The sequence below is a fragment of the Canis lupus genome, chromosome 18, assembly GCF_011100685.1.
Source record: "Canis lupus familiaris isolate Mischka breed German Shepherd chromosome 18, alternate assembly UU_Cfam_GSD_1.0, whole genome shotgun sequence".
In the NCBI taxonomy this organism is placed as follows: domain Eukaryota; kingdom Metazoa; phylum Chordata; class Mammalia; order Carnivora; family Canidae; genus Canis; species Canis lupus.
Window position 1 is genome coordinate 55281591 of NC_049239.1, and position 137299 is coordinate 55418889.

General features: G+C 56.3%; 6 protein-coding genes across 30 annotated transcripts in view; 3 read left to right on the top strand and 3 right to left on the bottom strand.

Moving 5' to 3' along the window:
• Positions 1 to 516, top strand: part of LOC119877251 (acyl-CoA (8-3)-desaturase-like) — a 4942-nt gene extending 4426 nt beyond the window's left edge. The window contains exon 6 of the mRNA XM_038564353.1: positions 1 to 516. This exon is cut by the window's left edge and continues 1740 nt beyond it. The gene's annotated coding sequence lies outside the window, so the exon portion shown is untranslated.
• A 1699-nt stretch (positions 517 to 2215) lies between these two features.
• On the top strand, positions 2216 to 7160 carry LOC119877252 (acyl-CoA (8-3)-desaturase-like). Its single transcript, XM_038564354.1, has 6 exons — positions 2216 to 2404; positions 3645 to 3742; positions 3926 to 4022; positions 4272 to 4351; positions 4457 to 4582; positions 4901 to 7160. Exons 1-6 carry the CDS (start codon positions 2231 to 2233, stop codon positions 4950 to 4952), a joined length of 627 nt encoding a protein of 208 aa, XP_038420282.1. The 5' UTR covers positions 2216 to 2230; the 3' UTR covers positions 4953 to 7160.
• Positions 7161 to 8752: 1592 nt separating this feature from the next.
• FEN1 (flap structure-specific endonuclease 1) lies at positions 8753 to 14269 on the bottom strand. 3 transcript variants are annotated; one of them, XM_038564352.1, is made up of 2 exons: positions 14082 to 14269; positions 8753 to 10672 (listed from the first exon to the last, which is right to left on the bottom strand). In XM_038564352.1, exon 2 carries the CDS (start codon positions 10649 to 10651, stop codon positions 9509 to 9511), a length of 1143 nt encoding a protein of 380 aa, XP_038420280.1. In that variant the 5' UTR covers positions 10652 to 10672; positions 14082 to 14269; the 3' UTR covers positions 8753 to 9508. The 3 variants fall into 3 exon arrangements, with proteins under 3 accessions (XP_038420280.1, XP_038420279.1, XP_038420278.1); XM_038564351.1 differs by having other exon boundaries at positions 13666 to 14269; XM_038564350.1 differs by lacking the exon at positions 14082 to 14269 and adding an exon at positions 13399 to 13639.
• TMEM258 (transmembrane protein 258) lies at positions 13711 to 17322 on the top strand. 2 transcript variants are annotated; one of them, XM_038564355.1, is made up of 5 exons: positions 13814 to 13867; positions 14595 to 14682; positions 15558 to 15667; positions 16214 to 16350; positions 17214 to 17322. In XM_038564355.1, exons 1-4 carry the CDS (start codon positions 13845 to 13847, stop codon positions 16338 to 16340), a joined length of 348 nt encoding a protein of 115 aa, XP_038420283.1. In that variant the 5' UTR covers positions 13814 to 13844; the 3' UTR covers positions 16341 to 16350; positions 17214 to 17322. The 2 variants fall into 2 exon arrangements, with proteins under 2 accessions (XP_038420284.1, XP_038420283.1); XM_038564356.1 differs by lacking the exon at positions 14595 to 14682 and having other exon boundaries at positions 13711 to 13867.
• A 506-nt stretch (positions 17323 to 17828) lies between these two features.
• MYRF (myelin regulatory factor) lies at positions 17829 to 50846 on the bottom strand. Of its 16 annotated transcripts, none has more exons than XM_038564341.1 (27): positions 50710 to 50846; positions 38041 to 38128; positions 37587 to 37847; positions 35475 to 35536; positions 34405 to 34675; positions 33082 to 33332; positions 32847 to 32970; positions 30995 to 31190; positions 29720 to 29796; positions 29507 to 29617; positions 29018 to 29108; positions 28427 to 28627; positions 28052 to 28163; positions 27502 to 27611; positions 26743 to 26903; positions 26598 to 26670; positions 26235 to 26323; positions 25844 to 25912; positions 25331 to 25411; positions 25082 to 25167; positions 24788 to 24979; positions 24289 to 24540; positions 22774 to 22861; positions 22482 to 22556; positions 22012 to 22117; positions 20453 to 20527; positions 17829 to 20289 (listed from the first exon to the last, which is right to left on the bottom strand). In XM_038564341.1, the coding sequence occupies exons 1-27, from the start codon at positions 50753 to 50755 to the stop codon at positions 20209 to 20211; spliced, it is 3429 nt and encodes a 1142-aa protein (XP_038420269.1). In that variant the 5' UTR covers positions 50756 to 50846; the 3' UTR covers positions 17829 to 20208. The 16 variants fall into 16 exon arrangements, with proteins under 16 accessions (XP_038420269.1, XP_038420259.1, XP_038420253.1 ...); XM_038564331.1 differs by having other exon boundaries at positions 22774 to 22876; XM_038564325.1 differs by having other exon boundaries at positions 17829 to 20318; positions 22774 to 22876.
• A 4890-nt stretch (positions 50847 to 55736) lies between these two features.
• Positions 55737 to 117256, bottom strand: DAGLA (diacylglycerol lipase alpha). 7 transcript variants are annotated; one of them, XM_038564361.1, is made up of 20 exons: positions 117137 to 117256; positions 80295 to 80433; positions 79684 to 79895; positions 78238 to 78339; positions 77650 to 77788; positions 74403 to 74490; positions 72226 to 72360; positions 71601 to 71678; positions 69756 to 69880; positions 66708 to 66861; positions 66215 to 66298; positions 66032 to 66109; positions 65369 to 65449; positions 64452 to 64594; positions 64057 to 64125; positions 63648 to 63720; positions 62173 to 62369; positions 61226 to 61355; positions 60553 to 60740; positions 55737 to 59212 (listed from the first exon to the last, which is right to left on the bottom strand). In XM_038564361.1, the coding sequence occupies exons 2-20, from the start codon at positions 80387 to 80389 to the stop codon at positions 58252 to 58254; spliced, it is 3132 nt and encodes a 1043-aa protein (XP_038420289.1). In that variant the 5' UTR covers positions 80390 to 80433; positions 117137 to 117256; the 3' UTR covers positions 55737 to 58251. The 7 variants fall into 7 exon arrangements, with proteins under 7 accessions (XP_038420289.1, XP_038420290.1, XP_038420291.1 ...); XM_038564358.1 differs by lacking the exon at positions 117137 to 117256 and adding an exon at positions 85717 to 86835 and having other exon boundaries at positions 58252 to 59212; XM_038564359.1 differs by lacking the exon at positions 117137 to 117256 and adding an exon at positions 81572 to 81868 and having other exon boundaries at positions 58252 to 59212.
• Positions 117257 to 137299: the final 20043 nt, after the last annotated feature.

The following is a 137299-nucleotide window of genomic DNA, read 5'->3' on the forward strand; positions in this document are numbered from 1 at the left end:
TTGGAAAGTTCTATTTTCATTGGCTTCCTCACCCCGGAACAGGTGCTGACCTGCCCCAACCCCTATCCCCCGCTACCTAAGGTTTAGGGGTCACCAGCCTGTAAAGCCAGTAAGGCTCACTGAGCCAAGTCCAGGCCCTCAAAGGACTTTAATCACTGTGGCCTTCTCTCCTTCACCTAGACCAGAGTGGTCTCACATGGCCACAGAGGGATGCACCAATGATGTAAAAGGCTGAGACTGTTTTAACAGTCAGGGCAGTGATCTCAAATCCAGGCCGTTATGTGAGAAAACAGGCTTACGGAGGACAGGTCACAGAGTGTGGCAAAGCTTACATTTCAACCCAGTGTTGTAGAATTCCAACCTACATGTCTATCTTTGTTACTTTCGTCTTCGCGCCCCTTTACCAAAAGCATTTTCTTTAATTATGCCCTACATCTGTATCCTTTCTGGGTGTGCCAGTTTTGTTACCACATCCAGATGAGGTAAAGCTGAAAAATAAAGTTAATTTTGACCAAATGAAGGCTATTCACTTGTTTTTTTTTTTTTTGTTTTTTTTTTTAAGGCTATTCACTCGTAATCCATGATGTTCTTGTGCACATGTCAACGCCCACCCCCACCCCCCCGCACTCTAAGTTACTACCTACCTCTATGGCTGGAACTTTCTGATCAGGAGTTCCCAGACTCTCCCCTTTGCACAAGGCCTTTGGGCAGAGGAATAACAGGACTGTCCAAAAGAACACCAAGGCACAGGGAGACTATGGCAAGGAAAAGGAAAGCCAGCCCCTTCTTGTGACCCCTAGAAAGCCAGATGGTATCTCCCACTACCATGAGGCAATACCCTCACCCTTTTGACCTTGTTTCTAGCCTCAGTACAAGTATTCCCCTAAAAGTCTCCTTTTTGCTTGAACCTTTGCAGGTTCAACGCTTCAGAGACGGACTGCAAAGCAATGCCTTTTAAACCTTGATCCAACTAGAACAGCTCCCTTTGAGCAGGAACATTAAAATGAGCTAGGAAAAAATTTGCGGAAGTGGTTTTCCCCTGCAGTGTGCAGTGGTTAATAAACTTCTAGGAAAGACCAGACAACTTAGCATGAAAAGACCAGAGGAAAACCACTCTACACATCCGACTCCCACAGGGTATAAGCCCTTAACTAGAGCCACAACACTGAGGCCATCACTCCCTAAGACCTCTTTCCACTTCTGGGCCCTGCTGTCATCATTACCACAGGCTTAGAAATACTACTTGGCGCTCTCAAAAGTTATGTGGCTCGGTCCAGTTGGAGAAATCCGTTTCATTGAACTGCTGGGTATAGCAGTGAACAGAACCAAGATCCCTGCCCTCAGAATAGAACTTTGTCTACACCAGTGGTTGTCCCCTAATTATAAGAGCGATGCTGGGGAGACTGTCCCACTCTTGCTTCAACCAGAGCAGCTCTTATATCCTGAGATTCCACGTAAGATTTCACTTAAAATACAGATTGCTCCCTTAGAAATTTTAAAACCCACCAGCTTCAGTCTTTTACCCACTTAATCTGTTAGAACACTGGCAGCTTAAACTTCGAGATGGCTTCAGGGTCTCTGTTAACCTCAAACGGCAGTGACAGGAATGCTAAGAAATCAGACTCCCCACAAGTTTCACCAGGATAAAAGAACTTTTAAAACATTCCATCTCTATGGGAAACAGCAACCTGGATTTGATGTCACAAAAGGAACACACAAGTGACTTGTGAAGTGTAATTTTTTTCACGATTTATAAATTCGTGAGGTAAATGCTTGAATGAAGTAGATCAAAATTGTGAAGCTTTCCTCAAAGTAGCTTCTTTATCTCACCCAGTGGGTTGGAAACTAGAAACCCATTCAATTTATTAAAAATTCTTTTCTAGTAAGTTAAACCAGGCAGGCATCCTCCTCCAAATGGCCTAAAGCACGGCCACAGCGGCTTTGGCCAGTCTATGGAGTGTGGCTCCATCTTGTGGCCACTCTCAAACCTCTTGTAACTACGATCCCAGGGTGTTCTCTTCAGCGTGGAAAGAACATTACATATGGCCTGAATGAAGCCTGGAGGCACTTGGGATGTTTTCAGATGTTCTCAGAGAATACGACATGCTGGTTACTTTTACAGTTTTATTGACTCTTTTCTCATACCTTTAAAACAAAACAGCACATGAAAACAGCATCTTAATCTCAAAGTCTCAACTGCCAAGGCAGCTGGAAGGGGCCACAGGAAGGGATGGCAGGGGGGCAACACCATGCCAGAGGCTGTCCCTTAGGCGCTGACCCCCCCTTGTGCTGCTCACATCTCCCTCCTGCCTCCATTTCCTTCCCAGTTGGGCCCCCAGCCTTGCTGCCTCTCTACTTCCAGTGGTATATTTTCTATTTTGTTATCCAGCGGAAGAAGTGGGTGGTGAGTATCCACAGCCCCGGAGATGCACATCCTTTGTCTTCAGAACTTTGAGGGGAATGGGGGTTCTCCAGAGGAAAGCCCACTGAGATCTACTCCAGGCCTAATTTAGAGCAAAGTTAATAGAACTTGAGTATAGACCTTCCTTGTCTCTAGATGGGATGATCTGGATTTACCAGACAGCCTGACCCCAATGCCATATTTCATTTTTTAAAAGATTTTCAAAAATTCATACATTTTGAGAGAGTGCACACGAGAGGGAGATTCACTTAGACTTGGCACTGAGCAGAGAAGACCAGGCTTGATCCCACCACTTTGATCATGACCTGAGCCAAAACCAAGAGTCGGATGCTCCACTGACTGAGCCACCCAGGCGCCCCCCCAATGGCCTATTTCATTCAGCCTGTATCTCCTGAGGCTTTTGTGCTTGGCATAAAGCCAGGAGCCAGGCTTGGGAAGAGATAGAAGCAGGTGGTTCTGGGATTCCAAAAGGGCCCTGCTTGCCTCTGGCTTGAAGAGAGGCATCAGAAAAGGCTTTGTGAAATTACTTTTCTAGCTGGCCTTGGAGGACAGGCAGAGGTGGGCTAGGGAGAGGACTCTGACCAGAGAAGCTGGGAAGTGAGGGGCAATTTTAGCCACTGGACATGTTGTGGACTCACGTCAGGGGAGAATTGTGGTACAGAAGAGTGCCTGGAGGTTTGATCAGGGGACTGGCACAGTCAGCCGCTGTCCTGGAAGATTTGTTTGGCAGCGTAATGAAGGCATAAAGAACTTAGATGGGGGCAGCCTGGGTGGCTCAGCGGTTTAGCGCTGCCTTCAGCCCAAGGCGTGATCCTGGAGACCCGGGATCGAGTCCCACGTTGGGCTCCCTGCATGGAGCCTGCTTCTCCCTCTGCCTGTGTCTCTGCCTCTCTCTCTCTCTGTGTCTCTCATGAGTAAATAAAATATTTAAAAAAAGAAAAGAAAAAAAAAAGAACTTAGGTGGGTTGGGAGGAGCTGGAGGCAGAGAGGCCCTGCAGGCTTTGCCACCTGTGAAGGGAACAGGGAAGGAGGACTGGGGACTACCACCAGGAACGTAAGTGGTGGCACTAGATATTGCAGATCGTGCGATGAAGAAAAGCTGACAGTGATGGAGGCTTCAGTCTGGGTCCCTGGCAGAATGGCCATACCATGCAAATAAGCGAAGTGAAAGGAAGAGGAGGAAGTGCTTTATGCCAGCCTGCCTCTCTGCCTCTCAATGCAGGACTTGGCCTGGATGATGACCTTCTATGCTCGCATCTTCCTCACTTACGTGCCGTTTTTGGGACTGAAAGGCGTCCTGGGCCTTTTCTTCATGGTCAGGTAGTATTTGACAGGGCAGGAGGGATGGCGAAGAAAAGCAGGTGTTTGGGAGTCACGAGTCTGGTCTGGGGGCTGTGCTGGGGATTTCGGCAGCAGGGGATGTTTCAGCTGTTAGCTTAGGAAGATGGCCAGGCTAGAGAGCTCTTATCTGTACTGTTTTTGTCTGTGCGCCATATCCACCAGGTTCCTGGAAAGCATCTGGTTTGTATGGGTAACACAGATGAACCATATCCCCATGCACATTGATTACGACCGGAATATGGACTGGGTCTCCACCCAGGTAAGGGACGGTCACCTGGAAGACCTAGGGATAATAAAAATGGTGGGTGGGCACAGGGGCAGACTAAGGGGCAAGGGCAGTAACATAAAAGCCCCCAAACAGCACCACCTTATTAGCCTGAAGCTTCTCCTGCTACCTACCCTGTGGAGAAGGGAGTGACCAGGGACAGTCCCACACCCGTCCTCTTAGCCAGCTTGGCCTTTCCATCCGGCACCCAGACGCATCCCCTCCCCGGCCTTCTTCCTCCAGCTCCGGGCAACATGCAACGTCCACAGGTCTGCCTTCAACGACTGGTTCAGTGGACATCTCAACTTCCAGATTGAGCACCAGTGAGTAGGGGGACCTGAGAAGCAGGGTCCTTGGGAGGGTCCCTGTGGGGCAAGCAGGGATGTGGAAACCGGAGTAGGAGCCTGACTGTCCCATTCTCCTTGAAGTCTTTTCCCCACAATGCCTCGACACAATTACCATAAAGTGGCTCCCCTGGTGCAGTCCCTGTGTGCCAAGCATGGCATAGAGTACCAGTCCAAGCCCCTGCTCTCAGCCTTCGCCGACATTATCTAGTGAGTACCTGAGCCTGGGAAGATGGCTGGGGGGGCCAGGGGGGCAAGCCATGGGGTTGGTGATGTGTGGGGTGGGAGCAAAAGGCAGGTTTCCCAATCCTCTGGAATGGAGGCCACCAAGACAGGCAGGTGCTGTATTGGTCTTGCGGTTGTGGCCCAACCTATTTCTCAGAAGCAAAGGGGAGAAAGAGGGCCATATGCCATGGAGATCGGTCTCCATTCCTCTCTGAGAGCCTCACTACTCCATGTCTGTAGGGTGGTTTGGCTTTTGGGCTTGGCTATGCTCTCTCACTTCCTGCTCCTATCTTGCCCCCACAGCTCACTGAAGGAGTCTGGGCAGCTCTGGCTAGATGCCTATCTTCACCAGTAACAACAGCCCCCACCCCCATCTGTAAGAGATGCCTATCTTCACCTATAACACCAGCCTGAAAAAAAATAATAATAAAAAAAATAAAAACAAACAAACAAAAAAACCAAAAACAAACAAACAAAACAAAACAAAACAAAACACACCAGCCTGTCTGGAAGAGGCGTTTCGGGCACCAAAACAGAGGGTAGTTTGAAGGACAATGCCACTGCAATTCTAATACTCAGAGGTGGGGGTGGGTTTGAGGAGGTAATAGCTCAACTCAAACCCTTCCCCTTTATCTTCTAGGCACAGATCTAAGACCCAAGGGGCTAGGGGGACACACAGCCCCCTAGAGGGGGAGGGATGGAACTACTGGGGCAGAGATGTGCGAGTTTAGTTTCCTTTTTCTAGTTTGGCAGATGCAGATGGTTGGTGAGGAAAGGGAGGGGATCTACCCAGCCCAAAAATCAGTAAGAGATTTAGCATTAAAATTCCAGCCAGGAAAGGGGTGAGCCCATCTCACTGGTGTGCTTCTCAGTGCCTTCTACACCCTCCACTATCTGAGGAGATAAGAGTGGCTGAACCTTCTGAGTAAGATTTCTATCCTCTTTGAAGCCTGGCATAGTACACTGCCTGGGAGGCTCAGCTCACTCTAGGGCTAGGTGGGACCTAGGTCTGCCTCTAGCTCCTGGAGAAGCAATTTTCCCACTTCTAGTAGCAGTTAGAGTAAAGCCAGGATTGCAGTGCTAGAGACCTCTGACTTTGAAGGATCTTGGCACTACCGATTTTGAACTTATGTTCCATCCAGGGCACCGAGAGAGCATTTAGGTCCTAGGTCTTGCAAAAATAGCAAGAAGAGTGCCTGGCTTTGGGTCACCTCTTGTAAGCACCACCCAAGGAATAAGACATTCGTAGGATGAGGAGTCCACTTCTTGATCCATAAGTGAACAGATGGGCTAACTTCATCTCTTCCCTAGAAAAAAAAGGGGGTTCCCAGTGGTTTCCCTTTGTCATCTTCCCTGTACTTCCAAGTTTAACAAAGTAGTTAGTTGGCACAAGTGACCATGTTGGGAGACCCTGAATTACCAGTCATGAGGAAAACAAATTTAATTCCTAAAGACTATAGGGGTTGTTAAGAGATTTTCTACAACCTAAATTATTTTAGGTATTACTTCTGAGTAGGAACAGTGAATTAAATATAATCACTTCACAGTTCTAAACCAGAGATAGGAAGATAAAAACAGAAGTTTGTGAACTATCAACTCTGTTCAAGCATCTTCTCGGCTGGACACCAGGTAGGAATTTAGAATAATCTCTTTAAAAAGCCTATCAGTCTAGTACTGAAATACAGTTTTTAAAAAATTTCCAGGGTTTTAAGCCCTCCCATGCAGGTGAGGGAGCTATTTCCCTGTTCATCAGCATCTACTGTAAGAATATTGAGCATTTTGGATACAGAGAGGAGAAAACTCAAACCTAGAAGGCAGAAAAGAGAGCCGTAGAAGAGTCCATATTTAGTTTTAGGAGAGAATAAAGGTCCTCTGAAAACAAGTTGTGATGGGGTCAGAGGTACCACCCGTGGAAAGGCTGTTGGGATAACTTACAGATTTGTCAGAACAAAGATTAAAGGGATGACAAACAGGGGCAGGACCGGTTACGAAAGAGTTCAGATCTCCATTTGGGCAGAACATGGTTTGAAACAAATTAGGAGTGGAATTGGAAAGTTCTATTTTCATTGGCTTCCTCACCCCGGAACAGGTGCTGACCTGCCCCAACCCCTATCCCCCGCTACCTAAGGTTTAGGGGTCACCAGCCTGTAAAGCCAGTAAGGCTCACTGAGCCAAGTCCAGGCCCTCAAAGTACTTTAACCACTGTGGCCTTCTCTCCTTCACCTAGACCAGAGTGGTCTCACATGGCCACAGAGGGATGCACCAATGATGTAAAAGGCTGAGACTGTTTTAACAGTCAGGGCAGTGATCTCAAATCCAGGCCGTTATGTGAGAAAACAGGCTTACGGAGGACAGGTCACAGAGTGTGGCAAAGCTTACATTTCAACCCAGTGTTGTAGAATTCCAACCTACATGTCTATCTTTGTTACTTTCGTCTTCGCGCCCCTTTACCAAAAGCATTTTCTTTAATTATGCCCTACATCTGTATCCTTTCTGGGTGTGCCAGTTTTGTTACCACATCCAGATGAGGTAAAGCTGAAAAATAAAGTTAATTTTGACCAAATGAAGGCTATTCACTTGTTTTTTTTTTTTGTTTGTTTTTTTTAAGGCTATTCACTTGTAATCCATGATGTTCTTGTGCACATGTCAACGCCCACCCCCACCCCCCGCACTCTAAGTTACTACCTACCTCTATGGCTGGAACTTTCTGATCAGGAGTTCCCAGACTCTCCCCTTTGCACAAGGCCTTTGGGCAGAGGAATAACAGGACTGTCCAAAAGAACACCAAGGCACAGGGAGACTATGGCAAGGAAAAGGAAAGCCAGCCCCTTCTTGTGACCCCTGGAAAGCCAGATGGTATCTCCCACTACCATGAGGCAATACCCTCACCCTTTTGACCTTGTTTCTAGCCTCAGTACAAGTATTCCCCTAAAAGTCTCCTTTTTGCTTGAACCTTTGCAGGTTCAACGCTTCAGAGACGGACTGCAAAGCAATGCCTTTTAAACCTTGATCCAACTAGAACAGCTCCCTTTGAGCAGGAACATTAAAATGAGCTAGGAAAAAATTTGCGGAAGTGGTTTTCCCCTGCAGTGTGCAGTGATTAATAAACTTCTAGGAAAGACCAGACAACTTAGCATGAAAAGACCAGAGGAAAACCACTCTACACATCCGACTCCCACAGGGTATAAGCCCTTAACTAGAGCCACAACACTGAGGCCATCACTCCCTAAGACCTCTTTCCACTTCTGGGCCCTGCTGTCATCATTACCACAGGCTTAGAAATACTACTTGGCGCTCTCAAAAGTTATGTGGCTCGGTCCAGTTGGAGAAATCCGTTTCATTGAACTGCTGGGTATAGCAGTGAACAGAACCAAGATCCCTGCCCTCAGAATAGAACTTTGTCTACACCAGTGGTTGTCCCCTAATTATAAGAGCGATGCTGGGGAGACTGTCCCACTCTTGCTTCAACCAGAGCAGCTCTTATATCCTGAGATTCCACGTAAGATTTCACTTAAAATACAGATTGCTCCCTTAGAAATTTTAAAACCCACCAGCTTCAGTCTTTTACCCACTTAATCTGTTAGAACACTGGCAGCTTAAACTTCGAGATGGCTTCAGGGTCTCTGTTAACCTCAAACGGCAGTGACAGGAATGCTAAGAAATCAGACTCCCCACAAGTTTCACCAGGATAAAAGAACTTTTAAAACATTCCATCTCTATGGGAAACAGCAACCTGGATTTGATGTCACAAAAGGAACACACAAGTGACTTGTGAAGTGCAATTTTTTTCACGATTTATAAATTCGTGAGGTGAATGCTTGAATGAAGTAGATCAAAATTGTGAAGCTTTCCTCAAAGTAGCTTCTTTATCTCACCCAGTGGGTTGGAAACTAGAAACCCATTCAATTTATTAAAAATTCTTTTCTAGTAAGTTAAACCAGGCAGGCATCCTCCTCCAAATGGCCTAAAGCACGGCCACAGCGGCTTTGGCCAGTCTATGGAGTGTGGCTCCATCTTGTGGCCACTCTCAAACCTCTTGTAACTATGATCCCAGGGTGTTCTCTTCAGCGTGGAAAGAACATTACATATGGCCTGAATGAAGCCTGGAGGCACTTGGGATGTTTTCAGATGTTCTCAGAGAATACGACATGCTGGTTACTTTTACAGTTTTATTGACTCTTTTCTCATACCTTTAAAACAAAACAGCACATGAAAACAGCATCTTAATCTCAAAGTCTCAACTCAGCTGACTGCCTCAGAGAGGACACTAAAATTTCGCCGTCTTTTATGTTTAAGTAACCACTGTGAAGACTCAAGTTACAGAGCAGGTTCAAGTTTCTGCCCACCACAGGACACACAGCCAGTAATTAGACCCTTGTTGCCAACTCCAGGGACGTCAGCTCGTTCTACCTGTCTTAGCTCTCAGCAGCTCTCCTCATCTGGTCAAGACTGGGTCTCTGATGGCTGTCCTATGGGGTGGATCAAGGCTGAGCCAGAAAGAAGTGCATTCTGGTTCCAACACCCCCTCCCATCTGCCAGTCGGCCAGCCAAGAAATCATTTTCTGTCCAGTCTGCGGTCTCTACCATTTATCTCCCACTCCCTCTTCAAAACTTGTTGCTATCACTTTTATTTAACAATAGATTCAGTGTCCGTTAAATTGCCTGAGAGGTGTTTTGAGCCTGACATGCTTTCCTGAGCTAAAAAGGAAGAAAACAAAGTTGCTCTGTAGCGTTCCTGTTGTAAAATCAAGTACAAAAGGGAAAAGCACTACTTTTCAGCACTACTGAAAAGGGCAGAGTTAGAGAAGCAATGCAATCCCTCCTTGCCCCCAGAGGTTTCTCTAGTGCTAGCTCTTGAGGGTACCATAAGGCAGATACTCTGGGGCCAAGGAAGTATGAGGGGAAACTCCTTTATTTTCCCCTTTTGAACTTCCCTGCTACCCCAGTCTTTGCCTTCTTCTTAGCAGATCCCTTGGGCTCTGGCTCCTTGCGCTTAGCTGAAGAGAGAGAGCCAGTCACCTTGAAGAAATCATCCAGGCGGCCCTGGGTGCTGCCTTGGCGGCTCTTGCTCAGCCGCCTGACCCCACTGCGGATTCGCTCCTCCGAGAACTGCTTTTCCCCACACATGAACTTGACAAGCTCCTCTTCATTGGGTTCACTCCACTTCAGCTCCACAGACTCTGGGTCAAGCACCTCGGGCTCCAGGAAGAGCTGCTGGGCCTCCTTGTGGAGCCAATTTTCTGGCACAGGGTACTTGTTGGGGTCAAGTCGACGCACAATCTCCTCAATGCTCTTGTGCTTCTGGATGAGGTCCACAGCCCGCTTGGGCCCAATGCCCCGAATGCTCTCACAGTAGTCACTGCCCAGCAGGATGCACAGATCTACAAATTGCTCCTGGTTCAGGCCCAGCTCCTGCAGAATCCGGTTCAGGTGGAATTCCTGGATGGGCAGCTTCTTGGCCTCACTGGCAGTCAGGTGCCGCATCAGCACAGGGCTGCCGAAGGTCAGGCAATCCATGTCCTCAGTGGCCGCAGCATAGACTTTGCCAGCCTTCACTAGGGCAGCACAGCTAGCCTCAGCCTCACTGGGCGCATCAAGGTAGGGGATGCCCATGAGGCTCAGTAGGTGCTTGCACTCATCGTTGTGTTGCTTGGTGACTTTCACCAGCCTCTTAGTAAACTTTTCCACCTCCTCCTCGGCCCCAGCAGCCTGAGCCTGCTGCAGCTGCTTCTCTGCCTCAGCCCGCCGCTCACTGCGTTTGGCCAGCTCACCTGACTTGAGCTGTGGTGGCTTGCCATCAAAGACATACACGGGCTTAATGCCATTCTCCATCATGCGGATGGTGCGGTAGAACATGCCCATCAGGTGACTGGTAGTCTCACCCTCCTCATTCTGCAGCACATCCCCACCCTGGCGAACAGCAATCAGGAACTGATAAATGCTCATAGAGGCATCAATAGCCACCTTGCGGCCAAAGTAGCTCTTGATGTCATTCTCCCGGATGGCACTGGGGGCCACATCAGCAATCAGTTTCGCCAGGCCTTGAATTCCCATAGCAATACAGAGGAGGGGCAGCTAAAAAAGAAAGGAGTAAAGTAAGAAGGGGAAGCACTTAAAGGTTGCAAAGGATCAAGGGTTATAACTGGTGCCATCTCAGCAACTTCATGCCTTCAACTGAACAAACTTGAGTATGACAAAAAGGATGCCAATTTGGGACCGCAGAAGATGAAAAGATGAATGAGACAAGGTCACCTTCGCAAAAATACTTATAGTCTAGCAAGGAAGCCCTTGCTAGGGTAACTCAATTAATACTAAGGCTTCCTGAGTATGGGCGGGGGGGGAGTGGGGGGAACTGGGTTTTAAGAGGAATAAGATACTACTGATGTCAAGAGACTTATGGTTTCGTGGCTAAGGCAGCAACAGGGCTAATGTGCAGTAAGGGCTACCACTGGCTTGGGCATCAAGGACACTGCAGGTCCAGAGGAGGGTGCCCAGCCCGCCCTGAGGCGCCCAGGGATCATAATGACAGAACCAAGCCCTGAAGAACAAGCAAACAAATACTGGCTGAACAAAGATGACAACTCAAGCACAAAAGCAACCATGATACAAGGCTGAATGTGCACAATAGCAAAATAAATATGAGTATCTACTTGCCAATTTGCTGACAACTCATACATTCCTCCTCTGTACCTTTCTGCCAGTCATTGAACATCCCCAACTAATGCCTCTGGCTCCCTGCCACTTCGCAGCTGTGAGTTTTATGTCCCAACTAGGCTAGGCTAAGGCATGTAGTTATTTACTCAAAACACTAATCCAGTTGTTGCTGTGACGGTATTTTGGGACATCTATCATCAGTTGACTTTAAGCAAAAGAGATCATCCTTCATTATACGGCTGGGCCTCATTCACTCAGCTGTAAGGCCTTGGGAGCAAAAGCTGAGATTTCCCAAAGAAATTTGGCCTGAAGGCTGCAGCATCAACTCTTGCATGAGTTTCTAGCCTGAGGTCCCGCCTGATCATTTTCAACCTTGCCAACCTCTACAATTACCTGAGCCACTTCCTTAAGATAAATCTCCTTATATATGTCCACATCCTATATCTTACTGTTCCTCTGGAGAACCCCGACTCATAGAGTAGCCTTGAAGGAGGATTGGCAAAGAACATCATATCTGGACAGGAGTTATGTGGCTTTCTCACAAGCTCCCTTCAGTGTCCCCTCAACACGGTGATTGGTTTCTACTTCTATGATGTTGCTAGGAGTTTTAAGGCTTTCCCTTTGTATTTTCTCTCTACCACTAAGTCTGAAATGTGAACTCATGGCTCCCTACTAGACCCTAGGTCCCAATCTAGGAACCCGGCAAGCTGTAGTGGCCTGAGTCCCGTACTGCACTTCTGTGGACAAATTACTTCCTAGGGTAGTGTTTCCCGAAATTCGGTCACACCCAAATCACCCTCACAATGTCTTGCCATTTCCATGTAAAACCCGTACTTTCATTCGCCTAATATTGTTTTTTTAAATGGACACCATGGTTTTAAAAACGAAGGTAAGGGACACCTGGGTGGCTCAGCAGTTGAGCACCTGCCTTTGGCTCAGGGTGTGATCCTGCGGTCGGTCTCAGGATCGAGTCCCACATCAAGCTCCCTGCCTGGAGCCTGCTTCTCCCTCTGCCTACATCTCTGCCTCTCTCTTCTGTGTCTCTCATGAATAAATAAATAAAATCTTAAAAAAACAAAACAAGGGATCCCTGGGTGGCGCAGCGGTTTGGCGCCTGCCTTTGGCCCAGGGCGCGATCCTGGAGACCCAGGATCGAATCCCACATCGGGCTCCCAGTGCATGGAGCCTGCTTCTCCCTCTGCTTCTCCCTCTGCCTATGTCTCTGCCTCTCTCTCTCTCTCTCTCTGTGACTATCATAAATAAATAAAAAAAAAAATTAAAAAAAAATATATTAAAAAAAAAACAAAACAAAACAAAAAAAACGAAGGTAAGTTGAAAAAGAGAACTCAAGCAGTATGTCTGTGCTGTATCAGTTACATTTTAATGCGTTAAACGTATAACTATTAAAAAGGATTTTTTGCAAAATAAATAAATAAATAAATAACAATAAAAAGGATTTTTTGGGTGCCACTTAAAAAGTCATCGCGTGCCCATTGGTGTTATGTGTCCGATACGCCCAAGAAATATTACACTAGATCTTTTCGTTGCTCCCACTTTTCAAAGGGCTCTTTCTAAAGCATCAGGGACCCTGTACATACCCCCTTCTACCTAAGTCCAAACACCTCAACCCGGCATCAGGATCTTCCGCGCTCTGCTTCCCAACCTGCCTTCACAGTCTGGGGGCCAACACAAAGGATGGGATAAGACCTGCCCTTCCTCCCGCCATCCTCTAACTCCTGCCACACCCTGGGGGCTCGGATCCGTACATCCGATCCTCTGGGTCCAGCTTCAGGCTGGCTGTCCTGCTAGGAGGCGTCCCGAGGGGTCAGGACCTGCCGGCCGGCTGGCCTCCCCCAGCCCCCAACACTGGGAGGCGGGAAAGGGGTCCAGACCAGCGAAGTCTCCAAAACGTTCCTCGTGCAGAATCTCGGTCAAAATACACAACGGCCCCCTAAAGTGGAGGCTACTTCCCTCCTTCCGCAAGTGAAGCAAGAGGCTCAGAGGTTAAGCGACCGACCCAAGTCGCGCAGCGGGAGGGCGGCGAACCCGCGCCCCGGCCTCCGCCCCGCGCGCGGCAGACGGTCCCCCACAGCACCCAGCGCGAGGCGGACCCGCCGCCCTCGGGGGCGCTGCCCGTGGGGCCTCACCTGGCCTTTGCGGCGCGAGGCCTCCGCAGCTAGTGCTCAGTCCGGCGCTGCCCAGGACAGTGCTCAGGCCCTCCCCGGCTTCCACTCTGCGGCAGACCCGGTCCCGCTCCGCCGCCTTCCAAAGCCCGCGCTCCCGTCACGTGACCCGCCGCCGCGCATAGCCTCCTGGGAAGTGTAGTGCACCGTGCCCCGACCCCTCGGCCAGTTCCCCTCGTGGCAAACAGTCCCGCCAGGGGCGAATGAACCCTCTCAGGGGATCTACCCTACCCTTCTCCATCGCTTGCCCCGGCTCTACGTCAGGCGCCCACAGGCACTAGCCCCTGCTACACCCGAACGCACAGGACTACAGATCCCACAATGCCACGCGCGTGGGTGCACTTCCTCTTCCGGCCGGACAGAGCGCCCGCTCCTGCTGCCGACGTGTGATTCCGGTGGCGGAGCGGCGGATGAGCCTACACCTGGCGAGATGGTGAGAGAGTCCCTGAGGCCCCCTCGGGGCCCGCCCCACATTCCATTTCTCTCGCAAAGGCCGCAGACGGCCGGGATGCAGATGGCGGGAGGCTCCTGTATCTTCCGGCTCGGGCCGAGGGGCGGGAAGGGAAGCCCCTGGCGGTGGACTCGTTAGGCCGAGGTTTCGCGCTCGCGACTCTTAGGGGTGAGCCGCGTGAGGTGCATTTTAATACCGTGAGCTTTTATGTGTCGGCTGTGATTGAGCTCTTGTGTCTGTTTGGAAGGTTCTCCCCCTTGCCGAACTCGTGCTCATCCTACAAGGCCCAGGGCAGGTGTCGCCTTCTTGGTGAAGCCCGTCCAGCTCTCCCAGGCGCTTGGCCGCTCTGCCCTGGGCGCTCCCGCGACCTCTGTACAGGCTTGTTGCCGCAGGTCATGGACTCCTTTGTTATCTGCCACGCCTCCGAGTGACCAGCCTCTGACGTGCCTCCAGCTCTGGGACGCTGTCTTATTCATCTTTGTATCCCCCAGTGCCCAACACAGGGCCCGCAATTGGAGGCCCAGTAAATGGCAGCGATTGTCTTTGTCGTGTTCGGGGAGGCACAAATGTTTACTGAATTGAATTCCAGTGTCTCTTAGGACAATGGGGTCAATTCATTTCTCTAGAGTTGTTATGTTCTGGACTTTAGGAGCGTTGGCTGGTGAGTGACAATGGAAGTTAACATTTGTACGGAACTTTACGTTTACAGCCCTCCTTCACAGGCATTATCTCATAATCTTCCCTGTAAGCCCGAAGAGGAAGCAGACACCGTTCGAGCAACTACTCCATGCCAGGAAGTGAGCTACATGCTTTGACACTTTGACGTTGGTCATCCTTCTTAAATCATACATCAGCCCTATGAGTGGTGTTATTATTATTATTATTATTTTTTTTTTTTTTTTATGATAGTCACAGAGAGAGAGAGAGAGAGAGGCAGAGACACAGGCAGAGGGAGAAGCAGGCTCCATGCACCGGGAGCCCGACGTGGGATTCGATCCCGGGTCCCCAGGATCGCGCCCTGGGCCAAAGGCAGGCGCCAAACCGCTGCGCCACCCAGGGATCCCTGAGTGGTGTTATTAATGACTACTGAGATGCATGTTACTCGGTAGAGCCAGATTATTAACTGAAGTCTCTTGGCCGATAGATCCTGAGACTCCATAACAGCACGGGGTGAAGCACGCAGATGTAGCAGTTGAGATTGGGTCCTGGCCCAGGCTCGGAATTACAGCAGGATTCTGAGCTTGGTGTCCACAGACGAGGGTCCGTACAGCTCCTAAAATTAGAGACAGACTTCTTGCTTGTGGTTTACCCTGGGCAGAGTCCATACCTTTTCTCGCATGTTTTTTAATAGTCTTCAGCGGTCTCAAAAAATGTTAGGAACCACACTGGTTGATAGCTAATCGATCACCTTCTGTGTCAGCATCAGACCCTCAGCTGCCCTTCTTGTCTCATATTGAAAAAGTAAAGTATCACCTTAGTTTTAAGATGTCATTGTTGTCATTTCCGAATGGGATCGCTCGATGTTGGTTCCGAGGGACTTCCATATTTCCCAGGCTGAAACAGACCCATAACAGTCCTAGCAGGAGGAGGCTCCTTGATGACCTCACATTCCCCATTCCCGGGTTGAAGTCTTGGGATTCTTTGATAGCTCTGATCTCATACCCTCCCTTAGGAGCTCGAGGCCATGAGCAGATACACCAGCCCAGTGAACCCTGCCGTCTTCCCCCATCTGACCGTGGTGCTATTGGCAATTGGCATGTTCTTTACCGCCTGGTTCTTCGTGTATCCTTTTACTGAGCAGCCCGTGGGCCTGAATTAGCAAAGTGGGAAACCACCCTGCCAGTTTTGCGCTGGTGTGGGGGTAAAGGGAAGGGAAGGAGTTGAAGGAAAGCTGCTGAGGTTCAAGGTCAGGTGGTGGCCTGATTTCCCAAACTCAGGCGAACTCAATTTGCTCTTCAGATTCCCAGGATGGTGACAAAAGGCTTGGCTGGACTGGAGGTGGGGGATAGGGGATCTGAAATCGGGAAAGTGGTAAGAGGAGGGTGTGCTCAGGCAGTGGGAAATCCGAGGGCTAGTGTCAGTCCACACTGGCTATGTGACCTGGGGCAAGTGACCTAACCCCTCCGGACCTGATTTTTTTCATGGTGGTTGAGAGCTGGTATGAAGCAACAGAATACAAGTTGTCTCTCAGGTCCCTCTTCCTGGCTGCACTGAGCCAGGCAAGCCTTCTAGAAAGCCCTCAGCCCATACCTTTTTCCTAGAGCTGCACTGGGCAGCTTCCTGTCCTAGGCAGCCCATCCCTTTGCTTCTCCTTAATCACCCTGCCAGTTATGAGGTCACCTCCACCAAGTACACTCGGGATATCTACAAAGAGCTCCTCATCTCCTTGGTGGCCTCACTCTTCATGGGCTTTGGAGTCCTCTTCCTGCTGCTCTGGGTTGGCATCTACGTATGAGCTCCCAAGGGTAAGAGCTGTGACAGGGTGGGCACTAGAGAACTTTCCCATATCCGTGTTGGCGGGGTCCTCAGGCCTGTGTGACACTTTGGTGACAGACCCAGCAGAGTGGATAGGGACACCAGATGTGTGTGCCTCTTGGCTTGTCCCTAATGGGGATCTGTGACCTCGTCTTATTCTAAGTTCTGCATGTTGCCCAGGGCCTTGAGTTGGCTTTGGGATACACTTCACAGGGCCACGGGCACAGGCTTCCCATGTGAGCCATTTGCATTCTTACACATCATACACCATTGACCGGCAAGGCTACTTGGGAATGGGTTAGAAGGGAGTCAGAATCTGGGACTTACAGCTTGCTGCAAGGAGTACTATTGTGGTTAGTTTGAATGTTTTCTTTTTTTTTTTTTTTATTTTTTTTTTAATTTTTATTTATTTATGATAGTCACACAGAGAGAGAGAGAGGCAGAGACAAAGGCAGAGGGAGAAGCAGGCTCCATGCCCCGGGAGCCCGACGTGGGATTCGATCCCGGGTCTCCAGGATCGTGCCCTGGGCCAAAGGCAGGCGCTAAACCGCTGCGCCACTCAGGGATCCCTTTTTTTTTTTTTTTTTTTTTTTTTTTAATTTTTTTTTAATTTTTAAGTTTGAATGTTTTCAGGCATTAATAGAAATCTTGACTAAGTGATTAAAAAAAAAAAAAAAAACCCAACCCCTTGGTGCAGATAATCCACTAAACAGGTCACTGAGTATCGGCTTTGGTGGCTCAGCTTCAGAGTACATGCCCATCAGCCCTAGCGCCGGGAGCACAGGGTTTGGTGAGAAAAGGAGGTGGAAAGAAGGGTCATTGGTCTCATTTTTATACCCCTCTCCTCTTTCAGGTTCCAACAAGGTGGCTTCACTGAACTCCTGCTTTTGTAAATTAATTTTTTTACTATTGCTGGAAGTGTCCCACCTGCTGCTCCCAATAAAAGCAGATGTGTGACCGTCCTGGCCTGTCTTATGCCCATTCCGCAGGAGTGGGGTGGCCTTTCAGGATGGTTCCTGCTGCTGGACCTGTGCGGAGTGAGGCGGGTATGGGAGGGGTTCCTGTCTTTGGAATCGAAAACTCTGTGGATAGGAAGGGGGTCAGGCCTATCCTCTTCTGTTGTTTTTAGAGCAGACCTCTTTGGGAATCCGCATCAATTGCGTCTGCCTTGGGCCAATCCCGTTCTCTAAATGTAGCCACCCTTCTGTGTGCTGGGGACTTTCACAAGGCTCAGCTTGTCCCCAAAGGAGATTTACCCTCGGGTGGCTACTCTGACCCCAGTGGGGCAGCGGTAGGTCCATGGGATAATGGCTAAGGGAGGGGGCTGCTGAGTCCTGTTCCCAAGCTGAGCGTGAAGCCAAGAAGGGTAATGGAATACAAGGCATCCATCTGGCCAGTTGGCCTGAGCCCTACAGGCAACTCCCATCTCCTACCCACAATACTCTCAAGAAGAGATGAGGAGGCAAGGTCAGATACAAAGCCATATTTTTACATTTATTTATATACGTATATTTACTTCAGAAGAAAAGAACAGGGACAGGAAAAAGCAAGCCCAGGGCTGCTTCCCTCTGCCCACTCCAGAGTCAGAGCTGGTACACGATAAATAGGAGTCAGCACTCAGAGACAGGAACTGGGAGTTAACTGGGGGGAAGGGGTGCTCTATGCACATGCAGGCTTTTATCAGGGGAGGGTATAATACGGGCAGAGGGACTTGTGCCTGAAAGGCCCTATGTACAGCTTGAAGCTTTGGGGAGATGAGCCCAGTGGCTACAGGAGTAAATGCCAGAGGGGAGAGAGGGAGGAAGGAATGGCTGCTAGACCCCACATAGGGAATGGAGCCAAGACACCCACTTACCAGTGCCAGCGGGGCAGCTGTCAGCCCCCAGCAGGTGACCCCGCTCCTCTTCCCTGTAGCCCTTTTACTTTGGTCCAAGGTTGACCCCCTGCTCAAGCAGCTTGGAGCCCAGCCTGGCCCCAACCCTTGCACTGAGGATCCCTCCTCAGGCATAGAAACAGCCAGCTGCTCACCAGATTGGGGCTATGCCGTTTCCAGAAGGGCTCCAGGGGGCAGTGGAGGGTCACTTTCCAGTTAAGGACGGAGGGGCCACAGTCCAAGGACAGGCACCCTCACTGAGGAAGCCCCAAAATCCTATTACAAAAGGTGGGGCTCAGCAGTTTTAAGGCGTTTTGGAAGGGTTCCCCCACCCCTGTGAGGGGGGAGAGAGAACAGAGTAGTCATAAGTAAGGCCTGGCCCCCTGCACGGTGTCGGGAGCCACATAATTCCTATGTCAGGATGAGGGAGTGGAGCCACACTGGGAAGAGAACTGGGAGGCAGGGTAGCCCTAACCCCCAGTTCCTCTGAGGATAAGTGCTTTGAGACCCATGGCAGAAGGGGGCGCACACCTCACAGGTTTCTTCAAATCTCAGTTCCCCACAGAAAGGCCTCCCATTCAAAGCTGAAAACGAGATGTTGGGGAAGGGGAAGGCCTGGTTCCCAAAGGCAGAATACCACCGGGCAGGGATGGCAATTCCTATTCCCCTTTCTGAACCCATGTAGATGCGGCTAAAAGATTTCTGTACTCCTTCCGTGAGCCTGGATATGCGGCCTCCGAACGCTCCAGGCTAACGTTGGCACTCGAGTTAAGACTTCAGTGACACAAGCCCACTGCTCCACCTCTGGGACGGGAGAGGGGGACCGAGCCTGCTGCCAAGCATGGCTTGTGGAGCCGAGCACAGGAGCCCTTGACTGGGGGAGACACGGTTACCAGCAGACAAGAAGAGGGAGAAGCCAGAGTCTTAGTGGCCGGGAGGGGGAGGGATGTCTCCAGCCTCCCTGGGATGGATCAGAGCCAGGGCCCTGTCTTTGTGTCTCCCCAGGGCTCTGCACTTCTCTGGGCTTTCCATCTCCATCTTTCCACTCCTGCTCTGGCTTAAGTGCATTTCAGTAACTACTCCATTAATTACAGCAAAAGCTATTTTTTCCACGCACCAGCCAAGGCCAGCCTGCTGCCTTGCAGGGATTCCCGCTCCTCTGCTCAGAGAAAATGATAGGTCACTGATACCACCTGCAAGCTCTGGCAGCTCCCAGGAGCCTGGGCCAGGGGGCCACAACACCCATCTGGGGGCTCACCAGGAACTTCCCTTCCAGGACACTCCAGGTTCAAGGCTTACCTGGTGCGCTAGCGCCCCCACCGGTTCAGCCAGGCACTAAGTACATAAGGCACATGATCAGTCTTTCCAGCCCTCCCAGGGAGAAGAAACTTCCTGGGTCACACTTAAAGCTTAAAAGTTCCAAGTCCAGCGTAACAGTCAAACCCTAAGAAGTCGACCACCTCGCCACCCCCCAGGGAGCAGCCTCGAAGGTGAGGGCTGCATACTCTGCAGTGACTCATGGATGCAGCCAAGTCTTGTAGGGATCCAGCCAAGTCCCCAGCTGTTACCAAAGGCAACAGGCCCCCATTTCAAAAGCGGGATGGCTCGCAGTCTGAAAAGGGGAGAGTGGGAGGACAGGCTCTGGATGGTCACAGGCTCCAGCCACGGACCTGAAGCCAGCCTTCCAACCACAATATGCAGATTGATACATATCAGTCCTGTCCTGGCCCCAGGTCTCTCTGGCTTCCTCTGTGGTATGTGAGGGGCAGCCAGCAGGAACAGCAACTCCAGTGTGAGGACTTCCAGTTTGACCAGTCGTGGGGGAGGGCCAAGCCCAGTTCAGTCTCCCAGGGAGTGCCAGTGAACAGCAGAGAGCTGGCGGGTGGCAGGCTCCAGTATAACACCACTGCATCCAGTGTGGAAGGGGCGCCCAGGGCTCCAGGCCCCAGAATGCTGCCACCTTGGAGAAGGCAGCTCAGTCACACAGCCGGTAGAAATGGAAGTAGTAGTCTGTGGCTGGCCGGATAGGGGCCTCTGCACTGCAGTTGGCCTGATCCTGGTGGGGGAGGGCAGCGGGAGGTGGCTCTGGGGGTACAGGACAAGAACACCCCCCACACACACAGCACCTCACACTGTGCCCCAAGTCTTGCCGTGTGCTCTCTGAACCCCCATATCCTTTCCCCAAGCCCCACGCTTGAGATGCAGGTGCCTGGACTCACCAGCAGTGCCACCCGGAAGTGGTAGGTGAATTCTCGGAAAGACAGGATAGTTATTGGCCACTGATGGGAAGTGCCCTGGAGAGAGAAGGGAAGAGAAGGGTGAAGACAGCCCCTACCCCTATCCCAACCAACATCCTTCACCACAGTCACTGCAGCCCTGGGCTCTAAGGCAAGTTTTAGGAAGGGTCAAGTCAGAGCTGAGAAGAGAGAAGGGAGGGAGCACATTCTGCTTGGGGAGGCAATGGCAGCCCCACTTTTCGCAGACTGTGCCAGTACCATAGCGGCCCTCCCCTGGTCCCTGCCTTGTCCCTTGCCACCTTCCCTCCCCTTATGCTCCAGGCACATCAAGAGTATTTCTTTAATCCCATCCCCACTACAACCCAATAAAGTGATGCTGCTTGTAGATGAGGAAGCTTAAAGTCACACAGCACCAGCATCTGTAGCAGAGCAGGGATGGACACAGGTCTGTCCTGCTCTGTCCCTTACAGAGGAGCCTAAGGCCCTGCTTCAGACAGCTTGCCTGTGTCCTAGCTGAGGCCCTGGCTTGGCCTCCCCAGACATGGATTCATGGATTCGGGCCTGAACTCCACATCCTGTGAGCGGCTGCCTAGGCTCTCCCTCTACTTCTGGGCGCTCTCTTCTCTGCCTGAGCTTCTTTTGAGCTTCTCACCCACTTTGCTCTACTCAAATTACTTTCTGCACCTCTTTTCTCCCCAGCCAGAGAATACATTCTCCAGGGCAAGGCCAGGATCCGCCCCCCACTGTCTCCACAAGGCTAGGCCCGGCACAGGGCCAGGGACATGGCCCCAAATACATTTTTGTTGAATAAACATGAGTTGGTGAGAAAAGATTCCCTTCACTTGTGCTGAGAGTCACAATTTGGGGTCACGCGGGGGTCACATGGCCAGTGAGGAGCTGGAAAGGAAAGGGTCTTGGTCATTTCGTTCTCAGAATAAGAGGCAGGCCTCCACAGGGCAGCCTGAGGGATCTTCCAAAATGGTAGACTGAACCAGGCCGCTGCCCAGTCTGAGCTTCAGGACCAGCCTCCTTCCTGTTTCCAGACTCCTAGCCTTCTGCCACAGCCCTGCCAGAAGGCCACACATTCCCTGGCCTCCAGACCTCCGCACATGCTATTCTCCTGAGACACAGTCTTCTTTTCTTCTTCCAGCTGACCCCAAATCATGCTTCAGGTTTTGTCTTAAACATGACTTTGGGGGTGGCCGTTCTGACCCTGAGGACAGACAAGGCTAGCTGTCCCTGCCAAGGACCCCTAGAATTCCCTCCCCACCCCCACACTGCATCCATCCCAGATTAGTCCTGGCAGAACTGTTTTCTTCCCAGGGGCTGTGTCAGGGCAGGGACGGGACAGGGCAAGGACAGGGCCAGGAGATGCTCCACAGTGAGCAGTGCATGTGTGCCCCCACCCCAAGGCTTAAAGTGCCCCTTGTGCGGGCTCTGACTCCCGGCTCCTTCCCTTCCCCTGTCTGGGGGCTCAGCTGGACCAGGGGAGATGAAGCTCTGGGGCCTGGCTGGCCTGCAGCTTCCCGGTTGCCTCCTACCTGGGTGTCTTGGTAGGTGTGCAGGCTCTGGGGGAAGCCCCCCTCCTCACACGGCTCCTCCTTTGACGTCAGGCTGCACAGCACCACAGACACGGGAAACGAAGAGCTGGGGGAAGGCCCAGTTAGCGGGGAAATGGGGTTCTGAGTTCCTCAACCCCACCTCACTCCCAGCCAGCCCTCCATGCCACCTCCCCTGCCCCGCTGACACAAGCCACGAATCCTCACACAGCCTGAAAATAATGCCTACTAGTCAGGCCTTAGACAGCCCTTCCCTGTCCACCGTTTCCACATGGTCTTCACACCCCTGTGAGGCAACAACAGTTTACAGATGAGGAGCTGAAGCCCAGAGACCGCCAGGGTCACACAGCCAGTCAAGCACAGAGCAGGCGGTAAGTTAGCATCCCTCCTCGGATCCCTTCCCCAAGTGGCTGTGACCCCTGTGTCTCCTCGCTCCCCATGCTGGCACTCACTTCATCTGCAGAGTCAGGCTCAGGTGCAGTGGGGTGCTGCTGCTGACAGGGATGTGGTAGGTGAAGTTTCCAGGCCTGAAAGGGCAAACCTGGCTCCTTATTCCAAGGCTACCCTGCCTAGGCCCCCTGCCTGGACTCCCCAGCCCCTGATCTGTACCAGAGCCCATGGAAAGGGGCTGCCCCTCCCCGGCCTTGTGGGGAAAGGGGGACGACATCTGGTCATCTGTACTGCCTGGGCTCATATCACTTGAGGGGATCTATCCTTGGGGCAAAGGGAGGGAGCCAAGCCTACCTGCAGGCATCTCCTGGAGCGCAGTACTGGGAAGTGATGGGCATCGAAGTCTCCAGCACCTGGATGGAGGTCAGGGAGGGCACTGGGTCTGCAAGGAGAGAGACTGTTGGGGCGGGGCGGAGGGTGACAAGGCAGGATACAAATGAGAAACTACCATGCCTTTCCTTGCCAGGCTTGCATTCAGTCAGTCACTCACACCTTAGTATAGATAAGTTCCAGGTTATTCTTTTCCAGACCCCCCACAATGCCCAAGGTCACAGCACCATCTTCCCCAGCAGCACTACAAAGAGCCACTTCCCATGAGCCTGAGATCTGCCTCCTTGATAGAACCTGAACATGAGGAGCAGGGATGGGTCCTCCATATCCTTTGCCAGGGGCGTATAGGAGCCCGCTAGCAGAACCATGCTTCTGACTACACACATTTCTACATTCAGTTCAGTGGCATCAAGCTGGTTGCTTGAAGTCAGCCATAGTAGGAATATTCGCCACCAATCAGGGCTTTTTTTCCGAAGAGCCAACTGTTAAACACCTACCAGCACACTACTTGTGAAGGCTGTGGCCTATGTGGATGAACCCCCCACCAACTGGCTGGCCTGGGGGTAGGACTGAAGTGCGACATGATGGGTGGGGGAGACAGGCTTTCTTGGTCATCTGGCTGCTGCCTGACTATCCCACTAGGAAGGGGAAGCTGGGGTCACCAAACATCTGCTAGACCTGGTATGTTTTCAGCTCTATGAGGACTAACCCAGGTACCCAAGGACCCCTGCAGGACCCAGCATGCCTGCAGGTTCATGAACAGATACCAGAAGGTACCCATCTCATTTCCCTTCCAGGCAAACTCCTGTGGTCCTTCAGGGACTCAGCTCCAATGTCACCTCCTCCAGGGAGACCTTCCCTGATCACCTCCCCACCTCAGCCTGGGTGAAGTGCCCCCCCCCCCCCAGCCCTACATGTCCCCTCAGAGCCCCGTCACTCTACTACATGACTGTTTTCATGTCTCTGAGCATGAAATCCGGGGTCAGGGCATACCTGTCTTCATCACCCCAGTACCCTGTAGGGAGTCAGCCACGGAGCAGAGAAGGCTGGCTGGTGAGCAGCTAACCTGTGGGGTTTCCCCATCACTCTGAACTTCAATCTTAGCAAGTCACAGTTTCTAAGCCTTTTTTTTTTTTTCTTTAAGCCACAAAACCCATCAGATGAAAGCTGATAAGGAGGCCCAATACCCAGAGCAGAGCCGCCTGGCTGAAGCCTGGAAGGCCCCTGGCTTTTTCTGTGGCCTTGGCATCAGGCAGACTTGGTCAGTCTGTGGTTCTGCTGACAGGCCACATGATCTGTCTCCGCTTCCCCATCTGAACCACGGGGATGTGGGGAGGATTGAACGAGGTGATCTACATAAGGTTCCTGGCCCGACTGGTGGTACTCGGTAACACCCAGCAAATGTCTGTGGCCTGGCAGTCCTGCACCAGGCCTTCGGGTGGCTGGGCTGAGGAGATGGGGGATGGGGAGGGCAAGTACCTGGCTGGCCCCGGGCCTGAGTTGGCTGAGCAGGGCTCGGGCCAGGCTGGGAGGCCCCTCGGCGGGTCCGACCATGGAGACTAAGGCTGGGGCTGTTCTTGGCTTTGCCCTGCCCTCCAGAGAAGGGGACTGCAGGGCTGGCCAGAGGCTCTGAGCTCTTTGGATGTTTGGAGTGGCCAATGCCATTGGCTGATAGGCTCCAGGATTTGGCTTTGATGTTTGTGACCGGCAGCAGGGCCATCTGGCTGGGGCCTATGGACAGAATGAGGGATAGGCTGAGAAGAGGGAACCGGCTGCCTCTGGTCCAGCTTTCTCTAGGACTTCACAGACTCTGGGTGACCTGCATCTGTCTCTTCGTCCCTTCTGGGAGACCCACCAATCTCTCTCCAGAGCCTCATTCTGGGCTCTGGATACACTCCCTCTAATGAGTCTTTAGGGCCTTTCTCTGGACTCACATAAAACCCCCTCAACCCAAACCCTGGACCCGAGGTAGCCATACCTGAGCGGTTGCCGGAGGGACTGGGACTGGGGTTGAGGCCACGGCCAGGGTTAAAGCTGGGGCCAAGACTAGGGGCAGTGGTCAGGCTGGGGGTAGACAACGAGCAGCAGACAACCGGGCAGGGGTGGCTGGAGCACAGGTCCAAGGTGGGGACGACCGGACCTGGTGCTGAGCGGGTCAGGCCAGTGGTAACTGAGGAAGCCAGAGGCTATGTGAGCTGGGCAGCTGGGCCCCCACCTAGAACATGGCCACCTCTCCCCCGTCCCCACCCTCCAAACCCAGTGCTACACGCACCCAGCAGCAAAGAGGGCTGTGTGCCTGGCAGCCCGGTGGTCACAGGGGACTGTCGGAGCTGAGTGGTCCCAAAGCTCTGGCTTAACCTGCTGGGGAAGGGTGGGCTGAGCTCAGAGCGACTGCAAGAGCCTCAACAGGGAGGCCTGGGAGTCCCGGAGGAACAGGAGGGACAGGAAGAGGTGGACAAGGATGGTGGAAAAGAGTCAGGAGCCAGAGGTAGGAGGGAGGGGACTTGTTCCAGACACATACCATGGGCACAGGGCCTCACTCCCCCCAGCGAGCTGGGGCCGGAGCAGGGCCAGAAGGCAGGAAGTGGACACGGCAAAAGAGCTAAGGGGCAGCAGAGAAGAGGAGGAGGGGAGACAAGTGCAGGGGAGGAGAGAAAAGACACAGTCAGAGGTAGCCCCAGAGCTGAGGTGACAGTGGGCAAACAGCCCAGGGTCCCACCCTGGTCCTCCTTACCTTCCAACCCCCATCCCAGTCTGTGCCCCTCAGATGCCCCAGACTGTCCGAGGCCCAGCTACCTCAAGGAGCACAGAGTAGACCACAGAGAAACACTGGTTTGGGCAGGGACGGGGAACTGGTCGCCTCTCCTCCAGGGAGACCTCCCCACCCACCCCTGCAGGCCCCAGCAGGCTGAGAGCCTGAGGTGCGGTCCCCATGGGAGGAAACAGCTTCCATAGCAACTCTGCCCCTGGGTGGCCCACCAAAGCCCCACCTGTCCTGGCAGCTTGGCCAGCAGCCAGGCCTCCAGGGACATACCCATCAGTTTCTACCAGGTCCTCCTCGGTGCGCAGGCTCAGCACATACAGTGTCGACATGGACACCACGCTGGGAGCCACAAGAAAGGGCCACTGTTAGAGCTGCAGCCACTGTCCCAGTCCGCTCTCTAGGGCAGGGTCTGCAGGCCTTGGCTCCAGGGGATGGGCTTGCGAATGAATGATGCCTGTAAAGGCGTCTTCCCAGCCCCAGGGGCAGGCCCTAGAGAGGGGGGTGGCCGCTACCTCCCCCAAGACCTCAGCCAGGGCTTGATCTCCCAGCCACGGCTTCCTCTTCCTCCAGGCAGGCAAGGGCAACGGCAAGGGCCGCTCAACTCCCCCCAACCCCCCTCCCCCGCAGGCCACCCCTGGAGCCCGGGGAGAGGACAAGTCACCTGAAGGCCATGACCACTACCAGGGCAATAATGGTTCCCTGTAGGAAGCGCTGGTTGATGCAGGCCTGGTCTGGGACCACAGAGGATGACTGAGGATCGAGGGGGAAGAAGCAGAAAAGGTTCAGGCTTAGGGAGCCTGTGGTGTCACTTGGCGGGCTTGGGCTCTGCTGGATGTGGGGGTGCTACAGTCTACTCATTCCTATGGGTGTTGGGATGGGGGTGGGGGGGTGCAGCACAGAGGGAGAGGAAGGGGAACTGGGGCCAGAGAGCTAGAGAGCTGAGAAGACAGAGGAGCTCTTGCAGTCCGAGAGGCTGCAGAGGGAGGGCCCGGTCCAAACTGCCTCCCGTCCATGCTGCCCTCACCTTGCTGGCCACCTTGGGGGGCCTCTTCTTGTGGGGCACACTGCCCGCCCGGCTGAACTGGCTCCCTGCATGGCTGCAGCAAGAAGTCCAGGGTCAGAGGAGCCTCTAGGAAGGGGGTCTTGCCCTGCCTGGCCCGCGCCCCCACCTGAAGGCGCCCGAGCTGCCGGTGGACTTGAGGCTGTCCAGCCGCCGCAGTTTGGCCAGCCTGTGGCTCCAGCGCTCCAGCTCATCGATGCGCGTCTCCAGGTTGTCCGTCAGCTTGCACAGCTCCTTCACGGCACCCACGTTCTCCATAAAGATGCGCTCCTGCCACAGGCAAGGGGCGCCATCAGCCCCCAGGAGCCTGGGCGATGGGGGGCAGGATGGCAGCCCCATAACCCGCGGCCATGTGGAGGCCCTCAAAGCCTCCCTGCCCTGGCCAGCCTGGGCTCCCCCACTCCTTGTGCCTGCCTCCAAAATGCACCCCCACCTCCACTGGGCCGGCCCTTTCCACCCGTCAGAACACCACGGGCTCTCAGAGGCTCCCAGCCTCTCATCTGACGAAAGTGGTGCCTCAGGCTTTGGCTCCCAACTATTCAGCCAGAACAGCACTTGGTCCCCACAATGAGGGGTGTTTCGGCTGACAGCCACCTGAGGCAGTGGTCATCTTCAGCCTCCTTTTGAAGGGGAAGAAAACGAGACCCCATGAGCTTGCTCTCCCTGCTGAGCACACACCCAGAGTGTTGCCAAGGCCCCTGCTAGCCCTTCCCTGGAGGGTGGGGCTGGGGCTCTGGGCACAGTATGAGAGGAGGCTGGGCGGCCTCGCCCCTGCACCTCGGGGTGCCTGGTCTCTGAGTGGGAGATGAATGCCCTCCCGCTGGCCCCCGCCCTCCCGTCGGCTCCCTCAGCCCTCCCCACCACAGACCTTGTTCACCACCAAGAAATTCTCTACGGTTTGTCCATTGGCAAAGACCATGTCTCCAGTGTCCTTCACGGCTTCAGGCAGGATCTCCTTCACTTCCTGCGCGATGACACCTGCGGAGTTGTGGGGGAGCCACTGGAGGAGGGCGAAATTCTGGGAGCTAGAGATTTGAGATGCAAGGAGCCCCGGAGCAGGGGGTTCCCATGGACAAGTGTTCAGAAGGTTGCAGTCCGGGCTCAGGTTGTGGGGTTCCCCAGCCTGACGTAAGGCTGGATTCCTGGGAGTAAGGATCCAGGGGAAGTGGGCAGAGATAAAGGCAGGATTCACCTAAGACCGCGATGCCAGGACTTCCAGTGTCAAGAGGTGAGCTACTGGGCACCTGAGGAGGCCCCGTTTTCCAAGGGCCGAGGGGCAGGACTTGTAGAGGGTAGGATGTTCCAGTAGTTGAGGAGAGGGGCTCCTGGGAGTGGGGTTTCCAGGGGGCACGGTTACTGAGCCCCGAGGTGGCTGGGTTCCCAGACCCCAGCCCCAGTCCGCGCAGGCCGGTCGCTACCTGTCTCTGGCGCCGTGGCCTCGATGCCTGCGGTGGCTGCAAACTCCGGCTTGTATCTGTAGTGCACCAGCCGCATGCGCGAGATCCTCTTCAGCTGCTCCGTGGTGTCCACCTGAACGGGACCCAGGGCCCAGGTTGAACCCCTCCCCTCCCGGCCCATCCGAAGTGGGCCCTGGAGCTCAAGACTGCGGCAACAACACAGGCCCTGCCGAGTGGCGCGGAGTCCTTCCAACACCAGGGTCCCGGGACGGAGGGGTGGAGGATTCGAGAGCTGCCTGCCTCCCGGAGGTCCTCCCGCAGCCCCGTACCTCCCGAGGGTGACTCGGCCCGCCCGCCCGCCCCACGGCCCGTCCTTCGCCCTCAGCCCGCCCCCACCTCCTGCACGTGCTCCTTGGCCCGCAGATCCGAGGGGTGCATGAGCGAGCCCATGACCTTGACGTTGCCGTGCACCACCAGCGCCTCATCGGGCCGGTCCGTGTTGATGCCCACGCGGCCATGGTGGAAGACGGTGTCAGGCACCTGCGCCCGCTGCCACAGCACGTCGCTGTCACTCTCAAACTGGCCTGGGTTGGAGGCCTAGCACGAGTGGGGGGTGGGGAGCTGGGTCAGTCCCGGGGGAGGTGGGACGTGCAGTGCCCTGGGAACAGGGGAAACCCTGCAGCCACCCCTCCGGCTCCAGCCAGAAAGTCTCATCCCACCACGCCCAACTTAACCTGTCCCTCCCATTGTGACGCCTTTCAAGTCACTCGTGGGATCGCAGAGCTATCCAGGTCTTATCCACCTCCACTCTTGTGAAGGAGACACCGTGGCTCTGAGGGGGGAAACTTGCCCGAAGCCACACAGCTAGTGCCTACCAGGGTCAGCACTCGAGCTCCTGACTCCCCAGTACCCCAGTATTTTTCCTGCGTGCTGTTTCTCCCCGCACTGGGGACGACTCTTGATCCCCTGGGAGGAGGGAGCCCTCACCCTCACGATGATGCGCTCTGAGATCTGGGCAGCCAGCGTGTAGTTCTGGTTCTGTGCGTGGGCCTGGAGGGCCACCACCAGCATGAAGTACCTGGGGTGCACAGGGGTTTAGAGGCGCCCCGGGGTCTTGCCCCACTGGCCCCTGCCCGCCAGTCCCCCTTCCCATGTCGGATGTACAGTGCCCTGGCTCCAGCTCCAGCATCCCAGGGGCCGAAGGGCATGAACACCTCAGCCTACAGAGGAGGAACCCGAGTCTCCACTAGGGGGCACAGACTCCCCAGGGCCTGGAGCTAAGGAACCACTGAGCTGTTCCTCCAGAGCCAGGCTTCTGCTTCCTCATCCTTAAATCCGTTAGCCTTAGGTCAGAGTCTCAGGTCTCTGGCATAAAATGGGTCCGTCTGTGGGACACTGCCCCGCGGGGTGGTGCCTTCCTGCCCCTCCTCCTCAGAAATAAGAGGGCCCGCCAGGGCAGGGCTCCAGCCTGCTCACCTCTGGTCAGGGTTGGGTTTGCCCTTCTTGCGCATGTTGTTGGCAGTGGTCTCGCTGAAGTGCAGGCGCCCCACGGTCACCTTCGTGACCTGCTCAGGGGGCAGATTGACCCTGCGGAAGAGCGGCAGGGGACTCAGGAGGCAGGGAGGGGACAGATACTGTGGGTGCTCCCCAGCCCTTCCAGGCACCACCCCTAGAGGGTCAGATACTCACGTGACAGGATTAAAGGGCCGCTTGCTCCGGTCAGACTGCGACTGTTCAATGTTGATGGACTGGTTCAGGGCCTCCAGCTGGGGGAGAAGCAGAGGCCGATATACATCAGGGCCGGGGTCCCTCCCTGGTTCTGTCTCCCTTTAGCCGCTCAGTCCAGGCCTGGCCCAGCCAGAGCTCCCCAGGAGGCGGAGGCATGGCCCTCCCCTCCATGAGGGCACCGTCACATCACTCTCCCCTCCGTGCGCACGCACCCATGCATTCCACAGACACACGGCCCCCATGTCCACACCCCACATGCCTCCACCTTCGCTCACATAACCCTAGCCGACCTCCATGAACACCCACTCCCACCCAAACCCACACCCCCCCCCAGACCCTCTCCCACACCCACATCGCCTCAACCTCTCCATGCCATGCCAAGGTGCCAGGCCTGGCTCCCCACACAGGAGGAAACACACCTGGCCGTGCCCCCAGGAAGCTCAAGGGCCCCAAGTCAAGCACTCCTGGGGTGGGGCTAGAGGTGCCACAGGGAAGGAGCCTCAGGGCAGGTGTCCCTAAGGACCCAGGCCAGTAGCAGAGTGAATGGGAAGGCCAAGGAATCGTCTCCCAGGAGCGGAGGGATGGGCATTCTCAAGGCATCCCAGAGAGCGGGAGCTGCCTCAGGAAAGCAGGGGCTGTGTGAATGGCCACAACCGGTCTGGGACTGGAGTGAAGGGCTAGGTCCCAAAAGCCTTTGTGGCCTAAGCTTAGAAGTCAAGGCTTTGCTGGGAGGGCACCAGGTGCTTTGGAAGAATGGCTAGTATCATGCCCACCAGTGTCTCAGGGGGAACATGAGTTGCAGCCAGAGTGGATGCTGCTGTGGTCATTTAGATGAGGTTGGGGGTTATGGTCTGGTCTGGGGAGAGCCAGAGAGGAGAAGACAGGGGAAGGGGCCAGGGTGGGCAATGCTCTAGGGGAACAGCCAGGCCCGGTGCATGATGAGGTGAGGGCAAGTGGGCCCCTGGAGCCCCACTCCCTGAGTGGGGAGCCCCAAGGGCGGGGTAAGATGACAGGGAGTTCATCTGGGGATGGGGACCAAGGCAGCAGCCAGCTTAGGGCAGGGTCTCAGCTGAGGGCACAGACTTGGGGTCAAGGTAGAGAAGGAATCAGGAAGCATGGCTGAGAACCAGGAGCCTGACAGTTCGGGTGCAGGTACACTCACTTTACCTGGAGGTCTTTCAATCTCAGGCGTTCCTGGCTCCCACCCTCCCCTCCTTGCTGAGCCCCAAAACCTGCCTTCACTCCATGCAGTTTCAGGTAGAAGCAGTCAAGAGGCTTGAGGCCTTCAGGTGTCTTGACATACTTGGGCTCACCCAGCATCCCGATGTACACTGTCACCTGGAAGTGGTTTTTCTTCTGGCACACGAAGGCGTCGTCGCCCACGGAGAAGTTGAAGCCCTTGTCAGCGTCCACACGGTAAGTGAGCATTGGCCTAGGGGCAGGTGAGGGTACTCACTGGAGGCCCCCCAAAGCCCGGCCTGGAATGTCCCTCCCACATGCCTACATTCCAAAGCAACTTCCTCTCGGTATCACCAATCCTCAAACCACTCATGAGGCTGCCCCCCCCCACCACACCGCCACCGCTTCTCAGAAATGGAAACTGAGTCCCCGGAAGGATCTGAGCTCAGGTCTGCCACCTCTTCAGCCAATATTCTCTCCTCTACGTAGCTTGGAGCAGCCCACCCTGGTGATGAGAGAATCAGGGCCAGAACCCCGAGGCCCCACCAGATGGGAGTGAGCTCCTGAGGAGGGGGCTTGATGGCCCCTCCTCACACTTGGCTCCTTCCCAGAACGCTGCCTGAAGACCGCTCCTCATGGGAGATGGGGTGAGAGAGGGTGAGAGGGGATGTGTCTGCAGAGCCTCACTGGCCTGACAGCTGGTTGCCATGGAAACGGTGGAACCAGGCGCCGGCTCTGCACTGGCCCAGCCCCTGTCCACTGGCTTGCTCAAGCCCCCAGAGTCCTCATTCTGACTCCTCCATCTGCCCAGGTGGGGAGAGGGGCACTCTGTGCAGCCCAGACCCAGTCTCAGTTTACCCATCTATTGCTGGGCAACTATTCCAAGTATGGATCCTTTAGGGGACCTCTAGGTGGCAGGAAAGAGGGCAACTGTTAGCCCATCCTCACCCAGGTCCCCAGGCACAAGCGGTGCCCCTGACGCCCAGGAAGATGGACAGAAAAGGATTCCAAACTTGAGGGAAGAGGCTTTGGGGCCTGGCTACCACCTATATAGGAAGGCCTGGGGTTCCACCCACCTGCCCGCCCCAGGGGAACACCCACCCAGGAAGTATGCAGGCCACACCAGGGTTTCAGCTGCCAGCTTCCTGGCCTTAGGGCCTGAGATGGCAGGGCTGACCCCGAAAATATGGTAGTAAGAGCAGGGGGTCCCCACCAGGCCATAAGGGTGGGATCCCCGAAGACCTCCCCCCAGGCCTGGCAGGGCCTCAAGGGATCCTTCAGCAACTTACAGCAGGCCGGATCCCCCCAACCCTGAGGGCTTCTGGCTAAGAATCCCACACAGCTGGGGAGCCCAACTCCAGGAGGCCACCCTGTCCAGGCCTGGCAGTGTCCAAAGGGAATCAGTGAGCCACACTCTCAGCCCCACTGGACTTCTGCGGGAGTGAGGGGAGTGGTCCCAGAGTGCTCTTGGCCTGGTCCCAGGAAGTGAATCTGCATGGGTGGGTGCTGAGGGAGAGCTAGGAATGCCCGGACAGCCTGTCCTCCCCCACCCCTTTGTCCCTCCCTCCAGGGAGGGGGCTGCTGCCAACACAACTTCCTGCTACCTTCCTGGAATGCAGGAGTGGGGGAGGAGGAGCCAGAAAATATCCATCCACCCACTTCTCCCTGACTTGACTCCCACTGGCCCCACCCTAAAGACGCTGCCTTCTTGGGGAGGCCTCGGGCTGGCCCAGAAACTGGGAACCCTCAGTGCCAATCCTGGTTCCGCCCTGAGCCTGCTGCGCTTCTCTAAACCAGGAAGATGCTGCGCCCTGTGTGCTCCCAGGCCCTGCTCTGGGACCCTGATGCCAGGGCTGGGGGTCCCCAGAGATGGTAACAGGAGGGGCGGGGTGTGGCATGAGACACTCACAGCTCTTTGTAGTTTGCATCGTACAGCGTGGCCCACTTGTTCTGCTGATGCGGTTGCCACTTGATGGACTGATAGTTGGGGTCCAGGTAGGAGCCGCTGAGGCTGTCATTGTCCTGCAGGAGACCTGGGAGGAGCAAGCACCTGTGTGGGCCCTGGGCCCCTCTTCCCAACCCTGTGCCCCACACCCAACGTCAAGGGTCAGCTCCCTGTGAGGTTCAGCAGGCCAGGCACGTACCTGGTGAGGGGGCACCTGGCGGGTGCCAAGGTGGCGTCTGGACCCGGGCGATGCTGAGGGGCAAGGAGCTGGGGCCAGGTGACAGTGGGCCCTGGGGAGGCCAGGGGGGTGATGGGGCGCGAGCTGGGTGTGGGGGCAGGCTCGTGGTGGTCCCGGGCTCCTGTTTGATCATTCCATTCAGCATCTGGGTATTGAGGGTGTTGGGAGGTGATTCGGAGTGCTTCCTCTTCTTGGAGGGGTGTGTGGGGAGCCTGGGGGTGACACAGGCATGTGCCATGTGGGGGCTGGCCCTTTCTGAGCCCCCCTCCCCTCTTCACCCTGTCTCAGCAGGCTATGCCCAATCCAGAGGACACCTCCTCCAAAAAGCCCTGGGCTTTACCTCTGTGCTCCCCCATTGCTCTGTAATGTCATTCTCTGTTTCTGTCACTCCTCTCTACCCCCCAGATTACTGAATCTAGGAGGAGCCACCCCTGACTTGTCTGTGTCCCCATCCTGCCCAGCAATGGGCCTGGTGCACAGAGTGCTCAGAACTGTCTGTGGAATGAGCAAGTCGGTCCTTTCCCTGTGGGGACATTCCCAGAGCCACCCTTCATAGTGGGGGCTCCAGGGAGAGCAGCCTCCATAGCTGCAAACAAGCCCCAGAGGGCACGGGCCACCGAGTCTGGGAAGGAGAGTTTCTTGGGAAGGAGGCTGTGGAATCTGGCCTTGAACTAAAGCTTTCATGACATCTCAGTGTGTAAAATAAACAGATAAAAGTATGATTTTAGGGGAGCCTGGGTGACTCAGTCAGCTGGATGTCTGTCTTCAGTTCGGGTCGTGATCTCAGGGTCGTGGGATGGAGCCCCGCATCAGGCTGTCTTGTCTGCTCAGCAGGGAGTCTGCTTCTCCCTCTCCGTCTCTCAAATAAATAAGTAAAATCTTAAAAAAGATGATTCTACTGGTTGGAGTGTGAGTGGAAGCTTGGGTCCGTGGCTAGAACTTCCTCCAGAGCCCCTGGACTCCGTGAAAAAGGTTGGAAAGTCACTGGTGTCTGGGTGAGGGCACAGCTCGAGGTTCAAGTCCTGGCTCTGCCCCTTCCTAGCTCCATGACCAGGACCAACATTTCCTCCCCTGGGAACCCCAGTTTACCTCTCTGGACAGTGGGGCAGGCCATGCTCACCAAATCAGGTAGTCGGAGCACTTGGCTGTGGCCCTGTATCTGCAGCTGGCTGCTGGTGGGCACATTCGTCACCTGGGGTCAGGGCCTTCTGCCCTCCTGGTTCACCCCTGTTCTGCCTACTGCTGCCCTGGCCCCCCACCCAAGCCCACCTGCCCTGGTCTTACTCAGCTCCGTGCTGCTGTAGCAGCTGGTGTAGCATCTGGGACTGCTGCGTATGGTGGAGATCGCTGGGCACGAGCCCCTGCCCCATGGCGGCATAGGGGGGCATCGGGGGCTCGGCCTTCATGTACAGGTCCCGCTGCAGGACGGGGTAGTGAGGCGGGGGTGGTGGGGGGCCCGGCAGGTGGGCCGGAGGTGGAGGCGGGTGCTCTAGGCGGGAGGGCACTCCCACGTGGCACAGGGTCTCGGGGGTTATGGTGCGCAGAAGATGGGGGTCTGCGGGAGAGACGGCGGGGAGCGGGGATCAGCGCCCCACGTCACTCAGGTTCCCAGGCACCGCTCGGCCCCTGGCAGGGTCCCCGATCTCCACCCCGGGGGCTGCCCTCGCACCAACCCCCTGTGGGAGGAGGGCTGGGCGCCGAGGTTGGCCACTAGAGGCTCCGGCGGGGAGACCAGCCCCGGCCAGCGGGTGCGCAGCTTTCCCGAATGTCCCAATGTCCTGCCCGGCCCCTTCGGCGCAGGCCCGGCCGCCAGCTCCCGCGGCCTTCCCGGGCCCGAGCACGGAGCCTCTAGGGACCCCCGGCACGGGCCGCAGCCCCTCGGGCCAGCCCCGCTCCCTTTGTTCCCCAGGAGGCATTCCAGAAATGTTTTGGGTAAGATAAACAGAACTCTTGACCCTTCCCGGCTGCTGCGGCGCGGAGAAGCCGCCCAGATCCTTCTGCTCCGCCACCTGGGGGCCGCGCAGCCCTGCCCCCGCCCCGCCACGGGGGCCAGCGGGGCCCGGACCGGGCTGCACCACGGCCCCAGCCGTCCACTCACCGCCAAAGGGCGCGTCCATGATGGCGCAGGCGGCCAGGCGGGTGGCATCCCCGGCAGGGACACTTGCTCAGAGGCAGGGCCAGGCTCCCCACCCGCCGGGGGGAAACAATAGCAGCGCCGGGGAGTATTTGAGCAGCGATAATCTCGCCTGTTGGGCAGCCGCGGCCCCCTCCCTCCCGCGCTCCCTCCCTCCGATAAGGCCGCCCCAACCACTTGCCCAAACCCCAGAGGGGAGGGCGGTGCCCGCTGGACTCACCATTCACCTGCTGGGGGGAGTAGGCCTCGGAGCCCGAGTCTGGGGGAGAATCCGGCAGCGTGCTGCGGGGGCGGGAGGAGGGCGCTACTGGGCAGGCCGCAGGGTCCCCGGGACCCCAACGCCCGAGGCCCTGACGGTCCCTCACCCCCACCCTTGGGGCATTTTGAGCCACCTGGGAGTGCCAGGCAGGGCCCGGGGCTGAGGCGCGGGTGTGGGGCCTTGGGCAGCCCCTCAGACCCACTGGGCACTTGGGGACCAGCAACCAGTGTTCCTGATGCACAGGGATTCACGGATTCACGGAGCAGGGGCCAGGTCTGCTTCTGCCTTCCCACGCCCACTGAAGCCCCACTTTCTAGAAAGTCTAGAGGGGCTCTAGGGGGCTCTAGGGGGCTCTAGGGGGCTCTAGGGGGCTCTAGGGGGCTGGGCCGTCCCACCGTGGGCAGGTATGGGCTGGGCAGGCAGCCAGCTCCACCAGGCCTGGGCTTATTTTTTTCGTTCGGGTTTTGTTTTATCAGCGGTTCAGGCAAAAGAACAAACTCAACCCTGAGAGATCAACAAGTCCTGGGCGAACCTGCATTCACCGGGTGAGGGGGGCCGCAGCCAGGCGGGGACCCAGCTCTTTGGCCGTCCTGGTCCTCACGTCTGCAGAGGCTGCCCAGGCACCATCTCCCGCCTGCTCCCTGCACAGGGCCGGCGGGTCTTCTGGTGTGTCAAGATCCCTTCCCCTTCCGCGGGACCTCATGTTCTTTCCTCACGACTCCTCCTCATGCTCCTCGATTTGGTGATTTATTAATAACTCCCCAACCCTGCCCCAGCCAGCCTGCAGGATCCACTGCAGAGGGGATGTGTGTTCGTCTTGTTTGGCACCTAGAACTCCTCCAGGCAGGGACAGGGGCAGGGGCAGGGGCAGGAAAGGGCTCTGGGTCCTGCCCAGGGAGCAGCCCGGGCCCCGTGGTCTCTGTGTGGTTCTGGGCAAGCCCTTTCTCGCCCTGAGCAAGGGCCTCAGTGTGCTGAGGGTCAGCCCAACTTTACTCGCAGGCCAGCTGGTTTTGGGGTCCCCTGGGAGCTGTTGCTGGAGAGGGCTGATAGGCTTACACAACGAGAGCCACGGGGCAACAGCAGCAGGTACTAGCAGGTGCTCATAACTTGTCAATTCTCTTCCCTCTGTCTTTGCCCTTCAGGGTCTGGGCTTAGGGACAGACTCTCACCCTGACGTCTGTCTCCTGTGGCAAAAGTTCACCCCTAACACCCCAACTCGCCTCTGCGAATAAGCCAGGAGAAGCTATGGTACCCCCCGACCCACACTTGCTGTGGGCCTCCTCCCCTTATTTCCACCGTCCTGGAGGGAGACACGTTTTGAGGTCACTCTACAGCTGCGGATGCTGAAGCCCTGACCGGGGCTGTGGGTTCCCAAGCCAGAAGGTTGCAAATGCTGGAGCTGGAGGTGGGGCCAGGCTGTGGAGACAAGTGTCATGCCTCCCACACTCTAGTATTCTTCTACCCAAAGACAGGGTCCCCTGTTCCTGCCCCAGGCTGAACCCAGAACTTCCTCGAGCCCCTCTGCAGAACCCAGCAGACCCATGTTCCTGCCTATCCTTATGAGCACATGTCTGTGGCTGGGATGGTGGCCGCCTGCTTCCTTCGGCCACAGCCAGACCCAGGCTGAGCCCCAGGGTCAGGCCACTGGTGTGGACCCCTTGGAGAGAGGATTGAAGGGCCTGGAGGCTGGCTTGGGTGGGGGAAGCTTCAGGTACCGTATCTGTGCCACTGGCGGCCAAAGCAAATAGCAGCTAAATGCACGAGCGGATGGGCCTGGGGCAGTGCGGGGACCCCGTGTGCCCTCTGTATGTACGCGTGTATGTACATGCGTGTATCAGGACAGGTACATAGCTGCATCCCCTCTTTACAGAGCTGTCAGAATTTTCTAGCACTTACACCAGCCCTCATCAACCCGCTGCTGCTCAGAATCCTCTGTGGCTGCCCAAGGCCTCAGAACAAAGTCATGAGTCCCTCCTCAGCCACTTTACCTAACCAGTCACCACGGCCAGGCCAGGCCGCTGCCAGCACCTCCCAGACCCACGCCCGACCCCCTCATTCCCAGCCCTCACTCACCCTGGGGCATAGGGAGCCTTGGGCTCTGCCTTGATGGGGGGCCCAGAGGCCCCCAGGAAGGGCTTAGGAGCGCCACTCATAGCATTATTGTTGCAGTTGAGCGGGGTGCTGTAGCTTGGGGCTGGGAGGGAGCCATGGCGCCCTGGGGAGGGTCCACCCCCAGGGGGGCTCAGGTGGTGGCCCCCGCTGGAGCCTGGGATGGCTGGAGGCCCGTGGGGGTAGGAGGCTGCACTGGCTGGAGCAGAGATGTCAGGGAAGCAGCTGTGGAAAAAGGAAAAAGCTCAGCGTCCACCAGGACCCCCGCCCCTCCCAGACTCCCCCTCTGCAGGGCAGCTCAAGGAGACAGCAGAGGAGTCAGCAGATGGGAATAGAGGGGGAGGAGCTTGCAGACTGGGGCTCCATCACCTGTCTGGTGAAAGGTGAGGCCAGAGGGGGTGGGGGTGGGGCCACTCACAGGTCAGAGGCATCCTCCTTGCTGATGTACTCCTCCAGGATGCTGGTGTCTATGTTGGAGGGCTCCAGGGCACCGTTGATGTCGTGGCCTATAGGGAAGGGGCAGGCATGAGCTAGGTTCCCCAAGACCCCTAGGCCTCTGGGCTCTGCCCCACAGCTCTCCGCAGGGTGGGCCCTCCAAAACCCATGCCCCCAAGCTCCTCCCCACCTGTGTATCCACGTGGGGGGAGAGTCCTTCAGGGCCCAGCACTTCAGGGCCCAGCACCTGATGCCCCTCCAGGAGGAGGGGAGGAGCCCAGAGTGCAGATCTGGGACAGACAAGCCATTTCCTGGGATGTAAGTCTGTAAAATGGGGTAATCGGGGACACCTGGGGGGCTCAGTGGTTGAGCATGTGCCTTTGGCTCAGGTCGTGATCCCGGAGCCCTGGGATTGAGTCCCACATCGGGCTCCCCATGGAGAGCCTGCTTCTCCCTCTGCCTGTGTCTGCCTGTCTCTGTGTCTCTCGTGAATAAGTAAATAAAAATCTTTAAAAAGTGTGTGGGGGGGGTAGTCATCCCAAGGTCTTATGGGGTGTGTGAAGAGTCAGTGAGATACTTCCTTGAAATGAGTGCCCAGTGGATGCCCACCACCCGTGGATGCTGGACCCAGACTCAATGACCCTGTCCTGCCCTGCCTCCTTCCAGATGGCCCACCTGGTGGGCACCGAGGAACCCAAGGCCTGGCTGGGCTGAATCACATGTCCTGAAGGTCCCATGGGCCAGGGGAGCCTCCTGCACCCCAGGCCCCAGTCGCAGATACCCAGGGAGTGGGGCCTGGACTCAGCCTACTGCCTAGCTCATCACCCCCACGACGGGGGCCAGGGGGCCTAGCCCTTGTGTTCCAGAGAGGTGAGGGCTTGCCTGGCCTCACAGCAAGGAAGGATGGCGGCCAGAGCTCTGCTCCTCCACAGCCCTCTCCTGGGCCCTCCCTGCTGGCCCTAGCCCCACAAAGGGGAGGGACTCAGAAAAGGCGCCCAGTGCTCTTGGGCATAAGCAGGGGAGGAGAGGGGAGGTGCTGGCCTTTCCCCTCCCAGGGTCACCTTGCAGGGGGGGAGTGGGAAGGCGGGGTGATAAGGCGGTGACGTAGGAGATGTGTCAACCCCGATAATGGAGGACGGCCCCACCCACACTGCTGACTCAGGCTGGCCAGCCCCACTGAGGCAGAGCTGCCCCTCCCACAGGCCCCTGGGGCAGCGAGCCTGGGGTCTGCGCCTCACGCCTCCTCCCTGATGAGCCCTGGGAACAGCTCAAGAAGATCCAGGAACAAATCCTGGCTTGCTTAATGCCCACTGTGTGACCTTGAGCAGCTCACATGCCCTCTCTGAGCCTCAGTCTCCTCATTAGTAAAATGGGGACATGAACAGCTCACGCTTTACAGGGCTGAATACGAATCAAGTTAAGGTACATACGGTGCCCGGCACCGGTGTTCAGCAAACGGAGTGGCTGTCCTTGCTTCACAGTCCCAGAGCCCTGGGGTCCCCAGGAGCCCCTGGCCCAGGCCCCTCCCTGGCCCCAGCTGGCATTTCAAGAATGCTGAGCCCCGCTTAGGTGATTAATGAGTGGCTAAGCCCTCCTAGGAGTCACGCGCTGCCTGGGACAGGCCCTCCTGCTGGCCCCCACCCCTGGCTCACCCAGCCAGGAGCCAGGGACACCCTCCGAACAGTGCCAATGGCCCGCCAGGGCCCTGTGTGGCCGGGGAGAGGAATGACCAGTCTGCACATCAAGGTTCTAGGATTCCCATCTACGCTCTGGCCCCCACCCCGTCCTTCCCTGTTAACCGAAGGTCCCGTTTCTTCGATGCCTACTATATGCCTGGCCCTTTTGGAAACAAAGACATTAATGATCATAGGAATTTCTTATACAGAGAGTGTGTTCTTCACGTGCAGTGTGACACTCCTCGTCCCCCTCTGGAATGGTGATGATAACACGGGGACAGTGCTCGGGACAGCGGCCCCTGCGGACTGAGCACCTACCAGGCCCCAGCACTATTCTAAGTGCTTCAGGAGTTTATCTCCCAATCGCCCCCCCCCGCCCCCCGAGATTTAGTGTTATTAGCATCCCCTTATTCAGACAGGTCAAGCCTCATGCCCAAGGCAACACAGCAAGGATTCAACCCAGGCACAGGGGCCTGACTCCGCCGGGAAGGTGTGGCTGGTGACAGATGACTTTCTGGCCATTCCGGGGCTGTCCCATCTTATGGGCTGGGAGTGGCCCCGGGGATGGAGATGAAGATGGGAATGGGGAAGGAGGGAGCACCGGAGCATCACCCCTGCCCTGGCTCCTGAAGCTTCAGGTTTTTTGAGACTGAACTTGGAATCTACAGTGAATGATGGGGTGATAGAGTCACGGTGTTGCTATTTATAATAGGCCAGGCCCCCTCCTCTGCTCCTCCCCCTCCTCTGGCCAGGAGCACTCCTAATCACCCCTAATCCTCCTGCCCACCTCCCTTGGGATAGGGGGGCCTCAAGCAGAGGCATCCTGGGAGACCCTAATGAGAACCAGATGTGGCTGAGGGGAAGAGAGACCCTCCCGTGCCAGGGGCCGGGAGGACGGGAGGACAGAGGAGGGAGGAGGGAACGGAACTGGGAGGGAGGGTGGAGGTGGAGGTGGGCCGCGGGGAGGGAGAGAAGTTTGAGGTTTGGGGGGGTTGGTGGGCCTCCTGAAGAACAGCGAGCCCACCTCTTCTCCTTCTCTGGGACCCCACAAGGCCTGCCTGATGTTCTCCCCACATGGCTCAGCCACGTGCCCCCAGGCTGCCCCAGAAACCATATCGGACATTTCTAATTAAACCTTTGGGAGGGCAGGGTGGGGGTGGTGGCTTGCTGGAGCCCAGAGATTACTGAGGCAGGGGCAGAGTCCCCAGAAGCCCAGGAGGAAGGTGCAGCACACTCTTGGGGGTCCCCTCTCACTGACTGCTCCCAGAAAACCCCTGAAACATCCTTGAGCCAACAACAGATCCCTCCTAGGCAGGACACTAAGCATGTCTCCTGCTGATCCTCGAGACCACCCTGGGAGGTGGGAAGGCTGCCCAAGGTCCCAGCGTCAGAAAGTGGCACCACCAGGTCACAAACCAGCATCCCAGCCCCCCCCCCCCCCCCCCCCCCGCTCAGGATACCCAGAGCCCACCTTGAGATCCAAGGCACCTGCCCTGACTACACGCCCTGCCTACCCACTACAGCCTCCTCTCCCAACCAGCTCCCTCCCGGCAACTCTCCACAGCCCCTGTCTCTCTCTCTCTCTCTCTCTCTCTCTCTCTCTCTCTCTCTGCCCTGGGGCGTTTGCACATGCTCTTCCTTCTGCTGGACAAAGCCCATTCCTATTCACTCTTGAGGTTTGGGCTTCAATGCAAGTTTCTCCAAGAGGTGCCCTCTGACTCCCTGTCTCCTTGGCTGGCAGCCTCCTTTCTCCTATCTCCTGGGGCTCCTCACTCTGCGGCCTGGCACAGACCATCGGACAGAGCCTCTGTCCGCAGCCCACCCGCTCCCACGGCTCATGCACCGAGTGCTCACTCTGTACCCACACTTCAGATGGCTCAGATTTAACTCCCCTAACAACTCAATAGGACAGGCGGTTTTCCACTTTACAGATGGGGGACCTGGGATGGGAGCCCAGCCCTGCTCTGCCTCTCTGGGATATAAGCATCTAGGCATACAGTAGGTACTCAATAAATGTTCATGGAATGAATGAGCAAAGTGGCACGCAGGACACCAGAACCGGCCTGCCTGGGCCTGGGGACCTCTACCCAGCCGTGTTATGGAAGGGTCCGGGGCCACACAGGGCCCCTCCAGGTACTGCACCAGCGGCTCCTCATTAATTAGGGCCTTTATTACCTGCTTTTAACAGGAGCCAGACACTGCCCAGGCAGGCTGGGGTAGGGGCTACGGGGAGGAAGCACCTCCCCTCTTCCCTCCTCCCCGTATTGAGGCCACCCAGCTGGGCAGAAGAAGAACTGACAGGATACCAGGCAGGTGCGGGATGAGGGCGAGTGGGGGCCCAGGTGGTCCTCCCCCCTGGACCCCTCCCTTCGCCCCCTCACGCTCATGACTACCCCCCACACACACCAGCTGTGGCCGCTGGCTGAGTCTGGGCCATTGTCCCAGGGAACGGGGGAGGGTGGGGACCCGGCACAGTGGGAGGCTTGTGCCCTGCCCACACCTCCCCCCCACCCGTCAATGGGGCACTTGTCAATTCATGTCCCAAACATGGCGGAAATCCCGTTGGCCACGTGGCTATAGGCAGGGGCAGCAGGGCCCAAGTATGCTGGCCAGGCCTAGCTGATCAGAACCCGAGCTGGCAGGGCCTAGGGCCCGAGCCTGTCCCCCAACTCTGCCCTGAGTGTCCACCCCCAGCATCTGAATCTGAGGGCATCCTGGCTCCAGGCAATGGCTGGGAGCCAGGGTGCTGGGGGGCAGGGCACTGTCCAGCCTAGCACCCCCACAATGCCCTCAGGGACTCCCAGGGTCAAAGAGGCCTAACTGCTAGGATGGGGCGCCCCCCGCCCCCGTTGCTGTGTGACCCTTGGCCCGTGCTCTGACCTCTCTGAGGCTCGGCTTGCTTCTCTACCAAGTGCATCCCAGAGCAGCGTGAGTCTTCAGCGAGACCGAGACGGGGTAGGGAAGCTCCTGGGCCGTCCCTCCGATAGCACTCATTGCTGTTTCCGCGTCTGCGGGGCTCCCCTCTCGCCCAGGCCTTTCCACCTCACTGCATTTCCACCCCAGAGAGCCTCTGGGGGGCCTCTGACCTCCTCCTGAGTCCCTCGGACACACGACCTGGACGGTGCTATTATTCTGGCACATACACAGCCAAGTCCAGCCTTCAGGCCTCAGCTACAGCCCTCGCCCCTCTCTTGGCAGGTCAGCCTCCTCTGCCTGCTGCCTCTGCAGCCCCTCCTCAATCTTCCCAATCCCAGAGGGCTCCCAGGGCTCGCGCTCATTTCCCAATGTTGCCCGAGCTAATCAATGAGCTCCAAACTAATTCACTCTGGGACAGGGCTCTCACCTCCTTTGGCTTGAACTCTCTACCTTTATTGATATGATCTGTGATTAATGTGATAACTGCTAGCCATCCCTGCCTCAAGCTTCAATTTGTGACCAGATCTTCTCACTCAAAATGCCTTCAGGTCAGATGCTTGATTTTGCAAGCTATCCTTTACGTCTCTGCATCAAGTCCCCAGTTAGCTTGGGACTTAATGATGAGGATGTGCCTCCTAAGTTATTGCCATCGGGTCCTTAAATCTGAGCCACGAGGGCAGCCCGGGTGGCTCGGCGGTTTAGCGCCGCCTTCAGCCCAGGGCGTGGTCCTGGAGAGCCGGGATCGAGTCCCACCTCGGGCTCCCTGCACTGGAGCCTGCTTCTCCCTCTGCCTGTGTCTCTGCCTCTCTCTCTCTGTATCTCATAAACAAATAAATAAATAAATAATCTGAGCCACGATTGCGTTTATTATCTCTCAATTTCTTGCCAAAAATGCATAGGAGACCCATTGCCTCCAGGAAACCTGGAGTCTTTGACCACCCCAGGACTATAGCCATGTCCTCCTCCCCCAGACCCCGCATAGCGACCACAGGGCTGAACTCACAGCTCAAGATGCTCCCCAGCCAAGTCCAACAGAACTGAGCCCGGAAGCTGCAACGTGTTCTATAGGAACCCACACTGGTCCCTAGGGTTCTTCAGCGCCCCCAGCCCTGAGTCTACAGGGCCAAGTTAGCTCCCACCTGACAGCCCCATCCGTCTCCCATTGGGACTGGGTAGGTAGGCTGGGGAAGGCCCTCCCCACAGAGGTAGAGACCCTGTAGCTTGGGGTGGGGGCACGTCTCTACCAGGGTCACCCATGTCCATCTGGAGTCACAAAGCAGCATGTCCCACACATGTGTGTTCACAGGGACAACTCCCACCGACATGCACATAATCGTCTACACACATGTCCTTCCTTCCCTGCTGACACACACATGCGCACACGGGCATGCTCCATGAGGGCTCACTGATCCATTCATCCAAACAACTGCGGAGCATATACTATGTATCAGGCACAATGCTTGGCTCTGGGGCTATGGTAAGGAACACAACCAAACCTCCTGCCCACGACAAGCTGACGTTCTGGAAGCAGAGTCAGAGGACAAGACACATGGGAAAAAATTCCACAGCATTTCAGAAGGTGACAAATACAACAGAGAAAACAGAGCAGAGAGCAGAGGCTGGGGTGGCAGGAGAACAGGGTGGCAGTTTTAAATAGGACAGTCAGGGCACCTGGGTGGCTCAGGGAGTTAAGCATCTGTCTTCGGCTCAGGTCATGGTCCTGGGGTCCTGGGATCGAGCCCCGCATCGGACTCCCTGCTCAGTGGGGAGCCTGCTTCTCCCTCTCCTTCTGCCTGCCACTCTGCGTGCTTGTGCTCTCGCTCTTTCTCTCAAATAATTAAATAAAATCTTTAAAAATAAATAAATAAATAAATAGGACAGTCAGGGAGGGCCTCACTGAAAAGAGATAATAAGAAGGTGGTGAGCCACATGGATATCTGAGAGGAGCATTTCAGGCAGTGGGGAGCCAGTGCAAAGGCCCTGAGTCATGAGCAGGCCCACGCGTGTTCACAGATCAGCACACCTCCCAGACTGGAAAGCTCGTGTACACAATCCTCACTGACCCAATGGCAGGCCCAGGCTGACAGCCCTCCCGGATGGGTCTGGCTAGAGCCAGATCCAAAAGAGCCAATTCAGTGCCGCAGACACCCCAGCTACCCCCACCCCGGGCCGCAGACCCAACAAGGGAGAACCACAGAGGGTGAAGAGAGCTCAGGGACTGAGATGGTGAAGAGGAGAGGGAAGGGAGCAAGGGTCCCCAAACTCCACAGAGGGACAGAGGCTATAGGTGCACATTAGGAGGGCTGGGGGGACCTAGGGCAGATGCAGGCCTGGAGGCAGGTGGACGGGACGCCCTGCGGCCTCCATAGGCCGGGCCAAGGGAGGCTCTGGACCCAACTGCCCCCCATGCCGGACTTTGCCCTCCGCTCTCTCCATCCAGGCCTTGGCACTTCATGGGTCTCACTGCCTGCATCATACGGCACACAGCTTTGACCCTCTGAGTGATGGCTCTGAGGCCCAGAGAGGTCAAGGGGCTGAATGGAAGTCACCCAGTCCAGCCCTCAGTGGTGGATCAGGACCCTCAGCACTGGAGGGCTCCCTTCCTGCCCCACTCTAGGCTGGCACCCAACTGTGTTCGGGGAGCCCCAGGATCCCACTCTGGCTCTGCTGCGGCTGCCCTCAGTGCTCCCGGCACATCACCTTCCCCTCCTCCCTCTGCACCTCCCTCCTGGAAATGAGAAATACCACCTGCACTTCCACACAGCCCCAGGACTCCCACTGGATGACTTATGCAAAACCTCCCACCCTCACCCCTCCCACCCAGGCCTGGGGGGGGGGGCAGGTGAAGACAAAGGACAGCCAGCCCCTTCCCCCTGCTGCCAACCCGAGGCCAGGTCCCCACGCGGAGGGGCAGGGAGGCAGGGTGGGGCCACAGCAGGAGGCATCAGGACGAAGGCAGGGGGTGCAGACCTGTGTGAAGCTGGGTCCCTGCCTGCAGAGCACATCCAATAAGGCTGTTGGGATTAATCCTCGGAATAAGTGGCCCAGAGAGGGTGAGTGGCTTTCCCAAAGCACACAGTGCCAGCCACGGGCCCCAGCCCCAGGTGGGGCGCTGAGCCCGTGGATCAATAAATCTCCAGAGTAGGGAGCCTATGCCTGCCGAGAGCCCGGTGAACTAGACCGTGCAGGCCCCCGTGGGACAATGATCACCCTCCAGGCTAAGCTTTCTGGAGCATTACCGCACCAGGTACCGCAGCAGGCCTCCAGAACACCCAGCTTCCCTCCCTCCCCACAAACACCCTGACAAGTGGGCACCAGGGCTTCAGCTGTATCCCCATGTTAGGGATGGGAAAGCGGGGGCACAAAGCAGTGCGGCAGCGCCTGGAGGAGGGCTGCAGGCCAGCAGCCAGCAGCAGACCCTGGCAGCCTGCTCCGGGGAGGGCATGAGGCCCCAACACCATCCATCGCCTGCCCCCTGCCCGGGGCTCCCCACACCCAGCAGCAGCAGGGGCCGGGGACGCGAATGGGAGAAGAGCCCCCCTACCGCCACCCTCCACACACCCGGGCCGTGAGGGAAACTAAGGCCCAAAAGGGTAGCGTGAGGAGGGAGAAGGCGGGAAGGGAGGGCAGGCAGCCTGGGGAGGGCAGGGCCGCCTCGGTTAATGATTTCTGCTCCCCGTTCTTATCAGAGGGCAAAGTCCAAGGGGAGCAGCCAATCAGCAGCCCTGCCGGCCGCTACCCAGCAGCCTCAGCTGCCAGGGCCCCCCAGGCCTGGGAGCCCTTGAGAGTCAGAGCACGGGGGCTGGGTCCCCAAGACGAGGCCATTCTGCTCAGGGTGACCTACCTGTCTCCCCGACAATGCCCTGCTTGGCTCTGCCCAAGGGGCACGGCGCCAAGGGCCCCAGACTCAGGAGAGGCCCTGAGGCCAGGAGGTCGGAAACAGCTTGCTCCCCACCCCGCCCCACTGCCCCCCTGCACTGACCCCAGGCCTCCCAGAGAGTTGGCTTCCTGGGGTGCACCCCCCACCCCACCTTTGTTCACATACCATTTTCTCTCCAATGACCCTGAGAAGATTTCCTTCCCCCTCAGCCCATGCCACCCTGTGCCCTGTGCTGGGTGTTGGGGACACGGGGATGAATCAGACCCCCCACTGCTACTTCCCCTCCAGCTGGACTCAGGACCTGGGGAGGAAGGACAGGGACAGGACTCCCCCAGAAGGCACCCCATCTCATCCTCTTGACAGTCAGGGGTCCAGCTGCCTCCCCCTTCCACCTGCTCCTTGGTGTACTATAGACAGATGGACGGACAGACATGCCAACATGGAGCACAGTGCCATGAGATCCACACCCCAACTCAGCCCCAGACTCCTGTCCAGAGTGGGCATCCGTTTCCAAAAGTCTTCAGGTAGTCTCCCCCTATGGCCTCCTCCTGCCCTCTGGGTCCTCCCCCTGGAAGGCCACCCTTCCTTCCCCAAGGCCATGGTGGTACAGGAGAGAGGTGGGGGCTTCTTGGTGTCAGCTCTGGCCCAGCTGACTAACTCCCTTCTCTTGGGAGTCTTGGCCCCTGGGAAAGGGGGCCAGTGCCAGCCCCTCCCTCAAGTGGCTCTCAAATCAGGATCCCAGTGCCCCGGAGGGCAGTGGAGAGCCCAGCTGTACTGGGAGGCCCTGAGCGTGCCTTTCTTTGGCAGCTAAAGAAAACCTCATTGGAAGCCACGGCTCTGGTCCAACCCCCCTGCTTGCCCCAGGAGGGGACATGAAGCCAAAGAAGGGAAGTCACTAGCCCAAGCCACCCATCCGGGCTGGAGGGAGTGAACACCAGCCTCCCACCTCCAGCCCTGGCGGGGCTCTAGAGGCCAAGTGGAGGTCCCCCAACCTTTCAGTGGCCTTTGCAGCACCTACTGGAAGCCCAGTTCTCCTAGGGCTCTCAGGGTTCCTCCACAGCACCTGCTTTCTTGGAGTGGGGGCGCTACTCACTCAAACTCCTTGTGCCCCTGGAACCAGGAGTCAATACCCTCCACCTCTGTGCTCTAGAACACTCCTCCTTCCCAGGGCTGGGAGATGAGGCTCATCCGAAGGCATCATCAAGACCTTCTCTGCAACCCCCTCCCGTCTTGCAGGTAAGGAAAATGGGCCCAGAGAGGGCGAAAGCTCAGCACAGGGTCACTGCCCTGAGCAGCAGGGGCCTAAGCCTGCAGGGGAACCTCTAAGGCTCCATGGGGCTCCTCTGATGCCATCCTGCCCCTGTCCCTGACCAGGCTCTGGGGATCCAAGGCCCCAGCCAGTCAAGATGCTGAGGAGTGTACCTGCCACGAGGACCCTGTTACCTGCTGAGAGCCAGTGCATCCTGCCTGGAGGGTCCCCTCTCCACGGACCGTGTGCCTGCTGATGCAGAAGGCCGTAGCCTCCTTCTAGGGGATTAGCAGGGCGGTCACGGGGGCCCGGCTGTACCAGCCTCGAGGGGGCTGCCCTGTCCCAGCCTCCCACCCGACGCCCAAAGCGCCTTAGCCCCCAGCCCACCACCCTGGGGTGGGGCGCAGCCTGGTCCACTGCACATGGTAGGACCCAGGACATAGGCCCGACGTTGCTAGAGAGTGGGCCATGCCAAAAGAGGGGTCTCAATCCACCCCTGCTCTTCAGCAAAGCCGGTCTCTGTCTCCAGCCCCGAGCTGAAAGCACAGAGCCTGCCCCCTGTCCCCACGGTCCACAGGGAGTGACAAAGGCCAAGTGCCAAGCAGGGGACAGAATGAGAACTCAGGTTCCAGCCCCAAGTGTGAGAGTGTAGCACAGCGTACCCGACGCACGACACTCACTTGCTTTAATCCTTCCACTCACGAGTGCACACAAAGGCTTGGCCCTGAGGTCCCCCACGCACCCCTGCACCCTGATCCCCACCAGCCTTGCCCCTCCCAAGTGGTCCTGGGAACTCCTAGCCCTCAGCACCGGCCCACCTTCCCTCCTGTCTCAGGCTCCGGGAACACTTCTCCAGGTCCCTGGCTCCCTCCACCCACCTCAGCAGGCAGCCCCACACCCCGCTCCCTGCTCCCCACAGACATTCTTGAGTCTCCTCTTATCTCTCTGGAGGGAGCAGCGCAGCCTCCCCAGCCAGGCCAGCCGCATGGCTGAGCTGTGGCGTCAGCCCCCACCCCCCACCCCCCACCCACGGCCAGGAGGGAGAGTTTGGCTCTGGAGATGGGGAACCTGGGCCAGCCGGGCCCACTCCTCTGCCTGGGGTGCCAGGTCCTGGGGGAGGACGCATGGGGACGTCTGCAGGAAGCAAGGGGGCCTGGCCCGTGGGTCATCCTGGGTATCTAGTGGGCTCAGGGCATCCCCAAAACAATACCCTTGAGCAAGGAATCATGTCCCTTCCTTCTTCCCCAGGGACCCCCAGCCCTCACAAGGCTCTTTGGGGGTTCATAAAGGATGGACAGTGTCTAGGGAAAACAGAGCCCCTGGAACTGATGGGAAGACTGCTGAGGACCCTCAAATAGCCCACCTACCTCAGGATCAACCATGTAATCCTGTCCAAGTCTGATTTCTGGGGCTCTGGGTGTGCTAGGGCGGCCAGACTCCTGAAGTGAGGAAGCCCGAAGCTAGGGGATGCCCTTACCTACTCAGCAAGCAGGAGTGGACAAAGGCTGCTACACCCCCACCCCCACCCCCCTGCACTCCCCCACATACACCAAACACATAAAGGGAGACGCTGAGACACGTCCTCTCTCCCTCCCAAACTCCGAAGGCATCTGGGTCCTAGGCTTGAAACTCGGGGCCGCAGCTCAACAGCCCTTGCACAGCGGTACCCCAAGGACCACCCCCTTCCCAAGGGCAGGTTCACACTGAGGAGTAGGATATGGGCTTAGGGGCTGGGGAGGGAGGGTGGGGGCAGAGACCTGGCTCCCCAAACTGGTGGAGAGAGCACAAGAGGGGCCCAAGGGCCTGGCCAGATGCTCCAGTGAGGGTCTGAGAAGCAGAGTGGGCTGGGAGATGTCAGCCTGCACCTCTGCCCCCGCTTCCCACACTCCATCCAGAATCCAGCACCCTGGAGGAGGGGGGAGACCTGGAGGAGGGGCAGAGGCTACGTAGGCAAAGGGGAAGGGAGTCTGGTTAGATGTAGGAACGAACCTCCCAAACCACAGTGTGTGTGTTGGGGGGTGGGGGGCAGGGGCAGAAGAAAATAGTGTAGATTGTGTGTGGATGTTAGATCCCAACCTTGGGGAGGGTCCTATCAAGGGTGAGGTCACTCCTGGGGTGGGGGTGGGGGCAACAGCCGGAGGAGGCAGAGCTCGAGGGACAGGTGTGGGTGGAAGAGCCCTGCGGAGCCCCAGTGGACCGGCAGGATGCAGTTCACCACTTTGGGAGGGTCCCAGGGTGCGGAGATGGCTGGCACAAGGGATGCTGACTTCGAGAAGGTTCTAGCCCGGGGAGAGCATTTCAGGGTGAGGGGGGAGTCTAGCTCATGGAGAAACGCTGGGGACGGGTTCCAAGCCCTGAGTAAGGGAGGGGTGGCTGGTTCAAGGGGAACTTCGGCCTTGGGGAAGGGAGCAGCCTTGCAGAAGGCAGATGGCAGTCTTGAAGGGGATCCTAGTCTCAGGGAAGCACAGGGGGCAGGTCTGAGCTCCTGGAGTCAGGCTGGGGGGAGGGTGTCCACCTGAGAAGCACGCAGGGGGTCTTTGGGCGGGGGTCCAGCCTCTGCGAGGCGTGCTGGGGGCTGGGGTGCCGGCCTTAGAGGCAGGGGGATCCCAGAAGGCTGCCCGGTGGGCCCCCCAAAGGGGGTGTGGGAGCCCGGGTCTGTATGGGGTTCCGGGGAAGCACCGCAGAGTCCCCAGACTCAGCCCGGGTGGGAGGGACCAGATTTTAGGGGTCCTGGGGGGCACGAGGAAGGACCAAGGATGGAAGCTGGGCGCTGGGGCACCGGGAGGGGCGCCCACCTTCGGGGGATCTGGGCAGGAGCCCCCAGGGGGTGGGGCCGCGCCCACAGGGGCCCCTCGGGGCAGCGCCCGCGTGGTCCGAGGCCCCGGGAGAGGAGCTGGGTCCCCACCCCGCCGCCGGCCCGCGGCTCCTCACCTTCGAAGAAGCGCTGCAGCGCCTCCGTCTCGTCCACCACCTCCATGGCCCGCCCTCCCGGCGCGCGCTCCGCCGCCACCCGCTACAGCCCGGCCCGGGGGCGCGGCATCGCCGGTGCGGCCCGCGCGACAGTCCCCGCTCGGCTCCCGCGGCCCGCCCCGCCCCGCCCCCGTGTGGCCCCGCCCCCGGGTAGCCACGCCCCCTCGTGGCCCCGCCCCCGCCCGCCCCGCCCAGCGGCGCCCCCTGCCGGCCCGGCCCGCGCTGCAGCAGGGCGCGGGCTCCGCAGGCGGGGCGCGGAGGTGGGGCTGGGGGCGCCAAGCGGGCTGCGCGGGGGTCCTCGCCCTCCCCCGGGCCGCGGGGGGGGGCCAGGCCTCCGGACCTTAGCTCCTCGGGCCGGGCCGCACCTCGGAAGACCCTTTCCTCCGCGCCCGCCGACCTCAGCAGGAACAGCAACCCGCACCTGCTGAGCAGACTCGCCCGGGACTTCCAGGGTGACGTCACCTCACCCTCGCAGGTGTCCCACCAGGTCGTACTATTCCGTGCATCTTGCAGGCGAGGAAACAGGCTCGGGCTGAGAGATGAGCGGGCTGCGAGACGAGCGCCCTCCTGCACAGCCCCTGCCCGGGGATGGGCTCTGGCCAGGGCAGCAGGGCGGGCCCCGGCCACACGTGGCCACCCAGCACCCGAACCGTGGCTACTGCACTGAGGAACTGACTTCTCAGCTTTATTTAACTTTCAGGAATCCAAGTGTAAGTAGCCGTGTGTGGCTCGGGTCTCGGACGGCACAGGTCCAAGGCTTTCAAGGTGACTGCGGTCAAAGCCTGGGTTCAGAGCCAGATCCTGGCTGACCTGGAAAAGCAGCCTCTTGGTCACTATTGCCTTGTGTGCTAGTGCAAGGTCCACGCGTTCAGCCCCCTAAGCGTGTCCGGGATAAACCCACCAGCCCCGGCCCTCTTCTCTGCCTGGGAGCACCTCCTCATCGCTGTTCTGTCCATCGGCAATGCCTCTGTCCTCAGCGATGGCCTCTAGAACTTCCCAAATCATTCTTTTTTTAAAAAAAAAAAAAAGATTTTATTTATTTCTTTGAGAGAGAAAGAAAGCATGAGCTGAAGGGGAGAGACAGAGGGAAAGGGAGATGCAGACTCTCCACTGAGCTCGGAGCTGCCCCGTGGGACTCGATCCCAGGATCCTGAGGATCATGACCTAAGCTGAAGGCAGACGCTTAACCCGCTGAACCCCCCAGGCGCCCCTCAAATCACTTTTTTAACAAATGTCAATCAGATCATGTCATTCCTTTGCTAAAACCAGTAGTTTCCTGTCCAGTTCAAAACAACATCTAAACATCTCGCGCTGGTTTCTGAGGCCTACTAGGATCTGCCCTTTCCCGTACCACGGACCTCAGCTCCTCCTTTCCTCCCCATTGTCCACTACGTCCCAGCCACCAAGGCCTCCTTGCCCTCACTCCCACATGCCAGGCTTACGTCAGCCATGTGCTGCTCCACCTGTCTACAATGCTTGTCCCGCATAGCTGATTCCTTATCACCTCTCTAACGCTTCACCTGAGGCAATTCCCCCTACCTGCCCTTCCTTCTCACCACGTAAACAATTTATTTAGAAAGATTTTATTTATTTATTCATGAGAGACACAGAGAGAGGCAGAGACACAGGCAGAGGGAGACGCAGCCTCCCCAAGGAGAGCCCGACGTGGGACTCGGTCCCGGGACTCCGGGATCGTACCCTGAGCCAAAGGCAGACGCTCGACCGCTGAGCCCCCCAGGTGCCCCACGTACATGATTTTTATCGAGTTTTGTGAGTATCCTCCCTCCAGAGTGGAAGCTCCGTGACGGTGAGAGGTACTTTTCAGGCTTGGTCACTGCCTTGACTTCAACACCAAGAGCGCCAGCGGGGACGCAGTACGTTCCCGGTAAACATACATGGAGTGAATGGACAATGGCATCTTCGCAGGACGGGATCCCACATCTCTGAAACTTTGGAGGTGGAGAATTCTGGAATTTCGGACCAGGGAATCAGGTCACTGTGGAGTGGTGCTGCTTGCACGGCCTCTCCGGGTCCTCAGAGACAGCAGGTCAGATCTCGACAGCCGATCCCACCTGAGCACTGCTCGACAGTTGATGGGGCTGAGACGGAGGTCCAGGGGCCGGAGGGCCGCGGCAGGTCGGATGCCAGACCTGCTGGCCCAGAGGGGGCCATGCCGCCTGCCAGGAGCCGGGCTGGCGGGGGCCCAGCCCGGCTGCTCGCTGGGCATGGGCATGAGGGGGCGAGAGCCTGCGAAGCACCCCCCACCCAGGCGGCCCTCCCTTTCCTCAGTGGCCAGTCATGGGGGAGGGGCAGCCGGGCCGGGCCCCAGATGTGGCCCAGTCAGCAGGCCCGTGGTGGCCCACCGAGGAGGGTCAATGCCACGACAGTTCTGGGGCTGGGGGAGGGGGTGCCCAGGCTGGCGGGCGCTTCACAATGAGGTTTTGTCCCTCCAGGGGCCGCTCTCCGAGCCGTTGCTCTTAGATATATAGAATGGGATCTTGCTGGAGGCCCCAGCTGTGTGTGCTGACTGGTGCTCCCCCCACAGGGGCTGGGCTGAGAAGGGGGGCAAGGGCCACACTGAGACGCCTATTCTTTTCCAGCTGATACACCCCAGAGAGTTTTCGCCCTCTGCAGCCTCCCTTAAGACAATTGTTATTCTCTGCCCTGCCCCTCCCCCCGCCCGCCTGTGGTAGACAGAGTGGACACCCGCTCACGCCATGTGATTTTTTTTTAAATGAATTTATTTTAGGAGTTGCCTGGGACCAGCTGGAAAACAAGCTCCCACCTACCCACAGGTCTTTTCACCATATTCCACACGGGGCTGAAATGTATACCCGCTCTTCGAGGGCCAGCACGACGAGCTAAGCGTCCTTGTATTGGTCACCGAAGGAATGGGAGATGCCTATTTGGTCCCCAACACCCCAACTCCTCAGGTCGGATCACTAAGCCTCTGGGCTTCGCGCCTTGAGCTTCGATGGGGTGGGAGGGAGCTTCCTGTTGATCCTGCAGGAACTGGCCTGGCTAAGGGGGTGTGGCCCTACCATTACCCTATTCCACTAGGCCACGGAGCAAAGGAGCAACTGCCCTGGGGCTTCCCATCTCTGGGCTGGGGGAGAGGAGTGGTTCAAGTGCCAGACTCCGGAGCTCAGCCACAAGTCGACGCTGCCACCCCCAAAGTCCATCATGAAGCTGGGGCGCCGGCTAAGGCTGGTGAGGGAGCCCAAGGGAACGTTGCATAACCAGGACTCTGAGGGAGCCGTCCATAGAGAAGAGCCCTGTCTGCACCCCATCCCCACCCAGCTGTAATGAGTGACCAACTGAGACTTCATTCCTGGCCTAGCAGTGGCAGCTGTGGCCTCTCAGCCATGGTCCAGGGCCTGCCCTCTGGTCCTTGGAGGACTCATCTGGAAATCAGCCTATTACTCCCGCCCCTCAGGGTAGCTAAAATGTCAGGGAAGTGATCAATCAGCGCTGCTTTCTTCTATTCCAGAACAGTTCCAGGTGCTCAGTACCGGCCCATGAGTGACAGCAGGGCCAGCGGGAGACAGTGCCTGGGGAGAGGGAGGCAGGCACTGAGGGTAACTGGGGGAACAGAGGAGCGGGCTGGAGGCCAGCCCAGGAGAGGGTGGGGCTCACCAGCTAGCCAGATGGGCAGGTGACCCTGCTGTAGGGCTCCTGACCCCCCATGGGCTCATGCAGCCCTGGCACCTGCCCATTGTGTAGAGAAAGGGAGGTAGGCCCAAGGAGCAGTGAGTGGGAGCCCAGCGTCAGTGAGGCTGGCGGTGTGGCTTCGTCCCACCGACTCGGGTGAGACGGGCGGGGGAAGCCCTGCAGGACAACCTCTCTCCCACCTCCTCACCAGCTGAAGTGGATGGGCCATCCACACGGCCTGCAAGGGGATGGGAAGCACAGGTTGCTCCAGCCCTTCCCCACAGCCTGGCTGTGTGACCTTGGGCGAGTCACAGAACTTCTCTGGCCCTCAGTATCTTCTGCTTCTGCTCCACCAGTTGGACAGGATAGTTTGCAAACACAGTGAGACTGAATTTCTGAGGAAGAACCTCGCAAAACCACAAAGTGAGGGTGGAGGCCAGAGTCCTCAGCCAGGAGGCCCGGATTCTGGTCCAACAACTGTCCCCGCACACAGGTCCTTGCTGTCTTTGGGCCTCTTCTGTTCAAGAGGCTGGGGGTGAAGCCAAGGCACTGTTCTATCACCTTCCCCTAGAATTTCACAAGTAGGGTGGCTCTGGACTCAGGAGGGGAAGGGAGAGGAGAGGGTCAAGGTCAGGTCAAAGTTTAGCTGGGTCAGTGCCCATTCCACATCCCTCGGGACTGGCTGGGGGAACAGCGCCGCCTGCTGTGGGGAGACGCAGGTGCAACAGCAAGCTGCCTGCTGGCCCTGAAAGCCGCTCCCCAGGCCCCGCTGTTCCGGAGCCCTGGAGCCCTCGGGTGGGCCCTTGGCCGCCCTGGGTGGGCCTGGCCAGCTATTTTGCACCCTCCCAAAGAAGCACTCAGCAAAGGTTTCCAGTGGCCCTTGCATTTCAGTGCTACCCTGCTGGGGGGCTTTAGTGGAGTCCTTCCCCCTCTGTCTAGTTCTGCCTTGGGGTTAAGGGGTGGGAACCATCAGACCAGCCCGGTACCCCACATGCTAGCTCTGTGGTCTTGGGAAGCTTACTTACCCTCTCTGCGCCCCAGACCCCCTCAGGAAGGAGAAGGGCTGACGAGTCCCATCTTTCAAGGCCCCGATGAGGTCCTGAACGTGGATGCCCTGGGTCATCCTTCACATGAGCAGAGCTCAACAAGGGACTGCCCCCATTCGTGTGGGGCTTTGAGGGTCTTCTGGGCCCTCGCTGCGACTCGAAGTGTGGTCCTAGATCAGGGCTTGACAGCAGTGAGCGCCCGTCTCAAGGTCCCTGCCCACCACTGACATCAGCAGGAAGCCCCCAGCCCATCCCCACCTGCCAGGAAGAGAGCTTACTCGAGGCAGCCAGCACGTTCCTACATCCAGTTTATACACAGCTCTATACAATATACAGAAACCGTTATATACAGACATATTTATAGAATAAGCTATATTAATTAGTCTCTCCTTTTTACAGCAATATTAGTTTGGATCTTTCATACAGTAAGTACAAAAAGTCATAGGGGAATGGCACGTACAGTGCCTGAGTGTCTGTGCGGCCCAGCTGCTCACTACCGATTGCATATAGAGGTCACCCAGGCCCCTTAGGAGAACAGGCCAGCTCACGGCTGGGGAAGTTTGTGCTGCAGTCTGGGGGATAGAGTGGGCGTGGGTCTGAGCCTTGCTGGGCTGAGGGGGGTGGCTCAGACTCCCCCAGGTGTGGTGTGGGGAAGGAGAGGGGTGGGTCAGGCCTATCATCAGGAGTGTGGCGGGCAGGGGGTGGGTTTGGGGTGGGCTGACCCTGGGGCATCCAGGGCTGAGTCCGAGCCTGCCTCAGCCCCAAGTCTGTAACCCTGGGTGGCTGCAGCCCTGGCGGTGGGGAGTCTGTCCCTGATGGCTCAGTTCTGGGCGTGGGTGGGTACCACGCCCCCTTAGAGGTGCCAGGGCCCACCCTGGCAGAAGAGGAATTAAAAGGCCAGACACTGAGTCTCTCCCTATAATTGGCTGAGGTGCTTGTTGGAACTTTACTCTGATTTATGATGTTTTTTTTTTTTTTTTTTTTTAAACTCTGAGAGCCACTGATTCCATCTTCTGCTGGGCCCAGGCTCTGCCAGCAGCGGGCCCCTCAGCAGGGGCGTCCTAGAGTCTCGTGAGGGGTGGGTGTCAGAGAGGGAGGCCCAGACCCCAGGTCTCTGCCTCCATCTGTCAGGGTGGGCAGGGGTCCCAGAGCAGCGTCCAAGCCAGTCCCAGCTGTGTGGGACAGGGATGGGGGTGGTCAGGACAGGCCAAGACACCAGTGTTCATGAGCTTGGGGGGCACCCCGGAGAAGCCGTGGAGGGGCCAGCATGGGGGAGTATGCCTCCGAGGAGACGAAGGCACAAGCGGGCAGTTAGCGCCTGAGCACACACGTTTTCCAAACCCGGGGTCAGAGCCACAAGTAGGACAAGGGGGATGGCGATGTCTGAAACTGAGCTCATCCTATGGCCCCCTGTGCACAGGCCCCCATCCTAGTTTATTTTCTTGGTGGGCTGGGGAGGGGTAGCAAGCAGGCAGGGCAGGTGGGGTGCAGTGGGTGGGTGCCCCCAGCAGCCCCTTCCTCAGGAGTGGCGCACACTCATGCACATGCACAGACATGCCCCACGCATGCACAACCTTCTACCCACGGCTTCTGGGGACAGGCCACTCTCCAACTCCCCTTGCCCCCCCCAAACTAGCAGGGAAGGAACCCCCCTCAAGCAGGGGCTGTGGCGGCTTCCGGCTAAACCGGGAAAGCCCCAGAGCCTCTGGCCCTCCTGCTCCCCCTTTAGCCAAGTCCCACAACTCCCCACTCTTGGCCCCATTTCCTGCCAACAGGACCTCAAGGGTGGGAGGGAAGAAAGCCCTACCACCAGGAGAGAGCTCAGGCCAGTGAGGAGGAGCTGAGGCATGTGTGGTTTTAGATCCCAGGGCCTGAGGCTGCTTGGGTGGGGGAAGAGGGGTGATATAAAGGGGTTACATGGGGCCCTCAGAGGAAGGGGGATTTGGGCGCCCTCCTTCTTCCCAGGGCACGGACTCTGCAGCCAGGAGTGGTCACACCTGTGCCTTCCACCCTGTGAGTGGCCAGGATCCCTGGAGGATAGAAGGCAAGCTAGGAAGTAACAGGCAGATGGGGCAAGCCAGGGTGCCCAGGACCTGCTGCCAGAAGGATCGACATGACGGGCACCAAGCAGAGGAGGGGTAGTCTTGACCTCACCCTCCTCCAGGCCCCGTGGCTGCCCTGGGCTCTGTGCAGTCAGGCTGCTTCCCCTCCCTGCTCAAAACACAGGAAGAGGCTGGGGTGAGGGGGTGGCGGGAGGGGGCTTGCAAGCCCAGGACACATCCTGAGCCCAGCCCAGCAGCATCTGTAAACATACACAGCACTGCGGGCCACCTTGGTGTGGGGTTATCCCAGGGGGCTGGCCAGCAGGCACCAGATCTAGGGGAGGTGGCCAGGGCAGCTGCCAGCCTGGGCCACAAATGTGAAGGTGTGGGGAGAGGGCTGCTCTCCATCTCGGCCCTGTGAGAGCAGCAGAGGGCAGTGATGGGGAGTCAGCATGCCCATTGGCCATCCTGTGGCGCAGTCAGGCTGAGGGGCCAGTGCTGCCCTGCCCACTTGGCAGGCTGCCCCAGGCTTCTCCCTGCTTCACCTTCTCCCCAGTCTGGAGGACCTAGATCCGGGCCACCTGGTGGTCCTAAGCTGAGGTAGGGATGCGGACCCCCAGCTCAGCAGCAGTGCCCCATGCCTGAGGCTAAACTGGCTCCTAGGGGCCTCTCCACAAAGCAGCCTGGCCCTGGGGGCAGCCACCAGGAGCCTGAGGGGCCACCTGCTCTGGCCTGGGCCTCGGCCGGCAGCCACTCCTGGGGTGCTAGCGTGCTGAGATAACCAGGTCGTCTGGCTTGGCGGGGCCGGGCCCGTGGCCGGTGGGGGTGGAAGTCCGGATCTTGTCCACTGCCAGGCACTCCTGGCTGCTGAGACCTGTGGGTGTCAGGTCCATGAGCTCACCCGAGGAGCTGAGCGGGAAGGAGGGAGAGAGTGAGATGCCCGAGGAGGGGTCGGCTGAGCCAGCGAAGAGCCTCGGGGGCTTGGGCACCAGGTTGGGCTCAAACTGGGCACGGAGCAGGATCTCTTGCTGGCTGGGGGACTTGGGGCCCTCAGCATAGTCGCTGGTGGGGCTCTCGGGCACCACCATGCAGTAGAGGTCCTGCAAGGAACTGCTCTTACTGTCTAGGTTGAAGAGGCTGTCGATGAACTCGGCGAACTCTAGCACCTGAGGGCTGGGCGAGTCCCCCAGGCGCCCGTTGTGCAGCGCCAACTCTCCCCCGGGGGCCACCCCCCCGCCCCCGCCCCCCTCCTCCTCCTCCTGGTCATTGGCCACCACGCTGGGGGGCCGCTGGGGGGTGACGCCCCCGCTGCCCAGGGCTGCCTCCAGGGGTTGCGTGTCCTGTGAGTGCTTGGACAGGCTGTCGGCCGCCAGCAGCTCCGTGCGCGAGCTCAGGGACGGGTTCTCCTCAGGGATGGTGGGGTCGATGTAGAAGAGGTGGCCCTCGTCGCGCTCCAGCACAGCATGGAGGCTGGGTGAGCCGCGGATGCTGCGGAAGCCCGAGGAGCGGCGGGAGTCGAAGCTGTACAGGGACTCCGTGTCGGACAGGCTCTCCATGGTGGCCAGGGGTGCCCGCCGGGCCTGCAGCTCCGCTGCCAGCCGCTCCTGGGTAGACAGTAGCAGCAGCTCCACGGGGTCCTGGCGGGTCACCGCTGCCGCCACCACCGGGGACAGCAGCCGCCCCTCCGAAAAGCCCTCCAGGCTCATCTCAGACTGGGACTTGCTCCTACGGGGGCGGGGGGAGGTGTGTGAGCGGGGAGAGACTCAGGAAAGGCAGAGACACAGGCCCCCCTCCCCTCCCGGGCTGCAGGGAGCTTGGGGAGGGGAGGAGGGGAGAGTTAACTTAGCGGTCATTCAAGAGCGTTGGGCAGAGACCCTTATTTTTAAAAAGCAACTGGCAAGAGCCCAGGACAGAAGGCAAAAGGGCTGATGCTGTGGGTGGGGGCACTGAAGGCCGAAGGAGCCTGGAGCCCAGAGACAGCGGCTGCCCCAGGCCACTCAGCAGGCCATGGGGGGAGGGGAGAGGGGAATGGGAGTGACCGCTGCCCAGGGCCGCCCCCACTGGTTCCCTCAGGGCAGCACCCCTTGGTGCCTCTCTGGGGGCTGAGCTGGCTTTCTTCCTCACACTGCAGTCCCTCCCAGCTGGGCCACGGGTTAGAACCCCCAGAACCCCCGCTGGAAGAACAGGGAAATGGGAAGTGTGTGGGGGGAGGAATGCAACAACTGCTGCCGGTGCACACTGGTTCCCTCCTGTGGGCATGCGCTGGAAACGCACCAACGGCAAGGAGGGATGTCCAGGTGTCCCCACCAAGAGCCTGGATCTGGCGACCACCCTTTGGAGCAGCCTCCTGGCCAAATCTGTGACCTGGGCTGGAAGGGTCCCAGAGAAGCAGGAAGACTCCTACCCCCCAGGAGCCACCCTTTAAGAGATAACCCCAGTAAGAGTGTGTGTGAATATGGAATGTGTGTGGGTCTGGGAGCAAGGGCGCATGGCTCTGTGTCATGTGTAGAGTGTGCAAACCAGGCGTCGGTACGGCAGGTGGCCCAAATATGTGTCTGTGTGGCTCCGTGTGCGTACAGGTGCACTCCTGCACTCCGGTGCACGGCCGCCATCCTGGCATGCCGTGTGCGCGTCCCAGCCTCTGACTTGCTGGATGTCCTACCCAGGAGCATGCCTGCGTGGGGCTCTCTGCGCGGAGAGCTACCGTTTATGAACACATATGTATGTGCATGTGTAAGTGTCACTACAAATACACACGTGTGTGTGTATATAAGCACACGGGCATCCACCTGTTTGGGGCTACACGGCCATGAGGGAACCTGTGTGCTTTTGGCTCCGGGTCTGTGCATCCCTAGAAGGCCACTATCCCACGTGGGCTTCAGTGAAGGCAAGCTGTGGGCAACGGGAGCAGCCCCGGCGACTGCAAGCAGAGGGGCACCGTCAAGTCCTCCTGCACATGAGTGCAGAGCTGTGCGAACACCAGTGGGGCTAGCACGTGCATGTATATGTGTACAAAGGCATTCAAGCTTGGAACACACAGGGTGGGGCTGTGCAACAGGGCTCACCTGACGCTGCTATTTCGGTGGTCCGTGGTGGGAAGCTCCAGGGCCAGGCCGGTGGGCAAGGGAGGCCCTGTTGGCAGCGGCTGCTGTTGGAAGATGAGCTCAGGAGTCAGGTCCACCTCAGTGGGGCTCACCATGACCTTAGCAGCAGAAAGCAGGGCTGTCTTCCCCTTGTTGTAGTTCTCCAGCACCTGGGGACAGGTCGGGCAAGCTGGTGGTGGTGGTGGAGGGGTGACAATCACATGTGGGGGCAGAGGGCAACAGGCCAGACTCGCATGTGGTGGGCTGAGCCCCATGCCTGCTGAGGAGCCCAGGTCCCTGCTCCACCAGGAAGGCCCGGGACTGGCCCTGTAATCATGCCTGGCCCACAGATGGGCCGAGTTGGCCTTCTTCCCTACGGCCAGGCTTTCTGCAGCCAGGTGATGTCTGTGGATGCCCCTGCTTGGCTGTGCATCTGTCAAGGGCCAGGTCCCTGGGGGTCTCCCAGACAGACCCCTCCCCGCCGTGGGGCCCACCTGGTGGTGTGGACAGCAGGGGTGCGGGGGCCAGAACACAAGTTCTGACCACTTCCCGGAGCGTCCGCACCCTTGCCTGTCCCACGTGGACGGAGGTGCGGCCAGCAGAGCGCTGCAGGGTTCTAATGAGGCGTCAGTGCCCAGGCTGCCCAGGGGCTCACCTTGTTGAGCCCCTCCATGACCACATAGGGGAGGTGCTCATGCAGCATGGCCGGTGAGATGATCACTTCATTGAAGGCCTTGTTGTCGCCCCAGATGGCGAAGTATGTGGGCTCCTCCTGCTCACAGCAGCTGGAGGGCAGAGGGACCGGAGGGAAGCTGAGGGTGGGTGGTCCCTGGGCTCCCTGCTCCTGCCTCACCCTGAGCCCTTACCCCTACCCCCACGGGAGCCAGGAACATTTTTTTAAAGATTTTACTTATTTATTAGTGAGAGACCCATAGAGATAGAGAGAGAGAGAGAGAGGCAGAGGGAGAAGCAGGCTCCATGCAGGGACCCCAATGTGGGACTCGATCCCGGGTGGTCTTCAGGATCACGCCCTCGGCTGAAGGTGGCGCTAAAGCCCCCCCAGGGCTGCCCAGGAACATTTATGTCAGATGAGCCTCAGCCATAGTCCCTACACACCCTACTACCTGCCTGTGCCTGGGAGAGGCCCGGCCCACAAGCCTTCTGTCACTGGGCCAGAGGGTCCAAGCCCCACCCTCTGAAAGAGTATGAAGTGGGAGAGGCCTATGTACTACTGGCCCACATCTCTCTCCTACCACCCTCCCCGCCCCCCCTGCTGCCAACTAATCCCAGAGGGGATGCCAAGTGACCACTGAGGTCTCAGGGTGACCCCTCCAGGGCATCTGCTTTGAAAAGGACCATAAGTGGGGACACCAGGGAAGGCCCGACACTGGGGACAAAGGCTGGGGCTGTCAAGAGAAGAGCCCTGGGGTCCTGCTCTGGACTGGTCTTTTATTTCATTTCCAGGCCCAAAGGAGACACCCCCGCCCCCGCGTCCTAGGCCATCATCTCCCAGCCTCTGCTCCCAGTCCCAAGGGGAGACAAAGCAGGACCACAGCCCCATCCCCTACACCCCAGCTGCCCAGGATCGCATGCAGCACCTACCAGCACTGCTCTGCTGGGTGGTTATGGACCACGTGAATGATGCGGCCGGGTGGGTAGAGAGGGGTGCTGGCTGACAGGGCGATGGTCAGGTCGCTGGGGTGGGTCCAGAGCCGTGTACTAGAGAGGGTGGCCACCTCAACCTCCTCGGGCAGCTCCGACTTGGGGATACATTTGGTGGCCCCCACAATAATTCGCCACTGTGCAGGGCAAGGTGGGGAGATGAGGACAGAGCTGAGCAGGGCTGGCTGGGTGGGCAGCGGCAGAAGGGTCCTCAGAAGGGGGTTCGGAGGTAACAGGTGGGAGCTGGGATGGCCGTGGGACATGGGAAGAACAGTGCCCTCCTGACGAGGCACTGGCTAAGGCATATGGTGGCCATGATGGCTGAAAAGATGCCAAGGACAGGTGACATGACAGTGTTGAATTTTAGGGCTAGAACAGGGCTGGAAGACCAGTCAAGGCCTTATCTGGAGGATGGGGAAAGCAGCCCAGCAAAGGGAAAGGATTGTTCTAGGTCATTTCACTGGAGACATTGCAGAGCCCGAAGTTTAGTCCAGCTGTACCTATGAGGCCTGGCCACGTCTGGGTTGGCTCCCAGCCCCCTGGCCTCCTGGGCCTGACGAGCGCACAGGCCTGGGGCTGACAGGAGCAGTTCTACCTTCCGGAACCAGACTCCTGCAGGCAGGCCTGGCCCCCTAAGGCTTTGTTGCCCTGCCCGCCCTGCCAACTGGTGCCTGGCCCGTGGCCCTGCCTGCTGGAAGGTCATGGGCACCAAGACTAGGAACAGTCCAAACTGGGCAGAGATGATGGTTAATGGGGCAGGGGCCAGCCTGGGGCTCACAGAGGACATGCTGGTCCAAGTTAGTCCCTTCCCGCCTGCCTTGGGGCCCCTGGCCACAGAACTCTTGCCTGCCTGGCACACTGAGGCCAGCTTGCCACAGGAAGAGGCCCCTGTGTCCTCGGACACCTGATAAGGGTTGAGGCATGGCTGAGCCTCTCCTTAGCCACAGTGGAACATCGCAACAAACTGCACCCAGCCCCCCTCCAGTGGGAGCATCCAGGCTTGTGGAGTCTGGGGAACTGCCGTGGGCTCAGCAGAGGACTTGCTGTCATAAGCTTGAAGCACCGAGCCTCGGGCCTGCTTTTCCCTGACTTTAGGCAGCTCTGGGTGATGGGGCCAAGACTCAGGAGCCCTTGGTCCCAGTCCTGACAGTGTGTGTGAGTAAAAGCAAGTCCCTTGCCCGCTCTGGGCCTCGGTTTCCCCCTCTGTACAAGGACAGGGCGGTGGGGGAGGTGAGATGCGCCTGGAGGTGTTGGGAATTTGATGGCTTGGGGTTCCTGGGACACCAGCCACACCCAGCCTGGCCTCTCATGGCTGGGCCCTCTTGTGCTTTGTGCCAAGGGATAGGCAAGGCATGAGACAGATGAGGTGCCCAAGGCCCAGCATGCCCAAGCAGGACAGAGGGGCAGGGGCTCACTTTGGGCTTGGTGCTTCGCTGGAGGACGTCCAGGAGCTGTCTGCGGAAGCCTTCCAGCTGGGAGAGGCCGATCCTGGGGAAGGAAGCAAGCTGGGTATCAACCTGGCCCGGCCAGGGACCAGGAGAGGTATGGGGCGTGGGGGCAGCGGGGCAGGCACACGGCAGCCACAGAATCGAGAAGACCATGCCACCAGGGTCACAGGGTAGGAGGGGCGGGTAGGGGTGAGTCTGCAGCTTAGCAGGACCTAGCCAGGGAAGGGAGGCCAAGCAGGGTGGGGCCACCTGTCCTCTCGCTCTGGAGGCTCTGGGATCCCCCTGGGAGATGGGAATCCGAGGAAGAGGCCCTGAGGAAGGAGGAACAGCTGGCCAGGACATGGTGAGAGGGAGCCACTTGTGACTTGCGACTCGCCTGGGGACAAGATCTTTGCCCAGAACCACAGCCGTCACAAATTCCTTGGAGTACTCCATGGCGTCCTCACTGCAAAGGAAGCCAGGGGGTGCTCAGGCAGGGGTGGTGACGGGGCCCTGCTCCAGCACTCCTGTAGTGAGTGTTTGGATTCAAGGCCCTCTGGGGAGCCCACAGCTGCCAGGCTGGGCTGCCTGTTCCCTGTTGCACCCTTCCTACCAGTGAGGGTTTACCGGGTGTAGATCTGGAGTCTGCCTGGCATTCGACAGAGCACCCCTCCCTCCACTTACCAGGCCATTCCCAGGCCCCCAGACCAGAAGCCAGACTGCCCAGGCCAGCTCCCAAGTCTTTTGCCCCTCCTGTTACCCAAGCCAACTCTCAGGCCCCAGGCTACTCACCTCAGCAGGCCCCCTGGCGGGGAGTACGCAAAGCACTTGAGGGTAGGATACTGGGGGCGCAGCAAGAAGGAGAGGATAGCAGCGGTGCCTGCACCCAGGGAGTGGCCCACCACAATCAGGCCGTAGTGTTTGGTTCCTCGGCCCTGAAAACCAAGAGAAGGCGGAGAGCCCTGCCTCGCTGAGTGGAGGGCTGACAGCAGTCAGGTTCTTTCCCGATCCTGACACTGTGCTGTGTGGCTGCCGGGGCAGAGGGAGAGCCGACCTAGACTCACAGGCGTAACCTCTTGGGGAGACCCTTCTAACAGACTCCTACTCATCCTTCCAAATCTTGTTCAGAGGATCACCCTGGAGAAGCACTTTCAGATTTGCCGGGAGAGGCTCGCAGCATCTACACTGGTGGAAGACCTTCACGTACGGTGATTACGCTTCACTGTGATAAATGTACATTCCAGGGAGAGTTTCTTCTATTACAATCGTTTGCTCGCGTGCCCCAATTTCTGTGCCCCAACAACCAGACTGGGGCCTCCTGAGGCCAGGGACTACCTGGCTTTGGGAAGGGCAGTTGGCAGCACCTTGGGGATCGCCTGCCCAGGGAGCAGGTGGTGGGCAGGATCCAGATTGCTCCCACCAAACCAACACCCTTCCTTCCTGTGGGCTCTGTAATTACTTTTCTTTGTTGCCTGCTTGGTATTTTGAAGCCCCTGGCCAGAGCCATTTTTGTTCCAGTTCTGGCATGGAGTAGGTGCTCATAACCAGGTGGGGCTGGACAGGGGAGCCCAAGGAATGCTTGTACAAAAGAGGAAGGGGTCAGAGGGCGTGGGGGAAGCTCCACCATGTAGGCACCCTGCCCCCCAGTGTTGCCTTGCGGGAGGCAGAGCTGGCATGGCCAGGGCTCCCTGGCAGGGAAAATGCCTCACCAGGTCTCGCCCAAAGGCCTGGGACAGGACCATCTCCTGCTCCAGCTTCTTCTTGATGTACTCAGCCGAGAGGACCATTCCCTGGGCGTCAGGGGGAGGGCAGAGGGAGGGAGAGAGAGAGTCTTAAGCAGATTCTGTGCTGAGCGAGGAGACTGACACAGGGCTGGGTCTCATGACCCTTAGCTCGTGACCTGAGCCGAAACCAAGAATCAGACGCTTCAATGAATGCGCCACCAGGTGCCCTGGGAGGGAGGCCTTTTAGAGACCAGCAAAACCAGCGACTGGAGACTCACCAATCCTGTCCCAACTGTTTCCCCTTTGGCCCTCCTAGCAACCTGGCTGTGGGGGCTGTGGACACTTTACCACATCATTTCCATTTCACAGGTGATAAAGCTGAGGCTCAAAAGAGTTGTGTGTGTAACGTAAGTCAGTCTCTTCCCAGCTGCCTCTTCAGGCTCCTCTGGGACAGGATCTGGGCTGGGCAGGACTGTGCGGGGGGGGGGGGGGGGGGGGGGGGAGGGCACAGTGGACCTTCTAGATGAATCCAGACTCCTCTGATCCATCTCTCCCGGGGGAACCCCCATCCCAACGACAGGATGGGTCTGAGTGCTGGCAGGGGAGGAGAGAAGGCAAGGGGCTTCAGGGGCTCCGAAGGAGGAGTACCTTGTGTCCCAGCCAGGTCCCATGGTGCCCCTCCACAGGGAGGCGCTCGGCATCACCAGTCAGGTCTGTCAAGGCATCCTTGTGGAGAGAGGACAGGTGAGGGGTGGGGTGAGGAGGACAGAAAGGGAGAGGCACACCCCTTGGGCACTGGGAGGGGTGGGCTGGGAGCCATGGGCAGCATACCTTCGGGGAAAGGGTTCCCCGGATACTGATCACCACCTTCTTCTTGTCATGGTCCACTGCCACATAGAAGGGGGTCTCATAGACCTAGGATGAGGGTGGCTTGTGAGCCAAATGGCCCTGGGATGGGGCCAGGCTTGGGCAGTGACCTAAGCAGGTCTCCCGGCCAAGGAATCCCTCCCCACCTGGCACACAGCCGACCCTGCATTCTCAGCTCCCCTCCCACCTGATGGCTGCTGTCCTGCCTGCAGAGTCTACAGAGACCGCCCCCCCCGCCCCCCCCCCCCCACAGTGCTTCACTGCTTAGTCCCTCCATCCCGTCCCCTAGAAGGCTGGGCTGAGAAGCCCTGGGGCTGGGTGTAGGGTCCGGGACCACTTCCTAGCCCCAGAGGGGGAGCAGGCCAGGCTGTGGGGAAGGGAGGGGGGCCAGGCCCCAGCCCCACCTGCCCCTGTGACCACAGAGGACAAAGGCTGGGGAGGACGTGTGGCCCCTCACCGCGTCATGGCAGGAGGTGTATACTATGTCCACCGCAGTCATGTTCTCATCCAGGAAATGACGCCGGATGGCAATGGCATTGCAGCCACAGCAGTTGTCCTCCTCGATGGTGACTCCTGGGGCAAAGCGGGGCCGCGCGGGACACAGGCAGCACCTGGCAAGGGGTGGCAGGGGGCTCAGAGGCCCCGGGGGCAACTGTCCCCACCAGCCTCTCTCGAACCTCCCTCGAGGAGTCCCACAGTCCTCACTCTACTTGGCCTCCTGGCAGCAGGGGACCTGGTGGGCCTCTCCCTCTCCCCACCTCACCCCTGGATTGCTCTTCCTTCACTGGTGGCCTCCCTGGCTCATCCCTGGCCACAGTGACACTGTCTCTGGCATTAAGCACCGCCTCTGAGCTACAGAACCACCTGCCCTGCTCCCAGCCTCCAGATGCCCCCATGTCATCTTTCCAGGTCCCAGTCCCCACCAGCCCCCCCCGCCCCCCGCATGCTCCCTGAGCCCTCCATGCCTGGCTGCTCATTGCCCAGCCCCGTACTTGGAGCTGGCTTCAGGTCCTCGTCCCACCTCCCATCCCACAGCCTGTCACCAGCTCATTCTGCCTTCAAATTCAGAACAGACTCCAACCACTTTCCCTCGTGCCCACCCCTTCCACCATTATCTCTGCCTTGGAGTGCTGTGGTGACCTCCTGGCTGGTCTCCCTCATCTACTCTTGCCCTCAGCATTCTCTCTCTCTCTTTTTTAAGATTTTATTTATTTCTTTATTCATGAGGGACACAAAGAAAGAGGCAGATAGAGAGAGAAGCAGGCTCCTTGCAGGGAGCCTGATGTGGGACTCGATCCCAGGACCAGGATCACGCCCTGAGCTGAAGGCAGACGTTCAGCCACTGAGCCACCCAGGTGTCCTGCCCTTGACATTCTCAATTGGCAGCTGGAGTCACCCTCTGAGATGTAAGTCAAGCCACGTCACTTCACTCAAAACCCGACAGTGATGCCCTTCTCAACCACTGTAAAAGCTGGAGTCCTTGCAAGGGGCAATGGCACTTCCCCCTCTGGCCCCAGTGCTCTGGCTCACTGACCCCGACTTCCCTCCAGCCACACTGGCTCTCCTACCAGCCCTTGGATGCCTCGGCCAGACTGCATGGCAGGACTTCTCCCTTCCTTCGGGCCTCTGCTCAGATGCTGTAGTGAGGTCCACCTGGATACCTTCTCTAGCACAGCCAGCGCCCTGCCAGAGTTCCCCAGCCTGACAACACACCCGGCTTGTTTTTCCCCAAAGCGTCCATGGCTCCTACCGGCTATGTGTCCTGGTCTGTGTACTGTCCATACCTCCCCACCCGGCAGTGGCTCCACGGGACAGGGTTTGCTCTGCTTGGTTTATAGCTTTAGCCCCAGCCCCAGGCACATAGTAGGTTCCTCCAAATGAACAGCTGAGCATCGGAGGGGGCACCCTGCTGGGGTGCAGCTGCTCCTCAGGCCACCAGGGGGAGTCAGCACCCAGCAGATCGGGCCCTGGAGCCAGACCTAGAGCATGCCCTTGCAGGCCGCTGTCTTGAGAGGACAGCGGAGATTTTTATTAAGAATCCTGAGTTTTGGTGATGCTGAGAACTTTGTCCTCACCCAAGCAGTACCTAAGGGACTGTTACATACTCCCCAAAAAAGAGAGGCCTCACTGAGAAAACTCCAGCCCCTGGAAGCTACCGGGCCTGGGGCGGGTGACCACTTCAACACACACTGGGGCTGCTCCCACAGACTTGGGCCAAGTGGGGGCTGGCCTGGGTCTGCGAGCAACTCCTTTTCTCAGGCAGTTGGTATGTGGCCACCACTGGTGTCTTCAGGGACAGACACCAGGACTCGAGGATGGTCTTCTTTCTCCTCAAAGCCCTGGGAAGCTGACGGACAGCAGCATCCCTCCTGTCTGCAGATCACCTTGAGTGCCCAGCTTACCAGCCGTTCCCTGGCTTCTGAAATACCACACGGGCCGGCGGGACAGACACTGCCTGCATAGATGTTGTCCCCACCGTCCCAGTGGTAACGGAGCAGGGCCTATCAGAGCCCAGGTCTCCAGACTCCTGGTCTGGTGTTCACTTTGAGAAGCTCCTCAGCAGTGGCAGGGATGCCCAAGGACACTGGGAGGAATGCCAGCTGTGGAAAGGCATGGGGAGGGTGGTCCACTCACTCTGTGAGTCACTGGGGGATGGGAAGAACAAGGTCCCAAGAGCCACCCAGCTCTCCCCAGAAATGAAGAGCACTGCAGGAAGGGTATGGCTGCCCCAGTGGCAGCAGGGGTGTCACAGATGGGGTGCCACCCTTTCTCGACCAGGAAGCCAGGGAGCCTTCCTTCTGTCTGGGCTGGGCTGGGCTGAGAGTGGAGACGCCAAGCCCAGTTCCCCTCCTGGAACTGTGCCCTCCTCTGGCCCACTTAGGAAAGCAGGGGGTCCACCCGGCCCCCAGAGATGGGGCTTGTGGGCAGGTCTGGGGCAGGTGCCTTGCCAATTTCCTGTGAAGAGCTTCAAAGTCTTTCACTAAAGGGCCTTCTCGATGCCCTCTAGAGGCCTCCATGGACTGGGAAAGGCAGAGCACAGGTCAGGAACAGCAGAAAGAAGGATGTAGGTAGAGGGGAGTGGCTGAGTGGGGCAGATAGGGACAGGAGGGAACTAGCAGAGCCAGAGGCTGGGTGACTCTCATGGAATCCTCTTAAAACAACTCCAGGAGGTATGTATTGCCAGCCCCATTTTACAGATCAAGAAACTGAGCCTTGCAGAGGTAGGGTGACCTGCCCAAGGTGGTAAGTGACAAAGTCTGGATTCAAGCCAAATACTGTGTGATCCCAAAGCCTGAGCTCTTCCCCACCTAAGGAGAATGCAGAACTAGAAAGGTCGAGGCCCAGAGGTGGTGGGGAAGAGAAGCAATGCAGGCCTCAGACCACAGGGGAGGTGGGGGCAGGCACAGTCTGTCTCGGGAGACTCTCACACAGGCTGGCCCAGCCTCAGGACCTCTGCTCCTCCACACATGCTGGCCAGCTGGAAGGATGGGGCAGGGGTACTCACGAGCAGGACCGTGCCAGCTGACAGAGGCCACAGGCAGGCTTCCGCATCAGGTACATGGGCCACCCGTAAGCGGCCAGGGCAAAGAGCATGTAGTAGCAGACCTCTTTATAGCGGAGCATCTCTTGCTGGAAGAAAGGAGGCAAAGGCGGTCACCTCTTGCCCTTCCTGCCTACGGCCTGTAGGCCGAATGGCTCCCCTGGGTGGAGGAGGGAGTGGCCCTTCTAGCCTCCCCAAGGACTGCAGGCCTGACCCTGCTCCTGCTTTGGAGGAAGGGCTGCTCCTCCAGATGATAATTGCATTTCCCTAATTATCTCCATGCAACCAGAGCACGAAGCCTCCTGGGACCTGTACTGATGCTCCAACCTCAGAATTAATGATTTGGGGACAGAAAAACACTCGGAGCACTGGATCGATTTCCTTGCCTGTTTTCTAGAGAAGGGGTGAGTGGTAATCACCCCTCCTCCACAATCAAGCCTGGCAAGGGAAGTTTAGCCTTGAGAGGCCCTGGGCCCTCCAGCTGGGGGGTATCTGACCCTGTAGACACTGGGTGATGGGATAAGTCATCAACCCTATCTCAGCCTGCAGGTTCTTTGTCTGCAAAGCTGGGGAGATTCATTTGGTTCCCCAGGGACATCTGGAGCCGACTGGGATCTCTGCCGAGAAAGGCGCCAGTTTGAAACCCAGTGTCTGAGGCCGTTGGCTCCTGTCATCAGCCCAAAGGAGGCAGGAGGCACAGGTGTCCTGGGCGTGCCAGGCACTGGAGGGCTCCTGCACTTAGGGGGGATTAGTCACCTTGTAAAAGTTAAAACAGGTGATTAGTCATCTTCTGAAGTGCAATAAGTATCACCTTAATAAGGGCCCAGAGGGCTGGAAGCTTCCCCGGGCCAGCTCTGTCTGCTCTTTAGGAACAAGCTGGAGAAGGCAATTATCCTCCCTGCAGGTCGGAGCTGCTCCGGCTGGAGGGTGGGGTGCTGGCCCATCTACCCAAGTGGCAGGCAGGGACTCCAGCACCTCAGGGCTCTGAGGCCCACCTCCGCCCCCTCCCCCTTCAGGTGGGGAGAGAGCCCAGAGTGACCCACGGGAGCTGGACTGGGCCACCTGCAGCGGGGGTACACACACCTGCCTTGGGTGGTGGGAACAGGCAGAGACTGGAGGCTTTTCTAGGAGATTTGGATACAAGGGAGGAATCCTTCCTATTAAGTCCCGATGGAGATAGTAGACTCAGAATGGCTCAGGTCCTCCCCACTAGAGCTCTGGGTGGAAGGTGTGCCCAGCACCATGACCCATGCAGGAACGGGCTCAGAGGGGATGGAGGACTTGCTCAAGGTCACAGTGACGGTGGCGGAGCTGATGCATCCCTGAATCAGTTTGCTCCTAAGGCCGCTGGCCAGTCTCAGCCCAGGCCACACAGTGCCCTCCCTGGGCCAGAAGACCGGCCCCACCTTTCCCTGGGAAACACTGGGTTTCTAGTACAGATGCCTGAGAAGAGGTTCCGTTGCTCAGACGAGCTCGAAGCCAATGAGTTATGTCATGCTGCCTTTTAGGATGACAGCAGCAGCAACCCTATAAGCAGCTCACCCCTTTGAGGCACTTTAGAGTCTCAAGGGGCCAGAACCAAACATGCTGAGCGTGGGGAAGCCAATTCCAGGGCTCTGACCATGGAAGCCACGTGATGGGGGCAGTCCTCAGGGGGAAGGGGTGTGAACTGAGGAGACAGGCTCCATGGAGAGCTGCAGGAGGCTTCACGGAGGAGCAGATGTAGCCTGCACTGTCAGGGGATTGGGCAGGTGTTCTCCTCAGGCCACCCCAGCACAGGGAGAGGGGCCCCGGGCTGTTTTGACTAACCGAGTTCTTGAGGTCGAGATACTTGGTGTTTCTGGTCACTGGCATCCCAGACAGGAAGGTCAAAATGTCGTTGTTCGCCTGTAAAACCATGCGTGGAGGTGGCTGCTCCGGGTCCAGGTGCGTGGCTGGGAAAGGTGCTCCAGGCCCCCCAGGCTCTGCCTGCTTCCCAAGGGCCTGAACACCCAAAGGAGGGTGTGGTTTCTAGTTCTTCTCAAATCTGAGGTCTCCTCACATTTCCAGTTGCTCCCCTTCTACCATAAGCATCAATTCCCCCCCCGCCCTTCCCCTGCTTCTGGGGCATTTCTGACCAGGCTGAAGGTCACATGGTTTGTAGGGCATGCCAGGAGACCTCAGCTAGGATTGGGGTGTTGGGGTCGGGGTGGAGGCAGGTGCAGAAGGGTGAAGCACTGAGCATCATTCAGGAGGGCCCTGTGGTTAGAAGCTTCCTGTGACTGGCCCAGCAGAGGGAAGTCGCTCAAGCCAAGGCCAGGAGGGGTTGCTGAGGGGATGAGCCGGGGGGAGAGGAAGGGGAGCTGACATCAGGGGGCAACCTGAGGGACCCTGAGGAGCAGGAGCAGTGGCAGCAGGGCAGTGGGGAGAGGCCTGGAGGAGGGTGGGCGCTCACCTCGTCCAGCACGGCATTGCGCTTGGCCCGCTGCCGCTGCCGGAGCAGCACCAGGCCTGCGATGATGTCGGATGGCACGATGTCAAGATCTCGGAAAAACTCGGCAAAGAGGTAGGCGATTTCTGAGTAGGCGTCCTGTGAGGTCCGGGGCGGGGGGTGGGGGGATGGGGGGGTGGGAAGCAGGGACAGGGGAGCGGAAAGAGGGCGAGAGATGGGGCGTGAATCCCTCCATGCTGGGGGTCTGCCGCGGGCCCAGTGCCAGTTTGCCCCTGGCACCTGCACGGCACAAGCCAGGCCCAACCCCATGTGGCCTTCCACAGCCGTGACTCCGAGGGTCCTAGCCTGGGCTCCTGGCCTCCGCAGACCTGGCCAGAGCTGTCTGGGACAGCCACCAACCTTGTCCGTCCTCCACCTCCCGGCCCTCTTCTGTCCTCAGAGCTCCTACAGCACTCACCATCACCTCCTACCACGCACAGATGCCAACGTGAGCCATTTCCTATTCTTTCCCAAGCCACTAGGAATCAAGGCCTGCTCGGCCTGGCTTGTTTCTCCTCCGCCTTTCTCTCTAGCAGAGAAGCCGAAACTGAGCTCCTGGCTGCTGCCTCCCCACGCTGAGTTTCTTCCCACCTCCCACTGGCTGTGACCTTGAAAGGCCTCCTGAGGGCTGAGCTTCCGGGTGTCAGGCCCTCTCCCCCAGCTCCCCATAGTTACAGACTCAGGGACCCTCGTGATGTGACTGGAGGAGGCTGTGAGGCTGGGTCAGTGGCCCCTCTGGCTTCCCCATAAGCCTGGTCCTCGGGCCAGCCTGAGCCCAGGGCAGGATGCAGGAGGCACATAGGCAGAGGCAGCCAGGCCCGTCCATGTGCTCAGCATCCTTCCCACCTGAGTCCAAGTGCAAGTCTGGAGCCTCTTCCCTAACCTGTCAGGGGAGGCTGTGATGGGAGTAAACTCATGGCAAGTGGTTCTCTTGCTGGGTTTCGCTCTTGAGTGCCTGGCACTTGTAAGAGAAGAAAAATCAGGGGTTGCAAACTCAAAGGCCTAATGAGGCCAAATGGAGCTAGCTACTACTCGCTCCGGCTGACTGCCCCGCAAGGGGCCCACACTGCCAGATCCAGAAAAATGAAACTGTATATGAATGCCCTGATTTTTCATGCTGGCACTCAATTCAAATTTTAAGCAACACAGCACAGAGTGATCAAAACATGCTCTGGGCTGGACCTGATCCCCAGGCCAGTGTTTGACAGGACTCAGATCCTGGGCCATCCCTCCCTGCAATGTCCTGCCTTTTCTCCAAGCTCTACTAACATCAGCCTTAACTCTGCCTTGTGCCCTGGAAGGGGGATGTATCCCCCTAGACCCCCCTCTCCACCCACCAGGGAGCCTTCAGGGAGAGGGGGGATTTCTTACACCTGATTACTCACTCTAGAGCTCACCAGAGGCTGCTGATGGGAAGGAGCCACTCAGGCTTCCGATGGCTTCATGGAGGGCACTTGCTGTCTTGGCTTAGAGGAGTTGTCTCTTGACCTCCCTGGCTCTGCCACTAACTAGCTGTGGGACTCTGAGCAAGTCAACCACCTCTCTGGGCTTAGCTGTCTGATCTGCAAAACGAGGGGCAGGTGAACGTAGGGACTAGGTGGTCTCTAAGGGCCCTGCCAGCACCAGTGGCTCTGCCTCAAGGACCCCAAGGGCCCTACCTCCCCTCCAGGAGCCACCCTTGGCTGAGCCTGCCTTCCTTTGGAGAACCTGGCACTGACAGACCGGGCCCCTCTGGCTCCTCCTCTGAGCACCAGGTATGAAGTGCCAGCTGTGTGTGTCTGGGGCTCAGCACCTGACAGCTGCGACAGATCTTCCAGAGGCATTTGCAGCTGGTGACACGCTGCTTTGCTTTGCATATGGGTCACCCTGATTTTTTAGTATCTGCTCTCCTAAACTAGGCTCTGGGTTCCCAGGGGGTGGATGAAAAGTCTTGGCACTTGTCCGTCCCCCTGCCAAAGCAAGGGATTGGCTGTTTCACATGCTGGAGGGAGTCGGTCAGTGGATAACAGGTTGTCACCTTGCTCCTGCTTAAAACCCAGTACCCTTCTAGTAGCCCTGCCCACCCCCACCCCCAGCTCTGCCAAGGAGTGAGGGCTCCTAAGTGGCTGACAGCAGGATGTGAGCCTGGGGATGCGACTTACTGACTGGGAGTCCTTCGTCCGAGTACAGCAGAGGAACACTTTGAGCCGGCGTGACCAGCTGGTGGCCTGACCCTCCTCTAAGCGGTGCCTGCAAATGGAGAGAGAGTTGGTATGTGTGAGGTCAGAGGGCGGGACCAGAAGAGCCATGCCCTAGATGTGATGGGAACAGGGCAGCCTGTTCCCAGGATCACACCAATGGTGCCCCAGCAGAGGGTCTAGGAGAAAACAGGCCTGGGCCTGGCCAAAGCTGGGTGGCCAGTGAGCAGGTGACACGTCAGCCAGCATGGCACTCCCTGAGGGGACCCCTGTTGGCCTAGGCTGGCACACGGTCAGCCATGCTCCCAACCTTTGGTGGACTGAACACCTGCATTCCCTGGGGGCTTCAGAGGTGGTAGCCCAAATCGGGGGCTGCCCTGTGGTGCAGGTGTCCAACGGCTTAACCCAAGCCCTGGGATACCCCAGCAGGGTGCTGGGCCTCTCGGTCAGTTCGCTGGAGCAGAGCTGTTGGACAGGCATGCTCTCCTTGAAAGGATTTCAGATACCTAATCCTTTCTGTATTCGGGAAAAGTTTAAGAGGCACAGGGGGCTCTGCCATCTTCCAACTCCTTGGATCTGTGACATCAGAGGGGACAAGGCCGCCTCTGGGGGCCCCTTTCACCTGCATGGCTGGTGCCTGTCCATTCCTGCACTCCAGCCCCAATGTGTCTAGCTGCTCTGACACGGAGTCAGGTGTCCAAGAGTCTGCACCCAAAGGCAGAGCTGCTGGCCAATTCTCCACAGAAGCCCTTCCCATGCTGGGTGCCCAGAAGCCCATGTGTTTTGAGCAGAAGTTTAAGAAACCCAACATTAAATACTTAAGTTTCCAGATTGAACGAGAAGAGGCTGGTTTGCTTTTGTGGCATGTGCCCTCTCCTCCCTCCAGTCCCTTCAGATGCTGATGCTTGGTGGTCAGTAGGGGAAGGCACGGGTGGCCCAGAATGCCTGCAAGGCACTTAGTATCCGTCAGGAGTGAGAGGCCAGGCCCTCCTTCCCAAGCCTGCTGCCGTCTTTCTGCAGCTAAGGGCTGCTTCACACAGCCCTGGTTCCATAAGGCAGTGGGCCCCAAGGACAGGGAAGGCCACAGAGTTTCTAGGGCTAGAGGAGGGGTTAGGAAACGGTAGGAGGGTACAAGGGAATTTCTGCTTCTGCAATCTACCAGCTCTAAGGGATTCGGGCAGCCTTACATCATACACCAACATCCCACCTGCCAAGAGCTTGATGAAGGAAAAACATGCTGGCAAGCCGGCATCCCAGAGCATCACACTCTTTAACCCTTCCTGATCGAATGGACTTTTAAACTTTTGGAGAGTATTTCCTGCTAGGCCTCTCTGGCTGATGGAAGTGCTGACTGTGCACTTTCCTGCACCACCTCTTCCTTACACCCACCAGGAGGCAGATGGAGCCAGTGACAGGTTTGGCCTGATGCATCAGTTAGGCTACAGAGAACACAGGCAGAGATACCGAAGCTGGACAGCAAGCTCGTGGACCCAGCACCCCTCTTCCCTGGGGCTCACTAAAGCAAAGGCATGGCAGACACCCCTGCAAAGATCATGGTCAAGGCTCCCAGGAAGTAAAGCTGGGAGGAACCCATCTCCCAAACCCTACCAGATTTCACTGGAAGGAGAGAGGGGCCAGGACTTAAGCAGCTTTCTGACTTCCAGATGATAAAATAACCTGTCGGTGTGGCACGATGAGGCTTGTGCATGTCCCCAAACCTGGAAGAGGATGAAGGGTGGGCAGGCAGGCTTAAAAATGTCCTTGTTAGAAAAACTATTGGATTCAGAGCCAAGGGAAGACCAGTTGAGATCAGCCTGAGAGGTGATCACCCTCACCAGGCCTCAGACTAGGCTGTCCTCCCAACCCCTGCGGGGAGCTGAAGAAAACACAACAGGTGGGAGCTGTGGGCTCTGAGGCCTCTTAGCCTCACAGGGCCTGAAACCACAGGAAAACTTTCTTATTAAAATGACAGCCCCCCAACTGCAAAGGCATTGGCTTCCCTGGGCCCCAAAGGCAATTACCCAGAGTCAGGGAGGGGAGATTTTTTGTCCCAGGGTCCCAGAAGCCCAGAAACCAGGTCAGGTGGGGGCATATGCTCAGAATGAGCAAAATGGGATGAATGCTGATGGCCTGCTCCACCGGGAGGGAAAATGAGCTCTGGGGCCTTGGCTCCAAGATCTGGTATTTTGGGCTGGGAGGTGGCCAGCCCAGGAGCGGGTATGGCTCTGGTTGCAATGCCAAGCTGACGTGGAGGCCCCGAGGGGAGCTGAAAGCAGAGCCGCAGGAGGGTGGGGTGAACAGAGTTCCCACTGGGCCCTGGCTGAGGGCCCTGGACTGCCCTGCCCTGGAGATGGGAGAGCCAGGTCTGCACCCAACATCTGTGGAGCTTGGACCCTTCATCAGTAGAAGAGTCTCTTGAGGGCGCCAGGGTCAGCGAAAAGATCCAATGGATTGATGGTGGGAAAGGGCTCATGACGGGACCTAAGTCATAGTAGAAACTCAATTAACAAGAGTCACCATGCCCCCTCGGAAGCACTCCCCCGCCCCAGTCTTTTTCTTTCACTAAACAAGAATTACTGTGACCCTGTAAGTCTCATTTTCTTCACCATGGCACAGTGTTCTCCTTCCTTCAAAACACCGTGCAAAACCTAGCCTGTCCAGGAAGCCTTCCTTGATTAATCTTCTCCAGCCCCCTTAATCCTAGAGGCAGCCTAGCCGAGTGGTTAGGAGCAAGCATCCTAAAGCCAGACAGCCCGGGCTTAAGCCTAGCCCTATTGTATACCAGCTGTGTCACTCAGGCAAGTCACATAATGTCTCCATGTCCCAGCTCTGTCTGTATCATGGGGATGATGCTGACAGCCTCATCCCAGAACTGCTGTCACTTAGTACACACGGTGCTTGGCTTGGTTCAGGCATGCTTCCTGCTACAATGACTGCTGTGGCTAAGAGCACTGAAGATGGTGCCAGGGGTCACAATGGCACCATTTAATGAACACGTACTTTATTTCAATCTCGTGGTAGCAGTGTGAGACAGGAGCTGCCACTATTCCCACTTTCCAGACTGGGAAACAGAGGCAGGGAGTGGCTAAGACCGTAACGGATGCCCATGGCCCACACAAGTCGCTAGGTGGTGTGGGAAGCCCGGGGCCAGCTCCACCCACCCGCCCGCACCTCTCTCACGGGGCACCCGCCTGCCAGCAGGCCAACTGACCGAAGGTTGTAGGTGCGGAGGTTGCGTTGTCGCCTCTTGGTGGCTCTCAGCTTGACAAAGGTGCGGCCCGTGGGGTCGAAGACGCAGAGGACAGTAATGCAGACACTGAGGATGACCACCCAGTTGCAGACAACCATCCCTGCGGGGGAAGCAGTGGGAGGCAAGAGGCAGGGGTGCTGGGGTGACCTCCCGGGCTCAAGATGGAAACCTCCCCATCATCATCAGCTCCTGGGGACCAACAGGGCTCCAAAGCCCCTGGCCCCAGCCTCTGGCCACCTGGTTGGCCCATGCTGAGCCATGACCCCCGAGGCCCAGCCTTGGTACACATAAGCAGGCAGCTCTGGGGGTTTCTGGTGAGGAGCTGAGGGGCCCTCCACTCTTGCCCTGGGCCGCTGTGTCTGCTCTTGCCCCCCCTCCCCCACATACTCCTGTTCCCCTGTGGGAGGATGGCAGACCACAGGATGAAGCCCACAGCCTCAGCCACCATCCTGCCCAGCATCCTCACAGACGCTGCCCCCCTGTAGGTGCCTGAGCTTCCCCTTCTCTAAACTGACCTGTCCCTTCTACCCCTGGGCTGGCGGGACATACCGAGGGTGACATTCTTGGCAGTGAGGTCATTACAGGAGGTGTAGTACTGAGTGAGCCAGACGATGCCCACGATGGCATAGATGAACTCGATCACCAGGATGGCTGCGAGGAGAGCAGGGCCCTGGCTGAAGGACGGCCATGGTTGGCCTGCCAGGGAAGGGTCCTGGGACCTCCACCTGGCCCCTCCTGCCGCAGGGCCTCCAGCCAGCTCTGTGGCAGGGGCCTCAGACCCCGACCCCCCACCCCTACCCCCACCCCCGGCACAGGCCTCATGGTGGATGGGGCCCAGGGAGTGTGGCTGCCCCACCACCTTTCTGTCCTGCTAGCTTACGTGCCCTCAGGGCCCCCAACGCCTCCCTGAGAGGGTGACTGGAAAAGCAGATGACAAAGAGGCATTTCTCTGTTCTTTCAGGATTTTAGAATTATGTTCATGAACTCTGGTGGTATCAGACATATCTTAGGCAAGTTACCTAATCTCCCTGGGCCTCCGCTTCCTCATCTGTAAAATGGGGTGACAACGTCTGCGTTACAGGACTGCAGAGAATTGAGAGAGTGTTCATCTCATGGAGACTGCTATTTCCCAGAAGGAGGCTCCAGCCCTTGGGGCAGGAGGAGGGAGGAGCCCTGCTTAGGCCAGTGGGGTAGGGGCATGGGACAGCCTTAGGGACCCAGCTCCAGAGGCAGTGCCTGTGGTGGCTGAGAGTCCAGGCTTTGGAGACAGACATCTTGGGTTCGAATCTCAGCTCTGACACACACACACACTAGCCATGTAACCTTGAAGGAGCTAATTAACCTCCCTGAGCCCAGATTCCTCATCCATAAAGGCGAACCCATAATGCTCCTCCCTCAGTTAATAAGGGGGAAAGGCTTAGCACAGTTCCTAGAAGTGGACAGAAGTGTTGCTAGGAAAGACTGGGAGGGGCAGCTGGAACCCAAGCCCGGAAAGTAGACATGGGCTGGCCCTCCAGGGAGCTGATCTGGCCCCCTGATGGGCTTCCGGAGAAAGGGGGCTCTTTGGGGAAGAAGTTCAAAGTAGCAGAAGAGAAGCACAGAGGCCAACAAATTCTTCCTGTAAAGGCCGGAGTAAATATTTTAGACTTTGTGGGTCCTATGCTCTGGCACAACTACTCAGCTCTCTGCAGTCACGCGTGAGCAGCCAGAGACAAGTGAGTACATCAATGAATGAGTGTGGCTGGGTTCCAATAATACTTTATTTATAAAAATAGATGGAAAGCTTGATGTGGCCCTCAGGTCACAGTCTGCCCACCCCTGGTCTAGAACACAAGCCCAGTACGTCTGCTGGTTTGCTGCTGGACCCGGTGCCAGCCCAGGGCCTGGCCTATCGCATATACCCCACAAATGTTGGCTGAGTGAATGATGGAGCCCAAGAGGAGCAGGAGGTGGGGGTGGTCTGGAGCAGCCCCATTCATGGTGGGTGGCCCTTACCCAGGCGCACGTAGAGCACATACTGCATGGACTCGCGGGGCTCCGTGTAGAGGATGCCCCCGCGCATGCTCAGCCAGATGATAGCCATCTCGGCGATCATGCAGCTCAGCAGGATGCCTAGGTAGCCGCGGCCGTGGTCCACCAGGTTCAGGGAGCAGGCCTCATTTGGGTTGTAGACCAGGCCGAAGAGCACCACAGACAGGATCACAAACCTGGGGAGATGCACACATGAGGGGGGCCGGGCAGCCTGGGCACCTCCCACAGTCCCTGGCCAGCTGGGAGGACTCGGCAGGGGGAGGGCTTCAACTGCTTCAGGCTCAGGACCACCATCCACCTGGTATCTGGTGCCTCTGGGGACACTGGCAGCCAGGGACAGGGAAGTGAGAGTAGGGAGCTCAGCTGCCAGCTGTGGGGAGAGGGCAGTGGCAGCCCTGTCCAGTGATGGCGCCAGGTCCAGTGGTGGTCAGGCAGGGTCTCTGGGCTCCACGCAGGTATCTCCCTAATCGGTGTGTGTTCCAGACACCAACTCCTAGGAGCCAGGAGCATGGCAGGGTCAGGACAAATGGCCAGAAAGCCTTCTTCCAGGCCTGTGGGACAGCCCTAAGACTCACCAAGTGGTATGCAGGAGGAAGAGGAAGATGGCTGGCAGGACGAGGTCATCACTGCCCACAGACCAGCGCCGCCGGAACACCACAATCCCGGGCATGGCTGGCAGCTCTGCAGAGGCTCAGCGGGCCTGGTGCTCACCTCCTGAAAGATAGCAGAGGACCCTGTGGCTGCCTGGGCTGCTGTGGCATCCAGGGCCACCACGGTCCTAGCCAGGTGTGCCCAGTACACAAGCATCTCTCAGGCCCCACAGCCCAGGTGCTTCCAGGCTATTGGAAAGGCTGATCCATGCCTGGGCAAGACCCACCTCCGACCCCGTCTGCCCCCCAGAGCCAATATAAAGAACCTTAGCAGCCAGAGACGGGCTTCCCCTGAGGACTTAACCCTGAGGGACTCTTGCCCCCAAAGACTGGCACCAGCCCTTTGGGATCGGCTCTCCCTGGGGTTACTGCAACAGTAACTGCTCAGTTCCATTAAAGACCTGGGCTCACCTTCTGCCTCCTACATGGATCAGGGGAGCCCCCAGCTCCGCTGTTGCCTTTTCTTAAGGAGACCCAGCCGAGTGCATGTAGTCCTTGGGGGTAGGGTGGGGGCTTCCCACACCAAGCATGAGCCAGTCCCTCAGCACAAACCGATTAAGACCGGTAGAAGGCAGAAGACCTTGGGGGAGATGAGGGTAAGGGCATGCATGGATCTAGCAAGTATGGAGGCAGGAGAGTGCCCAGCACATAGCAAGTGCTCAGTAAAGATCTGTTGAATGAGGTCCAGTTTCTTGCTTGGCTGGACCCCAGGAAGTATGCTCTATGACTTGATTTCACACTCATCAGACAGATGCCCAACCACAGCTATGCCTCTTGGTAGGGAGGGACACAGCTGGGATCCACGGCAGGGGTGTGACTGGGGCCACCCAGCCCCTCTGCTGGAAGGGCAGTGAATGAGTCCTGCAGGATGTCCCGTCCTCCTGGCAACATACCTCCCATGCCCACCTCGAGCCACTCAGCCTTTGCTGCCCAGTTCAAAACTCTCTGAAGCTGCTGAATTCAAATTAGCCACAGGCCAGCTCAGAAGGAGCACTCAGGAGTCCAGGGCCCCCATGCCCCAGAGCCCTAGGAACAAGGGCAGCACTACAGACCAGAAGGCTCCCCCCGGGGAGGCTGGTCTAGGAGATATTGGTGGGGGGCTCCAGTTCACCTGGGCTGAACTGTGCAGAGGAACCCCTGCTGTGGGGGTGGGCACCCCACTGGTGGGCACCTGCCCCCAGGCCCAGAGGCTTACACGGCACCTGGTTCAGAGGCGGGCGGCAAGTCCTCCTCTCCCCGGTGGCAGCTCCGGGGAAAGCAAGTGTCCTCAGAGACCAGCATCACTCGGGAAGCAAGTGACCAAGTGTCCCCCTGCCAGTTGGCAGGGCCCTCAGGTTGGATGAGGGGCCGTGGGGCCGGGTGGCCCGCCGGCATGTCCAGGCCGGGCCGCCTCTGTCTCTGTCTCCCTGGTGCAGCCACTTTAGCCAGCGGCTGCCAGGCTGCTCCCTGCAAGCTGGCGGGCGGGCTAGCCTGGCGGGGTCGTGCCTACTCCTCCCCCCCTCAGGAAGTGACATCATCCCACTCTCTCCAAGGAGGAGTCAAAGCACGGATTCTGGGAAGTGGGGAAGAGGATCAAGAGCACGGGAGGGAGCTGCGTGGTGGGGTGGCTGGGCGGGGGTGGGGGTCTGGGGCTCCAACAGGGGATGTGAGTCCCTCACAAGGGGCTGACGGGCCTGGGACGGGAGGGGCAGGGACACTGTGGGTCCGTAGCCAGGCTGGGGTGGGACAACCAACAGCTGGGGTGGCAGCCGCCGCTTCTCTACAGCCCCTCCCTGTCTCCAGGTGGCTCCTCTTAAAAATACTGGGCCGAGGGGGCCCCCTCACATGAACAAGATTACTGGGAGGTCAGCTGGTGGGGTCCCAGCAGGTGCCGCAGCTCCAATCCCCATCTAAGCACTAATCCAACCCCACCCCTGCGGTAGCAACTGAAGGGGAGTGCCCTCCCAGAGGGGGAAGGTCGGGCCTCTGCCAGCAGCCCAGAACATCCTGCTCTCAGGTGCCCCCCAAGGCCCTCCCCCACCGCCTGGAGGAGCACCCGCCTCTCGTCCCCACCCTTCACTTCTGGGAGTCTAGACAGGCGAACACTCAGCTCACACCTGCAAACTCAGACACACAGCCTCGCATGTGCACACAGCACTGCCCTTCCTGCCCTCAGGGGGAAAGGTAGGGAGAGCCTGGCTCCCCACCCTGCAGAGGGAGCCGAAGATGTGTCAAGACTCCTGAGAAGTATGGCCAGTGACAGCCTCTGGCCAGGTTCAGGGGGTGACCAGCCTGAGGCCAGCAGCTGTGGTCAGTGCCAGTGACCACCTACATCACGTGGCAGGGCTCCTTCGGGCTGACCCCACTGGGTACCCTGGTACAGGCCTGGGCACCACACCCTCATCCTCCAGCCTGTACCTAGGGCCAGCGCAACACTGCAGAATCCAAGGGTGGGTGCCCAGGCTGCCTGGCTTCAAACCTGGACCCTACCACCCACTCACTGTGACTTCCTAGCTGCGCCTCAGTTTCCTCATCTGTAAAATGTCGCTTGACGCCACCTGCTAAAGTTCTGGTGAGGACCACGGGAGAGGAAGTCTGCAGAGGCCCCAGGAGTGCTGGATAATGTCAGGGATGGGCCCAGTGAGTGGGTGAGGCAGAGGAAGGGCTTGAGAGCCCCGGTGGACCAGCCGTCCCTCCCCCGCCTGGGCTAGTGAATACTCCAGCTGGTCAACGACAGGTCACAACAGGTCACGGGTATGTGGGGTGGGGGTGACAGGGCCGGTGCTGCTGGGAGCAGACGGGCCACTCCATTCCATGAGGATTCATCAACATCAGGGCTGCTATTCTTAAGGGCCTGAAAGGCACCCTTTCTCTGAGACCCCAGCCCTTCACAATGGGGGCCTGTTCCCCTGCTGGGATGTGATTTCATTTGGAGGAAATGTCTCAGGAGGGGGGAGGGCAGAGGCTACTTCTTGGTCTGGGGTGGCCACAAAGCACCTCCTCTGGGTCTCCTCCCTTGGGGAACAGGGTCGATGCCCTCCAACAACTGCATTAGTGGGACATACAGCCTCTCCTCCTTCCTTACCCCAGATGAGTGGCACCTCCAGGGTGGGAATGGTGCCCCCTCCAGCAGCAGAGAACCGAGGCGCTACTGGGGGCTCCCTATATCCCCTGGCTAGGCCCCCAGCTCAGGCAGGTCTGAATGGGGTCCCAAGACCCTCTTCATGTAGATCGTCTGACTCGAGTGGCCCTTGGGAGCCCCTTTCTTCCCCCATCCACAAAGCCCCATTTCCCTGCTGGTGATGCAGGACCCCCAAGTTAGGTATTAACCATTTTTGGGAGTTCCTCTTTCTAAAGATACAAAACTCTTTTTAAATAATGCACATGCTGGGATCCCTGGGTGGCGCAGTGGTTTGGCGCCCGCCTTTGGCCCAGGGCGCGATCCTGGAGACCTGGGATCGAATCCCACGTCGGGCTCCCGGTGCATGGAGCCTGCTTCTCCCTCTGCCTATGTCTCTGCCTCTCTCTCTCTCTCTCTCTGTGACTATCATAAATAAATAAAAATTTTTAAAAAATGCACATGCTATCCCCTACTTTAGAAACCCTCTACAGCTCCCCATGCCTGCAGGATAAAGTCCAAGCCCCTCAGGCAGTGGTTAAGGGCCTTAGTCTCTGGCTGGCAGGCTGTGCAATCTTGTGAGGGTGCCTTCCCCTCTCTGAATCCTGGACCAGAAAGATACTGTCCAACCCCTGGGGATCCGGGACATAGTCTGATATAAGCACAGAACCCGCCTTCAGCCAGCCAGTTCCTTCTGGCTGGGGAGGCACTCCATCCCCTTCTCACACTGCCCCACCCTCCTTTCCTAACTGCCCCCAAAACTTGCTGTCTCCCTAAAACACCTCATGGGAAGATTCCATGCTTTGCTTACTCTAGTTCCTCTGCCAGGCAAAATCCTACTCATCTTTCCAGAGGAGCCAAAAGTCATGGCCTCTTTGAAAACCATCCCTGACAGCACCCACCCCCTAACCCCACTCTTCCCAGGCAGAACAGGCTACTCTCTGATGGGATCTCCAGACCTCTCACTCCAGCGTAGCCCTGGGCACAGTGTCGTATGGTAAACTGGCCAGTTCCTCAGGCCTGTCCCTGCTCTGGTTCAGCTGAGTCCCCTAAGGGCCTGGGTCTTACAGAGCCGCCCATCTTCCCACCCACTTTGTGCCCCTAGGGTGCAAACACATCTCACCTCAAACCCTCTCCTCCTGAGCAGCCTCAGTGGCCTGAACCACAGCTCCATCTCCCCGAAACAAGTTCCCCTTCAGCCAGGAGGGCCAGAGGGCCAGAGGTGGCTCCTTTCCCTTTTAGCTCTCACATCCTTGGCTTTTTGGTTAATGTCCCACCCCAGTGCCTCCCCTGACCACTGAAGGAGAACCATCTTCTGCCCCCCTCTGGCTCTCTTACAACCTAGGGCTTTAGTTTCTCTGGTTGCAAACCCAGAATAAGGCCACCCCTGAGGGCTATAGCAGGAAATGGTTGGGATGGTGTCATTGAGGGCTAGCACAGGCCCCGCAGATGGGGCCATCATAACCAAGCTCCTGCGGGGCTCACTGGGGCCTTTGTGGCAGGGTGATCTGTGACTGGGTGCTGGGGTCTGGGCCAGTGCAGCTGCCACCCATGGTTGGCTCCAGCTGGGCAGAAGGGGCTGGACTAAACAGGTATAAGCCTGGATAGGCTCACCTGCCCTTGCCGTGGGCCTTGGGGGATTGCTGGTTAAAGGTCTCCTTGGGCTTGGCCCTGGGAGCAGGTTTTAGGGAGAAGAGCCCCTCCACGGTGGGTGCTAACCAGCAAGGTGCCAAGAGCCCCCAGGTGAGGGAGGAGGAGGAGGGCGTGGCTGTTGTGTCTATTCTCTGGAAGACCCAGGGCTGCAGGGAGATGGGAGTGGGGCCAGGTCACTGGAGCCAGGCTGAGCCCAGCACCCTCAGGAGACAGGACGACATGCTGCGGGAGGGCTGTGGCGGGCCATCTCCAGCTTCCAGGTCAGCCCACGGGACCTCCCACTTGGCCTGAGGTGGCCCCAGGCATACAGGATGGGCTGGAGTTGAGCTGGAACAGAGGGATAACCGGCAGGTCCAGGCCACAGGTCCTGCCATCAGGTGAGCACCTCCTGTGCCCCCAAGTTCTAGACTAGTTACCTTCCACCCTCACAGGTGGGAGGGGATGCAGGGTGACAGCTGCACTTGGTGCACAGGTTATAAAAACAGACCGTGCCTAAGAGCTGGCTATGCACGTACTGGCCGTGTGCCCTTGGACAGGTTACTTACCTCTCCATGCCTCAGTTCCTCCTTTCTCAGATGGGCTGAGAACAGTACCTACCTCAGAACTGTCACGGGGTCAGATGAGCCCACACTGTGGTGGCCAGCCAGTGCCCCTCCAACAGCACTGCTCCCGAAGGAGGTACTGAGGCTCAGGCATCACCCGACTCCTTCCGAGGAACAGGAGCTCTGCAGCAGGAGACACAGGCCATACCTGCTGCCACCCAAGACTCACACCTACTGTGCAACGGTGGCGAGAAGGGGCTCAGAAACAGTACCATCACCCTCTTTCGTGGGCGAGGAAATGGGTCCAGAAAGATGCCAGGGACTCCGGGCTTCCCCATGCATCCAGCTCTGCGGTGTCACCACCCTGGTGCTGGACACACTGTCTCAGAGTCCTGGGGCTGGCCCCTGCCCTGCTTCCTCATGTGCACCCCACTCGAACTCCTTACAAGAGATCTTTCACACTCCTGACGCATAGACGGGAAAGCTGGCCAGTCCACATGAGGTCCACCCACAAGAAGGTATCAACTACTTGTACAGTTTCCAACAGAGTCATCCATGGCTGGCTCTCCACCTCCCAGGGCAGGGTCCTCATTACTCTGCAGTTCGGCTGGCGAAAGACAGGAGACCTCAGACCTGAGCCCACCCTCCCTGCTAAGGCTGGAAATGGAGCCAGGTCTAGCCAGTCCTGGACCAAGAGCAGTGTCCCCAGGCCAGAGTGTCACTGCCCCTCCAGACCTTGGTTTCTTCTTCTGGAGAATGAGGAGCCTGGCCTACTGACAAGAGGTTCGTGTTTTTGTACTCAGATTAGTATTTACTCGATTTCACAACAAATGGCTCCATGTGCCTTACGGGAACCAGAAACAATAGAGGTGGAGAATAAATTTAAGAACAAAGTTCAGCAACAAAAACTAAGGAAATTAAAACAGAAAGTGAGGGGAATCTGTTGCACACATGTAAGGAGACATAAAGGCTCTCACAGGAACTATTATTAGACTCTGTGCTTCCTGGCGGCCAAAGAGAAAAAGGAAACTGGGTAATCTGTAAGGTCTCTTTTAGCTCTGCAGGGTACTTTGATCATTAGTCCTCAGAGGGGAGGGCCGGGGACTCCCCCCTACCCACAATGAATGGGATTCCCCACTTGAAAGGGCTGTGCAGGGACACCTGGGTGGCTCAGTGGTTGAACATCTGCCTTCAGCTCAGGTCTGATTCTGGGGTCCTGGGATCGAGTCCTGCACTGGGCTCCCTGCAGGCAGCCTGCTTCTCTGTCTGCCTATGTCTCTCATGAATAAATAAATAAAACCTTTAAAAAAAATGTTAAGGAAAAAAAAAAAAAAAAAAAGAAAGAAAGGGCTGTGCAATGGGAAGGTACTCCAAACAAGGTGAGAGGGACAGACCCCTGCTACCTGCTTGGCTCTCTTGGTCTGATTCTGATTGTGTCTGTGTTGGAGGCCTGAGCTGGTCTAGTCTGGGTGGGGAAAGGCTTCTGACCTGGGGGGGTGACTACAGGGTGGCTGGGCCCCAGGGAGGCCCGAAGGGTGAGTGGTGGCCAGAGGCTCCATCCTAGCTGGGATGGGCTCACCACTGGGACACCCTCTTGCCTAACCATGTGGGCAGATCACTCTGCCCTCTTTATCAGGGTCCCAACCCCTCCATGGGGTTCATGGCCTAGCTTCATGGCTAGTTAGGGAGCTAGTTAACCTCCTGCTCACTCGTGTGGCTTCCACGAGAGCACCTGTAGAGGGAGGGGATCAACACATAGTAACCTGGTTCTGATTTCCTGAAACTGCAGGGCGGTTCCAGGGTGTCAGGATGATGGGGAGGAGATAGCTCACCTGTAAGGAAGGGTCCCAGTCATTTCCCTTCCTCTGCCATTTGTCAGTTGCCTACCACATCGTGGGCCTGGTCTAAGCCCTTTGTAAACCTAACTGAGTCCTCAGAACAGCTCTAGGAGGTCGGTACTGCTATTACCTGTATTTTACAGATGAGGAGATGTGACCTGCCCAGTGTCACATGGCCTAGTTCCGGAGCCAGTGTCTTTGCCACCACACGCTGCTTCTGAGGAGCAGGCCCTCAACTAAATGCCCGCTTCTGAACCCAGAAGCTGGCTTCAAACCCCGTCAGAGAGTGAGTAGGTGGGGGCCCTGGAAGCCAGAAAGAAGGCTCTGGGACTCCACCTGGCTGCAGACTCCTGGTCACACCACCACGTGGGAGAGGGTGGCTACTGGCCTACTGTGCAAATGGGGAACGCTAAGCCCGGGCAAGTCCCTTGTCCTGTCTGGAGGTGGGCAGGCTGTGCAGCCAGGAGAGATCACAGAGTTAAGGCTGTAAGTGTGGTCTCAGTCCAGCCTCATCAGGCTGTTACGCCAGCCTTACAGATGAAGAAACCACGGCTCAGGGAGGTGCCATGTCTGCCCAAAGATCCCGCGACAAGGAGCTGGGATCAGGAGCAGTCTCCTTGAGTTACTTGAAAGGGAAAAGAAGGAAAAAGAAAAAAGTCTGTGCCTCCTTCCACCAGAGTCCTCATTCCTACACATAGACACGAAGACCCACCTGTTCCTGCCACCTCGAATGCCCCTTCATCCCTCTCAGGTCTGCGGCCCCACACAGAGGCTGGGCTCTGGAAGGCTCAGGGAGGAAAGAGTGAAAGCACATGGGGGCTGGGGGCTGCGTGTGCCACCAGCCTGTGCCCAGGTGTGTGCTACCCAAGTTAGGGCCCCAAACTGAGCTGTTGCTTTTCATGCCTCAGCTGTGCCCAAGCAGAAGGCAGAGCCGAGCCTGCCCAGGGCTGGGGCCAGATTCAGCACGAGACGGGCCCTTACATGCTCAGGCCTGGGGACTGACACCGCCAGCCTGGGGTGGCAGGGAGTGGGATGGACACCACTGCCACTTGTCCCTGTTGCACCCAGAGCCCTAGACTAACAAACCCATCTCCTCCCTCCCCCTCCCTCCAGGCTGGGACAGCAGTGAAGGGGAGGCACCTCCTCCACCCCTCCCTATGGCCCTGGGAGTGGGGATGACTGTTCTCAGTGGAGACTGAGGCTCCAGGAGGTTGAACCATCTTCCCACACCAGTGTGCTTGCTGGACAGGGCCCTTGGCCCAGAGTTCAGAGAATGAAAAGGAGGAGCCCAACTGCCAGAGGTCCCGACTGCTAGCCATTCATCACCCCAACAGTGATCTTAACACCCAGTTGGGTTTTTTTAAAAGATCTATTTATTTGAAAAAAAGATTGATTTATTTGAGAGAGAGAAAGTGTGCACGTACATGAGCAGAGGAAGGGGCAGAGAGAGAGACCGAGAGAGAGAATCTGAAGCTGACTCCCTGCTGAGCATGGAGCCTGACGTGGGGCTTGATCTCACGATCCTGAGATCATGACCTGAGCTGAAACCGAGAGTCTGACACTTAACCGACTGAGTCACCCAGACGCTCCAACACCTGTTTACTTTCTTAAAAATTGTTAAATAGCACTTATTACATGCCAGGTACCTTAGCAAGGAGTTCACAAATATCCCCTCCTTTAATTTAACCTTAACCTGGTGAGTAAGCGCTAGTCTTACTCCATTATAAGGTTGAGGGAACTCAGGCCCAGAGAAGTTAAGTAAGTAGCCCAAGGTCACTTAGTAGGCAGCAGAGGCAGGCTGTGAAGCCCCAGGCTGCACTCACAGGCCTCTTGAGAAGCCTTCATCAGGGCTCCATTTATCACAGAGGCTCCAGCTTCTCACGCTGATGCTAATTATTTTCCACTCTTCTACAACAAACAGGATTTGCCATCTGCCACCAGCCTGGCCTGTCACTGACACCAGCCAGCTCCCTGGGAATCAATTGGGGCCTTTGGTCTCCTGCTAGTTGCTCTGGGAGGGCAACTGCCTGCTGGGGAGTGAGGAGGGAGGGCTTGGGGCCTCCTCCCACTCCACAGCCCTCCCCTGCTCCTCCGTTGGAAGGTTCACACTAGGACCCACTCAGTCCTGGGCCCAAAGGCCCTGTTTCCAACAGTAGAAAGGGGTTCCCCAGGTTCTGTTTCTGAATTCCTTCTCAGGCTGTTTATTTTCCTGAAATTAGGAAAGGGCCCTTGCCCCACATCCATTCTTACACCTGGGGTAAAGGTACCCTGGGGTGGCTGCATCCAAGCCCCAGGCCAGGTCCTCCTGCCTGTCTGGTGGTGGTGGTGGGGGGGGAGTTGTTTCCATTCAGGGGAGTCCCTTCCCTACAGTGCCCATGGTCCTTCCACGTGCTCTAATGAGCCTTTCCCCAGCTCTCCTCTGGAACCTTTCCTCCCTCATACGCAAGGACCTGGAGGGAGTAGCCAACCAGTGAGCCCACCACCACTGCCTCCCCTCGAGCCCTGGAGTGAATCCCGATTCCATCCCTTCTAGTTGTCTGTGACCTTCACCTCTCTGAGCCTCAGAGTCCTCATCTGCAAAATGGGATAGTGAGGGTACCTGCTTCAAAGGGAGTCACCAGGAGTAAAAGAAGTAATACATACAATGCACTCAGCTCATAAAAAGTACTAGTTGCCACTGTTGTTCTTTATTAATCATGTCTTCTGAGTGCTCAGAAGACACTTTCCCTCACTGCACCAAGCCCCTGCCCTCACTGGGGTGTGGCAGGGGTGCTAACCTCTCTGTGACCTAAGACAACCCTCCTAAACAGGAAGGCCCAGCTCTCTATCCCTGGCCACCAGGCCAACCCACACCTACCCTCACCCTTGCCCACCTACATGATGCCCTGCCCACCTACGTGATGCCCTGCCTGACCTCTCCTGGGAGCCCCACCTACTTGTGCTGAGGCTTCACTGGCAGCCTCCTTTAATCCATAATGCGCCAATGAGGTGGAAATCACCATCCCATGGGTTAGCCTGTAGCACAGAGCTCCACCCAAGGCCACGCTTGTGCTCTTTTTTTTTTTTAAATTTTTTAATTTATGATAGTCACACTGAGAGAGAGAGAGGCAGAGACACAGGCAGAGGGAGAAGCAGGCTCCATGCACCGGGAGCCCGACGTGGGATTCGATCCCGGGTCTCCAGGATCGCGCCCTGGGCCAAAGGCAGGCGCTAAACCACTGCGCCACCCAGGGATCCCCCACGCTTGTGCTCTTGCTAGAATTCCCTGCATCAGTGTCTGAGTTTCAGGATGTCCCACTGCTCAAACTCAGGATGCCCCAAGCCCATCCGTCCAGTCCAGCATCCTATTCACTGTACCTCCTGCTCCTCTTTGTCCAGCCTCCTGCAGGGGCCTGTGTGAAAGCCAAGACACCCACGTCCCCCACGGCCCCCTCTACCAGGCTGCAATGCCCTGGTCTAGCTTCTCAAAGCTTCCCGGAGAGGAGAATCCCTGTCCCAGGTGCATTGACAACACCTCTGAGAGGAATTAGCACTTTCCACTTCATTAGAGGTCCCTGGTGAGGCTGTTAACGAGAATGTTAAGGGGGCACACCCAGCCTGACACCTCGCCCCACGCCCAGCATACCCTACGCTGGCATGATCCTGTTGCACCTTCTCAGGCTGCAGACTGGGTCTCGGCGTCTGGCCTGCACTGGGGAAAATGCCTCCCAGAGTCTGCATGGGCCACGGATCCATGAAGGGGCCGCCTCCGTGGGTGGCATGGTCATCTAGGGCACAGGGCAGCTGCTTGGGCTATCAGCTTTCACTTCTACCATTCCCTGGGCATCAAGGAAGCAGGCAGGCATCGAGTGACAACGTAACACTAGCTCTTTCCCAGGGGAGATGTGCAGAGTTCCCATATGTAACAGCAAGAAGCCAACAACCTCTGCCCCCACCAAACGTGGATGGAGGTAGCATGTGGGGCTTTGAACTGTACCTAGGCCTAGGCCTGGGCCCAGGCCCTGCGCCTACGTGGCCCTCCTCTCCTGTGTCCAAGGACTCTCCCAAGTGGGGTTCTGGAAACCCTCGGGGACCCCCAGATCAGGGGAAGCAGCCATAGCAGACAGGGCTGGGGCTTCATGGGGCTTGCATGCTACATCAGAATTGATGTTAGCTGTTTTACATATTGGGGTTCCTTGTAATATTTTATTAAAACGAAAACAGTCTCAGTGTTAAAAAACATTTGAGAGGCTCTGGACAGGATGACCTCTCAGGTCCACTAGCCTTGACTTGTAGAATTCTACTTGGCTTTGGTGTATAACAGCGAAGGAGAGCACCTCAGGGCCCCAGGCAGGAGCCCGAACTAGTCCCCTGGCCTGAGCCCTGAGGGCAAAAGGGGTCACAGAAAACCCTGCTGTGAGGCAGCTCTGGCTGAGGCCTGTGGCTGACTCTGCTGTCCTTCAGACAGCCCTCCCCTGCAACCATTCCGCCCCCCACCGCCCCCAGGCGCGACAAAGCTGAGCCCAAGCACCAGTTACCCCAGGCCTCCAAGGAGGGGCAGGGGTCAGAAGGTCCTCTGCCACTGGATGGAGGGCAGGGCTAGACCTGCTTTCGCCCTGATGCCTCTCCTCACTCAGATGTCCCACTGAGCCACAACCTTCCGAGCACAGTGCAGGAACAACTTCCCAGGGCAAATCAACTACAGAACCAGCCACTTCCTCATTTGTAAACCGGGATGGTGATGACAGCACCTCCCTCATGGGGCTGCTGTGAGGACAAAGTGAGTTCAAAGCTGTAAAGTGCTGAGAGCAGGGAGATGCTCGGTAGCATTAGCTACACATACATACAGTTTAGAGTTTTAATTAAATCACCCCCCTCCTCAAAAGCATATTTTGGCTCTGAGATGCCCTTTAAATAAGATTAAAACTGTCAACTATTGGCTATAAGCTCTCCACCAACCACTGCCCCTTCTGTCCCTGTCCATTGGACAGACTCATTTCCTGCTCCTGACTTGGCTCTCATCTCAGAATTGAGCAAGCCCAGGGGTTTCCTCCTCTCCAGATGGGCCGCTCACTTCAGGGGCCCCTCCCTAGTGAGACTCAGGTCCTGTCCCCAATTGGCCATAAGCGTTTGGCCTGCTTGATCAGCCTCTGATGGGCCAGTGGAACCAAGGCCTGCATTCCTGCAGGCTCCTGGTGCATCTGCTTCACCTTCTCCATTGTGTGGGTGCTCCCAGAGAGAAATCTGAGCCTTCCCCAGCCTCTCTTCTGGCCTGGGGGCTCTGAGCAACAGTCTGGAAGTGGGGTAAGCCTGGGAGAGGAGCCCAAGCCCCCATTGTGGGGGTAGCACATCAGTTACCTTCTCTGCTCAGACCTGGGCAGGACCAAAGGGCCCACTTTGTATCTGGGTAGGTAAAGGCTCTAAGAGAGCAGGGGCTTGGCAGGCTTGACCTCAGACTCCAGAGTCTGGCATCACTTTCTTTCCCAGAAGACTCACTCTGAGGGCCTAGGGCCCTAACCTTGTCACGCTGTCACTTTTGTGGCCCCTGCTTCCCTGCCTGCTCCCTGAGTGTGGTGGGAGGTGGAGCTGGGACTGCCGCCCTCCTGGCTCACTTCACACAGACACAGCAGGGAGGTAACAGGCATCTGGTAGGGCCTCTTCTCAGTCATTGGAGCGGGGGGGGGGGCAGCTGTCCACGGCCCCGTTAACTGCCTGCTACCAGTAGAAATGAGGCAGGCTTTTCACTGACCCCTACTGGCCCCAGGAAGGTTGGCAAAGATCGTGGGGACTCCAGGGATGGACCTTTCAACACAGAGCTGACAGCATGGAGAGACACCAGCAGGGCCAGGCACCGCGTGCTAACAGGATGCCCACCTAGGGCCATGGGGACAGACAAGGTCCTGGCCAGACTGGCAGAAGCCAAGGCTCCTGCCAGGCAGAAAGTGGCACCTCATCTCCTCCAGGGCTTGAGGATGGCAGTGTGGCAATGCCTGCTCTCTTGGCAGGCCCAGCCCTTCACCACTCGTCCCAGAAAGGCTCTGGAGTAGGGGGTGGTAGTGAGGGAATCAGGGAGAGCTAGGGGACCTGAATGGGGGGTGGCCTGCGTCACAGCTCCTGCTGACTTCCCCACCCTTGGTGGCCGCTGATTGCTATAAATACCACTCTTACCTCTGGATGTTGCAGAGGTGACCTAGAATCGTGGGCTCTGGGGCCTCCTGGGTGCCCCCTCCCTGCCAGTGTTAGACTGAGCCTGTCTGACTAGAACGTCCTCACAGCCTGGGAGCCCACGAACACTGGCCAGGAACGGGAAAGCGCCAGCACTGAGGGAGACAGCTATGGCTTCCAGCCCCGAGCCTCCCAGCACCAGCGTTCTACCATTTTATGGCCGGTGCTGAGAATACCAGGTCCCTGGAGAACAAAGGCCTGGCCAGCCTGTAAAGGAGATGCAGTGCCCAAGGCTGCGCACTCGGCCCCAAGATCACCCACCTGTGGCCTCAAGCTCAGGGGAGAAGGCTCCAAAACCATCTGACCCTGGGCCCCCTCTCCCACTTCCTTGGTCCCACTGTGAGGCCAAGATTCTACCTGGTTTCCTACTTTCTCGTCACCCTTGAAGCCTCCCCGAGTGGCCTGATGGTCTCTATTAGAATGTGGGGCAGTTGTTCGTTCTTCCAGCCGCGAGCATGCTTTGAGAGCACCCGTTTCTCCATGATAATCCTGTGACAGGCTCAGGCCCCAAGCCCCCAGCTTGGCCGACCCAGGGGCACAGGGCAGGAGGTGGCCCCTGGGTGGGCAACATCTCAGAGCTGATGCCAACCCCACAAAGGAGGAGACAAACAGAGACATTTGTCTGCTGGTCAACTCACCCCCAACCATCTCGTCTCTTCACTTAGAAAATGCTCCCCTTCTTCCACCGGCCTTCCTGCCATCACCTCCTCCTAGGCCGCCCTCACTGATCACTCCCCAGTGCTCGGGCCTTCTCTCTGTCCCTCACACGGCCAATTGTGCCCAGGCCCTCCAGCTTCCCCTTGCCTGGACGTGCCCCCCCACCCCCAATAATCTCTGCATGACTGGCTCTGTCCTGCCACTCAGTCCCCAGCTCAAACCTCGCTCCTCTGACCTGCCTGCCCAGTCTCAGGTGTGCTCATCCTTGTTCCTCTCCATCACCTCACTGTCCCTCCTGCATTCTCCTCTGGGCATTCACCGGTATCTAGCACTCTCGGGTTTACTGTCAGCCTGCTTACTGTCTTCCCCTTGCCAGGATGCTGCTCCTGAGGCAGGGGCCCTGCAGGAGGCGGGAACCCACGGAGTCCCTGCTACCCCAGGAGGAGCTGTGTTGAGCACAGGCGGAGGGAGCCCATGTAGACTCCAGCCCAGAACCCAGGGCTTCTGCCTTCCAGCCCCGTGGCCCACTCCACACCATCCACTGGCCCCACCTGCTGGATCCAGGCTCTATCCTGAACCACCCTCCCAGCAACAAGTGCAGGGGGCCTCCCTGGTGCCCGACCACCACGCCATGGGGGAGGCAGGGAGGAAATGTGGCATCTTCATTTCACTGATGCAGAAAACCGCGGCAGGGGGATGCCTGGGTGGTTCAGCAGCTGAGCATCTGCCTTTGGCTCAGGTCATGACCCTGGGATCTGGGATCGAGTCCCACAGTAGGCTCCTTACAGGGCGCCTGCTTCTCCCTCTTCCTATATCTCTGCCTCTCTCTGGGTCTCTCATGAATAAATAAAATCTTAAAAAAAGAAAACTGGCAGGAAAGGGGTGCTGGGTGATTTGCCTGAGTGACATAGACAACATCAGAGCAAGGTCATGGCCCGTTTATCAGGGAGGTCCTGTTGCCTGAGGGGCTCCTCTTCACCTCAGAGCCCCATCCTCCCTGCACACCTGCAGGAGGGTGACCGGTGGCGCTACTCTCTGCAAAGCGTGGTGTGTTGGGGAGGAAGGGAGCACCCCTGCAGGATGGCGCTGAAGAAGGTCACCCAAGCCCTCTCCCAGCGCCAGGGCTCCCCGGGGGCCTAACCCTAACCCTAACCCTCATCGCCCACAGCCCAGATCTAGCCTGCCTGGTTGTCAGCGAGACTGGAAGGAGGATATGGCTTTCCCTCCTAGAGCCTCAGCATCGTCATCTGAAAACAAGGTGAGTGACCAGATCACTTCTAGTTTCCCCAGGACTCGCTTGGCTATTCCCCTGAATGCTCGACTTCTGAGGCTCTTCCATCTGGCTTAGGAACATGATCCCTCGGAAGTGTCAGAAAGTACTGACAGTAGCACCTCATGGCTGCCCGGGGAGGTAGACAGGCCTGAGCCACATGAGAGCCCAGTGGTTTAAGAGCACCAGCCTATGAGGTAAGCCGGAACCAAGTTCAAAACCTAACCAGTCACTGGCTTGCCCGTGACCTAGTGACCACAGATCATCTCTGAGCTTGGGCTCCTCCTCATACAATGCAGACATGAATAGGGCTGCCTCCAGGGCCACTGGAGGAGCAGATGGCTTAAAGGACTTGTCCTACAGGTCCTCATTCTGCCTCCCTCCCCATGACCCTCATCTGCTCTCTGCCAACTTCTTAGGAGCGTGAGAACAAACAGGAAGGAACAGGGGCTTCATGGAAATAAAATTCTATAAAAAGCCTTGGCAATGGGATGACTTCCCCTGAAGACAGAGCACCGGGCTGCTACATCCTTGCCCCCATGGGCCTTATGCTAGGTTCTCTCCTCCTGGCTCATGCAGGCACAGCCCCAGAGGGCCCAGAGGCAGGAGGCCGTGGTGTGTGGCAGGGGCAGCCAGGACGGTGAGGGGGCTGGTTTCTTGACCTGAGGCCTCCTGTGCTGGCTCTTCCATCCCCCTTTACACAGAACCTCCTTTCACCTCTTCTGGGCCTCTGGAGGATGCATGAGATCACGTCTGGGAAGCACTCAGAGCTCCCCAGAGAGAAAAGAACAGAGGGATCCAAGGTGGGATTAATTATGTATCAATGTGCTCGTTTATTAGCACTTCGATTTACTGCAGGGCACAGAGTGGGAGACATGTGGGGCCTGGTGTCAGAGAATCCAGGCTTGGTCCTGGGCCCAGCCACTAATACATGTGGGACAGCCACAGTCCTTTGGACCCTAGTTTCTGAGTTTTGTGAGTAAAAGTAGGACATAGACAGGAGCTTCTTTCCCTGCAAACGGGGAGGGGGGCGGTGGGGGTCGCCAGGTTCCAGACCCATAGCATCGGGGTGAGGGGTGACAGCTGGGTGCCACACACAATACACGTTACTGCTGCTGCAGGAGTGGCATGTGGGGTACAAGTCCTGAGGACTGGACTGTCCTGGGGTGGGCGCCCATCCCTGATCAGCAGCAGGAGGGAAGGCTGTGCGGTGCCAGGCGGCCACAGAGACTTCAGTTACAGGAGACCAACAATGCCCTTCCTCTGCATCTGTCCACCTCCCCGGCTAAGAGGCAGAGGGACCTGAGCCCCCCATGGCCAAGAGCCAGACACACTGGGCCAGCTCACCAAGGGCCAGGATGGGAGCGGCCAGGCAACGTCCTGCAAGCTGTGCCCACCTGAGAAGGGTGTCCTCAAGCCTGAGTGAGGACACTCTCTGGGCTGCCATCTGTTTACAGAGCTCTTTGCCCATGGAGGGCACAACATGGCCTCTTGGTGACACCCTACTTGTCCCCACAGCTTGTCTGCTAGGTACCAAGTAGTAGAGAGACCACGGGCGAGGCCAGTGGGTTTGCTGAAGGCCCCAGTGCAAAGCAAGGTGGACACCCCAAGGCATGCTAAAGTCCCTCACCCTCAGGGGACCAGAGCCACTCTCTAGGCTGGCCATAGGCAGGACTGCAAGGAAGGAGATACAGACTTTCTGCTCAGCTAATATAGGCCTCTCCCTGGGGTCCCGGCTGCAGTGGAGAGAGGGCTCCCTCTTCCCTGGGCTGCCAGATGCACCCTGCCTCTGTCTTCCTAATCCATTCCTGTTGGTTTTGAGGACCAGGCCCATGGCCTGAAAGAGGCACCAGCATATTCCTGGTCAGTGACTGCCCATGTAGCAGACAGCTGTCAGACCAGGGAGAGGAGGCTGGAAGCCTGCTGTCAGGAGGGCAGGCAAGAGGCAGGCCCAGGGCCCAAGAAGAAGTCATCAAGTTCCTGGGGCTGATTCATCGGAAAAGGGGTGAAGGGCAGGGTGGGGTGGGGATTGGCTGAGTCTAGGCAAGCTCTCCTCACTGGGAGGAAGGGTGGCGGCTGCAGACAGCAGCAGCACCAGGAAGGAAGGAGGCAAATGTGCCTATGCGAGACACTCCTGGCTTGGATCCTGTGTTCCTGCCCCAGTCACACAGAAGTCCCACTGATGCCGCCTCTCACCCCCACACTCCCACACCAGGGCCCAACATAAGGGCTCTGGGGACCTCTTCTGCTGCTTGCCGATTGTCCAGCTGCCACTGCCACTGCCGCCCTGGCACGCCAGGCATGCCAGACCCAGCACTGCAAAGTCACATGCTCCATACGGGCAAAGCCAGGCGCTGCTGGGGACAGCAGAGGGCCTGGAGGGCATGGCACTTAGGGACAGTGCAGACCTCCTGGGTTGTGCAGGAAAGCTGGAAGCCCAGAAGAGGCAGGCCATCTGCCTGCCACCCTCACTTCACCTCACCTTCCTGGAGGGCAAATCCCTGGGCAAACAGTGAGCCAGGTGTAAGCAACACAGCAAATACAGGGCTGGGAAAAGCAAACACTCCAGGCCACCACTCTGCAGGGCCTGCTGCCCTACAGGATGGCATTCGGCTGCTCATAGTGGCCGTGCCTGCAGCTGCTGCTGAGGCCCCCCGGAGGATCCTGAGCATGAGGTGAGGAGGAGGCAGCAGCAGGGGCCAATGCACAGGGCACAAGTTGTCAGGGAGCTGGGCTTCCCATGCTTCGTGCCCCCCACCCAGGCTCCACGAGCCTTCTCTAAGGTACAGGGTATGTAACCCAGCAGGAGCTATGCTGAGCAAGGTGAGGCTGACCTGGGCCTGGAGGCTCTGTCCTGGCTGCGTGACTCTGAACAAGTCTCAGGACCAACAATGCCCACATGAGTGACCCTTGGGAAGGTAAAATGGGACCAGGCCCGTGGGGGAAACACTTCGAGCACAGTTTGGCACAGACGAGGGTCTCACTACACAGATGCTCTGCCCAGGGTCACATGGATGTAGGGTAGAGGCAGGGCAGGTCACAGAACATGGGGCAGCACTCTGGAAACCTGGGCACCTCATCCTCCAAGGGCATATTCAGCTACTGCCTGACTTCCTGGCCCCAGCCTCTACTTCTCCAGGGGAGGCTGCTCCAGTAGGGGCTGCTCCACCAGCCCACAAGCAGCCCAGGGAGCGAGGTCTCCCCCTTGCAGACCCCACCCTGAGGTTGAACAGCACATGCTGATGAGGCAGCTTGCCCTTCATCGGCTCTGCCTTTTTTTTGCCACAGCCAAGTGTTCTGCGGGGTCAGAGCCCTTCATGCCTTTGCACAGAATGCCTTTTCAAATCCTGCTCGCCTAGAAACTCCTCCGCCTTCCAGAGCTCAGCCCAAAGCTAAGGAGCCCTGGAGCTCCTGTGAAGCCTCCAGAAGCCTGCCTAACCCGGAAGCAGACCTGATCAGTGTCCTTCCATTCCTCTCCTGAGTATCTTGGCTCCTTGCTATGCTGGCAGCTCCTAGAGGACAGGACTACACCTTCTGCCTGTGTTCTTGGCACCTAGCTCAGGGCCTGGTGCTTAGCAGCTGCTCAAAAAATGTCAGGCTAGGCCCTGGGCCTGCTCCCCTGTTCCTCTGAGATCATGCTGCTGCTGCTCGTTTGACCAGAGACTCAGCATGCAGGAACCAGGGCAAGACTAAGCTTTCCCGGCCAGTGGATGGGTGCTTGAGATTTCCTTTCCTTTGGAAACTGTCCCTGCTCTGAGCACCTAACCTCACCCACAGTCACAGGTGGCTTTGGGGGCTTGCAGGCTGCCATCCCCACCCCCCCCACCCCAGCTTGGAGAGCAGAAACCAGAGTTAACAGGAGGGCTGAGCAAAGGGAAGGGAAATGCAACTGGCACTGCAGGGAGAAAGGGAGCTGCGGCTGCCATCTGCTGTGAACAAGATGTTTGGGGACACGCACTCCTCAGTTCTGAGGTCTCCTCGCCAACTCGTGGAGGGTGGGCCGCCCCTCTGCAGATGGGAGCCAGGGGCTTGGCCAAGCCTGAGAGGTGCCAGAGCCCTCTCCTGCTCACTCGGACCCCCTAGCTATGTACCCCCTCTGACCTCTTGCAACTCAACCTGACCACGGGGCCAGGAAGGCAGCCCAGGACACGAGCCATACTGTCTCTTCCAGGGAGCCCCCCCTACAGGCTCTAGGGAGCCAACTCCACAATAATGGTGATGATAAGGGTACAATTCCAGCCCGACTACCTGCTGGAAGGCCCAGTCCTGGGAACTCTGGGCCGTCATCTCACCTGTCCCATCACCCTGGAGAGGGAAGAGGGTAGAGGAGACAGAGTCCAAGGGAGGCAAAGCCCTGTCTTGCTCCTCACTGCAGAAGTACCTGGCCACCTAGGCATCAGAAGAAGGTCCTGTTCTCTAATGCTGGGGGCTGAGTAGACAACAGGAGAACATCTAGGTATGCAGGAACCTTCAGGGCCACTGAGTCATATATAATCATTTTAGGGAGGAAGGTGAGGGCCAAAGATGCAGATCCCAGCCTCAGGCAACACTGAGGTCAGCTGTAGGCTGGGAGCAGAACCTGGAACCCTGCCCTGCTGTCCAGCTCCTGTGCCCTTGGCAGGCTGCCAGGCAGGGCCATCCTCTGTCTTTTACAAAGCGCTGCCCTTCGAGGGCTGAAGTGTGCTGGCTCTGCCTTAAGGGCTCATCATGGTTTAGGCCGGGCCTCCCCTGCACCCTCCCTGTCCATGCTGCCTGCTCAGGCCACAGCCAGGCAGCCTTGGTGCTTCCTTGCCCTCCTGGCTGTGCCCCTAGCCCTGTCACTCAAGAGGCTGGGCCCACAGGACACATTCCTTTCCTGGGCTCTGCCCTATGCCGGCTTGTGGAGGGATTAGTGTGGCCAAAGCGGTTTAAGTGACCTGTTCATCAGATACACTGGGGCTGCCCATGGCACCCGGCCAGCAGAAATGGCTCCACTTCTCACCAGGCCAGGCAGTGGGTAGAGGGCTGAGAAGTCTGTCCGCTGAGACTGAGCTGTGCCAGGGTTCCAAATGTCACCCTGTGAACCTCAGCCCTGGCAACCTGGCCCCTGGGGACTGTGAGCCCCCGCTATTCCAGCCTGGAGAGGTTGGGGGGTAACCCTTCACCCCATCAACGAAAGGGAGGCAAGGACTCTGGGGCAATCATTCAGAACTGTACATCCCATCCCACCCCCAACCCAGCCCGCCCCACGCAGCTCTGCTGCCACCGCCCCCACAGGCCTGCTCACAAGGCGCACACTCCACATTTCTATCCGCACTGCCCTCCCCCGGTACCCCCCCACACACACTGTAAGTATGACACCTCCACCCCACTGCCAGCTCTCAACTGAGGGCGGCACCAGCAGCTGGGGCCGAGGAGGGCCCCAAGATGTGCTCTAGGGCATCTGTGGGCCTGGAAATCTCACACAGACTTATGTGAATTCTTCTGGTGGTAGGGGGGAACAGCCTACAGTTTTTTCCCTTTCTTCAAGGGTCCTTGGCCCCTGGCTGGGTCACTGTGCTGGCCCCACTTCCTGCCTCCCACAGCCCCCCCCACCCTGCGCCTGTCTATGAAGTGCCTGGGGATCAGGGGAATCAATGGCTTCTCTATTCTCTGAAGGGAAGGCATTTCATCCTGGGGAGCTGGGGGGTACTCTTGCAGGGAGGCAGGGAGCAGCCCTGCTGGTGCTCAGCTCCCTAAATGTCTCATCACTCCTCCTGCAGTAGGATGTACAGCTGCTGTGCTTAGAGAACGTAGGGTCTCCCGCTCTGTGGAGGGCCTGCTTCCCCCATTCCTGGGACTCCCTCTGTGTGAGCTGCGGTGGCAGCTACTCAGACACCTTCACAAGTAACTCCCGCCTAGACTGTGGCACAGCCAGGCCGGGGGTGAGTCAGCCAGGGAAATCCCAGCCCGGCACCCGCCACCCACCGCTGGGTGACAGTTCTGCTGACACCTACGGAGTGGGGCGCCCGGCCCGTTCCAGCAGAGAGTGAGAGGAACACCCGGGCTCCCCTACCCCCAATTCCCTTTCCCTGAGAGGGGAGCCTGGCGGTAGTGGTGGCAGCAGGGAGGAGTCACAGCGCCAAGGAGCCCTGCCACAAGGCTCTGTGGCTTCTCAGGCCTCTAGTCCCTTATCTGTGGCATGGCAGTAGGAGAGGAGTTGGGAGAATGATCTCCATGACCCCTGCCAGCTCTTGCCTGGTACGTGTCCCCCCAACCACTGGGTATCCTGCTGCCAGGGCCTCAGCACCCCCAGGATCTCACCGGGTGAGGGTCATGGACACCCCCACCTCATTCCTGGGAGGCTCCGATTTCTAGGTCCTGCTGGGCACCCCCACCACACGCTGCCCTGCACCTCAAGAAGGGCAGGGTCAAAGCCCTCCCGGAGAAGTGAAAAAGGTAATGAGGAGAACAAGGCCAGGAGAGGACCAGCGTGAGAGCCTGAAAGGAGAAGGACAGAAAGGACAGGCACAAAGGCTGCTCCCAGCAGGACATCCTGTCCCTCAAGAAACTGGGCCAGATCCCCACAAACCAGCTAGACCGGTTGGTGTTAGTGGCCACTTCGTTGCTGCAGGCTGCCTGAGGGTGCAGGGGATAGGGTGTGTGAGATCCCTCCCCTGGGGCAGCTGCAGCCTGGATCTGTCCTGTGAGACATCCTGGCCAGTGCCTCCCTGTCTATCACCACCCACCCTATCTATCGCCCCATTCCCTTCCAGCCTGACTCCTGCGCAAGGGGGGCTGCCTTCTCAGCCTAGGAGAGGAGAGTGAAAGAACGGTGATGTTCTGAGCATGCCCCGATCCCTGCCTCAGTGGGCTCCAAGACCAGGGCAGACCAAACTCAGGGCCTGAGAATACCAGCTGGGGCTTCAGATGCACCAAAGAGAACCTCTTAAGGAGCTTCTTGGGGGGCAAGTGGGTAGCTCAGTCGGTTGGGAGTCCAATTCTTAGTTATGGGGTCGTGATGATGTCATGATCTCGGGGTCGTGGGATGGAGCCCCATCTTGGGCTCTGTGCTCAGTGAAGGGTCTGCATGTCCCTCTCCCTCTGCTCCTCCCCCCACTCATGTACACGCTCTCATGCTTGCTCTCTCAAATAAATAAATTAAAAATCTTTAAAAAAAAAAAAAAAGGAGCCTCTGGGGATCAGAAAGTGGAGGTGGCAAGCCCTATCCCCAAGGAACTCACAGTGCAGAAGGAATCCCATATGCAGGCCAGAGGCTACAGAGCTGTGAGACTAGAGACCCTACGGTGGAGACACCTGTCAGCCCACGGTGGATAGAGAAGGCTTCCCAGAGGTGCTGGAGGCTGAACAGGTCACTATCAGGAAGAAAAAGGCAGGGAAGTAAGGCTTGCTTATTCTCTGCTGTCCCTAGAAAGCCTCCCAGGACCCCTGAGGCAAATGCACCTTGTTGTGGACCCCAGAGACAATGCCTCCCTCACCTTTGCTCTGGCAGGGCTGTGTGCTGAGACCACTATTAGCTCTCAACTTCCTGCCTCCAGAATGCTGGCAAAGCTGATTTCTACAGGCTCCCTGGGCCAGGAGAAACACATTCTGGGGGACTGAACAAAGGACAGGACCCCCCCTCCACAGGTGGGGACATGAAACTCAAGCTCCAATTGCCCCCCCTTCACCCCCCACCACTGTCACCCTCCCACCCTGGCAGTGCTTCCCCTTCTGCAGGATTCTATCTAAAGCCTGGGCTTCGTGCACTTGCTAGGCAGGAAAGCTGGTGGTGGGACAGGCCCAGAAACCCATCCATTTCTTTGAAAGAAGACTGAAAAAAATGTGGCCACACAAATCCCAGGAGTTTACTTAAATGTCTTTAAAACAAATGGCCTGAATGGATTTCTCCCACCATCCCTCCGCCCTGAGTCACTCAGTGGAAACAAGCAGCTGAAAGGGCCAGAGACTTGGGGGTGCTGGGGCTGCTGGAAGCAGGGTCTTGGCCACCATGCCAGGCAGGGGGCACTGGGATAAAGGCAGCTCTGGCCAGGAGCAGCTGGAAAGCAGACACCTGACACACAGGCACCAGGGGCTACCCAGGGGCTGCAAGAGACCAGTAGCAGATTCACGACTGTCTGGTGCCCTCTGGCACTGGAGGCTACACTGTTTCCCAGCACCATGGGTCCCCTCCCTCCTGCCGCCCTTGCCTGGAGGTCCGGCCCTGAACAGCTGCTTCCGCAAGCTGGGACACTGGGCAGCTGGGACAGACAGGTGGGGTCTTCTTGGACAGCATGAATTGCTTTAGAAAACCAAGCAAGGGGACAGGAGTGGGAAGGCACGTGACTCTCCACAGGTTGGAATTGGAAGGGCCTTGGTGGGGGTGGGGGTGGGGGGTGGGGGTGGAATCAGAGCTCAAGTCTCTGAGAATCTTAGAGATGGAAACCCTAAGCCCAGGGAAGCACCCTGGCATGCCCAAGGTCAGCCCAGCTATGCATCTTGTCCAGGGTGTCCATGGCAGGAGGCTGCATCCAGACCTCCATGCAACCATGACTTCCCAAGCACATCCTATGTGCCAGACCCTGAGACTGAGGTTTAGGCATCTAGGTAAGCCCCTGATGAAAAGTGAACTCTGCCAGAGGCTTGCAGGGGTACCCACCCCTCAGCTTTCCCCTCCCTGTACCCCTTACCCCTTGCTTGAATTGGAGAGCTGCCCTTGCCACTGACAGGGAAGACTCAAAGCAGAAAGGAAGTAAGAAAAAAGAGAGGGGGGAGAAACAGTGTGAAAGTGTGAAGGACTGGGGGTGAGGTCACGGCCTGGGGGTAGAGGGGAACTCTTGTGAAGGTCAGCCCAATAGGTAGGTCAAGCACTGTCCTGGGAGTCTGGGCCTCTCACTGGCAAAGGTGACCTGATGACCCTGGGCCACACATGCTTATCTGTGTCTACTTTTTTCTTTTTTTTTTTTTTTTTAAAGATTTTATTTATTTGTTCATGATAGACATAGAGAGAGAGAGAGAGAGAGAGAGAGAGGGGCAGAGACACAGGCAGAAGGAGAAGCAAGCTCCATACTGGGAGCCTGATGCGGGACTCGATCCCGGGACTCCAGGATCACGCCCTGGGCCAAAGGCAGGCGCTGAACCACAGAGCCACCCAGGGATCCCCTACTTTTTTCCTTCTTATCACCAAATACACGTTCTCTGTAGAAAACAGAAACAAAAAATAGAGAGAAATAGAAGTCACCATGATCCTCCTAGGAAAATGATTAACTATTAACATCCGTCTAGCTTTTCCTCTGTCCAAATACGGGATCATTCTGTACCCACAACTTTTTTCCACTGAGTAGAGAAGGTGAACGTTTCTCCTCATTAAACATTGTTCCGGCCCAATCTTCCCTCGTCGTTGTGGAGGAGGCCCCATGCGTGCGTATACTTGAGTTCATTCGACCAGTTCCCCACTGGGGGCTGTTTCCCTCTTCTGGATGTGAGAACCCCACCCCCCTGCAGCTGGGGCCAAGGCAGAGCAGCTCCAGCCACTCCAGGACTGTGCTGGAGCCTAGGGCTCCTGGGCCCCATCTAGCACTCCTTCCCCCCTGCACAAGGTGGGGAGGGCTGGGGAGTGGGGGCCCTGCTCTTCTCCACAGCTCTCGGGCAGGGCAGCGAGTGAGTCCCACTGCCTCTCAACGGGAATGGCAGTGAGGAGGTGGATAAATGCAGATCCCCAGGCCCCATCCAGAAATTCTGAATCCAGTGGTCTGAGGTAGGGCCTGGGAACCTGTATTTGGAGCAAACCCCACCATGGCCAGCCACAGGAGCTTCTGAGGCTTGGACTGACCACCACCCCGCACTCAGAGAAGCCCTGTTCTGGAAGGCGAATCCCAGCAGTGCTTCCCTGACTGCAGGAGGCAAAAGAAGCACCTTGGAACTGCTTAAACTGCAGGTTCCTGGGCCCCATCCCCAGAGATTCTGAGTTGGGGTGTGGGGACATGGATTTTATACCACTAACCTGTTCCTAGGTGATGCTGCTGCTGGCACATGGGCCATACTCCAGAGCACTCATATAAGCCAAGAGGGCACTTTGCCTGCAGGGATGACTACAGCTAGCTCTTAGGTCAAACACCTCGTTCTGGCCACGCGAGGTGTGGTCTGTGAGCCACATCAGGAGAAACAGATCTGGGACCCCATCCAGCCTCCAAGGGAAAGCTGCATTTGCAAGCTCCCCAGGTGATCTGTGTGCCCATTAAAGAAGCACCATGCTGAGTCGTTAACAAGCCAGCATCCCACACCACCCTCCTGACTCTCCTCAGAAGTAGTTCAATGATTTCCCTGATTCTACAGGTGCAGCTGAGAGGTTAAGGACTCGGTTAAGTTCTTATACCACAAGGAGGAGATGTGGCAGGAAGTGGATGGCCCAACCTCAGAGCCTGAGCTCCTAACACTGCATCCCAACACTCCCTGTGGCTTCCCCAGTTGAAAACCCACCACCCAGGTGGGCTCAAGCTCTCTACTTCCCGGGCAGGGACCTCAGACCCACAGCTCTCCAGCTCTCCCCAGGAAACGGTGAGCCTGGGGCCCACCCCATGTGCCCTGTCTACACCCGTGTTCACTCCCTCCCAGTTCACAGTGCATTCTGTCTGCAGCTGAGTCAGAGCTCAGGGCCTGGGTGGGGGTCCAGCCTTCAAAACCCCGCAGGCTCTGGAGACAGTCAGGGGCAGGAAATGGGAAGTGAGGCGGAGGAACCAGGAACTCAGTTTGGTCTGAGGCCGGTCTTTTTTCACAGCCAGACTGTTCTGTGTGCCTTTTGAAAGGAAGTAGAGAACAGCTGTGCTCAGCCCAATGAGGTCGGCCTCTTTCAACCTTCCAGTTGCTGCCATTTCCAATTACAACTTCAGAGGACTCCTGTAATTTATACATCCCAGGATGCACTGTTCCAGCTGCTTTATGATGGGAGTTTGTTACACCATTAAGGTTAAACTTTTATAAAGTACTGAGCAGGTGGTGGGCTGGGTGCCCGGCTTAGTTACCGCTGCCGGAAGCCTGCTGAATGGGGTTCACCTGGGGAAGGGAGGGGGCCTGACGCTCTAAAGAGGCCAAGATGTGGAGAAGGTGGCTCCAGAGAACAGGGGCCCTCCATTAGCCCGTTCATCAAACTATACAGTAGAGCAGGAGCAGGCAGGCAGCATGGAGAGGGATCTGCAAGAGCTCAACACTACTGGCAGGGGCATGTGGGGTGAGAGGAACAATCCTGTGTGTGCCTGAAAGCTGCCTGCCAAAGCCAGCAAGGCGTGGGGTCTGAGGAGGTAGGTGGCTGCAAGCCACAGACGGCCTACATGTGGGGAAGGACAGGCCTTCCTGGCAGTGGGGGAGGCTGCGCTCTCAGCAATAGGGTGGCCTGCTTTTGTAGGAACCTGCTCTTCCCACGGTTCAGAGGGTCCCCAAACCTGATGTGAGGTGGGAAAGCAAGAAGGGACAGTCCAAGAGCAGAGGCTGGACAGGTAAGGGTCTGAGTCCCAATCTGCTAGCTGTGAATTTATGTCCTGTAGCAGGTCCTCTCAATTCTCTAAGGAAGCTGAGGTCCTGGACCTGCCCCTCTGCTGTGAAATAAGAGGGCCTCCCTCCCTCTGCCCCGAGGGCAGAGCCTCGTGCTGGGCGAGCCCCGTCATAGTCGTCACTGTTCTTTCCATTATATCAACTACCCTACGCAAAGAACTCAGTACTGTGCCCCATAGAGAGGACTAGCCACATTGCTCCTATTCCTGCTGTAAAGTCTGTTATAGGTTGGTCCCTTGCCTGGGAACTCCGGGAGGATGAGGTGGGAATTTTCTCTTATTCTTCTCAGCCCCAGTTATAAGCTTAGCCTGCAGCAGGTGCTTGATAAACAGCCCGGAAAGAACCGAGTGGACAGAGGTGGAAAGCTGTCCTCTATAGCCTGGCCCCTGTCCCAGGGAAGGAGGTGGAGGAGGACCAAGTCCTTTTCAAAGGTATGAAACTGGAGGAAACTCTTGACAAATTCCTTGACTTCCCAAAAGGAAAGAGATTCCAGCTGCGGCTGGTTTTCTAGCTCCAGGAAACTGGGATTGACACTGGCCGCCTCCTTCTGCACGTCCTTGGAACTGAAGAGGATTTGCTGTGACTGGAACCTCAAGCCTCAGTTGGGGCTTTGGGGTTCCATACAGTGGGCTCCCCTCAGCAGCTGTGGCCACCTCCTGCAGTCCCTGGAGTGCCTGTCTGCCCGGCAGGCTTCCGGGGCTGGACGCGTACACTATGGGACTCTGGATTTGTCAAGGTTGCCAGCGTTCTTGGCTGAGAGGCCAAGTTGTGGCCCCCACCCTCAGGATGCACAATATGACCCCCAAGCTAGCTCCCCACAGCTGAGTGGAACTGGAGGGGCTGAGAAGCCACCTCTTTGCACAGGATGGTCAGAGGATCTCCGAGGAAAGACACCGGCTTCCCCCCAAAGGCCTTGGGGGAGGAAAAGATGTACTAAGAAAAGCAGCCAGAAGGAGGAGGTGCCAAGGGGAAGGAAACCAACCCAGGAAAGGAACCAAAAGGAAAGGGGATGGGGGTGGGGGGTGGGGGAGGAGCCAGCTGAAAAGAGGGTTGGGGCAAGAACAGGGTAAGATGCCAGAGGGAAGGTGGGTCACTGCCAGCCCTGAGAAGTGGCCCAGAAGTGGGAGGGGAGTAGGGGAAGCCCAAGGGGCTGGCCTGCATCTCAGGAGCGAGGCTAGGGTTGCCTGGCTGCAGAGGAGAGAGGGAGCAGCCTCAGCATAGGGAGGGTCCTCTCAGCTTAGCGCCCACCTCAATTGACCAAGGAGAGCTGAAATAATCAAGATAACCAATAACAGCACAAAACATTTATTGAGGATCTACGATGTTCTTGGCACTGGGCAAAACTTGCACGGTGGTATCTTATTGGATGCTGACAGCAGTCCCATGTGCCATATTCCATTAGAGCCCCCATTTTCGAGATGAAGAAAGTGAGGATCAGAGGTCAAGTGACCTGCCCAAGCAGTAGTGGATGCAAATAAAGCTCCATCTTTATGTTAAGGTCCATGCTCACAGGCCTATGCCATGCTAAGTTTAAAGAGAGAAAGAACGAATCAGAGGTGGATAATCAAAGGAATTGAAGGGTGGCATGGTCTTGGAGATCAGTGGTCCTGAGGGGTGACAGGTGTGGACTGGGACCTGCTGGTGTGGACCTGCAGGGTGACTGGTGCCCATTGCTGAGCCGGGACGGTCCCCTCTGCTGCTGGGCCCAGGGCAGCCTGCTTGAAGCTGCTGCGGGCCAACTGTCCCAGGGCAGCATATGCGCAGGGGCGCGGTGGGAGTTGGATAAAGGGCAAGCTTGGGGAGCCTGATGTAATCCCGGTTGCAGAAGGCCCAAATGAAAAGTGCAATAGTACAGTCACCTAACAGCAGCCCTGCCACAGTCTCCAGCAGCAACACCAGGCCTGCCTTGCCCAGACCCACTGTCTCAGACCTCTGCCTGCCTCCCCAGGCCTGGGGACCCTGGCAGACTGCGCCGTGTTACCCAGGCTGATGAGAAAATAGCGGACTCCTAGCCAACGCCCTGGGAACCCTGCCACGGGGAGGCTGACAGTCTCACAGCTTTCCGGAACAGACGCAGGGCTCACCTCTTCACCAGGCTTTCCGCATATTTTGAGGGGTGAGGGGAGGTCCAGGCAGCTGCCTGGCAAGCTAATCTCTTTCCACACTGAATCTAGCCCAAATCAACCTAGTCAGGCTGCCCAGATGAGAGGGGTAGTGGGGCCCAGAACTGCCAGGGACGACTCAGCCAACAGAGACACCAGACTACGCCCTGGTACCCACTCTAGGGACCTCCTACCTGGCTCTTGGCCAAGTAAGCAGGGTCCTTGAGCCAGTCCTTGCCAGCCAGCAAGTCATGAAGTTCATCTGCCCACCCAGGGCAGCTCAGAAGGCAGGTACAGATCCCCTGGCCTGGGTTTATGTGTCCAGCCTTAAGCATTCCTGGCCTTCATGCCAGCTCTTAGATCTTCTACACAAGCAATCGAACCCTTGATTAGCGCAGTGTCTTTCCTATCTCTCATTACCTTCAACCATGGGCACAGCCAGTGAAGGAGAAAACAAATATCTCTATGGCTGATATACAAACAGGGGAACTGAGGCTCAGAGAGGCTCAATGACTCATGTGAAGTTCCCAGCTGAGTCAGGAGCAGAATCCAGACCTGGTACCTTCCACATGCCTTGCTGTCTCCCTAAAATCATCCCATGGGAGAGGGCACTCCTGGTCCCCAAAGCAAAGGAGGGGGCCTCAGTGCAGGCTGATACTTCAGGCCAGACATGAGGAGGAGGATGTGGCCACTGGATAAACATACAGACGTCTGATAAACAGGCCCAAGGAGATGAAGAAAGTGGGGGATGCAGGGAGAGAACTAGTAAGCACCTGCATCTCAAGGTTCCTAGGGGCCAAATCCTGGTTCTGCCACCTATTAGCTGAGTGCCCAGAGCACTTTTTTTTTTTTTAAGCATGTACTTTCCCAGGCCTACTCCCTCAGGTTTTGTTGTTGTTGTTGTTTTAAGATTTATTTATTTATTCATTCATGAGAGACAGAGAGAGAGAGAGAGAGAGAGAGACGCAGGGACACAGGCAGAGGGAGAAGCAGGCTCCATGCAGGGAGCCCGATGTGGGACTTGATCCCAGGACTCCAGGATCACATCTTGGGCCCAAGGCAAGTGCGAAACCACTGAGCCACCCAAGGATCCCCCAGAGCACATTTCTAAACCTCATCTATAGAATGGGTTAACATCACCTGCCCCTTGGGGTGGTCATGAGGATTAAATGAGCTAATGTACGAAAAGCGCTTAGCACAGCGCCTGGCATCTTTGCTCAGGAAGTGCTGTTTGGCCTTTATTGTTAGTCTTCAATGAGGCAATGGATTAGTGAGGGGGACAAGCCACCAACATTTAACAAAACCTTCTCTCAGGGGTGCCAGCGCTACATGACCTAATGTTAGCCAGGCCAGCACTGGAGTTCGGGACAGCAGAAGAAAGGCTTCAAAGGGAAAGGGCCCCATGTGGGATCTGAAGGAGAGGCAAGGGTCTTGGGCTCACTCCTGGCTCTCCATCTATTTGCCATGGGTCCTCAGATGAGTCACTTGGCCTCCCTTAGTCTCCTGTTAAGATGGGGGTTGGACAGATGAAGGAGTAGAGGAAATGCCTGGCACAAATGCCATGTGCTGGGTTAGTTCCCCCATGTTCACAAAATGGAAAGGATCATTACTGTTACATTGTGGCTGAGAAAAGCCTCTTCAAGACAGAAACCCTGGAGCCAGCTTGGACTCCCAAACCCAAGAGAGTCTGACAAAAGCCGAGTGCGGGGCTCTGTCCCCAGGGGTGAGGGGGGTGAGGACCAGAGAAGCAACCTCACAGTGCTCACCCCACTGTGTGGCCTGCCTGGCAGGAGCAGCCATGTGCTCAACAGTACAGGGTGAATTGTATATAATGAAGGTTATCAATAATAAATGAACCTCAAGTAAGTCCAGGAACATCAATCATAAATTAATTAAATGGCTCCAGGAGAGGCAACGACAAGGAGCTTTTTTGGGATGAACGAGAAGTGATGTCCTGCCTCCCCTTACACAGCCTCGGCCAGCCCTTCCCCAGCTGCCCCCCCACAGGCTCCATGGCCAGGAGCATCTCCAGGTATGGAATTGGCGGCCCCCAAAACACAGGTGAGGACAAGCCCTGTTCTCCTCCCACCTGCCCCCCCTCTCCCCCCCCCGGCTCAGAGAACTCTCAAACGCTGCAAGGGTTTTGATGAAACTTCCCAGAATAGTAACCTCCTGGGCTGAACTCAGGCAGGCAAAATTTCAAGGGGTAATTTGGTGAGAAAATGATCAAATGCCTAGAAATAAATGCCAGGAACACTGGAACCCCCTTGATGGGTCCTCGGGGGATGAGAACAGCCTTGCAGGCATAACAACCAGCCTCATGGGGGTCCCTGAAAGCCTCTCCTCAAACTCCCAGGCTGGAACAGACAGGAATCAAGACAACAGAAAGGCACGTGTGGGAAATGCATCCCGGGCCAAGACTCTGGGGCCTAGCTCTGATCCTGGGCCTGACCTCCCTGCCCTTCCCCGGGCCCACCCCTTACTGACCAAACTGACGGACGTCCTGGTTTCTACCTCCCCTCTGTGATCAGGCAGGCTGGTCCCTTTCCTCCCCAGGGCCCTCTGTACCTGGGAACTGCCCTAGCCACTTGCTGCCAGAAGCCTGTGGTGGGAGGGGGCACCTGGCCTTTCCCTCTTGCACAGAACATTTGGGAGCTGGATAAAGGGCAAGCTTGGGGAGCCTGATGTAATCCCGGTTGCAGAAGGCCCAAATGAAAAGTGCAATAGTACACCGTGGCTGCTCATGTTTTCCAAAGACCCAACCTGCAGCCCCGCTGTCACACTTCCAGGGACCCAGCTCCAAGTCACTTTGTCAACCCTAGCTTTCACTTCCATTTCGTGTGCCCTGCACCCAAGCCAGACCACAACCTGTCAGCACCTTGAGTTCCCGGCCACATCTCCCCTTGCTGCCACTTCCTCTGCCATCACCTGGATGGCCCTGATTAAGGGCCATTACCACCCAAGTCTCTGCTGATCTCCCTTAAGTTCCTCAATCTCCTTTGACCTCCAGTGGCCCCCTCTCCTGGAATGTGGCACGGACCTTTATGTCCATCACATATCTTCTCGATAGACTTCAAACTCCTGGAGGGCAGATCTACCTTATAGGCCCTGGTACGCCCAATTCATCTCTGGTCTCACCAAGCCCAAACCACTGCAAGGGTTCAAGAAAGGAGTACTGACGGAATTCTGTCCCTAGGGGTCAAGACATTATTCCTGTGTACGATTCTGTTGCCAGATAAGTGAGATTCCATCCATGCCAAGGGCAGGGTGGAGCTATCTTCTTATCAAGAAAAGGGTCATGACCTATTACATCTTCCTTGGTACTAATATATACAGATCATGATGTAACTGCTTTTCTGTAGAAAAGATTCTGACTATAAGAACAAAAACGTGTGTGTGTGTGTGTCCTTGCTTTTGTCATGATCTTTCCACTCACCAGACATTACTAGGTCATGGAATTCTTACGACCACCCTGGTTGCAGGTTTTACTGTCCCTATCTTACAGATGGTAAAACTGAGGTGTACAGAGGCACCAGGATTCAAATCCGGGTCTGTCTGACCGCAGAGCCCCAAGTCAACGCCCGTGGCCACCATGCTCCCTTCTGTCATCCAAGTGGACTATCCCTGGCTGACTTCCAGGGGGGCTCGAGGAGGAGCACGGCAGCAGGCATGAGTGAGTACATATGGGTGTTGGAGAGCCACACCTCCAGCCTGGGCTTCCTTCTAAGGAATACCAAGAAAGCAGAAAGGCTCCTTCCGTAGCAATCACAAACGGAGACGTTAAACACCCCCTCCAGCTGGAAGACACTCCCCACCCCTCCCTGCTCCTACTGTTCTCTCCTGCTCCACGGAGCCCAGCAACGCCCTGCTCCTCACACCCACTGACACCAGGCCAGCCACACACAGGAGCCCACAAGTTCCCACACCACCAGGCGCTCCACACCCCCTCAGCCCTCACTTCCCGCAGCAAGCTACGGGCACACGCGGCTACACACACGTGCAGTCCCCGGGTGGCCCTGCCTTGGCAACAGCCCCACCCCTGCCCAGCTCAACCACCGACGTGGGGAGGGCTGGGGCGTTCCTGCCAAACACCCTCACCTGGGGCCACGGCTCTCCTCTGCCTCATCTCCTGGACCGCTCCCTCTGCAGCCAAGGTGCCCAGGGGTGCCAGGATGGGTTGAGGGGGTGCCTCCAGAGTCTTCCTCACCTACACATGCGCTGCCCCCACCTGCCCCAGAGAGATCCAGCCCAGCCAGAGTGGGCAGCAGAGAGCAAAAAGGAAAATCAAGATAAAGAGTTTTCAGCCTTGCCCGCTGGGAAGGTAACCACATCCTGCAAGGTCCCAGGCTCCGCGGTTCTAAAAGATTTATCTTCCTCTGACCACATGCTCATTGATGTTTCTTTCCCCCAGTGCTACTTGCCCGGTCCACTAGCACGTAATGCAAAGCGATCCCAGTGAGAGAAGATGAACTCAGGTGTAGCACCGGGTCAACAGATGATTACACTCTGAGGTCCCCCTCTCGTCCCTGGCAGAAGGGCTGGGGGAGGAATGGCTTCCAGCGACAGGCTGTGCCTTCAGCTGTGGCCGGCTGGCCTGGCGCTGCCAGCAATGGTCCAGAATCCTCTGTCCAGAGATGCCCGATTCCCTGGCACCCCTGAGGCAGAGCAGTCGGGCACCATGATTTATGAGGCAGCTGAGGAACGAAGGTTGCCGGGAGCTGACTTAAGCAACTTTTGGAGAAACACGGACAAAGCAACGGGAACAGGACTGAGGACCAGGATTGAAAACATCTCGGCTCCAGAGAGCTGCTTGCTCTTGACATCCAGTCCTATGTGACCAGCACCCTGCCCCTGCTGGAATCTGCTCAAAAGCGCATCTGTGCCCAAGGTCAGGGGGTGGTGACCTGGCTGGGCTCTCTACTGGCTCAAACCCTGAAGACTCAGAAGAAAGCTCAGCTCTGCTTTTGGGGAACGGAGGCCAACTCCTCCTCAGCAGCTCCTATCTGCCCCACCTGCCACCCAGCTCTGCTATGCAGAGTCCCAGCCTCCCAAGCAGATGGCAAGGGGCTGCTGCAAAGGGGTCCCGAAGCCCGAGCCCATAAGGCTGAGCTGCAAATCAGAACAAACGGGCCAAGGTGTGGAGGGTAAGCTGAGGGGACATGAATGCTGAATATTCACAACAGGGAGGCTGCGGGCTGCGGGTGGCATGCCTCTTAAGGGGCTTACACTGTGGAGAGCTCTCCAAGCAGGAGCTGAAATGCGGGGCAGCTTCCAGGGGAGGCGGGGAAGAGCGCTGCAGTGAGTGTGTGGGACGGGCCTCAGACCCTGGCACCAACCTGGGAAGGAACCGTCCAGGAAGCTCTTGCAGTGTCCAGGCAGCAGCCACTGAGGCAGGGTGAGTCCCACGGCACAGGAAAGTCAGTTCACCACCCAGGTCTGGCAAAGCTGTGTCCTTCCACCCACAGGGCTTGACACTACAGCCTGCATGTGGGGCAAAACCCTTCTGCCTCGGGGACCCAGCCTGTAGAATGGGCTGCTGACTAAAACGGATGCATGGAGTGCTTGAGAAGTGGACCTGAGCACGCAGGGTCTGTAATTCAGCCTGCTGTCAGGACCTAGGTCCCTGGAGGCAGGAAGCAAAGCAATCTGGAGCTGTCCTCATCTTCCCCATGTGAGAAGGCCCTTCAGACAGAAGTGGGGCCATGGCAGGTGAGACACCCTGCAGAAGTTGTGCCACACCCATCCACTCCCGGAGGACCCCTCTGAGGGTGCCCCTCGCCCCATCTCCTTGTCCTTGCGTCCACTGGCCTCCCCCACTGCCCCCAGACCTCCTGTCATGCAGCCACAACCTCCCTGGCGAGAACATCCAGCCCTGCATCTACTCTGGTGGCTCTGACCCACTTTGCTTTCCTCAGGCGATGGCCCCAAAAACACTGATGCGACTGCACCTCACCCCCATCCTCAGAACCCAGAGCCAAAGGAGATTCTCAAGAGAAAACACACACTTCCAAGTCTCCCTGCCACACGGGCCCCTTAGATCTGTCGGCCACAGACACCCCCCAGCCCTGTGCGACCATGAGGCATGTCTTGCTCTGGCCGCTCCTGCAGGACTCCACAGTTGCTGTGGCCATGTGCCCGGGACCGTCCTCGGGAGACCTGAGGCCTGGTTCCAGCTCAGCAGCTGACTCACAGTGTCGACAGATCCCACTTTTTCCCCACCAGGAGCCTTTACACTCAGGGCCTCTAATTCCCTGTGACAGGCTCTCAACCTCCGGCTGCCATCCTCCCCAGTTACATTCCAGGCCTCCACCTCTGTTGCCTTTGCTCTCACCCTGGTCTCTCTACCTGGAGAGAATCCCTGACCTTCGTACGGCCTTTCACTGTTTACAGAGGGTTTCCACGTGCACCATCTCTTTTCCTCCTCCATGACCACCCGCTGACATGGATCTGACAGGTAAAGTCGCCTGCCCAAGATCACGCAGCTAAGACTGCACTTTAAGTCTTCTGGCTCCAAGTGCACAGGACGACACGCCAACTTTAAGGAATTTCAGCGTCATCTCCAAGCACCCACCTTGGCGAAGGAGCTGCCACCTACCACCCTAGTCTCCCATACCCTCCACATCGTTCTTGTGGATCCTCAAGGCCTTTGCCAGGCCCAGCACAAGTTCCTCCCATTTATTCTTCGATCCCATTTCCATTGCCCCCAGAGATCCACAAAGACCCAAAGATCTCCCCCGCCCACAGACTTCCCTGGAGCTCTGTAAGTTACCCCTCTGCAAGGCAGAACAGCGTGTGACACTGAGTGAGACCCTCGCCCAAAGCTTCCCAGAAGACTGGCAATCCTGTCACACTCCCAGTAGCTGCAGATCCATCCTTCAAGTACTGTACCCCCACCCCCACCCCCGCCCCCGCCACAATCCTCTGCACCCAAGGGCTTCCAAGCATCAGAGAAGAGGGGCAACTCCCAGCTACCCCGGAGTGGACCATCAACCCAAAGTAAAGACAGGGCCCGGGCGGTATAGGGAGATGGTGCGCCACCTCCCCGGCGCTGTGCCGTGGGCCACCTGTGCACAATCCTCGACAGTTGTCGCCACGCGCGTTCAAGGGTAGTGATCACGGCCGAGAACCCCCGGCCCCCTTCCTCCTTGCCCAAAGCTGGATGATGACGTGGGCCCAGGGCAGCGCCGGGAAGTGGCCGGATTTCCATGTGGGTCACCGTCGAGTTCCTCGTGGTCCCAGCGTCTCCGGGCATCTCTCTTCCGCGTCCCTTCTAAAGGGCACCCACCTTCTCCCAGCCGCTCCTTCCTCCTCAGCGGTGCACCCGGCAGGCGCTTCGAGGTGAGCCCGGGGGGCAGAGGCGATGCCCTTGGCCGCCGCCAGAGTGGGGGCGTGGACGTGGAGCCCCCATCCTCCAGGTCCGGGAGCCGCGGACCCTCCCTCCCGCGGCCGCGCGTGCCGAGGCCGGTTCTCACGCTCCTGCCGGGGGCTCCTGCCGTGCGGGGACTCCCAAGCCTCGGGGCCAGGTGCCGTCGCTGCACACCCTGTCGGGCCAGGACCCTCCGACCGCGAGCGCCGGGCAACGGCAGCGCTGCCTCCCAGCCGCGCCGCCACCGCGGGACCTGCCCCAGCCCGGGCCGCCGCCTACCTGCACGGGGGGCTGCACCTGCCGGGCACCTGGGCGGCCGCGCCTCACGGGGGGGGGCGGGGGCGGGGGCGGGGGGCGCGACCTCGGGCAGCCGCGCCGGGGAACCCCGCTGCCCGCGCCCGCGCCGCCGTCCCCACTCGGGTGCGCGCAGCCCCACGGACCTCGCACCTGCCGCGGGCGCTCGAGGCAGCCGCAGCTCAGCCACGAGCCCCGCGCCCGCGCCCGCCCCCGCCCCCGCCCGCGGCCGCCCTTACCTCCCGCCCGCCGCAGGGCTCGGCCCGCCGCCGCCGCCGCCGCCGCCGCCTCCATCCTGGGCGCCCCGAGGCCCCGATTCACTAACGCCGCTTCCGCAGGGCGCCGGCGCCGGCGCGCAGCCCGCCTCCGCCCCCCGGGGACGCTGCGTCCTTTACGTAAACCGCGCTGCGCCGCCAGCGGTGGCCATGGCGACGGGCGTGGGGCGGCAGCGCCCCCTGGTGCCAGGGAGGGGAGCCGCGCCGAGGCCGGGCCCGCCGAGGCTGCTGCAGCGCGGGCGGGGGCGGGCGCGGGGGCGGGCGCGGGGGCGGGCGCGGGGGCTCTGGCCGGGCCCCGGCTCCGAAGCCTGCAGCCCGCCCGGAGGGGCGGACCCGCCGCGCGGCGGGCGGGGAGGGGAGCGCCCGGGTCCACCTCCTTCAGGCCCCGCGTGACCGGCTTCAGCGTGGGAGACGTAAAAAAGCAAGTAGGATCACCTGGGGAGAGAGACCTGGTTAACTTAGGGAGGAGCAAAGAGCCGGGTTCCACCTCCTCGGGGCGACTGCGTGGTCCTTGAGGGGTGGCAGCACCACCATTTGTGTCCCGCCCCCGTTCCCCATCTTTCCAGTGCCCAGCATCCTGCCTGGCATCCAGAGGGGCCCTCGGCCCATTGTGATTTCCTGGTAGATGAAGAGAATCTCCCTTCCCATTCGGCCTCATGCACACGCGCACACGCGCACACGCGCGCACACACACGCCCATTCATTCAGGCTGTAAATCACTTAACACATCTTCCCTGAGAGCTGCTCTTGAGCACTATGCATTGGGCTTGTAAGTGTGGGGAAAGGGGGCAGTGGGTGGGCTCGGAGAAGCAGAAGCCAGGCCCTGGCCTCAGGGAGCTCAGTCTGCAGGGGAGGGGACACCGGACAACCTGGTGTGGGAGCTAAGCACACAGGGCTCCTACGAGGGGCACTTGTAAGCAAGCCCTGGAGGAGGGAGCTGGGTTGGCAGGACTGGATGACCCAAGTGGGTCTCAAGGGTCCAGTAGAAACTCTTCAGAGGCGAACATGGTGAGTGCTGTGTTTCTGCAGGGGAAAGCCCACTGAAATGTTTCCCGGGCTCTGTTGTCATCACAGGAAGGCAGGGCGAATGGCCATGGCTCAGTGCAAAAGGGAGCCACAGTGGAGCGCAGGAAGCTTTGTGTCAGAGGGTCTGAGGTGAGCGTCTGCTGAAAGATCACCTGGACGCTCACGTCTGAAGTGAGACTGAGTCCAGAGAAGACTGCCTCTCTGCTGAAGCAGGTGGGAGCTACTTCTCGAAGGAATTCTGTGTTGTGTTATGTTGAAGGCAAATTCCAGCCTAGTTAAAAAAAAAAAAAAAAAAAGAAAAGAAAAAATGAAAGAAAACGGAATGAGGGATCCCTGGGTGGCGCAGCAGTTTAGCACCTGCCTTTGGCCCAGGGCACAATCCTGGAGGCCTGGGATCGAATCCCACGTTGGGCTCCCGGTGCATGGAGCCTGCTTCTCCCTCTGCCTGTGTCTCTGCCTCTCTCTCTCTCTCTCTCTCTCTCTCTGTGTGTGTGACTATCATAAATAAATAAAAAATTAAAAAAAAAATAAAACGGAATGAGTAGGGGAACAAATAGCGAGTGGGATACTGAGAGGGTTTAAAGGAAATGCTGCACCTCAGAAAGGGCAGGAATCAAGGCTTTAAGGACTGAATATAGTGCTGGCAGTTTACAGGCCTTTACCAGATCATTGCAATTAATCAGAACCAAAATTGCCAAGTCTAATGTCTCTCGGTTCCAAGTTCTAGATCCCCAGGAGAAAGAATCTTATTGGTTCGGTTTGGGCCATGGCCAATTGTAGTAGCTACATTCCACCCATTAGCTGCCCTGTGCACAGAAAATGACACACACACACACACACACACACACTCCTTCCATTCATCTAAATGAGTTCCAGTATTCTGTGGTCAGGCCGCTCCAGACTTGATGTCATGGTTAAGATCCAAGCCTAAGATCTTCAAGGTGATGTCCGTTTCTTCTCAAGTCTACTCTCCTCAAGTGAGTCCATCTGGGCATCTCACAGCTGAAGTAAAGGGAACATTTAACCACCACCAACGTGTCTTTTAGTTTCCCTACTTGAAGTGTGTCATTGACACCATTGGGAGTGTGTTAGAAATGCAGAATCTCAGGCCCAGAGGTCTAAGCAGGTTAAGACCCCAGGTGATTTGTGGGCACAGTAACATTTTGATATAAATATAACTTTGACTTAACCGCTCTTATAAAAATTGGGTATAAGGAAAAGGAAGGATGTGAAAAAGGTTTTTTAATTGCAATCATTCCTATTTAAAAAGAAAAGAAGAGAGGGGTTAGTGATTTCATCTTTAGCAACTCCAGTAACCAGCAAGAAAACATAGGTGGGGGCTGAACTCTTTATTTTTGCAACTGGTTGCAAACTCCTAAATGGTGTTTATGACTTCATTTCCCTGACTATTTCATGTTCCACTTGCCTCCCACTGCATCTCCTCTGGTCAGGATTCTTTGCCTGGTGGACTGACCCATCTTCATCCTTGTGGGCCTGAGCCACTGGTCATCCCAGCTATAAGGCGTGACATCTACATTTACCACTGGGCAGGATGATGTAGGAGGTACTCCTTGGGGACCCTCAGTTCCACCCCATATACCCTTTGTGAGCCTGTGCGCGCGTGTATTTGTGTGTGTGTGTGTGTGTGTGTGTGTGTGTGTGTGATGAAGATCCCAAATTGGCCAGGTGGCAATCCGAATTTCCAATCCAATGGAACCATTATTGTGCTTCCCGGTGGAAATGCTCCTTCCTTCAGTCCTAAAGACAATCAAACCCCAGAACTGTCTGAACAAGAAGCAGACAGAAGACATTCTGATGATGGTGGGAGTCACCACCATCATTTCCCCCCCGCCCCCCACTTCTGAGACCTTTTGGAAGAAGCATGCCATAACAGGTATCTGGTTCAGAGCACATATTCCCTAGCGTCTGGCTACCAAGCTGAACTTTCTCTGCTCCAATGCCATGCTTGCTCTTTTCCATGAGTCCCTTTGGGCCCCCATTCTGATAGTTTGGCCAGGTGTCTTTGGAGACAGCCACCAGTGCTATGAGCAGCCTGAAGCTGGGGAGGAGGACAGCAGTATGGCTGCCAGAAGGGGCCGTAAGTCACAGACTGGTCCTGGTCCAGCTGCCAAGCTGTGCTGTATCAGCTCAGTGCCAAATTCTCACTCTGGCCTCAGTTTCCCTCTGGGTCCCAGTGGGAATAATAACATGGCTCCTCCTCCCAGTGGGGCCGTGCAGATTAACTAATTAATGAGTGTGACATCGTCTGCTTCCACAAAGGGGCTGATTAAATGCTGAGTGTTGTTATTAGAGCCACGGAGGGTGTGTGACAGGCAGAGTCGACTGGAGACGGATCTGCTCCCCTCGCCTCCTTCCCACCCCCTTCCTCTGTCTGCCCCATGCTCTACAAGCTGAACATTTTGCAAGACAAAAACCAAGATGATTTTTGGCACCCCAGAGACAGTGTATAACTTTTGCACATTTCCCCTGTACCAGAATGTGAGTCATGGCCGAGCTTCATAGCGTAATCTGTTTCTGACAGCTGGCACAGCTGTGCCCTGCCCTAGACTCTCAGCTCCCAGCAGCTGCAGAATGGGATGGCTTGGCCAGTTATTGCATCAGGGTAGAGCTGCCTGCAGAAAGGCAACTGCAGAATTCCTGAGGTGGGCACCAACCCCCTGACTGCGCTGCCCGTGGTCCAGGGGATCGAGTGACCACCTTTTCCCACAGCCTGAGGAAGGGAGAGCTAACATGGCACATGGGCTTATGATTGGGGGAAGTCGAAGCATGCAGGGTTTTAAAATATAGAGTATCTGCTCATGGCTGTGGAAGATCCAATGACTCTATTTTAGCCTAGATGCAGGGTATAGGATAACTGAATGAAATCACAGCGCTGGGCCATGGTGACTTTAGCTCTAGCTTGTTCCCAGGTGCAAAAGGCCAGAGAGACCCCTGAGTGAAGTAATGAATGTCACTGTCCCAGATGTTGTTGTGAGATGTTGAGTCCCCCTCCCTAAGCATTGTTGGGTGCTGGCTCTCTGCCCCACTCCCAAGTCTTGCTATCTGTGTTGGGGTAGGAAGAAATCAGTCAGTCCCATCACCAGGTAAGTAAGCCTGCCTCTGATAATCAAGGGAATATTGTTTACCCAAATACCACAGACTCAGCCTGCCCCGGGAGGCGAGAGAAAAGCTCTCAGGAGGCCGAGCTGTCAGACTCCTACAGGGAGAGAAATGAGCCAGTTGTGAGGACTAGGGAATGCACAGGAATTGGGATTTGGGGCACCTGGAGCCAGCTTTGGATCATCTAGAGCACCTGCTGGCAGCATTTCAGCCCTTGTTCCCTCTGAAAACTGCTGCCCACCCCCCTTCTTGTTCCTTCCGCTATGAGAAACAGGAATGGGTCATGGGGGCAAATAGTAAGTGGGGGCTGGACCCCCCACAGGATTAAAAGGTCAGCCACCACTGGGATATGCTGAGGTTCTGTGCAAGAAGCAAGTTGTAAAAGAAGGAAAGGAAAGAAGGAAAGAAGGAAGAAGGAAGGAAGGAAGGAAGGAAGGAAGGAAGGAAGGAAGGAAGGAAGGAAGGGAGGGAGGAAAGGAGAGAAAGAGAAAGAGTGAAAGAGCAGCAATTTGCTCCCACCCCACACAGGGGAGCCTATAAGCCCACACCTTTTACCTGAGCAAGTGCAATTTGCAGAGTCTCAACAAATCCATAGAGTGGTGGGATGATCATAGGGTGGAGCTGAAGGAGGTGATGTGCAGGTGGTTTGGGTGGCAGTGATGATAGGGTGGGAAAGGAGGACCAGTGGCTTCCAAGGGGAAGTACTGGGAGGCTTTCCTATTCCCACCTCATCCTCCATTCACTTGGGTATTGCCAGCGCTTTGACTATAATGCCCAGAAGATTGGGGAATCCTTGCATCTCATTAAACCAGCCTATTTGTAAGTGCCTGCTCCCTGATGGGTATTGTAGTAACTAGTTTTTCTCCTTGGGACATTGGGGAACTACGGGAGTGTAAACACATATCTCAGAGGAAAGCTTGCATGCTTACTGACTAGTGCAACTCATCTGCACTTTCTGGACATAAATAACAAGGTAGAGTCTGTGCTCTTGAGAAGGTTCGTCCTCACACCCATCCACCCGGCCACTCATTCCCCCACCTGCCTCTTTGCCCATCCATCCTGCCACCCACCTATTCATCCACTCACCTACCCTTCTACGCATTCTGTCCATTACCCACCTACATACCCATCCATTCACCTGCTCTTCTATCCATCCCACTCATCCACACATTTGTCCATTAACTCTTTCACACATCACCCATCCATTTATCCAACTATATCCTAAATCATGTCTTTTTTATTCTTTCTTCTAAATGTCTTTAAAACCACCCACTTCTATCCATTTCTACCAGTACCATCCAATCCAGGGCACCTTTGTCTCTTTTTCAAGGCAACTGCAACAGATTCCTCTCTGCTATGACTGCTCATCTATTTTCTATCCAATAGATAGAGTGACCTTTTATAAATGGACATCAGATTATGTCACGTCATTGCTTAAAATCTTGCTGTGGTTTCCTATTGCTCTTAAAATACAGATTCCAATTTTTTTTGAGTGTACAGTATAGCATACAGCTTGCAGAAGATATAGAATATTCCCAATTCCTGGTGCAGTCAATATCCACCCCCACCCCCCAAAAAGTAATCACCATTCAGACTTCTATGTCATAGATAAGTTTTGTCTGTTCCTGAACTTCTTACAAATGGAATAATTTCTTTAGAAGATTTATTTCTTTGAGGGAGGGTGGGGAGAGAGGCAGAAGTAGAATTTCAAGCAGACTGTGAGCCGAGTGCAGAGCCCAATGTGGGGCTTGATCTTACTAACCTGAGGCCGCAGCCCAAGCCAAAACCAAGTGTTGGATGTCCAACCAACTATAGCACCCAGATACCCCCCTACAAATGGAATCATATACAGTTGGTCCCCAGCTTACCATGGTTCAAATTAAGATTATTCAACTTTACGATGGTGCCAAAGCAATACACATTCAGTAGAAACCATACTTCAAATTTTGAATTTTGATCTTTTCCCGCTAGCAACATGCAATGTGATCCTCAAGCTGGGGCTCCCAGTCATACACAAAGTCATGAGGGTCAGCTATGGATATATTCATGATCCTTTTTCCACTGTTGGTATTCAATAAATCACATGAGAAAGGCAACATTTTATTACAAAATAGGCTTCAGCGAGATGGTTTTGCCTAACCGGGGGATAATGTAAGTGTTTGGAGCACCGTTGAGGGAGGCAAGGCTAAACTATGATGCTCAAAAGGTTATATGTATTAAATGCATCTTCGACTTAATGATATTTTCAATTTATGATGGGTTGATCGGGAGGTAACCCCAGTGTAAGTCAAGGAAGATCTATAGTAGGAACTCTTTTGCATATGGCTTCTTTTGCTCAACATTAAGTCTGTGAGATTAAGCTATGTTATTGTGTATCAGAAGCTCGTTCTTTTTTTTTATTATAATGTAATAATTCATTAGGTGAATACACTATGATTTGTCTCTTCTACTTTTTAAAAAATTTTTTTTTTAATTTTTATTTATTTATGTAGTCACAGAGAGAGAGAGAGAGAGGCAGAGACATAGGCAGAGGGAGAAGCAGGCTCCATGCACCGGGAGCCCGACGTGGGATTCGATCCCAGGTCTCCAGGATCGCACCCTGGGCCAAACGCAGATGCTAAACCGCTGTGCCACCCAGGGATCCCTGTCTCTTCTACTTTTGATGGTTATATGGTCTTTTCCAGTTTGGGGTTCTAATGAATAAGGCTGCTGTCAATATTCTTGTATGAGTCTTTCGGTGGACTTTATGATTATTTCTCTTGGATAGTGTGATAGGTTGAATTATGGCCCTCCAGTGATGTCACATCCTAATCCCCAGAGCCTGTGAATGTGTTACATTACACAGGGAAGGGGGGAATTAAGGCTACCGAAGGAATTAAGCTTGCCAATCAGCTGACCTTGAGATGGGGGAGATTATGCTGGATTATCTGGGTGGGCCTACTGTAATCACAAGGGTTTCCTTGTAAGTAAGAAAGGAAAGCCCAGTGAGCGAAACCAGCGAGATGGCAGCAAAAGAAAGACTCAAACAGCCATTGGCTGGCTTTGAAGATGAACCAAGGAATGAGAACGGCCTTTAAGAGGTGGAAAAGGCAAGGAAATAGATAATCCCCTAGAGCCTCTAGAACGAATGCAGCCCTGCCAGCAGCTTGATTTTAGCCCAGTGAGACCCATTTTGGACTTCTGACCTTTAGAACTATAAGATAACAGATTCAATTTCATTTTAAGCCACCAAGTGTGTGGCAATGTGTTGTAGCAGCAACAGGAAATGAGTATAGGTAGATGGGTAGGAATGGAATTGCAAAGTCATCAGATGGGCTAACGACTCAAATTCCTCTCACTGGTCCCCACCACCTAGTGTGTCTGGCCCTCTGCTCTGTCCCCTGCATTCTGGCCACATGAGCTACACCTCGCTGTTCCGGAGAGGTCTCTGCATGTGCCCTTTCTGCTGCTGGGCACACCCCCTCCCCCACTCTTTAGATACCAGTTCCCAGGATACATCCCCAAGGAGGGAGATAAGTTTCCCTAATCTTTTTCTCCAGGGGCCCATCAAGGTTTGCCATTAGCATGTTTCTTTAAGTGATCGAGTTTTGCCTGCCCCCACCCCCCCAAACCCCGAGTGGGCAGACTCTGGGTCACCACTGTGTCTACAGTACATCTTTCCAGGGCCTGGTACAGAGTAGGCCCACAGCAGCCACCTGCTCAATGTTGAATGAACTATTTCCACTTGAGGGGTAGGGGAAGTGGACACAGTAGGGAAGCCAGGAAGAGGAGAAAGGGAGGAACACAGGAGGAGGGCGAGGAGATGAAACAGAGACCACCCGGCCCCCAGTGTGCCCTCTGCTACAGTCTCCACTAGCCAGCATCCCCGGGGGCAGAAAGACTCTTGAAAAACTTTTCATGCAGATCAGACCCCCAGGAGGGAAATGATCTCTTAGTGAGAGAGACCCAGTATTCCTTTACAGAACAGCTCAATGCCTTTCCAGGGACCTGTGACTCATACTTTCCTGCTTTGGAAACAGTTGGCCTGGCCCCTTGAGGAAGGAGGGATTTATAAGGTGACCAAGACTCAGAGAGGAACAGTGAGTTGCCCAAGCCTGCCCCCACCCTATGTTAGAATGAGAGCTGAGACAGGGCTCTCAAACAGGTCAGTGGTGGGGTGGGGTGGGGTGGGGTGGGGTTGTCAGATTTATCAAATGGAAAACCAGATGCCCAATTACATTTGAATATCAGGTGAACAAATAATTTTTATTTTTATTTATTTTCTAAAGATTTTATTTATTTATTCGTGAGAAACACACAGAGAGAGGCAGAGACACAGGCAGAGGGAGAAACAGGTTCCCTGTGGGGAGCCCGATGTGGGACTCTATCCCAGGACCCCAGGATCATGCCCTGAGTCGAAGACAGATGCTCAACCGCTGAGCCACCCAAGTGTGCCAACAACAAATAATTTTTTTTTATTTTTTATTTATTTACGATAGTCACAGAGAGAGAGAGAGAGAGAGAGGCAGAGACATAGGCAGAGGGAGAAGCAGGCTCCATGCCCCGGGAGCCCGACGTGGGATTCGATTCCGGGTCTCCAGGATTGCGCCCTGGGCCAAAGGCAGGCGCCAAACCGCTGCGCCACCCAGGGATCCCAACAAATAATTTTTAAAGACAGGTATGTACCAAATATTGCACGGACATACTTATACTAAAGAATTATTGCCGTTTATCAAATTTAATGCTGTTAAATTCAAATTTAACTGGGCATCCTATATTTTATCTGGCAATCATAGGTGCGGGTCCGGTTAGGGTGGGGCTGAGGGTGAGGTGGGGACTAACCCCTGCTCCACCACCAGGCAGGCCTTTCTGGGTGCCCAATTGCCCACACTGTTCAGAACACACAGCCTGCCTGTCCCCTGGACACCCTCCGACCTCTTTGGCCTCCTCGAATCACCATCCTCCTTCTGCCAGGTCACTGGTCCTCAGTTCGTTAGGCTCATCTGCCCAGGCTGCCCCTCCAGGCTGATTATAGCAGAATCTCTGTGGCTGAGACTCAACATCAGGAATTTTCGATGCTCTCAGCAGGCAGTGGTGTTTGAGATCCACTGTGCTAGCAGGACCTGCATTTGCTCTGCAAGGCCTCCAGGAAGAGCCCTGGGACTTCTCCACTCCCTGCTGCTCCCTTTTGCAAAAGCCACTCTGTGCCAGGTGCTTTTTTTTTTTTTTTTTAAGATTTTATTTATTTATTCATAGAGACACACGGGGCGGGGCAGGGCAGAGGGAGAAGCAGGCCCCATGCAGGGAGCCCGATGTGGGACTCTGATCCTGGGTCTCCAGGATCACACCCCAGGCTGCAGGCAGCGCTAAACCGCTGAGCCACCGGGGCTGCCCATGGCAGGTGCTTCTGCCCTCACTCCTCCAGCCCTTTCTGGTCAATTGTGAGGAGTTTCAGTTTCTGAGAAAGATGGTTTCTCTCTATCCCCAGGCTCATCAAAAGCAAAGAGGAGGGGGCGCCTGAGTGGCTCAGTTGGGTGGGCATCTGCTTCCAGCTCAGGTCGTGATCTCAGGGTCTTGGGATTGAGTCCCGTGTCAGGCTCCCTGCTCAGCGGGAAGCCTGCTTCGCCTTCTCCCATTCCTGTCTCCCTGCTCGTGTTTCTTCTCTCTCTCTCTCTCTCTCTGTCAAATAAATAAAATCTCCAAAAAAAAAGCAAGCAAGCAAGAAGGCTAGGAGTCCTTCATTTGGGATCCCTGTGCCCCTGACGTGCTGCCCCTGGCAATGGGGTCCGGAGCACGGCACAATAAAGGCTAGGCAGAAAGCAGGTTGTTTTTTGAGCTGATTCTTTGTTATTTGAGTCCAATCCTTGAGGTGGGGTTGGATCTATTGGCTGTGGGTCTCTGTAGCCCCCTGTGTCTCTCCTCCGCGGCACGCAGTATGCTTGTGATTACTTACCAGTGTCTATCTTCCCGACTAGACCCAACCTAAAGAGGATAGGGGACCCATCTGTCTTCTGTGTCCTCACAGCTTAGCTGGTGGCTAGTCCAGGGTCTCAATTCATCTTAGGGTAATTGATGAATGAGCCCTTAGCAATCATGAACTTCAAACTCACCCTCATACAGATGAGGAAACAGAGGCACAGGAAGGGTTGGGGACCTGCCCCAGTTGCACAGCATAATGGAGGCTATTAGGACTAAAACTGGAGGCTCTAATTTCCATTCCAGGGCTTTGTCCACTTGGTACCAGAAGGCGCCCCTCCCAACCCCCTCCCTCATGCCCCACCCCCCTCAGCCTGCTTTGAGCAACATCAGCTTCTCCATTCAGGATTACTTTCCACCCCCTTCCACTCCCCCCACATGCACTCTCTCTCTTCCCAAGGCTTTCCTTTCTGGGAAGGGTTGAGCTGACCCTGGCAGTGAGAGAGGAGACAGGCAAAGAGTGCTATTCTGTGGGAGACACCGGAAGTCCCTCGGGCCAGAGGCCTTCTCTACCAGACCCATTTCAGGTTGAAGAAGCCCCGCAGGGTGTGGGAGAGCTGGGACTTGATTTCTTATTTTTTTTTTTTTACTCTCCTGGGGCGCAGGTGTCTGTTAGTGTCCCAGGGAGCCCTGGAACTTGTATTTTGATAGGCCTCCAAGAGTGGACTTTGCCCTCCGCTGCATCTCTGAGAAAGCCCTCTCCGGCTGCTAAGCTCCCAGAACCTATTTCTCCCAGGAATGGAGACCGGAAGGTCAGCAAGCAGGCTTTGGTGCCAAGCAAAGCTGGCTCTAAAGTCCAACTTCCGCCCGCACTTTTCTGGCTGTGAGACCCTCTCTGAGGCTCAGTTTCCTAGTCAGGAAACTACATTTCATCCATCAGTGGGCATTTAGGTTGTTTCTACCTTTTGGCAGTAATAAGAATGACATAACATGAGTGTACAAATATCTGGTTAAGACCTTGCTTGCTTCTCTGCGATATATATTTGTGGTAAAGACAAACTCAGGCATGTTAAAAATTTTTAAGGGTTTGGGGCACCTGGGTGGCTCAGTGGTTAAGCACCTGCCTTTGGCTCAATCATGATCCTGGGGTTCTGTGATGGAGTCCTGGATGGGGTTCCCCACCGGGAGCCTGCTTTTCCTTCTGCCTATGTCTGTGCCTCTCTCTGTTTCTTATGAATAAATAAATAAAATATTTTTAAAAAGTTTTAAGGGTTTGAACAAAAATTGATTTGAATCAGGCAGCATCCAATTTAGCAGATAGAGAGAGAGGAGCTCTGAGGAGTGAGAGTAAGGAAAAGTCAGTTGGTTGCTGTTAATTACTTTCCTTTAAGGAATGGCAGGGGGTCATCAAGCAGATTATTAACAAGTTTGGCCAGGTAATCCCTTCTTTTTTTGTTGTTGTTTTTTTATGTAATTTAAGTTAGTTAACGTACAATGTAGCACTGGCTTCCGGAGCAGAATCCAGTGATTCATCACCCACCGGTGATTCTGATGGACTGGTTTAAGATTTTATTTCTGAAAGAGCCAAAAGCACCATGAAGTAAAGCCTCGGTTTTGTGGCTGAGCTTAGCATAAGCTATTCCATTTTTGGTCTATTGTCTTGTTTTTATTTTTTATTTTTATTTATTTATTTATTTTTTGTCTTGTTTTTAATACTCAGAAGTGGCATTGCTAAATCCTGTGATAATTTCACGTTTAAGTTTTTTTCAGGAACTGCTACACTATTTTCCGTAGTGGCTGCACATATGGCGTTCCCACCAGTAATACGCTTCTAATTTCTCCACATCCTCGCCAATACTTGTTATTTTCCAATTGTTTGTCTTTTATAATGGCCTTCCTAATGGATGTAAAATGATATCTCCTTGTGATTTTGATTTGCATTTCCTGATGATTAGTGACGTTGAGCATCTTTTCAAGTGCTTATGGGCCATTTTTAAGGTGGTTTTTTTACTTTTTCATTGAGATAAAAGTTACATGCTAATCTTCAGTCTGTAACTTGATTAATTCATTAATCACCTGGGTAACCGTTGTCTATATTCAAATTTAGAACATTCCAGCATTCAATAAGAGTCCTCGACGCCCCCTCCCAGACAGTACTCCCTGAAGGAAACCACCATTCTGATTTCTATTCCCATGGAAATATGCTACCTGTTCTAGGACTTCAAATAAACGGAACCATAGATTATGTTTATTTTTGTGATTGGCTTCTTTCACTCATTGTTATATCTGTGAGATGCATCATTTCAGATAGCAGTGGCTTATTCTTTTTCATTGCTGTGTAGTATTGCGTGGCATAAATATGCCAAATCTGCGAGAAATAATAAAATGAAATTGCTAATCTTCAACTTTTCTATCTATTAAAAATAAGGCCATTTCATAAGGTTCAACCTACTATTTATTCATTCTATAGTTGATGGATATTTGCTGCTATGAAACTGTGTATATGTCTTGGTGAGCATATGCATGCACACATTGCTGTTGAGTATATTCTTAATGATAGCTTGCTGGGTTAGGGTGTATGTATGTTGGTTTGGTCAATTCTTCCAGTTTTACAAAATGATTTTACCAATTTACACTCTCATTCACTGAGTATGAGAGTTCCAGTTGCTCCACATCTTTTCCAGCATTTGGTATGGCCGCTCCTTTCAGTTTTAGTCAATTTTCCAGCCACCTTTTGAGGAATGGGTCTCCAATTTGTTCCCTTCCCCATCCACTGCAGTGGCTCTCTTGGTCAGAGCCGATTGTGCTGGCCTTGCCCCCCGGGCGCTGAAGGCAGCTCTGTATGGGCTGGACAGGTCAGCTAATCCCCATGGGAGCTGGTCTAAGCTCCACCCCACTGCGTTGCTCCGTACTGAGGGTGTGGTGTTGTGATTCATAAGAAATATATGTTTTTCATTCACATTCAAAATTTGTTTCTCATAGATATTTAGTCTTCGTCCATGGTTCCTAGTTCACAGCTCTTTGGAACTTCCTAAGCAAAAGAGCATTGGGAGCATCTTTTGTTATATTTGGCCTCTTGTCCTTAGTTCCTGAAATCCCTTCAGAGACATAAAGGTGAAATGAATGTCTTATTATTCATTATAAGCCCCTTTCCACCATACCTGCACTTATGTTAATGAGGTGACTTTCAGAAAGCACCTAAGAATGGGTGTAGGTTTCCAGAGGAGCCAACCATACCCACTCCCTAATTTCCAGAGAGGGAGAGGGGCTGACGGTCAAATCAATCACCAATAGCCAATGCATTGATCAGTCATGCCTGTGTGAAGAAGCCTCCATAAAAACCCAAAAGCAAGGTTTCAAGAGCTTTAAGGTTGGGGAACCAGAATGCTTCCATGTGCCATGATACTGGTCCCAAATTCAATGAGGACGGAATGGGCCCTGTGTCGCCTCATCTGACTGTTTTGTATCTTTCAAATCCCTTGTAATGAACTGGTAATCTAGTGATGGGTTTCCTGAATTCTGTGAGCCACTCTAACAAATTAATTGAATCCAAGGAGGGGGTTGTGGGAACCTCTGATATAATAGCCAGTTGGTCAGAAACACAGGTAACAACTCGCACTTGCAATTGGCACCTGAATTAGAGCACAATCTTATGGGACTGAGCCCTTCACCAGTGGAATCTGACACTACATCTAGGTAGATGGTGTTGGAATTGAGTAGAATTCTTGAATACCCTGTTGGTGTAGGAGAATTGCTTGTTTATGTGGGGAACCCCCCGCATCCTTCCCCCACACATTGGAATTGGGCCCAGGAACCCAAAGTTGTGTGGCTTTAGGACCACCCAATCAAAGCGTTTCTTCTGGACATGTACCAGCAGGGAGGAGGTGACGTACCATGCATCAGGACTGTTGTAGTGACGCAGAGCCTCACCAGTGTGTGCTCTGGGGCCCAAGGGATCAAGTGCTTAACATGTCAACTGCCTTTCCCAGTTCCCACCAGTACCTATAACAAGAGTTAAATGCGTTTATTATCATTGTCTGTAGGTTTCCCAAGCATGGCAGATGGAAAGCGTTTGGCTTCCACATATGTTTCCACATATGTAATGTTTTTCAAATGCAGGTGGATGCCATTGTGATTAATAATGTTCAAAGTCACTAAAAAGTTTTCTGAATTCACAGTAGTCTTTTCTGTTATGTTTCCTCAGCCAATGAATACATAAATACAGTTTTTAACAAATGGGGTGGGAATAGTTAAAACGGCAGCCTTGTAAGTGTGTAGAAAACAAAGTGTTCACATAGGCCCTGGGTGTAAGCTCATGCTGCCGTTTTGGGGTTCTCAAAATGGAATTGGGGAGGGTGTGAAGGAAAGCTTGGTTCTTCCACCTTCCTGGAGTCAGCCCTCCCTGAAAGACCCAGTGGAATGGCTTACATCCCTCTTCTTTGACCTGGAGGAAATTGTGTTCGCTTCAGCAGCACATATACTTAAATTGAACCGGAGGAAAGCCTAGCATACTTCTCTGTGTCTCCAAGAATCGGAGGGATGCTTGTGATCAGTCTACTGTTACCTTTTCGTGCAGCTCTCTGCTCCCCTCCCCCAGCTCTGCACCTGCCTCTGCCATTTCTTCCACGGTGCTTCATCACTAGGACACAGCTCTGGCTTTTGCTGATGAGGTGGTCAGGCAGGACAACAAGAGCCAGACTGCAGGGTTCAAAGTCCAGCTCTGCCACTGACAGGCTGGCTAACCTTGGGCAAGGCATTCTCTCTGGCTTGGGTTTTCTCATTCATTATAAAACAGGGACAACGGACCCCACTCAGTGGTTGAGTGTCTGCCTTTGGCTCAGGTCATGATCCCAGGGACCTGGGATCATGTCCCAAACTGGGCTTCCGGTAGGAAGCCTTCTTCTCCCTCTGCCTGTCTCTACCTGTCTCTGTGTGTCTCTCATGAATAAATAAATAAAATCTTAAAAAAACAAAACAAAACAGGGACAAATGGGGCCTATCCTTTTTGGGAATTGATGTGGTAAAGCATCCAGTGCCTGGCAATTAGGGCACATGAGCCCTTATTTTTAAAAAAGATTTTATTTATTTATTTATTTATTTATTTATTTATTTATTTATTTATTTGAAAGAGAGGGAGAGAGAGCAGGGAGAGGGAGAGGGAGGGAGAATCTTGAACAGATTACAGATTCCTCAATGAATACAGAGCCCAACATGGGGCTTAATCCTACAACCCTGAGATCACAACCTGAGCCAAAACCAGGAGTTGAATGCTCAACTCACTGAGCCACCCAGGCTCCCCAGCTCTCATTTTTTACTTATGCTCCATTAATCACTACTGTGTGCAACTGATTTTATGAAAGGTTTGGGGGCGAAGAGGGGAATTACAGGATCCGAACCACTTATAACTTAGCCACAGATCTTGCCCCCATCCATCCTATCACAGAAAACGTCTCACCAGCCAGCTGTGTCCTCTGGCTCAGGCCTGATGCCATTTCTCAGGACCTGCTCACAGCCTCCTCTCTAGAGCTTCCTCACAACCCACGCCGCCCCCCCCCCCCCTCCATCAGCCACCAGGAGTAGATGCAAAGTTGATTTTGCAGAGCTACATTTTGGTCTCAATTGCTATCATTATGGGAGACACTCTAAGACAATGATGCTCAAGGAGGCCAAGACAGTCCCTTTAGGAGGAGTCTGGGAAATCTGTAAGGGCATTTTCTTTTTTTTTTTTTTAAGATTTAATTTATTTATTCATGAGAATACCAGAGAGGAGAGAGAGGAGAGAGGCAGAGACACAGGCAGAGGGAGAAGCAGGCTCCATGCAGGGAGCCGGACGTGGGATTCCATCCCGGGTCTTCAGGATCAGGCCCTGGGCTGTAGGCGGCGCTAAACCGCTGAGCCACCGGGACTGCCCTATAAGGGCATTTTCTTTGTCACAATGTGTGTGTGTGTAACGTGTTTATATATACACACGAAGAAATTTTTGCATGCTTTTAATACACACAGAATCTTCTAGGAATGTGACTATTATGTATATGGTGAGAGAAGATCGTCCTTTGTTTTGTTCAGAGTTTTGCCAAGACTTGTTGCCCATTTCACATCACCAGCAACAACACTGCTCGCAGCATCTGAGTCACCATTGGAACCACCTGGGTCCATTGCCTCTGTGGCTGTGATGTTCCCTGTGATCCCACCTCTAGGAGCAAGCGTGGGGCTACGTCATCTCATCTCCTGCTGCCATCAGCTTGTGCCTTTTCATCCTGAAATTATTTGATTATAAATTACTCTTCTTTTATTTCTCCCTCATATAATGGTTAGGATATTACATTGATTTTTTAAAGCATGTGTGATTATTTATGAATTTCATTTCAGCATGGTAAAGGGCACATTACAAAATACTTGTCATCCAAAGGGAGCTTGAGTCTGACAGGGTTGAGAGACTCTTGCCCTCCTTTTGCATAATTTAAGAAACTCACTTTTGAGCCTTTGCCAATCAGGAGTGATTTGTTCCAGAGACAAAGTTCTCAGTTCACCTGAATATGGAGGCTGCTGCCATGTACTCTTTTAAATGGCTCTTTTTCCCTTTCTCTGTAAGTGTTTAGAGTTAACGATCCTACTGCTGGTCTCCCTGCTCCTAGATCTGTCCTCACAGAGTGGCCCTAAGAAAGGATCCAAATATACGAAGGTGATAGTGTTACATCTTGACCTGGCCCCATGTGCCCCGTGGTTCAAGTCAGACCCCCTTGGCCTTGACCACAGACCCCATGGGTCATGTACAAGCACAACCACATCTCAGCAGTGCATCCCCTCCCACTGTGCCACCAGCCTCTGCCTTTGCCTGTCTAGTTTCCTCTGCCTGGATGCCCAGTCCTCACCATCTGTACCTCCACTTCTGGCTGTACCCAGGGACTCCCTATTCTTCTCCTCTTCAGTAGAAACTCAATCCTGAGGTTCCATCACCAAAAGATACCTCTAAAAGATCGGCTTTGGGGCACCTGGGGTGGTCAGCGGTTGAGCATCTGCCTTTGGCTCAGGTTGTGATCCTGGGATCCCAGGATCGAGTTCCGCCGGGTTTCCTGCATGGAGCCTGCTTCTCCCTCTGCTTGTGTCTCTGCCTCTCTCTGTGTCTCTCATGAATAAATAAATAAAATCTTAAAAAAAAAATCAGTTTCCACCAGGACCTGGGGTGCTGCAGGGGTAGCCGTGGCCAGGGCAGGAGAGCCACATGTTGGGTTTTAGAGAATCCAGTAAAGGACACTTCACTTCCCCATCCAAGTTTGGAACCAACTGTGTGTCTACACAACAGCTAGACAGATAGAGACCAAGATGTTTCCTTATGGCTGGGAATTAAGATTTATGGACAAGGGGCTTCTTACCATCTCAACCTTGAACTTGACATTCACTTACCAAAATCAGGCAGTCCCTGGCCCAAGTGGGAAATGCAGGAGTCTCCTGACTGCCCACCAGGAGCAGGCCAGTAACGGCTTCCAAAGAGTTCCTGTGGGACGCCTGGGTGGCTCAGTCAGTTAAGTGTCTGCCTCCGGCTCAGGTCATGATCCCCAGGGCCTAGGATAGGGCCCTGTGTCAGTCTCCCTGCTCGGTAGGGAGCCTGCTTCTTCCTCTCCCTCTGCTGCTCTCCCCGCTTGTGCTCTCTCTCTGTCAAATAAATAAATAAACAAACAAACAAATAAATAAAATCTTAAAAAAAAAAAAGAGAGAGAGTTCCTTTCTGCTGGGGCCATCAGATAAACTTCTTTGCAAGGGAGGAGGAGGGAGAGGGGCCAGAGGGCCACAGTAATTCAGTGGACACTCCTCTACCAGGACACAAGAGGGGAGGGAGGGCCGGAGGCTGTGGAAGAGACCCAGGCGTCCCGCATATATAACTTTTTTTTTTTTTTAATCAAAAGGAGATCATAGTGTCTGTATTGCATTACAATCAGCTTTTTGGTTTTCTTCAGTTAGGGATCTTGACCTCTCCCTGTCAATACATTTTCACTTGTCTGTGCCCAGCCATATTCAGATTCCCTCATTGTTCCCTAACTGTCCTTTATGCCGACTGGTGTGAACCAAGATGTAGTCAGGACCCTCTGGTTGGATGCCCTTTGGTCTCCTTTTGTCTGGCAGATCCCTTTCTTACATGTCACAATGACATGTGAAGACTGGACCAGCTGTCGTGCACAATGTGCCACCTTCAGGATTTGTCTCCTTGATTCTCTCTTGTCTTGTTATGTGCATTCCTTCCTTATCTGTATTTCCAGTGAAATTGCTGGACTCAGATGATTGGGCATTTGAGTGAGGACAAGTCATGGGTGATGCTGGTACTTCATGGTGCATCACACCAGAAGCTACATGACATGAGTGATGCTGAGTTGGGGGATGATTTCTTTCAAAGCTGGACCGAACTACTTCCCCGCTTGAAGAACCCTTTGAGCTCCTTGCTCTCATTTCAGACATGGAAAGTAAGGACCAGGGAACAGTCTCCTGGAGCACCAGCCCTGGCAGTTACAGAGGGTCTTCTCCCTCTGATGCCCAGGTGACCTCCTTTGGAGCTTTTACACAGCTTTGAGATGTAGGAATTATGAATCCATTTCAAAGAAACTGAGGCTCTGTGGGGCTAAGTAGCCGGAGCAGGGATTGCTTTGTGTCTTTAGGTCCTTTCTCTTGCCCTATGCCCAGCCACAGGGCTCTGCTTGCCCTTCCTCAGCAGGAGACGCCTGGGCAGATCTGGCCCAGGAGCCCCATGGGCCCAGCCTGTGAGTAAATCCCAGGACATGCTGCTGCCCCGAGGAGGCTTGGCATCTGTCCTTGCCTTTTGGATGGATAGGTCTTCACTCTGGGCTGGGAGGCAGGGGTGGGGTGACAGAGATCTGGGCCCCAGAATGTGCCAGCTCAGCCAGGCTCAGGTTTCTCTCTGGAAGGGAGGGAGCCTTTTTGCAGGTGGCAGAGGACAGAGGTGAAGCTCTGGGGCTCTGAAGGCAGTCCTGGCTTTTCTGTCCTGCTGCTTTCTGGCTCTCCTTTCTGCAGGACCCTGTTTTGACTTGGGAATAAACTGAGTCTCAGAGAGTTTGGAATGTAGCTGGCCCTGGGACACACAGCTGGATGTGGCAAAGTCAGGACTTGAATACAGGGCCTTGCTTCCTTACCCAGGGCAGCTGGCCATTGTCCCCCACTCCCCACAAACCATCCCAGTGGGGCTCCCCACTCACCAGCCAGTCTCCAGCCCAATTAAAAGCCAGGGAAAGTAAAAAGAGCACTGGATAAGGAATCCTAGTCACAGTCCAGCCTGCTTTCCACCTAGCTATGTTGTTCATTCATTCATTGACATTTATTGCTGCCCGATGTGCACCAAATTCGCACTAAATGAGGGGGATACGGAGACAAAAAATGTTTTTGAATCAGATGAAATCGTTTTCATACCTTGACTCAGTGACTCACATACTGTGTAACCTTGGACAAGTTAGCTGACCTCTCTTAACCTCAGTTTCTTTTATTTCTTTTTTTTTTTTTTTTTAAGATTGTATTTATTTATTCATGAGAGACACAGACAGAGAGAGGCGGAGACACAGGCAGAGGGAGAAACAGGCTCCATGCAGGGAGCCCGATGTGGGACTGGATCCCAGGTCTCAGGATCAGGCCCTAGGCCGAAGGTGGCACCAAACCGCTGAGCCACAGGGCTGCCCTTAACCTCAGTTTCTGACCCACAAAACAATGATAAGCCTCTCTGATTGCTTTGTTGAGATAATGAAAAGCAGGAGAGTGCTTAATAATAAGAGCTCACACTTGTATAGTATTTACTACTATGTGCCAGGCACGCTGTATGCATTTTATACAAGCTAATTTGCTTAATCTGCATGACAGAGGTAGGGACTATTATTCTCACCCTCATTTTATAGATGAGGTGCCCCAGACCCAGAGAAATTTAGTGACCTATTCAAGGTCACACAGCATATACATGGTGGAGCTGGGTTTTAAACCCAGTGGACAGTCTGGCTTCAATACAACCTATGCTTGTAATCATTATGCTTCGACTAAGGCCTTGCCACAACCCTCATAAACGCTAGATGCTATCCTTTGGTCCCAGGAGGGGAA

What these genes read in the sequence shown, in the direction of transcription:
- FEN1 (XM_038564352.1), bottom strand. Translation starts at nt 10,651, where the DNA reads ATGGGAATTCAAGGCCTGGCGAAACTGATTGCTGATGTGGCCCCCAGT.
- MYRF (XM_038564324.1), bottom strand. Translation starts at nt 50,755, where the DNA reads ATGGAGGTGGTGGACGAGACGGAGGCGCTGCAGCGCTTCTTCGAAG. An exon ending in TGAAACTGCATGGAGTGAAG is followed by an intron (nt 29,797 to 30,994) that starts GCAGGTTTTGGG and finishes CTTCTCCCCCAG; the next exon opens with CTGGAGGCCCTGAACCAGTC. An exon ending in CGGCCCTTTAATCCTGTCAC is followed by an intron (nt 29,618 to 29,719) that starts GTGAGTATCTGA and finishes GCTCTTCCGCAG; the next exon opens with GGTCAATCTGCCCCCTGAGC.
- DAGLA (XM_038564361.1), bottom strand. Translation starts at nt 80,389, where the DNA reads ATGCCCGGGATTGTGGTGTTCCGGCGGCGCTGGTCTGTGGGCAGTGAT. An exon ending in TTCCTCCTGCATACCACTTG is followed by an intron (nt 79,896 to 80,294) that starts GTGAGTCTTAGG and finishes GCATCTCCCCAG; the next exon opens with GTTTGTGATCCTGTCTGTGG. An exon ending in CAGCTGGCACGGTCCTGCTC is followed by an intron (nt 66,862 to 69,755) that starts GTGAGTACCCCT and finishes ACCCCTTGCCAG; the next exon opens with GTGCTGCCTGTGTCCCGCGC.
- TMEM258 (XM_038564355.1), top strand. Translation starts at nt 13,845, where the DNA reads ATGAGCCTACACCTGGCGAGATG. An exon ending in AGCCTACACCTGGCGAGATG is followed by an intron (nt 13,868 to 14,594) that starts GTGAGAGAGTCC and finishes TTACGTTTACAG; the next exon opens with CCCTCCTTCACAGGCATTAT. An exon ending in CAACTACTCCATGCCAGGAA is followed by an intron (nt 14,683 to 15,557) that starts GTGAGCTACATG and finishes ACCCTCCCTTAG; the next exon opens with GAGCTCGAGGCCATGAGCAG.
- LOC119877252 (XM_038564354.1), top strand. Translation starts at nt 2,231, where the DNA reads ATGGCAGGGGGGCAACACCATGCCAGAGGCTGTCCCTTAGGCGCTGAC. An exon ending in AACTTCCAGATTGAGCACCA is followed by an intron (nt 4,352 to 4,456) that starts GTGAGTAGGGGG and finishes TTCTCCTTGAAG; the next exon opens with TCTTTTCCCCACAATGCCTC. An exon ending in GCCTTCGCCGACATTATCTA is followed by an intron (nt 4,583 to 4,900) that starts GTGAGTACCTGA and finishes TTGCCCCCACAG; the next exon opens with CTCACTGAAGGAGTCTGGGC.